At 38.7% G+C, this 139,357-nt stretch overlaps 5 protein-coding genes and 1 long non-coding RNA gene across 8 annotated transcripts; 1 reads left to right on the top strand and 5 right to left on the bottom strand.

Annotated features, from left to right (window-relative positions):
* Positions 1–18,180: 18,180 nt before the first annotated feature.
* On the bottom strand, positions 18,181–32,759 carry LOC145779527 (ADP-ribosylation factor-like protein 2). The gene is made up of 7 exons (XM_082591133.1): positions 32,038–32,759; positions 31,589–31,717; positions 22,423–22,509; positions 20,456–20,566; positions 19,985–20,147; positions 19,546–19,626; positions 18,181–19,058 (listed from the first exon to the last, which is right to left on the bottom strand). Exons 3-7 carry the CDS (start codon positions 22,485–22,487, stop codon positions 18,924–18,926), a joined length of 555 nt encoding a protein of 184 aa, XP_082447259.1. The 5' UTR covers positions 22,488–22,509; positions 31,589–31,717; positions 32,038–32,759; the 3' UTR covers positions 18,181–18,923.
* A 3,090-nt stretch (positions 32,760–35,849) lies between these two features.
* LOC145779898 (uncharacterized) lies at positions 35,850–51,663 on the bottom strand. Its single transcript, XM_082591573.1, has 22 exons — positions 51,558–51,663; positions 48,274–48,325; positions 46,103–46,145; positions 45,332–45,419; positions 44,896–45,017; positions 44,080–44,246; positions 42,747–42,887; positions 42,485–42,625; positions 42,248–42,325; positions 41,474–41,639; positions 40,928–41,181; positions 40,663–40,797; positions 40,120–40,329; positions 39,961–40,020; positions 39,527–39,762; positions 38,898–39,060; positions 38,534–38,687; positions 37,868–37,953; positions 37,105–37,200; positions 36,846–36,957; positions 36,622–36,719; positions 35,850–36,394 (listed from the first exon to the last, which is right to left on the bottom strand). Exons 1-22 carry the CDS (start codon positions 51,593–51,595, stop codon positions 36,260–36,262), a joined length of 2,775 nt encoding a protein of 924 aa, XP_082447699.1. The 5' UTR covers positions 51,596–51,663; the 3' UTR covers positions 35,850–36,259.
* A 10,599-nt stretch (positions 51,664–62,262) lies between these two features.
* On the bottom strand, positions 62,263–75,377 carry LOC145780022 (uncharacterized). Of its 3 annotated transcripts, XR_014290589.1 has the most exons (6): positions 75,011–75,377; positions 70,305–70,384; positions 64,554–64,691; positions 63,222–63,293; positions 62,839–62,994; positions 62,263–62,560 (listed from the first exon to the last, which is right to left on the bottom strand). It is a non-coding gene; the product is annotated as an uncharacterized LOC145780022 (long non-coding RNA). The 3 variants fall into 3 exon arrangements; XR_014290587.1 differs by lacking the exon at positions 70,305–70,384; XR_014290588.1 differs by lacking the exon at positions 70,305–70,384 and having other exon boundaries at positions 62,866–62,994.
* A 10,997-nt stretch (positions 75,378–86,374) lies between these two features.
* Positions 86,375–100,912, bottom strand: LOC145780203 (uncharacterized). The gene is made up of 2 exons (XM_082591908.1): positions 98,378–100,912; positions 86,375–90,085 (listed from the first exon to the last, which is right to left on the bottom strand). The coding sequence occupies exons 1-2, from the start codon at positions 100,910–100,912 to the stop codon at positions 86,375–86,377; spliced, it is 6,246 nt and encodes a 2,081-aa protein (XP_082448034.1).
* Positions 100,913–120,777: 19,865 nt separating this feature from the next.
* On the top strand, positions 120,778–125,399 carry LOC145780076 (uncharacterized). The gene is made up of 7 exons (XM_082591787.1): positions 120,778–120,793; positions 122,492–122,615; positions 123,061–123,133; positions 123,518–123,750; positions 124,158–124,369; positions 124,857–125,019; positions 125,175–125,399. Exons 1-4 carry the CDS (start codon positions 120,781–120,783, stop codon positions 123,647–123,649), a joined length of 342 nt encoding a protein of 113 aa, XP_082447913.1. The 5' UTR covers positions 120,778–120,780; the 3' UTR covers positions 123,650–123,750; positions 124,158–124,369; positions 124,857–125,019; positions 125,175–125,399.
* Positions 125,400–130,358: 4,959 nt separating this feature from the next.
* Positions 130,359–136,550, bottom strand: LOC145780109 (uncharacterized). The gene is made up of 2 exons (XM_082591823.1): positions 135,500–136,550; positions 130,359–132,816 (listed from the first exon to the last, which is right to left on the bottom strand). The coding sequence occupies exons 1-2, from the start codon at positions 136,100–136,102 to the stop codon at positions 132,811–132,813; spliced, it is 609 nt and encodes a 202-aa protein (XP_082447949.1). The 5' UTR covers positions 136,103–136,550; the 3' UTR covers positions 130,359–132,810.
* Positions 136,551–139,357: the final 2,807 nt, after the last annotated feature.

Below are 139,357 nucleotides of genomic sequence, written 5' to 3'. Positions count from 1 at the left end.
ATTTTTCCTCACCGTTTGCACAGCTCAGAGAGCCTTCTCTCTGTTGGCTACTGTAAGCAGATCCGCCTGGTCGATCTTCGATCAAGCTCAATTTGAATCAAATCAAGGGCTTCGATGTAGGCCTTATTGCCGTTTCCACGCTCCTTCTCCCGCAGACGACAAAGCATCCGGTTCCTCTGTGTTTCGAAATCGAGTTTTGTTCACTTGGGGATCCTTTGGCGTCTTTAGGTTATTGACAGACGCAAAAACGTTCGCTACTTCCATAAGCTTAGAAACGGATTCATCTTTTCTGAGATTTTTGACTCATTCGCGGAGAATGGTGATTGATTTTAAAGCTGAAGAAGCAGAGATCTTCTTGTTTTGGAGCTGTCTTGCGACGGCTTCTGCAGGCTGAAAAACTTCGCCGCTGCAGGTAATCGCAAAATGAAGCCGCATTGCTTATTTTACCAAGCCGAATATGTTTGCACGTGCGTCTCCTCTTATTGCATTATCTTCTGTCATGTCGGTCAGATATGACAAAGCAATATCATGTATTACTGCAATGTTCAGAAGTAAGCATGAAATGTAGATATTGCAGAATGATGTCCAATAAACGATGGACCGCCGTGTTAGTAGGGAGGTTGGCTCGTACTGATACTGCGAGGTATAGCTCTTTGTGATTGATGACTCATTATTGCGAATGATGAGCGTGACCACACGTAACAGGAACTCGATTCATCGTAGCAATTATTGTTCAAAATTTTTCTGAAAATATGTTATGTACCTTAAATTGTAAGAATTTTGTAGGGGGGGGCTGAAGAAATTATTGAAAATTCCAGGGGGGGCTGAATTTTCTCTAGGGGGGCTGCAGCCCCTTGAGCACCCTTACTTCCCGCGCCCCTGTGACAAGCAGTGTTGAAGGCGTTTGTAAGCTATTGTGAGCACTTTAATTTATATTAGTTAAGTCTTGCATTTTGGGGCAAATCAGAAACTTCTCAGGCAATGAGCAGTGCAGCCTATGTATCTAAACAAACTCAAATATTTGGTCTCCGACCGTGATTGCTTGCATGATGTTGTAGGCTACTCTGTATGTTATATGTAGTACATTACTTTGCCTTTGCCGGTTATTCTTGTTGTAGGCTAGGCCTATGTAGCGTAGTAATGTGTAGGCCTACATATAGTAGGCTATCAAGCTAAGGTAATTTTTACTTGACAATTTATACATTCTGTTGCGTAAGTACGTAATTATATATGCTTTGTAACTTGATGAGCAGTTTAGCAAAACATGCATCCAGGGGCCAATTGTGAGAGGCTTTGAGTAGCCTACTGCTAATAACACTAGTAGGCTAATGCTAACTATCCCTGAATGCTAATAACAAAGAGTTGTGCACTTTAGAATCTAAACTTGCTTGTGTCTGGGAGTTTTGTCTTCCATTAACCCACTTTCTAAAAATCTTATCAGAAAAAAGCATAGAGCTTACTGAGAGAATTATGGCATTAAAAGCAACATCAGTCTTATTCAAACGGAATCATTTTAAAAATAGTGTTTTTTATAATGGATTTTTAGGAAGCAACAGTTAGTAGGTTACTAGGGGCGACAGTTAGTAGCCTATAATACTAGAATTTTCTTGATAGGCACTCGCCACATATCAAAGTTGTTAAAAAACTCTGAGGCTGAGAGCCACTGCAACCAGACGAAGGAAGCCAGCGACAACGAACCCCGTGGGCTACTGCATGCTCTTTATGAGGACACTGGCGAAAACAGCATAGACGAGGTTGTAAAAGCGTAGGCTACTTGGAAGAGAGGCCACACAAAGGACCATTAATAGGGTGGCTCATTTTCCTTGATGTTCTTTAAATTTTTTGTCAGTTTGGAATAATGTTCCATTTTGCTCACTGATATTTGTAAACCAAAAATTTTTGTTGGGTTTTGACCTTTGACCCTGGTTCACCCAAGGAGAAATTCTGAATTTTTCTGAAAAATTAGTAAATTTCGATGTGGTTTAGCAATATCTGAAGAGGGGATTTGTCAAAATTTGACCACGTGATTTTGACGTCACTTCCTCTGTTAACTTCCACATGGAACATCTTCACCCTACTCCAAGTCTGAGAGTCACTAATAGTGCGTGCTTTTAGTGTGATTTTAGTTGATTTTACAGCCTTTTCGCAGTCAGTGAATTTATAACACAGACCAACAAAAAAAATTTGGCACAAAAGATGAGAGTCATTATAGAGTATTTCAGGGCACCTGATTCCGAAAATGCACTTAGTTTTTTCGAATTGGCTCTAGTTTTCGAGATATTCGACAATGAAAATATTTTTGAAATCGTTTCTCAAAAGCTCTCAATTTACAAATCACTTATTTTCAGCCCTGTTTACCATTATGATGTCATAGTTCCACTTGTCTAGTTCAATTGGTTCATATTGCAGGAAAGTTCAAAACCCAAGCAAAGGTTGAAATGAATTGTGTTTAACGTAAGGGAGACATAAATATTCAATAAAAACAGTTGTGAATCAGTAGGCCTACATCACAAGACAAATATCCCGAAAGTCATGTGTTTATGAATGCAGCTTTATATTGAATAGGTAGGCCTACAGAAATGGATACTATACAAATGAAATTTTATTCTAAAGCCTTTGCTAAGGCCAAGTCTTTGCTGCAAAAAGTTTTTTTCTGGTCTATAGGCTAAATAAATGGCATATAGGCTAATAAAATATGCCTTTGACAAGTAGGATGCTGTACAAACAACCCAGATATATTTTGCTGCATGAGGCAACGCAGAGGAGCAACGCATTCTGCGATAGATACAGCGCTATATAAAAACAAGCATTATTATTACTTTGACATGAAGCTGGGTGATCAAGATAAGTCCTGGGTTCCTCCTATAAAGTATGCAAACATTGCACGCAAACCCGTTTCTGGGCTCAAGGCTAAGAAGTTCAGAGTGCCATGGCATAAAGAAAGCCGTGGCATCACCATGAAAATTGATACTTCTGCACGGTGAGGATGTTCGAAGGAAGTTGGAACATTATGTTTACATGGAGTGTGCAAGGCAGTCATTGCATGGACGTTGCTATTTCTGTTTTTTGTTTGCCCTCTCTAATTTCAAGTGGTGATTTGCTTGAAACAATAGGAAAACGGGCATGACTGAGAGTAACCTCAATACCTTCAGTAGTGTTTTGGAGCAAGGTCAAGTCTTTTTCTCAAAACCATTTCTACCACCTACTGTAGTAATTAAAGATTTAGTTATCAAAAGTGGTAGCTGGAATCTTGGCTCCTCATCTCGATCAACATGGCATTCTTGACTCCAAGGCCAAGATTACGTTCTTCCGCAGCAAGGATAAAATTCTAAGCAGCTACCTTACTGAATAACATAACTTTGTATTTTGTAGTTATATAAATGGCCTTCATAGCCTACCTTGATGGGGTGTTGCTCAGTAGGCCAATCATAATAAAGAGTTGCGTTTGTTCATCGATAGCTTTGTTTTGCTTATTTGTCTAGTTTGTTAGCAAAACAATGAATGCATTTTGTTTGTACTTAGTAGCTTACTTAGTAAGTCTGATACTGTTGAAGTCAGCAAATATATTAATGCAAAACGAAAGTTATATATTCTACATCTTGTATCTTCAGGCTTACTTCACATCATATTTTGATTGTTACTAGGCCAGTAAACGTTAAATAGCTGTTTGTTTGGGTTGTAATCAACGTGATTGGTTCCAAATAGCGTTTATACAACTCAGAAATGTGCCTGGGATTACTTCCAGTTTTGTCTATGTAGTAAACGACACGACGTTAAATCTATAGGGCCACAAAATTAAGAAAAAAATATTTTTGCTGTAACTCAAAAACTAGAGCCAATTCGAGAAAACTTAGTGCATTTTCAGAATAAGGGGCCTCGAAATACCTTAAAATGACTGCCTTTATATAAAAAAAAGTTTTGTTGGCCTGTGAAAATCGATAAACATCGTCAAATGATTCAAGAAACTGAAAGCAGTATATATTTACTACGGTGAAGGGTGCACAAAGAAAATCATGTCTGAAATGTGGTAGAATTCGATATTTTGAGAGTAATACAGGTGTCAGTGTTCATGGAGTTGCTAATTAAACCACTTTGCTTGCTACAAGTGTGTGTTACTGCCTCTTATTGTGTCCATTAAGATGCTAAAGTGCATTAGAAGATAGCGGGTGAGCAGTTTTGGGGATAAGCAAAAATTCGATATTTTGAAAAAATTCAAACCAGGTGAACCAGGGCCAAACGTTAATATTTTTTTGTGAAATTTGGTGTAGGAGATACGTTTACCAAAAGGAACAATATTCCAAACTGACGAAAAGTTTAAATGAAAAAAAATTTTTTTTCGAGATTTTGCGCCAGCCTAACCATTAACCGTGGGCGCTTTTCCAACGAAAGATTTCCAAACTACTTTTTTTCGCTACAACAGTCCAGTGCTGCGGTTGAAAGAATGTTTTCAATGGGCAAAGACATATTGAAACCAAAACGCAGCAAAATGTCAGATGAACACTTTCAGATGCTTGTGTTTCTTCGTGGAAATTCAAAATAAAACTTGTTCGTTTCAAGTAGTTTATACCGTGTGAATGTTTGGCACCTAGCAAACAAAATGAGTTTGCGCTAGTGTATGCGCTGACGCCGCCAACTTTTTTTACAAGTTACGTTGACGCATGCGGCGTATAGTTTTTCGAACGTTTGCGTTTGCGCTGACGGCGTCAATATTTTTTGTATGCGCGTACATCACTGAGTATATATGATGTATATAACTAACCTGATGCATGAAAAATTGCTTTGTGACTACAACAGCAAAGCTTTGTATGAACTTTCAAGCATATACCATTGTACCTTGACACATGGATATAGAGTATAGGCTAGAACAGATCAGCGTAATTTTTTCTGCAATATTTCAGTGATCTTTTAAAAATATTTTATTCAGATTATGTTACCAGTTTCGTATCTATTGCACCGATTTGGGTTTATAATTGAACCTTTTGGAGCAGGCTATTTATTTTATTCTTTTTTTTTCTCAGGTCAACACATCGCTTCCCGTCAGCGAGATATGTATGTGTGTCAGTGACTTTCGGTGGCTTAAACCGTTGGGAAAGCAACTTGGAAATATGCTGCAGCAAGGTAGTAGCCTAGGCACGAAGGGCGTAACCGTCGGGCAAAGCCCGAAGGCAACACTTCCAGCGGGGGGTCTGGGGAGCCTCCCCCAGAAATTTTTGAAAAACACTTCCAATTTGGTACGCTCTGAGAGCATTTCCAAAGCAAATCAAAAATAAAAATCTGTTAAATTGTGCTTCGCCTATGTCGTGATCATACATCCATTTAATGTTTAGAAGTCACGAACAATCTTGTTGTTAACGTTGCTAGACCAAAATCCAGTGTTAGACATGGAATAATAGTTGTCTAAATATTTAATTCGTCATGAATGTTCATTCTCAGATATTCAGTTAGGCCTACACTACAAAAACTAACACTTAGGCCTAAACATTACAACCGCAAGCAATTTGTACAAGAAGCTGGATAAGTTTGCCTCCTGCGTATAGAAGCTTAACGAACTAAATATTGCATCCGCACCTGAACGTTCATTGGCGAAGTAACGTTATATCAACGCTGTAAAAAGGGCAAAGGCATGACTATGAAAGCTAGTAGGCTAAAGTACATGGCGAGGAGACATCAAAAAACAGCAACAATCTTTTCGGCATTATGATGCTGTGCTGTGTACCGTGACGAGAGACCATTCTGACGAGTTAGTCTAGCGAATGTACACATTGACGTCACTGGAAAAGCAACTCTAACCATAACACATCTGATTGGCTAAGCAGCTGATGACGTTTTGCAAAACGAGTGAGGATTGGATAAAACGAAGGCGTTTTTTGACATTTTTGAACCTGGGGAAAGCAACTTTGATAGTAGTGCAGTCGTGGGAGCTTTTTTGTGGGAAAATTTTTTTATCAAGCTGATACTTTGCTCAGACCTTCCCCATATTATGCAAATGGCTCAGAAAAAAATCCCTATCAATCGGATGATGGGAAACCACTTTTTGGGCCCTTTTTCCAAATGACGTCACAATCCCTTTTGGGTCCAACATATGAAATTTTTAAGTTTTTCAAAATAGGACATATTATACATCATTTTTTAGCTTTTTTCAAGGAGAACAACTTTTTCTATTAACCAGAACCCTGAAAATGTACAGAAAAAGAGTTATTACCGATTAGGCAACAGGATAAATCTATGAAGTTTAGGCAAATTTGAAATTATTCGTCACTGTTGGACTTATTCTTCTATATTCTTTGACAAGAATTAAACAAAGTATGCGAAACATAAATTGAAGCTATCATCATCATCAAAAACGTCAAAGATGTTGCTTTCCTCCTCGTCTTGTCCCGTTTCATCTTCATTGTACGAGTATTCCTCTTCTTCGGTACCAACATCGACGTTTTGCAGAAGTGAAAAAAAGTCTTCATTCTTAAGTTTTTCGTCTAGTCTCTGGAGTAGCCTATGTCGTTTATATTAATTATGATTAGCCTACTTAGATACGAAAAAGATGTAAAACTATCTTTGTATTTCAAGCATACTTACTAAAGTATACATTCAACACCATGACTCCAGATATTGCTGATAACTGCAGAATTCTCTTTTCATCTATGGTTGTACGATCAATTCCAAACCGAGCAGCACACAGTAAAGAGGACAGCAAAAAGCTTCACTGGAATTTGGACAAATCTTGCGATCGAGCAAACTCTTATGCGCTCAATTAAGTCGTGTGGAGGATTGACGGAAGGAAAAGTATGACAGAAAGTGTTCGACATCTTTGGGTTTTTAGTGTGAGTCACTCGGCAAGTATTCATGAAGCAATGACGCAACTAAGCAAGGCTCAGTTTCTATGAAGCAACCAGCATGAAGAGTTGGGTGCTTCAAGAAAAAACGAGGGATTACGAAGATTTCTGGCCTGGTTAACAACGAAACACCCATTCTTGGTACCAGATGTAAACCTATCTTCTCTTTCAAATGGTCTAGTGTCCATCGATGGAAAAGATGACGTCAATTGTGAACAAGCGGAGCAAATTGGTCAAAATATCCAGAAAGGTTTAGATGGGGTAGCAGTTACTAACGCATCAATCAAACGCAAAGATTGATTAAGCCATTAGAATCCTTAATGGAAGTAAACAAAACAAAAAGTGGTGCAAGTGGTATTGGTCCGAAAGTCATGTTCAATAGGATGATTGCTGCTGCTTGTTCCCGACAATTTTCACCAAATCAAACGTCATATAAAAGCCGTTATGGTCTACTTAACCTAGCTGGCATCTTACGTCATGGAAATTGCTAGAAAATGTCCAAATATTGCACCATCGGTCGTAAGACCTGATGAAATATTGCATGAGCCGCTTGAACACCTGTTTGAATGACTTCATAATTGTCTTTCATTATTGCGTCACAGTTACTGTCTACGTGCATTTGAGATATCGCAAATTATTCTGGTCATTCGTAAAATTGTTTGTTGGAAGTCAGTCGCAAGTTTAACTGTTTGCTTGGTGCTTGCTAGCTGGACAAATTTTCCGTCTTTTATCTAAGTAATCTGTTCTGTAGTGACAAGTTTTAGTGGTGTACGGCGTTGCATCCAATTTCGACAGCTTTGAGGCTATTTTTACAGAAATACAATTTTGAAAAGACGTTTCGAAGGAGTGTTTCTTTTTCGGTCATTACATACAGACGAACGGACTCGGGAATCTTATGTTACAATTTTCCCACGAAGAGATTATGGTTTACCGCTGTGACCATAAATAATAAAAGACGTTTTTGTTAGCTGGTAGGCCAAGAAGCACTTGAAGGCATAAATAATAAAAGACGAGTTCTTGTCAGTTGGTAGGTCAAGAAGAAATTAAAGCAAAATAATAAAAAAAGATCTTGTTGGTTGGTAGTCTACAGAAGCAAAAGAAAATTAAAGACATTTCTTCTCAGTTGGTACTGAAGAACTTCAAGTTAAGAATTAAAGGCGTTTCTTTGTTGGTTCTGAAGAAAAAACAACATTAACATTCATTTGAAGAAAAAAGATTAAAGACAATCCATCTGTGCTTGAAGATTCAAGTGAACGAATCCAAGCAAGTTTTGTGGAACTCTAGGACTTCATATACCCGTACAACTACGGTATTGTGCATTTAAATTCTTTTTGTATTTTTACGGTCTTTGCAGTTAAGTTTTTTATAACTTAATTTTGTGTGTTTGTGTAACTTAATTTTTTAATTGTTAAATTTAGCCCCAACATTTAATATGTCTACACTCGGTGGCGACAAGGACTCGACCGCCGTCGACTCGACTGAGTTTAAGCCTGATGATGTTCTTTGCGGTCGGGCAGGCCATTCTGGGGAGGGACCCAGTAACGATGAAGCTAAGTCAGTTCGAGAGGCCCGGCATCTTAGAAGGGATATTTTGACTCAAATTGGGAACTTTCTCTAGCCCTAGGTTCTTTGAGTGATAAGCAGGAACTGTTAATTTTTAGATCTAAGTTCTCTACTTTGGAAGAGGATTTACGGCATTTCCATGCTCTTTTGACTAAAATTTTTAACTCTGCAATCTTGGCAGAACTTCGTGATAGGGTAGACCCCGAATTTAACTCGTTAAAAAATAACCTTGAACAAAAAGTAAGTGAGTTCTCAGATATGTTGGATGCTGACATACATCCTGAGGATAGCGCCTCAAATGTAAGCACTAGGATGTCTACGAGTTCGTCTCGGATAGTGGCACAAATTAACCTACAGCTAAGACGAGAGGAGCTCCAGATACAAGCTGAGGCCGAAGCAAGAGCTGCTGAAGCCATGGCGAGAGCTGAGACCATAAGAGCTGAGGCTGAAGCGAGAGCTGCTGAGGCCGTACGAGCAGAGGCCGCTACTAGAGCTGAGGCCGAAGCGAGAGCTGCTGAGGCCGCCGCGAGAGCAGAAGCGAGAGCTGCTGAGTTCGCACTCAAAGACGCTCAGTTGAGGGCTGAACAACGTAAAGAGGTAGTTTTAGCTGAATATCGATCAGAGTTGGGCTCCCGGCGTAGTTCTAAGAAGGGCTCTTCTAGCCATTCCAGAAATGAACATCAATCGCAGTTTAATTTACATAACCTTTTCCAGACGCCTGTTCAATCTGTAAGTGGACCAGTGCAATCCACACGTTTTCCAGCTGTTTCAGGAGGTCTCGGGGCCGCAGCTAAGGGTCTTCCGAAGGCTGTAGAGCCAAGGCCTGCGAATTATAGCCGAACTCCTCCCCCAGAGCGTACAGGTCACGGGGCCGCTATCAGAAGTAATGTTTTGCCCCCTTCACAATTTTCTGCGCCGCTAGTTTTTGATCTCCCAGCTACACGTAATTTGGGTGGTTGTGAGAGGCGTATCGCGTCTCCTGATTTTAACGTGTGTGAGGATCGTGATCGGGCTGTGCATGTGACTGAGCCCACTCAGCCCCTTAAGGGATATAGTTTGTCTTCTCCCGCTAAATCGAGTTCTCAACAACAGGATTGCTTTTTTGAATACCAAAATAGTAGGACGTTTTTTGATAAGGCGGCCTTGATTGGTTACGATGGTAATAATATGCCATTTATCTTCTTTAAAAATCGTGTTACGGCCTTAATGGCAGCTTCACCCTTCAAAGGAACTCGTTTGACTTTGTTACAAGCAGCTTGTGTTAGAACAGCTGCGCAAACGATTGCTAATTTGGTTTCCGACACTCCTGGCTTATCAGAGGAAGACAGGATAGAAATGTCGTTAGCTCGCTTGTCCCAGCGTTTTGGGGTTCGTGGAGGTCTTTTCGCCGAACCGGAAATTAGAAAGTATCGCTATGGTAGCAAATTGACTTCGATTTTTTCCAGTGATTTGAAAGAGTTTAAAGATGAATTGTCGCAGTGTTTGCTTTACGCGCAAGCTTATGGTCAGCGTGATAAATTGGAAGGACGTTTTGTTTTGGATTTGGCTAAGCGACTCCCGTTTGACGCTAAGCAGCGTTATCTTGACTTTTTAGGTGATCAGTATGGTGGTACTGATGAGCCTACTTTTCAGAGTTGTTTGAATTTGTAGTACGGGAGGAAACGCGCAAGTCGACTGATTTTAGCATTATGCTAATGGGCGATTCTGGTGAGTCGCAGCATTTTAAAAAGTTTGGCAAAGGAAAATTGCCTTCATGTCCGGTTAGGCACTTAGGCAGACGTCGGTAAAACCCCATGATAATGTGATTTCAGGGAGTTCGCAGTACTCGACTGCTGTTGGCGCACCACGCGGTGGTGTGGCCAGACGTAGAGACATACCGGCATGTTTTTATTGTTTGTCACGTGGTCAAGTTGAATATCATTTTTTGTCTAATTGTAAAGAATTTTTGCGCTTGACACCCAAAGATCGGAGAGATGTCATTGTAAAAGCTGCAAATGCTTAAATTGTTTGCGCCAGCATATGGTTAGGGATTGCGTTCATGCAAACAACTGTCGTAAGTGTGGCCCTAACAACGATAGGAAACACTATTTTCTTCTGCATGATTTTTATGTGACGTCACGTGATTCTCTGGATTCGGTCTGTAAAGATGATGCTGGTGCCAGAGTTCCTGTGCGTAATGTTAAGATTGGAAATGTTAAAGCAGCCTTTAACCCAGTGGCGTATCCTGGTTGGTTGAGCAAGGGAAGCAATAAAACTCGTGGGGGAATAGAGCGTGCCGAAGGCACGTGTTTTCTAGGGGGGTCCGGGGGCATGCTCCCCCGGAAAAAATTTGCAAAATTACACTCAAATAATGAATTATACTGCTTTCTGGAAACACTTTTAGGGTAATTTTTGTATGAAATTTATTAGCAGATAAACAGCTATTAACTTATTAAAGGTAGCTCTTACACACGAACGGGCAAAGGGCAAAAATGCGACTATAATTAGAGAACACCAAAAACTCAGCTACAAAGTCAAGTCTAGCATAGACCTCACATATCCTGTCTTATTCCAAAGTCTATCCAGCCAGGATAACAGTGTAAAGCCAACATTTGGCTCAAACTTTTGCTTACAAGGCCGATATTATAACCATAACAGTGCCCTAGATTTTCTCATTACGTAGCTCACTGGCACAACATCCAACAGAGCAGAGTTGCCAGACTATGAAAAAGTCTTAAAGCCAAAATAATACAAAGAAAAGGCCAAAACAAGGAAAATATTAGACAAAAAAGGCCAAATGGATATATTTACCTGTTTCTATCAAAAATAATAAAATTTACATATATATTTTATAACTTGTAGTGGATTTTAATAAATTGTAGCAAAAATCATTCTGAAAGTAGCCCAAAAAATAGCAAGTTAGCCTATAAAAGTAGCGGATGAGTTTTGATCCGCCACATTACGAGTATTAAACAAGTATAGAACATGTATTGAACAATGGTGAATATGGTTTCATCTGGTAAGGTTACAATATTAGAGAAATATTGATTATTATGCATTTTGAAAAGTTATTTAAAAAAAAACTAATTCGCGGAATTTGGCTAATCTGGCAACTCCGCGACTGGAAGCAATTTTTAAATCGCTTCCAGCGATTAGTTAAAAGAAACGTAAATTGCGAAAACTTTGCGCTGCTTTTTTCCTTTCTTTCAAACTTGTTTCTTCTTATTGCAAAAACGAGAGCAACGGATGCAATACGAATCTTCGCTTCCGTTGGCTTCCAACTTTTTTTAAATTAAAACCGATTTCAAAATCATACGGGGGGGGCATGAGTTAAAAACCGTTCTAAATCGCATTTAGGTAAAGAAATTACGAAATCGTTTTACTGAAAAATATCAGCTTCTCTTTTTTCAATTTTGACAAGGGAAGCAATGCTTCCCTTGCTTCCATTGAGGATACGCCCCTGCTTTAACCGCATTACTGCTGCTCGTGTTTTGAATCCAATGACTGGCAAATCGAAGTTGGTGTATTGTCAGCCAGGGTTGCCAGATGGCCTTTTTTTAGGCCAAATTTCAGAAAACTGGCCTTTTTAAATTGCAGTTGGCCTAAAAAAATTGATGCAAATAAGGCCAGAAAATCTGGCCTTATTTGGCCCTTTTTATGGCTGCAAGTTTTGACCGGTTTAGAAAGTATTATTTTAAGGAAATTCAATTTCAATTGTAATATAAAAGTATCACTTATCATCACTTAGAGCCTAGCTTATATTCGTTTTAATTTTAATTCGTGAGTAGACACATAGGTAGGTAGAGCACAATAGGTAGAGAGTAGAGAATGTGTTAGCAGTGGACAGGGCGGTTCTATTAAGTTGCACCTGCCGTAAACCGTAAAGTATACACTTGCCTTGCCAATGTGATGTGTTTGCATTCCATTTGTGCAATCTTGTCGTATTTTGTTTGCTGCTAAATAATTTCAAAACCGAGTATTAGTTTTAGTTCTCATGATGTCTTAAACGTATTGATTTCGTACTGGGTTGGTCTGTGAATAAGTTTATTATAAAAGCCTACGACAACACATTTCACTGATTGTTGAACACTCCACGTTTACTTCTGATCCGGTTTGCAATACGCAAAATGCTACAGAACGACAGGGAATCTTTGCATTCGTTTATTTTTGATTTTTTTGATTTGTGGTTTTAAACTTCTATACATCAAATAAGTTTTGATGTGAGTGAAGGCTATATTTTATATTGTTATTGCAAAATTGAATTTAGACATTCTTTAGTTGATACAAACAGTGTTTTATTTTAATAATTCTTCTGTAGTCATGTACCGTAGCACTGAAAATAGTTTTCAATCCTGTAGTTGTAGACATCCCTGATTCCCTGGTACATATACTCAATAAGACAAATTCATGCTTATTGCTTAGCTAGATGTTCCGAATAGCACTGTTCATGAATTGAAGTAATAGTGGTGTCTAGTTTATCTGCTACTACAGTAATTTTTCATTTATCAAATTATGCAAACGAACCGGTCATTATGCTCTGACAGTGCTAAATTATTATCTGTCACATTTGATTGTAAAATGGCATTTTCAAAAAATTGTTTCAATTAAGTTGTTAGCGTTTATTTAGCCTTAGAAGGAAATAAAAAATTTGGCCTTTTTTTGGCCTTATTTTATAATGGATTTGGCCTTATTATAGCTTGAGTATCTGGCAACCCTGTTGTCAGCATGATCCTGGTTCGCAGTTGACTTTTGTTTCGAGTGATTTGGTCTGCGAACTTGACGTTAAACCGTATGACAAAGCGTCGTTTAAAATGGATACTCTGGCTGGTCAGAAACCTACTTGTGCTAACCTTGTTAAACTCAACATCCAGTCGTTAGAGACGAATGAACTGTTTTGTGATATAACTTCGGTGGTTAACCCAGCTTGGGCTGACGATGTTAAAACTTTGCCCCATAAGCAGGATTTAAGAGGTTTCCGTCATTTTCATGACGTGAATATGTTTCATTTGAATGATTGTAGTACTGTAGATGTGCTGATTAGCACACATCAAATAAGCGTTGTCGTTGCCAAAGAAGAGCGTGTTGGTGAAAATCGTAGTGAACCACATGCTTTGCTCACTCCTCTCGGTTGGTTGGCTTGTGGTGGTAAGTCACCCTTGGATGAAAGCGTTGCAAATGTGTGCAGAGTGCAGACGTCTTCAGAGTCGGATGTCATCTCTGGCTTTCAGCGTAAAATTGAGTCTCGTGATATGGAAATAACAGACCTGAATAAAGTCATTCAGGATTTGACTTTGCAAAATGAAACCTGTGAATTGTCTCGCAATGATATTTTGGCTAGAGAACTTGTCGAACCGAATATTGAGTTGAAAGATGGTCGATTTGAGATACCTGTTCCGTTGAAGGAAGATATTGATCTACCTAACAATTTTGTGTTGGCGTCAGATAGAGCGGCTGCTTTAAGGAAGAAGGCTTTGGAACAACCTGAACTTTTCCTTACCGACACCATGAAAGATCTTAAATCTAATGGTTATATTGAGCGTGCTGGTGAAGCAGAAAATGTAAAGGGCTTTCAGTGGTATTTACCATACTTTGTGACGTCACAATTAAAAAAGCGTATTGTTTACGATGGCAAGTCTGAATTTCGAGGAACTTGTGTTAATGAGGTAATGTTTTCGCGTCCTGATTTGTTAAACTCTCTGGCAGATCTCTTGGCTAGATTGCGGCTTGGCAGATTTGGTTTCGTGGCCGATATGACCAAGTACTTTTTTCACATTTTAGACTCTTCAATACGTAAGCCCAATTTTATTGAACTGCTCACGTACACCAGCAGTGCCGTTCGGATCGTGAACGAACGCCCTTTGGTACCTTTGAGTGACGACCCTAGGGATTTTACTGTCATCACACCTGCCTCACTTTTGACCCCATACTTAGACCCATACTGTGCTGTTGGGCAACCACATGATCGTGACCAACTAAGAAGGGATTATCGGTTCAATTTGTCACTTTCTCAGCAGTTTTGAAGCAAATGGATAGATTTTTACTTGCCAGGGCTTCAGGGCCGGAAAAAATGGTTAAAAATGGCCGAGAATTTGGAGCCTGGTCAACTTGTAGTGGTGGGTTCTCTACAAGACATTGGTAAACGTGGGAAGTATCAACTTGGGATGGTGCATGAGGTAGTTCCACAAATTATGAAAGGGAAGCCTGTGGTTCGTAGAGCTAAAGTTGCCGTCTGCAACTATGATGAGAGTACGGGGAAAGTGAAAGTAGACTACGTGTTGAGGGATATTTCGTGCCTCGCCCCCGTAAAGAACACCTAAGTGTTAGGGTTTGAGCCTGGTTTTGTCTGCGATGGCCGACCCTTGTTTGAGCCCGGAACAGTCGGTTATTATATCGCAACCATTGTATATAGCGTCATTTTAGCATGTACCTATGGTACCAATTTCATGTATCGTCATGTATTATCCCGTATTATTGTTCATTCTTTGCATGCCCTTTGTATTTACGTATTAACTTAAAAGTGAGTGATTCAAACAATTTGTGTACCGTGTGTTTTTATTCATTGGCTCACAATTGTCGTCAATTCTTTTTTAGTTATGCCATGTCAGACTGTCATAAGTCATAACTAGGGGCCGCTATGTTTCCGACAATTTTCACCAAATCAAACGTCATATAAAAACCGTTATGGTCTACTTAACCTAGCTGGCATCTTACGTCATGGAAATTGCTAGAAAATGTCCAAATATTGCACCATCGGTCGTAAGACCTGATGAAATATTGCATCACTACCTTTGAACACCGGTTTGAATTGCGTGACAATGTCTTTCACTATTGCGTCACAGTTACTGTCTACGTGCATTTGAGATATCGCAAATTATTCTGGTCATTCGTAAAATTGTTTGTTGGAAGTCAGTCGCAAGTTTAACTGTTTGCTTGGTGCTTGCTAGCTGGACAAATTTTCCGTCTTTTATCTAAGTAATCTGTTCTGTAGTGACAAGTTTTAGTGGTGTACGGCGTTGCATCCAATTTCGACAGCTTTGAGGCTATTTTTACAGAAATACAATTTTGAAAAGACGTTTCGAAGGAGTGTTTCTTTTTCGGTCATTACATACAGACGAACGGACTCGGGAATCTTATGTTACAATTTTCCCACGAAGAGATTATGGTTTACCGCTGTGACCACTGCTGAAAGAGAGGAAAACCTTGAGCAATTTTTCGAATTCGAGTAGACTTCAGAGCCAATGTCGATGTTCAAGAAAGGCATGATGGGAAAGCCTGACAAACCCTCCCTTCGAAAAGTTCTGCCTGGTTCTTCGTCGCATGCCTAGGAGGAAATCAACAAGCAAGTGACTTCTATTATCTACGGTGGTGCATTACTACATAAAGTTCGCTGGAAAAAAGGAATGAAGTTTTCGGAAGTTTGAAATTCGTATGTGAAATATATCCAAAACCATTATACCCATGCTGTTGTTGTGTTTGATGGCTATGATGACGAAAGTACTAAAAGTTACGAGCACTTGCGCCGAAATTCCGTTCCACAGAGCACATTTGTGAAAATAGATCCGAGCAATTCACTTCCTTTTGCTCAAGATAGCTATCTCATCTGCATCGAAAACAAGGCTGAATTCATCAAGTTTGTTTCTACCCTGCAGAGACAATCCGGAGTTGAAGTTCACAACTGCTCTGATGATGCTGACAGTTCCATTGTAGCGAAATCCCTTGATTATGCTTCTCTTCGAAAAGATCCAGTAAATGTCATTTCTGATGTAGTGATTATGTTACTGCATCATTGGAAGACTGGCGCTCATAATGTTATCCCTTTGCATGCCATATGCATGCATTTGCCATGTCTAAAAGTAAACAAAGATAAATATTACATACAGGGTATCTAGAATTGGACAATATCTTAAAAGTGTAAACATTATTATATAATCCCTACGTAAAAATACATACCTGAGTGTAGTAAGCGTTGAATCTTCATTGTCACCATACCAGATCTTGAATGCAGCTATAGATGCTTCTCTGACCTTATTTTGGGAACTCCAGACATTGCTGATAATTGCAGAATTCTCTTTCAGCGTTTCTGATTTTCGCAAACTCGTAACCAAACTTCCTTTCCCTTTTCCAAATATCGATGACGTTGTGTCGCATCCTGACCATGCATGGAGGAAAAGAAGATCTTCTTTGATATCTTTAATACTTGGGTTGGCTTCTTTGATGCTCCAGGCTTTGTTGAAGCGCTCCTGGACGAAGTAAATAATTGCACAGGAAAAGCTAACACCAAGCCAAAGAGCAGCCTACTTCCATGGGCTACGTCTTTACTTAGTGAAGAATTTAAATTCAATGTTTGTGAATGAGGATGGAGAAACAATAGCAACAACGAACTTGTCCCAATAATGACGGATATATGCATATAGCACCAGAAGCATTGACCAAAGTAATTAGATGCAGATGTAAGAAATCAAGGAAAAATCCATGTGGAACGAAAACTTGCACCGGTCGTAACTATGGAATGGCATGTGTTTCTTCGTGTGGTGAATGTCATGGTGTTGCATGTGATAGTATAGTAAGTATGCTTGAAATACAAAGATAGTTTCACATCTTTTTCGTATCAAAGTAATAATTAGTATGAACGACATACTCCACAGACTAGACGAAAAACTTAAGAATGAAGACTTTTTTTCACTTCTGCAAAACGTCGATGTTGGTACTGAAGAAGAGGAATGCTCGTACAATGAAGATGAAACGGGACAAGACGAGGAGGAAAGCAACATCTTTGACGTTTTTGATGATGATGATGATAGCTTCAATTTATGTTTCGCTTACTTTGTTTAATTCTTGAGAATATAGAAGAATAAGTCCAACAGTGACGAATAATTTCAAATTTGCCTGAACTTCATAGATTTATCCTGTTGCCTAATCGGTAATAACTCTTTTTCTGTACATTTTTAGGGTTCTGGTTAATACAAAAAGTTGTTCCCCATGAAAAAAGCTAAAAAATGATGTATAATATGTCCTATTTTGAAAAACTTAAAAATTTTCATACGTTGGACCCAAAAGGGATTGTGACGTCATTTGGAAAAAGGGCCCAAAAAGTGGTTTCCCATCATCCGATTGATGGGGATTTTTTTCTGAGCCATTTGCATAATATGGGGAAGGTCTGAACAACGTATCAGCTTGATAAAAATTTTTTCCCACAAACACCACTTTTTAAGCTCCCACGACTGCACTATAGTTGCTTCCCCACGAGCCTCAGTGGTTGTTTCTGACAGGAGCGTTTGCGTTAATTGGCATTTATAGGCAAGACATGCGGTTTGGTGAGGACTTAGACTACTCACAAGCGTTACGAGTAATTCTAGTCACGAATACAGTAATTTTCAAGTTAAAATAGACGTGATAAAAATAATAAGAAGTTAAACCTAGAATTCAGTCATTATATTTTGCATAGTTTTCGCTCAGGTAAGCACTGCTTTCCTTGCTTTCCCTCACCTATCGTCACTGATGTGTGTCGTATCCAGACTTACGCTAAGTTGTTTAGGTTCAGTAGACGGGCAGGCAAGGAAGCCAAGCTTCGTGTCCACCTTCAGGCATGTCTTAAAGTTTCCTGCTAAAGACACAGCCACATTTTATTGAGCGGTGTTAAACCGGCGCCCTTTCGGGTGCCGTAACAGGGCTCTCACCACTCGGCTATGCATCCGACATATCCACTGGCAAGACTCTAATTTGATCAGAGACGGAACGCGTAATAACTCCAATACAAAGATACCAAAGGATAAAATCTTAAATGCTTTTGAAACAATAAATGTTCACTCAACGATCGTTTTAATGTCGTTCTTCAAACCACTCTTCGTTTGATTAAAGTAAAAACCAACAGAATGGAACAAGAACGTGAAGAAAAACCCAACGAAACAGAAGTAGATTAATATGAATTTTGGTGTCGAAGCCACACAATATGTTCAGTAAAATGCAACTTTTTACAGTGCTTGCGACTTGTGAGAAGCCTACTCAGAAGGCTACTCAGCCTTATGGTGATAGCCAGATAAAATTCTACCTTTCTACATGCTCACTTTGATCGATGACATGACGAAAACCCAACTGCACTGAATTCAGGGCAAATACAAAACTGAATTTGTATAATAAAAAGCGTACATTGAAGCAGCAAAACTAGGGCGAGAACGTTGATGTGTTGGAATATACTTTTGAAGAAAATAAACCAAATCTGGGACTGCAGACTATAAAGCCTGTGCTGTTTCACTGCACAATCCAGGCTAAACTGAAATCTGCAACCATCGAACATATTGAAAATTTTGAGTCGAAGCATCCAGAGCTTTAAATTATCTAAGAAAGAACCAATACAAATTTTGAGAAATGAAATTTTGATGCAGAATCTGTGACAAGCTTAAGACCGAGTAGCCATTGTTGTAACTGAAAGTTTCAGGAAAATATCTTAAATAATTTAAAAATGTTTAAAGCAGAACAGGAGAGCAACGATTAGAAATTAATACGTATAAACAAAAAAAAAAAATGTATCACTGAAGTCAAAATGGCCTAGAGTCAATCCATTGTAAATATTCTGCTGGAAATATCGTCTAACATCCAATCGATTCCTTCTAGCAGGTTCTTTCCAGTAACTGCACTGCAAGGCAATATGGCCCAATGATGAGTTTTGATGTTTTCTAAATCCAGGACCTAAAAATAGTGTTTGATTAAACACAAGATCGGTTTAAATACAACCATTAAAGAATTCCGATCGAACCAACAAGTAACTTTCAAAAAATAGCCTAGCAAGCTTTGAAGATTTGTATTTTTAGCTCCTAATTTGTTGGAGGAAGTCTCCATTAGCATTAGCGCTTTGTTGCCTCGGAATATATCAATTTTGGTTTGAATATAAAAACGTATCAACATTAATCAATCGAAATGGGAACATGAGATTTCCAATATAGGTCAAAAGGTTATTGCTACAAAAGAAATTGCGCAAATGATGTTGCTTGTGAGTTGTCAGATGACAAAATTTGAGAACTCCAGAAAGAAACATTTTTATTTGACAGAAAACTTACTTAACATTTCCTATGGGCGTTTTAGACGTAAAGATATTGGAATGATTCTATTGCATTTTAAAAAACCATAATGTTTCATATTATTATTATACACAAATTCACAATAAACATAACACTACCTCTTTAATTTCAGCTGCGGACAATGCACCAGGGAGGTCTTGTTTGTTAGCAAATACCAGTAAAGTTGCTCCGGCTAATCTCTAAAAACCACACAGATTTTGAACAACAAATCAAAAAGTTTTCTTTGAATATGAATCGTTTCATGAAAAAATGTATTCAATAGCCTATGATTCAACAATAAATGTATAGAAACATTAATCAATAAAGTGTCACACTGTCACACGTGACTTACAATGTATTTTTGAATTAAAATACTTGCAACACTTAATTAAATATAAAGAAACTTTCCAGGTTAGGTTATACTAAACCAAATTTTAACTAATTGTTTTCTTTTTGCACTGATGTTGTTCAACAGTTTTCCATAGCTAGCAGCTATGTGCATATGACAAAGCAAGCATAAGTTTGTTGCAAAAACAATTTTACAATGAATTCACAAACCTCTTCAACAAGAAGTTGATGTAATTCTTGCACACAGTCACTTAACCTCCGCTTATCAGCACTGTCCACCACCCATACCAAACCATCAGTACTTTCAAAGTAATTTCTCCAATATGAGCGAAGTGACTTCTGCCCTCCTACATCCCATACATTCAATTTAAATCTGCAGTAACAGTCAAAGTATAAATTAACTTGCTGTAGTATGAACACAAGTTTTATCTGTTTTTACATGACATGATCTTCATCTTGAAAGATATTTGCCATGCCTTTAAGATCTATCTCAGGCATGTCCTTGGTCAGTACATGTATTGTACATATTTAACAAGAAACGATGAAAAAGATGTAATCTAATGTAAAATTAACTCTAATAACAGTAATGCTAGTTTCTTTAAAACTGTACCAGTGTGCCATCGATGACATGGCAGCGTTTCTTCCTGACACTTTGAAAACGTGTTTACTACAGCAACTTACCCTCTATGTTCAATTGTCTTTATGTTAAATCCTAATGTTGGTGAAATTGTATTGATATCTTCCCCGATAAACTTCTTCAAAATTGTTGTTTTTCCAGCATTGTCAAGTCCTCTGTTAGTTTATTGTCAAATATAATTAACAATGTATGATGTCCATAATTTAGAGTCCAAGAAGTGTGTTAAGAAATCAAGTAGAAAGGTTGATAATATTGCAGGCGTCTTTGAAGTTAAAATGTTATTTTTTATCAAAAAAGCATTATGAATGCAATAGATCAGTGGTTCCCAACCTTTTTGTTGTCACGGACCCCTTTAGACAAATTATTAATTCTGCGGACCCCTACCTAAATTTTGCCTTGAAACTCAATCAACATACTATTGACTATTATAATAATTATGCCACTCAACTACTGTACTGTGTCATATTGCATTGCCGCTATGACTCCTGCGGCAAATATCAGGTTAAACAGTTGCTCAAATAAGAAAATAAATGAATTGTTCAAGAAATGTCAGCAGTAGGCCTATTTGAATATTAAGGTGACCCAAAGTGCCATGCCGAAACTTTTTCAACGTAAGCAAATTTAATGAGAGGTCTGTTGTTGCCTTTCCTGAACTAAATGACTGAACTGTGCTTGAGTTTTTGACAATGCAACACGCATGTCATCTTCAACGTCCAGGCGATTTCGATGTTTAGTTTTTATTGTAACAAGAGCTGAGAATCCTGCCTCACAAAGGTAAGTGGTGCCCCATGAATGGTGACAAAACAATAATCGCTTGCTTTGCCAAGAATGGGTAGGTTTGCAGTTGTGAGCACCTAAATTCTTCCACAGTTATTGAATGAAATTCAATGCGTATTAACTCTTTTGATCTCAAATCAATTAGGTCATCTTCACTGAGATCGTCATCGCTAATGTTGCTCAAGTCAAAAAGAAAAGGATTTCGAATCCATGTTTCAACTTCGTGCGGCAGGTGTTCTAAATTAAAATAACGTTGAAATGAGATTTGCAGGGTTTCCAAGTGTGCGCAAAATTTTTCTCATAGAGATCAAAAGAGTACATTCTCTTTGAGTTTCATCCATCAAGATAAAATCTTCTAACATTGGAAAGTTAGCATAATTACCTGCTTCCAATCTGCGTTTCCAAACCGGCAACTTGGCTAAAAACGCTGTCAGTTTTTCAGCTGCATCAATTATTGTCACACCTGGTCCTTGAATGCCACGATTAACATTGTTAATATGACCGAAAATATCAGCTACCTAAGTAGGCCATGCCGCATAGAAAACTTTCACTCTAAAACAATTTTGAGAAGGGACTTCGTTTTGCTTTCAAAAGAGTTGATACCTCATTTTTTAGCTGCTGCAGTCGTTTTAAAACTTCTCCTCTAGATTACCAACGTACCTCAGAATGATACAAAAGTACTTCGTAATCTGACCCTACTTCTTGACAGAGCGCTTTAAAAGTACGGTGGTTTACAGCTCTGCTTTTGATGAAATTAACAACTTTCATGCAATTCGTCAGAATTTCTTTGAGACTTGCTGGTAAAGTTTTTCCTGTTAAGGCGTAGGCTACCTGTGCAAGAAGCAATGGGTAACAACCATGCGAGGAGCATCGTTTTTTACTAAAGCAGCAAATCCGGATTTTTTTCCGAGCATAGCTGGTGCTCTATCCGTGCATATAGAACAAATTTTTCCAAAATTCATCAAAGTAATCACGGATCCCCAAATGCTTTCTCACGGACCCCCAAGGGGTCCGCAAACCCCAGGCTGGGCACCACTGCAATAGATAGTCCTTTATCAACGAGACAATTAGAACTGAATTTATGACATACGATAACTTCAAGTTTCAATGTTGTTAAAAAAACATTCTCACATGGAATGATGCTCATGAAACTAATTTATAGTATATATCATACAATGCTACATTTACTATATTATTGCATTGCAGCAAGTTTTGTTTTCAACTCAAAGGATACAGCATTAGAATTCTGACTTCTTTTTCTTTTTGCTTCATCTTCTTCAAGATACTGAGCAAACCCATTATAAGTATTTCGTATTTAAATCTGATAATAGAAATGAGATAATTTATATATAATTCGATACATCATATACAGTATATATAGTTATTACTTCTAAAGCCTTTACAGCCTGTTTCACCTTAAAATAATCAGAAGGTCTTGGAAAATATACAAAAACAATAAATTGGTAATACCTGAAGTTCTGAAAAAATATTAAACATTAAAACTTTAATTCAATCTGCAAAAAAAACTTAGACTCAAGCCTTAAAGCAGCCGGCGGCCATCAGAGCTAAGTAGTGCTTGAATGACCGCCGGTGCTACCTTCTCCGTCGGCCAAGTTTGGCCTCCGGTTTCTTCTAGCCAATTATTTAATTTCGCAATAGAATGATCGTGGATAAAATGTCGAAAATATGTAGTATCAAAGAGTGACGCAGAATTAGGTAGGGATGGGCAAAATAGAATACCGAATATAGAATAACCGGTTGTGAAGCCTAACCGGTTTCAAAATGCATATGAAATCGGATAATTAAAACCGCTTTAACGATCGACTCCGTACCACTCCGTCTGGTCGCAACAAATTCGCTGCAGCAAAAGTAGAATTGTTTATCGATTTAGTGCAATCCGGCATAGGAAAAACGTACGAGTTTCGTTGTTCGCATTAAAGAGATCTTTCTTATCAAGCGCAATAATTTTGTGTAACTGCCACATCTGCTTCTTCAGAGAGATGTTTTTCAAGTGCAGGTTGAACTGCCACTAGTGTTGGGCGACATTGAAAAAAACAAAACAATACGATATTTGAAAAAATACTCGATATTTCGATATTTTTGTTCTAATTACGAAAAGAGTTTCTCAGTCTTTGAAATTAGTGTCGGCAATAAAAATGCAGAGGCCACACGAGCGCTTGTAAGGTTAGGGTTAGAAATTCCTGCCAGTCGTTATGACACAGCCATAGATTTGTTCCTTAGTCAATACCCTGATGGAGCTCTGCGAAAGAGGCGTGTGGATGGGTATCAAAGCACGAAAGCCGCAAAACGTGGATGCTTCATTGCGAACGGCAAAGACAGTGCAGATTTACAGCCAAGCGATGAGCCTCTTGATGTGTCTGATTCCAGTGATGACGCGACAACCTCATCCTCCGATACATCATCTGATGATTCCGATTCTGACAGCTAGTTCTTTATCAAATAGACTTTGTGTTGCTAGCAGTATCCCAATTGTGCCGAAACTATGTAATTGTAAGTGCATACGTAAATCGAGGCAATCTTCTCGCAGGGAGCTTTAATTTGTTACCGGTACCTGGTTGAGCAATTAACGTTATTATATGATAATTCAATGTTGCTAGATGTCGAATTAATGTAAAACAAACGTAAATTTCTTTTTGGGCATTGTTGTTACGCAATATAACCCGCCGGGAAAATTAAATCGATTTGTGCTGACTCAAACGTTGAATCATCCCAAAATTAACTTACTTTTCCTCCCCGTGAGTTATTTAACGTGAATTACCGTAACAGCGTGCGTATCGCGTTACTCGCTTTATCGCTACTTTTGGTATTATTACATCACAACAAATCAAACAATGCGGTCGTGATGGACTACTCTAGTATATTTTTCGTTTTACATGTTTTGGTACAATTTTTTTCGTAATAAACGTTCAAAGCAATTGCCGAGGCAATTTCAACTTTTGCCGTTTGGCCTCGGCAACGTTTTTGTAAGGGTTTGCAGTTACGAGTTAGGGCTGTGATAGTTAAAACATCGGACAAAATTGAAATAAATATCGATATTGAAAAGATATCGTATCGTAAATTTTAATTCGATATATCACCCAACACTAACTGCCACCAAGATGAGATCCCGTTTGACTGGTGAACATTTAAAAAGCCTAAATTTGTTACACTGCAATAAGCAATTTTGTGATGTTCATTGTTTTTGTAAAATCATTAAAATGTGTTGATGGTAAAAACGGTCAATTATTCTAGAATAGATATCTGTATTCTATATTCGGTTTCAGTATTCTAGAATAGCTAATTATTCTATTTTGCCCATCCCTAGAATTAGGTCAGCGCATCATAGTCACTACTGTTGTATTGAATATATCCAGCTGCGATCACCAGCGCTGTAAGTCTTGTTTGCAATTCCCGATGTTTATTTTAACGAAGTGTTAATCCGAAGTGCTAATTTACATCGGCTGGCAATATTGTCGTTTTTATATCGATTCTTATATCGCCATCCAGGTGGTGGGATGGCGCAGCGGATAAGGCGCTCGCTTTCCAATCATGCAATCCTAGTTCGACTCCCAGCTTATGCTGGTTGTTGAAAAACACTGCTCACCTCTACCCAGGGTGTAATAAATTGGGTGGGCGTAGTTGCTGAAGTAAAGGCGGCCGAGAGAAAGGAACTGGCCACCCTACTCTCGTTAGTGCCGAAGGCTTAGTCTATGAGAACCTTATCTTCTCGTTCCCCGATGCTTGGATCAAGTATGGGACTCACCTTTACCTTTATATCGATTCAATGTTGTCGGACATTGAATCGTTGTTAAAAAGGAGAACTAGGTTAGTTGACATCTGTGGGTAAAACACGTGTCTTCATAGTTGAGAACGCTGTGGGTTAGTGACTTCACACCCTCAATGGTGACATCATAACGGAATAAATGGTCAAGTTTTATGAAAGGCGGTATGCAGTTGAAACAATTTACTGAGCTGCGAGCAGTTAAAACAATTTAGGGTCGTTAGATGGTCCCGCAATACCGGATTACAATCCCGATAAAGCATTTAATGCGTGGTACAACAATTCTGTTGCAGGACGTCGCCCAGACTTCAACAACGCTAAGTGATCATTTTAACATTGTTACAAGTTTAATGCTATTTACTTGTGCTATCGTTATTGTATTTTGGCCTCCAAGCACGCAGATTTGGCCGCCGAGAAGGAGCTCTCGGTAGGCCACGACGTCTGCCAGAAAAAAACACGAGTTTTAAGGCCTGCAGACTTACACCCCCTATTACGATGAAACAGGCTGTAGAAGTGTAAAGGTTTTAAAAAGTAATAACTATAATATATTTGATGTAATTTGCTCTGCTTGGCTTTTTTGCTTGGCATTGCGCACTTTTTGTAGTTCTGTATTAATAGTATTTATTGTTTATATAATTAGATATGTATCATTGTATCATCATCAAAAAGGTCAAACAGGTTAGTTTTGTTTGTCGTATCCAGGCTTACACCTGGTGGTTGAAAATTTGGATTAAGTGGACAGGAAGCCAAGGAAGCCAATCTTCGTGTCCACCTTCAGGCATATCTTTAAGTGTCTAGCCAAAGACACAGCCGCATGCTCTTGAGTGGTGTCGAACTGGCGCCCTTTCGATTGCCGTTCCAGAGTTCTTACCACTCGGCTATGCAACCGACAGGTTAGTTGAAAAGATATCACTCATGATAAATTAAAGACCCCAACTGAACATCAAGCAACGCTGGTTTGGCTCTCGGAGTGTGCGCTTCAGCTACGCATTTCAGGACTGCTTTCCAGTCAGCAACATCTAGTGGATGGAATAATTTTCCAGCAACAACACTTTAACAAGTAACAACTATCAAAAACTTCACTATGTCGATGCCGGTGACTGGGCCAGGGCCCAGGGTCAATGGTTCAAAGCCTCTACAAGTGTGCGAAATCGCCAGGATTAAGCTCCCAAAGAAGCTTAAATCCCAGTCCAAGGATAAAGATAAAATCAATCAATACTAGAGGTAATCATGAAAAGAACAATTGAATATACTGGATTACAGAGATGTATGTATATGCCGCAAATTCTATGCCGCATACTTGCGGCGTAAACTTTTTGTTTACGCTAACGCTTGCTGCCACACTTTTTTGGATAGTTTGCGCTTAAGGCTACGCCGTAAAGTTTTTGCGGTTTTTTAGCACATAGCATCAACGCATACTTTTTAATGTATTTTTTTGCTACATCATGCCAATACCTTCCAGCACTGCAGTTGAAAGAATGTTTTCAATGGGCAAAGACATATTGGAACAAAAACGCAGCAAAATGTCAGATGAACACTTTCAGATGCTTGTGTTTCTTTGTGGAAATTCAAAATAAAACTTGTTTGTTTCGAGTGGTTTATACCAGTGCTCTTCAACCGGGTATACTGTATACCCAAGTGTATACCAGATCAAAACTAGGGTATACAGCTGGAGAAGGGTATACGAAGGGTATACAGCTTAGATCTGTGATACGGTAGTGGAAGTCACAACAGAGGTACGGTGGCTATCGCGAGGGAAAGTTCTTTCCCGTGTGTTTGAACTTCGCGAACAATTAGGGGCATTTTACACTGAACACGGAGACCCAAGGGCTTCCAAGTTTCGTGACATATTCTGGATTGCAAAATTGGCATACTTGGCGTCGATTTTTGATCGTTTGAAACAAGTGAACATCAGTTTTCAAGGGAGAGGGGGTGATATATTTCGGTCAACTAGCAAGATCAATGCGCTGAAGATAAAAATTGCACTCTGGAAAGAGAATGCTTTGTCGAGGAACTTCAATGACTTTCCTGTATTAAGTCAATACATGAAAGAGTCTAGCTGGGAGTTTGAGGACGTTTCTACTGAAGATAACTTGTCTGCCTTTATTGTTGGTCACCTGAAATTACTTGCCAACAATTTGACTACGTATTTTCCTGAAGATAACGAACAATGTCTGAAAGCAAACTCGTGGATTATCCAATCATTTAATGACGAACCAACTGAGGATGAGGAATTATTGGAACTACGGGCTGATTTAAATCAAAAATACTCATTTCAAGAAGTGGATTACACAGAATGTTGGTTTCTCTTCTTGAGTTTCCCGAATACAAAAATCTCGTGCAAAAAGCCATTGATTTCTTGGTGCAGATGTCCACCACTTTGTGTGAAGAAGAATTTTCCAGTCTTGTTGAGATCAAGTCAAACAAACGAAACTCGATACTTGACATTGATTCTTTGCGGGGAGGAATAGAGAAAGAGCTAACACCACGTTATGTCCAACTTGCCGAAACAATGCAACAACAAGCTAGCCATTAAGTCAACTTCAATTTTGACGTTTTTTGCACTTTTGCATGCGTAGTTTCTTGTGCCCAGTTCAAGACTACCATAACCACTTTGACAAACAATTAATTAATTATTAGTTTTTCTTTACTTCCTATGCACAATTAAACATTGCTATTTGTGAGGTGCAACATCGAATTGGCTTAGGCTGGGCAGCATTTGAAAAGAACAGAAAGATTCTAACATCCAATAAACTCCTAATCACACTGAAATCAAAAATTTTCAACACCTACGTTTTACCAGTCGTGCTGTACAGTCTAGAATGCGTAAATTGGACATCATCAACAATGAAAAAACTCACTACCTTCCAAAATCACATCATGAGAAGCATGACCAACAAAAGGCTACTTGACCACACGAAAACAGAAGATCTTTTAAATATGACAAAACTACATCCAATTGCAGCAATAATAAAATCAAAAGTTTTAAAACTGTTCGGCCACACTAAAAGATCACAATTCGGAATCAGCAAAGTTTGCACAGAAGGCAAGGTAGAAGGAAAAAGAAAACGTGGCAGACAACCAAAATGATGGCAAGACGACATCCAATCATGGACCGGACTGAACTTGGCGACACTGAGCGAGTTGGCTCAAAATCGCCACTCTTGGAAGCAAATAACCCATGTTGATGCGCAATCTGCTACAGGCGGAGATGACGACTGATGATGATTTGTGAGGTATACGAAGTTATTAAAAATTGAAAAAAGGTGTACATACCACGGACAAAAAGGTTGAAGAGCACTGGTTTATACCGTGTGAATGTTTGGCACCTAGCAAACAAAATGAGTTTACGCTAGTGTATGCGCTGACGCCGCCAACTTTTTTACAAGTTACGTTGACGCATACGGCGTATGGTTTTCGAACGTTTGCGTTTACGATGACGACGTCAATATTTTTTGTATGCGCGTAGCCGCGTACATCACTGCTGGAATATCAAATCTATATATTTAATTCTAACATTTTCTGGTTCAAATCTAACAGTGCAATTTCCAAGACATACCTAGGTACCGGTAGTTAGATACCGTACAGTTCAAAAATTCTATCCAACAATACAGTAATAATAATAATAATAATATATGAGATGTTGTAAAGCAGAGTGCTTATTCATCTTTCAATCACGTACAGTAAACAACTAATAAGGATAATAACAATATTAAGATTAACAGAGGTATCAACAGTGATACACACGCAAAAGTAAACAGCTATATATATAAGGTAAAAAGACACACAAAAACAATACCAAAATTTTTGTTATTGTACTAAAGCAATACTGGTATGCATCAATTAGGCAGTGACTATTGGAATGCCTAATGCTAACAGTGTAATTTAACACTAGTGTTGGTACAGTAATAACAGTAGGCTACACAATCACAACAATAAATAGTACACTGCAGTATTAGATTTTCCAAGGTTTTAAAAAGTAATTTTTAAAACCTTGTTTTTTTTTGTTTTTTTTTTTAAATTGTAAAAACAAAGTAATTGTTTTTACAATTTTAATTTTCAAACATGTTCAAATAACAAACCATCCTTGGAGTCCTTTAGAATTATGCGTAAATGTTTCACCGAATTCGACACTAAAATCCACGAGGCTTTGCTAATAAAATCATACAATCCTCGCCTCAATACACAGTTGTTTGCCTCAGGTGCTTCTTATTTACTCAACGTCTTTTCTTGGTACGTCATATGATGCATCTTTGCCTGGTGTAATTTAAACGCCATGTGATGTGCCTTTCTCCTATGTTCTGCCGTTTCATTTTGCGTTTCGTTTTTCAATTCAGTGTTTAGATCAGTTATTCATTTTCATTGTAGATACGATAAGCAGTTATTTTTTGTTACTTGATAAGGGCTAACGTGTGTATGGCCGAAAACGTTTATAGCTTATAGTTTTGTTCAAGTTTAATCGATTATAATATGTTAAATGCCGTGTGGTTGCTTGGTTATATGTCTGTGGTTGAAGAAAGTGACCTCTTTACCAAAATTGTAGTATTAGATATTGGCAACAACAGTATAAATAGAAGGTAACGTTAAAAATTTTGGAAACAAAACTTACTGTGGTAAGCTTACACAAAACACAACATAAAAATTAGAAACATTGTGGGGTGTACACAATATCCCGGTTTTGGAAAAATTTATCTAATGAAGCTTTGAACGAATTTACACTTGGCGAAGTAACCACATGTTCAGGGAGACTGTTCCACCCATTGATCACACGGCAAGTAAAAAAGTTACTAAATTTTCTGGTCTTGGGCCTTGGCTTTTCCAGCTTAAGGCTGTGTCCTCTTGTAGCAATGTTTTTCAGGTCCAGTGTGAATAGATTGTTGACATTGACATCATACAAGCCATGCATGTATTTAAATGTTTCGATGAGGTCACCTCGGAGTTTTCTGTGTTCTATAGTGGGCAGACCAAGTTTTTTCAGCCTTTTTGGATAGGTTAGTTTTCGAAATCCAAACACAAGTTTTGTGGCTCTTCGTTGAACTGCTTCTACTTTTACAATTTGATGTTTGAAATTTGGCCACCAGATGATGTTGTTGTATTCCAATATTGTTCTGACTAGCGTAGAGTAGGCTAACTTTTAAGAAGGCCTTACCATTGGCTGTAAAACCTTTCCATTTTGCAACAGCAGTAATTTCACCATTGTTTTCATTTGAGAAAGTGTTCAGTTATATTGAAAGTTTCAGAACCAGGAAAGTTCTTGTTTTAAATCTGTATCCTTAAACTGACAAAGCCTCAGGTTATTCCTAGCAGTTTTGCATACTTGTAGAGAAGGGGTGACCAAACTATGACCCATGGCCAGTTTTTATTGGCCTGCGGCAAATTTTGAAAATATATATAGCCTAATTGAATATGGCCCACACAAAAAAGCTTGAGCTCAACTCTATTGCACTTATTAGTTTTAACACTAAATGGAACCAGCCATGGAAATAGTGCTTCACAACTGTTACAGCTACTAAACAAAATTAAGCAAAGAAAAACTTTTATTGTGAGTCACCAGAAATGACAGCACCCAAAAAATGAAAATTAGCAATTGAATGAGACATCTATGCAAAAGAAAAAAAGGAAAACTGTCCTTTTGCTTACTGGTGAACATCTGTCATGCAATTTATTTCCTTGCTTTAAAAACATCTTCACAAAAACACTCAATTTTATATCTTCTACGGTATCTCGCGCCCATTTGGTTTGTTTGACAGATTTGCTTTTCCAGAATAAAAATAAGTTAAAAATACCGTATGTATATTTGCATGGGTGCGATAGGCTATCGCACGGTACGGTACTCTTTATATCTTTTCAATACAATACTAAAAGTTTTTTTTATACAAAACCCAAAGGCATACCAGAAAAAGACGATTTTAACAACTTGTTTGATGCACCATTTTTGAGCAAAGATTCGAGAAGAGTATCAAAAAAAAATTAACCTAATATTGTAAAGAAATTGTCTTGTAAACATTTATCCCAAGACAAACCGTTCAAACCATAGACATCTTATTATAACTAGACCGCGCATCGTCACTTCTCTCGTTTACGATTTTTGAAGAAAGCAGGTTCAGACGTCAGCCATTATTAGTGTACCTATTCCGCGCGTTTGCCAATGCTTTTGTAGGGACCCGTAATGAATTTTCATTGTTTTGAATTCAATTCAATTTATTTTTCCTTGTCAGAATGCAAAACAAATGATATTGTGAAAAAGAAATACAGGAACAAAACCAACAAAAGGAAAAGGTGGCAAAACTATTATGGTTTAAGACGTGCATGAACGGATTTAATATTGCGGTATATGAATCGATAAATATACAGTAGTTAAGCACGGCCACCAAACCTGATACTTTAAAACAAGTAGAAGTAGATGAATTAATTAGTTAAGAATCAGTCGCCTCCTCGTTCCTGAAACAACTGGAGCGCCAATTCTTAAAGCAATGAGAACACGACTGAACACAACTTAACTTTCTACAAAATGTAATTCTCCTATAATATTTGCGTTTCTTAAAAAACTCAGTTGTTGTGAACAAATAATTGACAAAACAAATAGTTTTCTATGCAACAACACAACCGCAGCTTTTACCAGGATTCTGTTCAATAGAGATTGATGGCTTTCGATTTTCTCCGTTGTAGCAAAACGTTGCATTATGACGTAAATTCGTGTGATTTCATCAACAATAACTTTTAAAGAAATAGCTTCAGTTTCAAGTTGCTGTGAAATAACAACTAATAAATATCTCCGCAATTCACCTAGTATGACGAAATCTTTATATGATTTCACCTTTGCTGTTCTACAATCGCAAACATATTGTTAGAATTTGTTAATTTATGCTGCCAAAATGTGCGCAAAGATAACGTTATGTGCAAGGTGCCGCTTTGAACTGAGTTCACACACTTTACCTGTTCAACCCAGCTTCTTATCATTTAAAGATAGAAGTGGACTTTTTAAACCTTCTTTCAGTGTTGTATATATTTGTGAAGAAACTGAATTATGCATTAAACGGTTACTAACTACCACAGCTGGGAGATTACCTCTTCATCCAGGCATTGTGGAAGCTATTGCGGTAGCTGTGCTTGGAAATATAAACCATTCCAAGATATTTACTAATCTCACGGATCTTGTGTTTGAATGCACCGTTACCGATAATCACATTTTTACGCTAGTCAAAACTGTGTCCAAATGTTATTTAAAAATTAGGTTTTACCACATTGGTAAGGAAACCTGCAAGCAAATACAAGGCAAATTGGTTCGTAAAACGCTTAACAAAACAGTACTTTTCAAACACCAATAAACTACTTCCTTTCGACATCACATCAGTATTGGTGAATATTTAATTTGTTTTGATTTTGTTGAGCTATAGGCCTACGTTATAGCCGCTATAATATAGCGTATCATTTGCTTAGGTTTGATGTAATACACTGTTTGTTGCTGTTTTTACAATAGGCTAATCATCAGCTCAGCTGTAACGCCAAATTGAATACGGTAAGAGTTCTGCTGAACTGCTGGAAATGATGCATTCAGTGTATCGTATACGTGCTCTCGCATCGCAGTGTTTTTGCTTTATATTATAGACTGTATGTATAATTCTGTGCAATTTAACACATGCTTTTATTCATTTCATAGATGAATAAAACCTCTATTACACCAAAGTTCTAAATTATAGTTAACAAGTTAGTTTTCTGCAGAAGCGCAACCAGCTCAGAAATGTTATCGTTAACAGCGCAGCTTTCACGCGAGTTTGAGACACTAACAATGGCCGCCGCCTTTTTTCAATTTCTTCAATCGAAATACGAGAAGCGCAGTCTAGTTATAATAAGATGTCTGTGGTTCAAACGTTCAATCTGGCAACATTGTGCAAGAAAAAGAGTTTCCCTTTTTTTTTTACCATGATGATGTTCGCCCTTCGTTTTCGAAGATGGCCAACGAGACTGAATCTAGCTTTATAAAATATGAATGCGTAGATGACTGATGAAGCCTATGTGTGTGGTAAAGCTTCCGCTGCAAGATGGACACGGAAAAGATGGTTGTCCGGAGTTCTTGTTCAAGGCTCGGATCTTGCGCTATTTCCGTTTTTTAACAGCAGATTGCATAGCCTGTGTTGTTTCTAGGCTGATTCAGCGCCTTCAGAAATGAGTCTGCGCCATGTTGATCGTTCTGCGGTAAAGTCTTCTTAAGAATCAACGTCGATGGAAAAGTTCTTTATGGAGACATTTAAAGTGTCTTTGAAACGTTTTCTTTGACCACCCACTTGGTGTCTGCTGCTTGTAAAGTTGTTCAGTTGTTTTGAAATGCGATGGTTTGCCATCCGGTAGACGTGACCTGCCCATCTATTTAATGTCTTCTTTATGATGATGAAAGTGCTGGGCATGTTTGCTCTACTAAAAACTTCCGTGTCTTGAACTTTGTCCTGCCATCGAATTTTGAGAAGTTTTCGAAAGCAGAAAAGGTGGAAGTTGTTCATCTGCTTTTCGTGTCTTCTGTAAAGAGTCGAGGCCTCACACGCGCAAAGAAAGCTGGTTTTATACAAACACACAAATACATTGTCGCAAAAAAGAAAAAGTTTCATTTTAACCTAATCAATACCTCTATTCTATCAACGGTCCTCGTTACATGATCACTTTGATTCTAGTTTCATCTGGCAAAGCTAGTTTGTAATTTCAATCGACACCATCACTGGCGCGCAAGCTTAAACTGACCTTAATGCTTAGGCTACAGGAGGGCCGCACATCAAATAAACACTAATTTATATTTTCAGCAATGGAGTTCATCTTATTGAAATTTTGTACAAGAATGTCATCCTCCTGCAGTGAATTTATTCAAGCTGGATTTCTATAGGCACAAAACTTATTTCACAGGTCCAGGAGAGTGAAAAGACGGTCATATCGCTTCTTGAGCTTAGAAATTGTGTAAATCAAGATGAAAATAGCCTTAGCCCTATTTGGGGGAAAATAGCTGGAAGAAGATGAAGGGCCGCAGAAAAATTGAAAAGGGCCGCATGTTGCCCACCACTGTTTTGCATGCACTACGCTTTTTCTTTTGTTGCTGTATTTTATTTTTACAGTATAGTAGGCCTATCGTTTCTTTTGCGTTTCAACATAGAAAATTAAGTTGAATGTACGAGAGGCTGCTAAATTGACTAACAAGTAGGCTACTATCATATTTATTGAACCATAAACAAACAAAACAAAAGGAGCTATTTGTTTGGCTTTAGCAAATAATCACCAAAATTTCTTTCACATAAACAAATTTGACTCTTTTCTCCGACATCAAAAATTCATGTAGCATTGTAGCCTAACTATATTGAATGCACTTTACTGTAATTTGCTACAAAGTTTTCGCTATAGCAATTTAGACAAGTCTTTTGATGTGTTTACAGTACAATCTCAATACCATAAATTGTTTCACATCCTTTTAACTGAAACTATTTAAAAAATAAAGGTTTTCTATGCACCGATACCTAAGTTCTGTCCTATTTTACCAAGGTCTTTATCCATCTTTGTAGCTTAATTAAAACCTCACTATAGCCTATTCCACCAGCGGGCCATGCCCCAAAGGTAGAGAAACCGTGCGCTCGTTAAAAAGATAAAAAAAAACTCCCGACCGACGTTTGGTTTTGAATCTTTAACCTCGGACTGACAAAGCCTTGATAAGCTATTCCTGGTAGTTTCGCATACGGTACTTGTAGCCTACAGGCTTTTGACGCAGAGCCGGTTACCGATATTGACAGAGTGAAGTTTCCAATTGTGGTCTGTGGAAGTCTTGCTGCCAGGGATATATTCGGTCTACTGGGTGCCGCTGAATGTGTTGCTCAAGCTAACACCCCGAGAGTCGAACCAACGCGGCTTGATCTTGAAGCTTCTTCGTTCACGAAGTCACGCGCTAACCAACTGAGCTATCGGGGCGACAACCCTAACAACATGACTTGAAAAGAGAAAAATTGGACATAAAAATCTACGTGGAGTGAATGTCTACACGGTAGGCACTTTTACATCACCCACTCGTCGAAGAGTGCCTGCTTTTCAATGTGAAATTGCTTTGTGTTTTAGTCACAATTTTCCTTATAAACTCCATTGATTGCAGTCATTAAGATCCTTCTTGCACTCAGTTCAGTTGCAGAAGAAAAAATAGTATTAGCAGAGGGTGGGAATCGAACCCACGAAATCACTACTCCTCTGCCCTAACCATTAGGCAACGGTGGTTGTGGTGAAGCATTCAGTTAAATTTCTTTGTATCAAAAATTTTCGATCAGAATATCACGTGTCGAGTCACATGACTGAAATCAGCTGAATCGCGAATGAACATATCACGCATGATTGCGTACCTTTTCGACTAGTGGGTAATGTTAAAGTGCCTACCTGTCTACACAGTGTGCGTGTGTGTGACACCGCAGCCTCAACGCCTTCTTTTACATTTTTATCGTATCTTGCTTGAAAAATGCAGATAACTTCGATAGAAATAAGTTGAACTTATAGAAGTTCTGCTTCTTTACCCTAAACGGTGGAAAGATTAGAGTAGGCTACCGTAAGTTAAAATGGCTGTCTACACCGTGGTTTCAAAATAAGAAATCAATACAGTGGTCATCATCATCAACCAATTTTGATTATACAGGCCATGAATATTAACCCTCATGTTGAGGGTGTGGCCTGTCTGTCTGTCGAGGGCGAAGTCTTCCTCTCCACACTTCACTGTCCGTTGGGTCGACAGAGTCCATGTTCAGAACTAAAACGTCACGCTCAACAAGTTCTTTCCAAAAAGTTTTGGTCTACCTGGACCCCGCTTCATTCTGCCCAGTTGGAGGACTTCACCAACGTATCTTATTTTATTTACAGTGGCACAGATGACAATGGGTACTGTGAAATTTATTCATGCAGACTGACCGGATGAGCTTCCGTGTCCATTAATAAATGCGAACATGCATTAATGAGCAAAACACTAAACTCAACATTGGGAAAACGAACCTACTCACAAAACATAAGAGACAAGCATTTACATTTATTTTACAACATCCTTCTGTTAACCAACTAAATTGTTGCTTCGCCACACGAAAGTTTCTATGCAAACCAAGATTATGCCAATTCCAGCAAAGTAATGCTCACATGGTACGCAGTGGACAGTTTAAATCGAAGCGTGAGTGTTTCGCACAATTATCTAAACAAAAAGTCTTTCGACGACTATGCTTTCATTCTGTACATGGCCACTGGCCAGCTTTAACTGACGAGATTGTATGATATCCATGTTTAAAACATTAAGTCTTTATGATTCCATTGCCTTGTCTGCGCCATTGTTGGTCGTGCTGTCGAGCGACTTTCTGCCAGGCGATGTCCACTCGATCGGCTCCATGTTGAGAACTTTATAAGACTTGCGATAAATGATCAGTCGCTGAAATAGCTGTGAATGATACAAGCAGAAGAAATGAAATTATACGTTGCACATTACACTATTTTCCTTAAGCCACTCAGTTGTTCTATAAGCTTCATGCAACATCTGCGTATAAATACAACAAGTGTGCTCGCTATTTCAGTCACAAGAGACAAAAAAACTTTACTATTGTGCCATATTAACTTTCTAGACGAGGAAAACAGTAGCAGAAGACTTGTAATTAACCTGTTTATTACCTGCGCCGTAGCAGTGACAGTTTCTCGTTCTTGATCGGTCATGCCAGCGCTTGCGTCACAGTATTCTCTTTCACATGGGTCTGCTAGCCCGGAACCACCTACTCAGAAAAATTAAAACTATGAAGACAAGAAGCTTGTCACTAGTTTAAAGTGCAATACTTCGAATCTAAACATGACTTCTTGTAATCTTTGAAATTTCAACTTAAATACATTTTTGGCCTTACTTGGAAGAAGGATTCCTGATCCAATGACCTCAATACACCGAAGAAACGCTGTTCCAAGTGAGACAGGTACCGGTGATGTTGCCAAAGCCTTTTCAGTCACCAGTTCGATGGTCTGAGTAACAAGCAATTTAATGAGAACTTGGTAACAAAAGAAGTCTTCAAATACGCAAACATGAGTACGATTTCAAGTAGTGTAAGTAAACTAGTCAGTAAAAAGTAAACTAGTAAAGAAATATGAGAAAGTCCAGCTTAAGCATACCCAGTCGGACAAAGCTTTCCATTCCGGCACGGTCCGAGTCATGTGGCGAAGAATACGTATGATGATGACGCATAAAGGAAGGCCATTCGCACAAGCCTAAAACGAAACACTGTGTTTGCAAAAGGGCAAGGCAAAAATAATTTATAACTGCAAGACAAAACTCCACAAGCTGTGACATTGGTTTGCAAGGACTCCGACAGCTTATCGACGGAACAACTATGTGACTATAAATGGCATTACGTGTATAACTCTGCAAAGAAAAAAATATAATTCTTTTCACTTCAACACCAGTTTCGTTTTAGCAAATCTTCGTTTCGATAAATTGTAAAACAAAAATTATTTTGGATGGACTGTCGGTTTGATGAGGTCACAATGACTTTTAAACAAACAAAACACATGAAATTAAAGACAATTTTATTATCTTTCAAACCCCATTCACGACATACCCAATCGTGACCGAACTTTGAGAAACTTATATCAACATCTGTCACCTTGTGAAAAAGTTCACAACATCGCTTAAGGCCAGCATAAGTCGTTGGCTCAAATTGACAATTGGGCGAGCTTGCACGTACACTCGTACAGACTGCTAGTGATGGCTAATGGGATCTTCGGTGACGAATGAAATAGTTGCTGTATTTTTACCATATTTCAAATACGGTTTAACACATTAAAATTTTTAAGTCATCAACAAACCACAAATAAAGTAAAAATCAACAGCAAGTATTTAACAGAAACAAACGAAAAGTGCGCTCGGCTTTCAAACCTGAAACCATTTCGCATGGCGAAGTTCAGCTAGTGCTTGCAGGCACTTTTCCTTGTTGAGGGAGCCAGGCAGATCCTTGGCCGCTTCTGCACGTGCACACATGCGTACACAACGCGCACACGTACACAAACGTGCAACGTGTTCACGTCGTGTGCGTGCCCATGACATCAAGGTCGATCAGCAATATGATTTTAATAAAAACAAGAACATTATTGAGCGGATGGCTATGAGAGACTTGCACAAAAACTATTTATGAACTTGACAGTCTTAACCCTGTAACTGCCAAGGATATTCAAAGAAAGACACCACAGTGAACTCATATCATTAAATTACTCTTGAAGCAATTCCTGTTGGTTAGGCAGCACAGTAGTAAATTAAGTTGCAAAAAATCTGGTCCCAAGTACCGATGACAGTTGAAGGGTTAAGTGGACTATGCACGGCTCTCTTAGCCTGCCACGGAGCAACATATCGCCAAATGATACATAGCTGGTAATCAGTGAAGTTGCCAGAGCAAGGACTGTGATTGATGAATAATTGTGCTTGTATATTAAAAACAAGTTTCGTAAAAATTCGTTTTCTGCAAATAACTAAATTTAATGCACCCATTGCCCTTGGCACGCCACTGTCAACTACAAATTGCACTAACCGAGGTAGTATCAGACTAACCTTCGGTGACTGAACGCATGACGGGTGATGTCAAAATCACTGTTATAACCCAAGTAGCGGCAGGACACGTTTCAGTTTTGAGAACGTGGTTAGTTACAACGACGGCAGCTTCTTGCATTTTGGTTTCTACTGAGAATGAGTCTCCTTCATCAGCCTGAAACATTAAGGGTTTAGAACAATAGAACATTTACGAAATTAACAAAATTAGGTCTTTGTCTCTGTTAATTAAGCATAAGAGCAACTAGATCGTTGTCTCTGTGGCCGAAGTCCCTTCACAACCAACTCTTCAGAAGCTCAACAACCCAACACACGAGACTTTCCATGTAAATTTTGAATGGTAACTTTATATACTTCAATCACTCACTTTAATATGAGTTGGGAGAAGTTGAGCAACCTTCGCCAGTAAGACGACAGTGGGGACTTCCCGACAAAGTAGCACCATTTTGACGTTCGTGTCTCCTTGGAGCAACAAACCCTTGGCCAGTGCACCGACTCTCATCACTCCTTGTAACTTCTGCTTTTTATTTCTGCAATGGAAAAAAACAACTCTTGACAAACACTGCCCTCATCGTTTCCGTATTTATTAATTGCAAATATAACTTTGTCCACTGTCGCAAAACGGTCCAAGCCACAAAAATGTTTGAAGCTGAGTGGAACAGTTCAGCTTCATTGTATGCATCGTATGTCACTAACATTTCAAGACGAAATGCTAGTCGGCTTAATTAATGCAACAGCGTCAACGAAGTAATAGTAAATACTTTACAATAAGTATCGTCAAGGATTCAACTAAGATATGATGCCCAAAGATAACTTATCTATAATTATCATGAATACGAGATTTAAAAAATTCTAGAACAAAGTGAAGCAATGAACGGTTTATGAAAATAACGCAAAGTGTACTAAAAGCTCATTTACAGCGTAGCAGCAGTCGGCAAATAGTTTTACCGATTGCTACAGTATCACAGTGTTGTCCGCTTAACCTGGCATACATACGTTTCACCATTCTCTCCTTCAGCCATTGGTTCATCTGGCTCCACCATCACGTCCGAGACCTCTTTCAATGCCAGTTCCACGGTTCGAACTGATCTTTGAAGGGAAGCCAACTCATGCTCAGTTGGATAAATGGATTTGTGCTTTCCGTTGAGATAAGCGTCTTGGTGTGGCGTTCTTCTCATCAAAGGTGGAGGACGAGCGAATCCAGCAAACCCTCCCATGGCGAACTGACCATTCTAGTGTTTTTATGACATGAAGATAGTGAGTGACTTATAGTACCGAAACAATCTGAATCGCCATAACTGGACACATTTATTCTTAACAAGAGCAACAAGATAGCAAATCAGTAGTTTTTTAGTTTTTTTTAATGTAAAACGCGACTGATTTGATGTCTGGGAAGTCAACGTGCACACGACACTATTCAGATCACTTACTCCAAACGGCATGAAACTGTAGTCTGAGTAGTTCGGCATGTTCAATCCAGTTGAATCCAACTACAAAGAAAAACATTGAAGTTTAAGAAAAACCAGCCATGACAGATGATGTAATGGAAATACACAGCGTTCAATGGTTACAAATTTTTTTACACTCACGCTTTGTCTTGTCTGCTTCTTTTTAGTCGGCTGTTGGCCAGGACTCGGGCAAGCTTCGACAATAGAAAGTTTGTATAACTGCGAGAGCAGCTGAACAGCACAACCTTGTGCAGCGACTTTTTTGCTCTGACCCTTAGCTACAGCACTCAGTTCCTTCTCTTCGTCAGTTTCAGCAGGCTTCACTTTGATATTCAAAGTGGCAGTGTAAGACTGAAATACATAATTAGTTACATTGATTAGAACAACACAGCGTTTACACATACACAAGCATAATAGTTTTATGGTATTCGGATTTGTAGTTGAAAAATTGGATCAAGTTGTTGGACAGGTCTTTAAGTGGCTTGTCAAGTAACGGCTGTGTGTTCGGGGTCGGACTAGACATTGGAGCATCCACCGGACTCATTACTTGAGCACCTGCCTAATTATTCTGCATCATAGATGTCCAAAACACTGTACAGTTGTACACGGCAATTCGGTCATTGCTTACTTAACTACAACAACGCTAGTATAATTCACAGAGTAATCTAGGAAAAAATGACTGACTCGACTTCCGGGTGCTCCTTCTTCCTCGTATACCACCACGCATGGAATATTCTTCACTTGGCAAAATTGATTGAGCCTTTGGCGTGAGTTGTCCACCGTCCAATTACCGTTTTCATCTACTGTTTCAGGGGCAGACTGAAACACATGTGAAGCATTTGAGCCATGCAAGCACGCATTTAAAAAAACTTATTTCGGCTGTTGAAAAAAAGAACTCCTTAAACAACAAGTTTAATAAATAACAAATAGTCAGATCATCTTCAATCACCTGATCATCAGCCTTCCGCTTCTGACCTGGAATAGGTGAAGCGGTTGCGGCAGAGGAAGCATCGTCCGTCTTGACAGTTGCACCATCAGACGGGGCGTTTGCTTTCCCGCCCATCAGTCCACCAACGCTAACGTGCTTGATTGGATCTCCATATTTTTCTATCAAATTTTCTTCAAATAATTGACAAACCATTGCCAGTGCGCACTTTGCTGTGGCCTGCTTCTTGTTTGTTCCCCGTTCACTGGCACTAAACTCTAAAAACAAATCAAGTAAATTATGAATTCACGCAAATGTACAGAAGTAATTGTGACTCTGTGTGAAGGAAGTTATCATCGAAATATTATTAAAGGGTTTTGAGAGCAATCGCATACATTTTAAAAAGACACACATCCCCCGGTGGTACTTTGGTATATCTGCATAGAAACGCGATAGCTTCAGGTGGTCCCGCATCACAAGAAGAGTAATCCACACATAATGCTAAGCACTAGAACAAGATTCAAACCAAAGAAAGAACAATCACGCAAATCGTGCAACAAATTCTGGTACCTCTCTTCAGACTCTGCGCGCTGACAGTGAGATCACAAATAAATATTCTAGAATGTTCTGGACCAAGCGTGGTGTGCTTAAATATCGGTGATGTCTGTTCACGTTGGCAGAACCGGTTCAAACGCTGACGAGAGTTGGTGATGTTCCATCCGCCTTTTCCTGCAGGCTGCAAAGTAACGACCGAGCTACGATTAATCATTCTGCTAAAGAGAATAGGTTGATTCGTATCAGCACGAAGCGCAAGCCAGTCTAGCTTAACGGACAGACGAATAATTGCACATCACTTATAAAGTTTGTGACTGTCACAAACCTGTCCATTTTCCTCTTCCAGTGAAATTAAAATCAACAGTGTGAAAGAATTTAATTTTTTATAAACCGGCTCGGTCGCTTAGTGCGTCCGCCTTTGAATCGGTAGGCATGGGCTGGATACCCTGTTGGTGTCGGGTCATATCAAAGACTTTTTAAAAATGGTACTGAATCTAATTCTTGCTTGGCACTGAGCAACGGAATGGATTCGAGTAATAATGTACTCAGTTGCGCCTCCATACAGCTGCACTGACACTGTCTGCTCTGTAAAGTGCTGAAGAGCAACGCATTCTGCGATGGATACAGCGCTAATGTGTTACATAATAACAAGCATTATTATTATTATTACCTCTTGCAAGACTGTTGTATAAAGTATGATAGATAAAGAAGTATGATAAAATGAGGAAAATTGATCAAAACCAAGGTTGATCAAAAACAAAATGAACACACGAAAGAAAATACACTCACAGCTTCCACCGTTTCACCAGGAAGAGAACTGTCATCAGTCTTCATGGATTCAGCTCCAGCTGATGCATTTAGATCCTCCTGAAAAAGTCATCGAAGTACAATAAACAATAAACTTAATTTCAAGCGACAAAACTGTTCCAACTTCTCTAAAACTAGCGTTTATCCTAAGCAATAACAACATAGTTACATAAAAAGGGGCTTTATCTGCAAAGAAAAAAGATAAAATTTCTTTCATACTGGTTTAGGTGGCAGTTCCGATGTTTTCATGTAGCCCATTTTAACTAGATTTTCACAGTAGGACCAGGCAGCCTTGCTTTGAGCGTCTTTCTTATTGTTGGCTTCGACGTTAGCAACAAAGTCCAATCCGCTGATGTGAAGCTAAAAACACAAAACGTAAAAAAGCAAGAACATTTGATGATGTCCTGATTGTCCTGTGCAATGTGCATGTAACACAGAGCAGATCATTTGTAATAGCAATATACATGAAATTAAGACTTACCCTGCAGCTGAAAGCAACTTTCTTGGGCAGTTTGCCTTCAGTTTGGACGTCATATTCTGGCTTTAGTTTCCTTTGACCACACCACGCATAGAGATAAGCTTTAATCTCTGTCGCTTTTATAGGTTTCGGACCAGTGTTTTGCTGAGAATATCAACAGAAATAAATCATGTATTATTTATGGTAAACTCAAACCTGAACCAATTCTAACTTTATCAGATCCAGCACTATTTTAAACGGAACACAAATCAAGGAGAAAGAAGAATGGATATACCACTAAGAAACATTTTAATTCAAGCGACATTCCGTCAAGTTTTGCAAAGTAAATTCTTCCATAACAAATTAATCATGTTGATCAGCTGTGGCCTCCCATATGAACTTCCTTCATTTTGCTCTGTTTTAGCTCGGAATGGCCCATTTTGGTGAGTCCGATTCGGTGAGTCCGTTTCGGTGAGTCCGATTCGGTGAGTTCGATCCCTTAACGGGGGTTTTTTCAATTTTTTTTTAAATTATCGGGTACCGTAGCCTAATTATCATTGCTGTTTTAGGGTTCGGGGTTAGGATTAGGGGTTAGAGGTTAGGAACTCACCGAATCGGACTCACCGAATAGTAGCAGACCCGTTTTAGCTAGTACTTCTGGCATACTTTTTATTCACGTAATTTGCTTGACATTGTCAAAATATTTCATTTTTTGTCGTCCTTTTGTTCGTTTGCCTTGCACCATCCCAGTCAACATCAAATTTTCTAACAAGTTGCTTCTTGCTGTATGTCCGAAATATCTTAATTTAGCAGAGTAAACAGCATCACCTAATAAAGCCTTATTCAGTGACGGTGAAATTATGATTCCGTTCATACGTGAGGCAGAAGGATGTATCTGAATCGTTTCCGTTTCATAATACACGAAACAGCGGCAAACAAACTCAGCATCACTGTATGCATCGTATGTCACTACCACTCTATATCAAAGTGCTAGTCGGCTTAATTAATGCAAGTTTACATTAAAACCGGCCCTTTTTACATTAAACCAACGTATGCATACGATTATTGAGCTGGTAAAAATAGATTGACTGAGTGAACTTTCTTGCTGAATACAACCATTGCATTCCGTTATTTACAGAAGTTTTTTTTTTAATCGTTTACCAATTTTACTACAAACTGGACTCTATTCCAGAATCAACCTCTGCACAAGTGAAATGTAAAATCATTCAAATGTAAAAAGGACGAATATTACAAGCTGGATAACTTGTAATTTCTAATTAGCAAGATGAGCATTGCTAAGTATAGTTTGTTTGACAACCAAACTTTTATGTGCTGCATAAAGTTATTTTTAACAAACCGGCTGTGAATAGCCACCGCGTGTTCCACCCCGGCCACCTCTACCTCTGCCGCTAGAGTAACTCCCTCTTGTTTGCTTGTTCGCGTAGTATGCATTAGCAGCTTTATACAAGCCTTTTTCGTAAGTCGATTGCGTGGAAGGAGCAGAACCATAACTACCTGACGTTGCTGTAAAATATAAAAACAGCAAAACAATTAGAGGTGGCCACTACACTGTGGATCTTCAGATTATTGCATGTATGGGTCATTGAGCTGGTAGAAACAAGTCAGCTTGGTGTGCTTTGTTACTGAATATACTTATCGTACATTCCAATTTTCACCGGAATATTTTATTAGTACGATTTCTAGTTTTATCACAAACTGGACTTTAATCTAGTTTCAGTGTGAGAGTAAAGGAAGAGCTTGATTATTTGCTGTCTTTATTACAATAATGGTCAATCTGCCCTGCACGCACAAAGTTTGTGTAAAAACTGTTTCACACCATTTAGCCCACAAAGTCGCAATGTGACGCAGTTACATCTGTATGCGCAAAATGTTTAAGCATGCTATTAAATTAGCTTTCTATGATATATAATTGAGATTTAAAAGTAAGAAGACTTCAAACACACAGTCCTTCAATCAAACCTTTGTAACTACTGATGGTATGTTTTCAGGGGAGCGCGGGTTCATGGACTGCAGGGTCAAGGTTGAACACACAAAAACAGCAACAGACATGTGTTGATGTTAAAAAACTACACCAAGCATAACTACCAAAACGTCAAAATTATGTAAGACAACTTCATGGTTGATAATAATAATCTGATACAATGCTCCTTACCAGCATTATTGAATGTGCCTGATGAATAACCAGAAGATGAAGAATTAAACCCTGTATTAGAATAACTGGATCCGGTATTACGACCAAATCCACTTGGAGTTGATACAGTGGCTGTATTATATCTACAAAAGACACAAACAACAAAAAAGAATTGTTAACAATGGTGACCATTGGTCACTAACCAAATTGAAAACACATTTCTATCTGAGATTATACTAATTAAAAAATTAAAAAAAAACTAACCATTTAGATAATAAAACACTCTGCAGCTAAAAACAAACCATGGTGACAATGTGACATCTTCAACATGCACTTCATCTCTTCTTTAGTGTTAAGTTAATATTTAATGCAATAGTAATTATCAGTGCTCTGCCAGCAAGCATAAAAATTGCAGTTTAAAAAGATATAATATATAACATTTACAACTTGAACATACTGAGTAGAGTTAAATGAGGATGATGATGAAGAACCACCAAACGTATTTCCACTTGAAGTGCCGTATGATGAATACTGAGGAGTTTGTCCTATGAAATTTTACAAAACCAGTACATGATAAACAAACCGATATAAACTGCAAATAAAATCACAGAGTTTAAAGGTGTTGACCATATGTAGCCAAAGACATACTAATGTTGGAGAATTACAATTTTTTAGCTTTTTGGAATTAGATTAGAATTATAATCAGAGCTTTCAAGTTTTTACAAATTAGACTAGAATTAGAGCTAACCGGCTAACTGCGTCAAACAGAATTAGTTTAATGTAGTTGTCACATATCATTTTCTATTTCGATAAAAACGCTAATATAGCAACTCTGGATCAAAGTGTCATTCCAACATCATAGCACCAAAACCACTGATGTCATAATAGACATTGTGATGTAAATGAATTCCAGAAGAAATTTATGAGTTAATCGAGTTTTTCATGACTCTTAATGACTTAAGCTATGGAATGACACTTTGATCTTGATCGTTTTATTGCATTTTCCTTGCATGGGGTGGAAAACAGCACAGTTCTTTTACTTGCTGAAAAGCACTGTTGAACTACAATTAGAGTAAAAAGGTTTTCACCAAATTAGATTAAAATTTTAAAGAAACAACATTTTGTTCTAATTTAGCTTAAACAACATGACAGTCATGACAGATTGGTGGGCTACAAGATCCTAAAAAAGTTACAATAAAGAAAATTAAACAAAAAAACATGAACTCGCCTTGTGTTGTTGTAGGATATGATGTGTTTCTATAGAATGGTTGCTGCATACAAATAAAACATTTTATTTCGTACATTATCGGTACTGAAACCTAATTATTGGCACCTAATTATTGGCACCTATTTAACTTTGCTTTGGTTTGGTCAAAGTTTGATTTACATTTGCATTACCAGCACTGTATGTGATATCTTTGAACAGACAACCTCACACAAGAAACATTGAAATCACTGCGTCACCACAGTCCCCAGCACGTTCAGTCATTCAGGTATATTGCAAACAGATTGTGTCATTTGGGCTAATATCATTAAAACTAGCTCTATATATTATAAATCCACCATAAAAAGAATAAAAAAAGTATTATGATATTGTCTAAATTAAAAAAGGCCCAAATTTTTACAAATCAAAGACAAATAAACCCACCATGAATCATAAAATGGATGGATATTTCAAAGCATTTCATATCTAATCTACTTATAAAGCCACTCATTCATTTCAAATGTAGCATTCCTTTATTTCCTTTGACTGAATTGTCTCAAAAATTTGTTACAAAACTTTTACACACGGTTTTTTGAGAACAGATGCAACCTATTTCGTCCCCTGAACATTTCGGGGGACCCCAAAATCGGTGGACGAATTGTTCTGGGGACAAAATAGGTTGAATCCTTATTAAACATTAGGGTTTGAAAGTCATTGCATGGTACAAACAAATGTTGCGAGAATATGATTTCCAGCGCATTCTAGCAAGCATCTAGAAAGTGTTAATACTGTACTAGTGCATCCCTTAGATTTCATTCAAGAAGGAAATTGGCATGGGACGACGTGTTCAGGGTACGACCTGGGTATTTATTTTTTCGGTCATTCATCGGTCATTGATCAATTTTTTAGCAAAATGTCCGAAAAAAATTGTGTCAATTCAGTCAAATAGTCCGAAAAAATATATACTCAATTGACTATATGACCAAAAATGACTAAAAATGACCGAAATAAATAAAAAATGACCGAATTTTTTCAAGTCATTTCGGACAAATGACCGAAAAGTCTCAGCAAAAAAAACAACCCAGGGTACGGTACGACATCGGTGGCATCCGGGAAATTATTGTATTATCATTATGTAACAATTAGATACCGTATGTTGTGTCGCATTAACTGTTTCAGTAGGTAGGCCAGTAGGGGTGCAACCTAGTTCGTACCCTGAAAAGTTCGAGAAAAAAAATTAAAAAAAGCCGAAGTCGCTGATCGCAGTTTCCGCAAACATTTTAAAATTTTCCCCCTGAAAAGATCGAGAGAAAAAACAGCACAAAGCTGAAGTCGTTGATCGGAGTTTTTAATTTTCCACAAACATTTTTAAATTTCCAGTAATGATCCTAAGAGTTTGCCGAAGTCGCTGATCGCAGTTTCAGCAAACATTTTTAAAGGGTTAAAGTTAGGAAAAGATCGAAAAGAAAAATTTAAAAATAGCCCAAGTCGCTGATCGGAGTTTCTGTAAACAAACAAACTGAAAAGATCGAGAAAAAAAATAGAACAAAGCCGAAGTCGCTGATCACAGTTTCCGTTTTTCCGCAGTTTCCGCAAACATTTTAAAATTTCTGGTACCGGTAATGATCCTAAGAGTTTGCCAAAGTCACTGATCGCAGTTTCTGCAAACATTTTAAAAGGGGTTAGGGTTAGAAAACAATCAAGAGAAAAAAATTAAAAAAGCCGAAGTCGCTGATCGGAGTTTCCGCAAATAAACAAACTGAAAAGATCGAGAGAAAAAAATAGAACCGTTTTTCCGCAGTTTCGGCAAACATTTTAAAATTTTCAGTAATGATCCTAAGAGTTTGCCGAAGTCGCTGACCGCAGTTTTTTAAAAGGGTTAGAGTTGATTAGAGTTTCCGCAAACTTTTTAAAATTTCCGATAATGATCCCAAGATGTTTTGTTTGTTTGCGGAAACTGCAATCAGCAACTTCAGCTTTTTTTAATTATTTCTCTTGATCTTTTCAGGATATGAACTGAAGGTACGAACTAGGTTGCATCCGGCCAATAGTAAAGATACCATAAGAAAGATGTCATATCTCACGGTGGGTCGCACAATAAAACTTGCATTAAAAGTGGGTCGCAAACTGAAAAAGGTTGGGAAGCACTGCTGACTGCTCTAAACCAGCAACAAACTACAAAACTGACAGCTTACATTGGTAGAGGTTGGTTGTTGCTGTTGTTGTTGTGGTGGCCGTTGATTTAAACTGAACAACAAAAAACATTTGCAATTAGGAGTTTTGTAAAGTCTAAAAGAATCATTGCGACTCGACTATACAATGAACCAAAAGCCTGGCCTACAATTATGTGCAAAAATAATTTTGCTTAGGTAAAACAATATTGGTTACTAATAACTTTAGAACTAGATATGATTCATGTTTTCACCTAAAGAAATTTGTGTTTGAAATCACAAATGAATTGCTAACAAAATGCAGTTTTTTTCTGTCCTTGATTTTAGACTGGTTGCCATTGAATTACAGATTTGGAATCAGCATTCCAAACTTATATATAGAAAATCAGTTTAAAACTCTTATGCAACAACAAAAGATACGGTAGTTGACTAGTAGGGTGTACCATTTTTCAAAAAGTTTTTAGAAATTATTGCGGCTATGTATTACGGGTTTCCACTTTTGTTAAAAAGTATTTTGGTAGAGTTTCAGAATTTTCCCGCCAAAACTGTGGTTCTGCCGCCATTTTGAAAAAATCGCGTCCAGATAAGATATTATGAAAGTCTACAGCTTTAAACTGGCGCAATGTGATCATATAATATGTCGATTACGGGGTTTTTGGGGTCGCAGAACTCGAATTTGAAGTTAAAAACACTCTACGGCAACAATTTTGCAAAGTGAATTTTGACATATAGATGTGACCACACTGTTTTGGACCGCAGATTTACATGAAAAGAGCATCTTATTGTCATTTTAACCTTGAAATGCATGTAGGCTATGCATAAACTTTTCTAGTCGGTGTGATTATATCAATCAGTATGAGGGAAAAATTAACATGTACTTTCTTGTGTACTTTCACATCCGATGAAAATCTACGAACTAGTCCACAGTATAGCCTATAGCCTGTACTTAGTTACTAACCTACCTGCTTGTTAACTAATGGACGGCAACAGAGTACCCCATGGCAGACCAAAAAGTTCGAAAAGCCGAAGTGAACTCTCCCAACTGGGTAAATGCTTTACTTCTACACGACGAAGATCATCATTAGCTCAGTGACTCGAAGAGTAGCTAGTGATCGTACGCAAGTTACAAGATTCCGATCAGTAATAAATGGCACTGAATGAGACGGCCGGTGAAGCACACCACTCACTGGCACAAAAACCAAAAAGAAAGTTCTTCCTCATTGGGAACACTAGCAAAAGACTAGGTGTTCCAAAGCTTCCTAAAAGCTCTGACGTTCTTGCTAGGCTATTGTTCCTCAGAGACGAAAGTCACAGAACGATCAACCAATCCATCGTGATAGCAAGGGAGGAAATTTCCCTGGTATGGAAACATCATTTTGGCGTGGGTTAGGTATTTGGCAAGAAAAACGAGAAACAATCTGGAAAAGAGAAGTAATCGTGAAAGGTTATTGTTAAAAATGCGGATATAGACCGGCATCTGAAGAATTTGTATGAAACTTGGTATCTAGAACTTGATTCCAGGCGTGAGAGGAATAATAGTGATTCATTTAAAAAAACGTTTGCGTGATATGGAAGAAAAGCTCAAGGATCCTCTGAATATATGTAAGACTACTTAGCGATCAATTCTCATGCATTCCGGTATTATTGACTGGGAGACAGATTTGGAACATCTGAAAAATTAGCTCCAGAGAGATCAAGTAGGCTAGGTTGCGCATTGGGCAGAGATGCTCTGTAGAAGAGACGGGACTGAGCTAGAGAAAAATGACACAGTGCATCTGGTGAAAGGAAACAGAAAGAGGATGTTGCTGACAATCTGAAAACCGTCAAGTTGAACTTAAGTGCAGATGAAGAAACAGAAAGTGACAGTGACAACTGGAAAACTCCTGAATGGAAAAGAAAATGGGTATTACGTCGCCTAGCCTATACCTTTAACATCTGATCGACTTGGATGAGCTATCGGCAAAGAACAATGTTCGCTATGTGGCTCAAGCGTCCAGCATACAAGTCGAAGATACTAATATCAGTCACAGCAGCTCATAGACTGGCTAATAAGACTATAGGTCCTCTCACTCCCAAATTAATTATCAGAGATGAGTTCCAGGCCCCTGATTTGGCAATAATTCACTGGGCCGGTAAGATTCTGAAAATGAGAGGAAATGTTTCATCAGAACAGTGCTGTGTATATGTATCTGGCGTTAGTTTTGATGATGAAGGTAATGCAGAAATGAAAGCTTCTGGGGGTGCATGAGACCAGACGGCACCAGATCATCTCAGGAACAGGCCATTATAAAATTGGTGGAAGACTGGAGAGAGAAAGGTGTCATTGATGGAGGTATTTGATACGACTGCTGTCAATTCAGGGAAGTGGCAAGGTACTTGTAGGCTACATTGCTGGAGGCAACAATTGGGAAAGCAATTTGGAACTTACTGATCAAGAGTGGCAACAAATGCCAGTATCAGAATGGAAAAACTTCAGTGATTATAAGAAACTAAGCAAATTTGTTTTGAACGTAAGGATGGTCAACGATATTGCGGAACGCGGGATTAAGCTAATCACTGATTTTTTTGACAGGTGTTCTGACGAAAGCCACCGGCAAGCTCTCTTGCTTGCCATGCAAAGGCACAGTTCTCAAATTACAAAAAAGGTACCTTAGCCAAACTCAATTGTTAAAGAAATTCGTCAAAAATTCAGTGAATTGAGTGCTTGCATAACTTTGGTAGGCTATTGTGTTGATGAAATACTGGGAATTGAAATCAATCAGGACTGAAGCATAAGGAATAGCATGCAGAAGAAACAGGGATGGATCGTGATTAACTCAATTTGTTTGTAAATGAATCGTGTTGTTATTTCAACAGTTTGACAATATTTCAGGAATGCTCATTCTGGGGTGAGGTATTCTTGGTCAGGTTGTGTCCATGTCTGCAAAATTTCACCATAAATTTCAAGTGGTAAAATTTCACTTTGCAAAATTGTTGTCGTAGAGCACTTTTGACTTCAGATTCGTGTTCTGCGACCCCAAAAACCCCGTAATCGACATATTATATGATCACATTATGCCAGTTTAAGGCTGCAGATTTTCATAATATCTTATCTGGACGCGATTTTTTCAAAATGGCGGCAGAACCACAGTTTTGGCGGGAAAATTCTGAAACTCTACCAAAATACTTTTTAACAAAAGTGGAAACCCGTAATACATAGCCGCAATAATTTCTAAAAACTTTTTGCAAAATGGTACACCCTATTGACTAGGCTTACTGTAATTAAGAAACTAAAACCATTATATAACTAAAACTATATATATACTTACGGATATTGTGTTCCACCGTGAACAAAGTAACCACTCATAATTGCTTTTTGATGAAAAAGGATTTAGATTATTTCAAAATGGTACCAAAAGCAACTTACGATAATCTAGAAAAATAAGTTAAAGATAAATGTTAGGCAGTGGCTATTTGACCGGCGCCGGTCTTTGAATCTGAAACAATATTTAACCGGTCATGACGTCACTATATAGGCACTTTTTTTCTTTTTCTCCTTCAAAGCAAAAAACGAGAAGCGCCTAAAAAGCCGCCTATATAAGTTCTAAACTCGACAACTTTATTCAACTCGATCCGTGGCGCGTATGATATTTCTCCGGTTGCTATTCCAGAGGGAATGAGTTCGATACTACCGGGAGCGTTCCTTTGTTTTTATTATTTTTTTAACTAAATTTTGACCCGAAGTGCATTTTTTTAGTCAATTTTTAATTTGAGTTGCCTACAGCCGTATTTTTTATGTCTTTTCAAATGTGAGTAATAAAGTTAGAGTTTTTTTAAATTGCTGGAATTTGAGATTTTCTCTGGGTACGGTAATTTTCCGTTCGTCATAAGAGGATGTGACCGTGTTTGCCGAACAACGCATTACATACCATTTTTTTTAAAAGAAGCATTGTTTATAACTAACTTGTTGAGAGCAAAAATGTAATGTGTCGTTTATTCAACTCGATCCGTGGCGTGTATGACATTTCTCCGGTTGCTATTCCCTCTGGAATAGCATCTGGAATATTCCCTCTGGAATAGCAACCGGAGAAATGTCATACATGCCACGGATCGAGTTGAATAAAGTTGTCGAAATTTAGAACTTATATAGGCGCTTCTCGTCTTTTGCTTTGAAAGAGAAAAAGAAAAAAAGTGCCTATATTGTGACATCATGACCGGTTAAATAGTGTTTCAGATTCAAAGACCGGCGCCGGTCAAATAACCACTGCCTAAATGTTATAGGTAGGGATGGGCAAATCAAAATACTGAATCGAGAAGGATTCGGATCCTAAACTATCCGAATCCAAAATGGCAATAAAACCGGGTAATAAGATTCGGTTTTAAAGATATGCATCAGTCTTGCAATTGTGCAAGCTGTCAGCTTGAGACAGTGAACTGAAAAAAAGTGTGGTTTACTCATTTTTTCTTTGCACTGACACCATCCGCACTTTTAAAAACATTTTGCACGCGTTGTGCACGCACGGCGCATGCAACCCTACGTCACTCGCTCGAATGAGCAAAGAAACAAAGCGCGCAATTTTCTTCACGTTTTGTACACATGCACAATCGTACAATTTTATTTTTTAATCCACATGCGTATGCGACAGTTTAACTGGTGGCGTAATAACATTGAGCAGATGCCCCTGCTTACAGTCTTCGAAATTAGCATGTTTTTACTTCGGCAAAAACGTTGCCGAGGCTAAACGGCAAAAGTTGAAGTTGGCTCGGCAATTGCTGTGAACGTTTATTACGAAAAAATTGTACCAAAACATGTAAACAAAAAGCGAAAAATATCCTAGAGTAGTCTATCACAACCGCACTGTTTGATTTGTTGTGATGTCATAATACCAGAAGTAGCGTTAAAGCGAGCAACGCGATACGCGCACGCTGTTACGGTAATTCATGTGGTAGGCTACGCTACCTACTTTAGTCTATTTTGAAGACTTTTTACAGTCATTTGTGTTTTTTTTTTGTAAAGTATTTATGCTAAATATCTCAAATTTGGTTATCATTGGGTGTAACTAGACAAAAAACTCGCTGTCCACTTTGAAAAGCACTACAAACGCATTGATGCAGCCAAACAAAGAATAGGTTGGGCTACTTTGAACACTGTCCAAACTTATGCACACCAACATAGCGCTAAATTGCTAAAAAAACACTAGATGCAACCCAAAAACACTAGATCTAGTGGAAAAACACTAGGAGTGGCACCACTGCCCTTCAGAAACCAGGCTACAACTTCCAGTTCCAGAGACCAGCTTCACGATCCAAAAAGTCCAAACTTTTTGTCACGTGATAATTTTAATCATAAACTACCACGCGGTGAAGAGAGATTAATCAAATATATGCAGGGTAACCAATCAAGCGCTATTGATTCACAATCTTTACTTTTCAAAATTGCACCCCAATTGATTAATGATTTCATCATGTAAACAAAAGCGGGTAATTCAGCACAGATCTTTTCAATTGTGTTGCGCAACAACATTACATGTAGTGTCCATAACAGGGTCGTTGAGAGAATAATTTGAGCTGGTACCAATAATAAAAATCCTGGGGCCTCAAATCAAAACACTTCTAAAAAACGTTCTATATTCAAAGAGTAAGCGGAAGTTTTTTTTTTAATTCTCGGGCCAATTTGAAAGGAAATGGCTCCTAAAATCATGCTGGGACCAGGTCCAAAATTATCCCTGCCTTGGACCCCTTTTTCGACGCTACTGGTCCGTCAATCGAACGATTGCGAGTGTATTACCACAATGCTAAAATCCTTGAACATTTGTCTCTCGAGCACGCTTCAACGTTCACATTTTGTCAATATATTATGGCAGGTTGGCTAATATTGCTTTTTTCTTTGGAACTGGAATTCTTTTAGAATGAAACTGAATCTTTAGAAACTCGAGGTCTTTTTTGCTTGAAGCTTGCCTCCCTTTTTCTACAAAACATATCAGTTGGGCTATGATTAATAATTTCAGCAGGATTTGTCTTTTGCCCATCGACACGTCAAGGAGAGAGAGAAAACGAGATGAAGAAAACGTGTCGACAAAGACAAATTAGTAGGCTACAATTTGTAAAAATGATTTCGGTTTTATTTACCGTACACGTAATAAGCCTCTGTCCGCAAACAGTAGCTTACAGATACGGAGCAACCCGACATTACTACTCAGTAGCTTGAGGTGCAGTAGCCTGTTGTCGGCCCCGTTAACTCAGTGGTTAGGCTCCGGGCTCAAGATCACGCGGCACTGGTTCGACTCTCGGGGTGTGCGCTTGAGCAACGCATTTCAGGACTGCTCTCCATTCAGCAGCACCTAGTGAATGGAATAATTCCCCGGCAACAACACAACAATCGGAAAACTTCACTCTGCCAATCTCGGTAACCGGCCCTGCGTCAAGAGCCTCTACAAGTACGCGAAACTACCAGGAATAACCTATCAAGGCTTTGTCAGTCCGCGGATAAAGATTCAAAACCAACCTACAAACCAGCCTATTTTAATTAGTTCTTTGCAAAAACTGTATTAATTTTTTTCTATTTTGTTTTTGTGACAGCTTTGTTCGACACGTAGCCTATTGCTAAATTTTGGAAGTACAGTAAATGCAAGACTTCTTGGATGTCGTTGTCGCTACCGGTAATTACATCGGCTTTCACTCAGGCCTCCAGTTCGTAGGCCTACGTTGTCAAGGCCTGTGTATATATGTGATCGCTATGCTTTCTTGCATCGCTTAAGTTTCATGTAGAGGCACCCTTGTCATAAATAAGCGCATTTTTTATGTGTGTAACTTCGATATGGATAAAAGTTAAGCTATGTGTTTGATATAGCTTAGTCTCAGGGGCGCCGGAACGGCTTTTGACTGGGGGGCAGGATTATGAAAGAAGGGCATTTTTGTTGCTGAAAGGCCAATTTTTTTTTAAGTTTTAAGGTAAGATATAGCGATAATGCACAGCTATCAGCTCATCGTCGAGTAATGATACAACTACAAGTGTCCGATAAACGAAGAACAATGGCACGGAAGGGCATCATGCTATGTTATAATGATGTAGGCTAACCTACTGCGATAGCCTACATAATTTTGTGTTTTGAATATTATTTTGAGGCAGAAACGAAAGATTAAAATTAGGCTAAAAGCGAATAGCTGAAATTGTTATATCATTTTGAAAATTGTGCGGTAGCTTACATGACCTTAAAAGGGCACCATTGTCTCCCCATCCACAAAAAAAACTGATGGGAGGGGGGCATCCTCCCCCCCCCCCCCCGCTTCCCCTGCTCAGTCTATTACAGTAGAATTCGCCTTTAATTAACCGGCAGCCGTGGCCGAGTGGTTAGCGCGTTGGGCTCGCAGTCGAGAGCTTGCATGTTCGACTCCAGCCACCCGCACTTGCTGTTGTTTCTCTGGGCAAGAAACTTTACGATAATTGCCTCTACCTAGTGATCGATTTCGAGTAATGGGTGGTACCAAATTTAAGTCATAAGTAAAGTAGACAACCGGAAAACAGACATTGCCGTCGGCTGCAGCGTGGGTCAGGTGTATGTCGGAAGGCGTACATCGATGCATAGCGCTCAAGTCCGCTTTCCCACAATGCAGGATAAAGATAAACAAACAATTCGCCTATTACTTCACATTTCGCTCGGTCCCGGCAGAATTTCTATCTTTTACGTTCATTGTAGTTCGGCTACAATAGCATCGCCTATAACGTCAATTCGCATGTAACAGCACCCTTTATTGGTCCCCAGACGTCTTTTGTTCGTTTATAACGTCACTTTAAGCCATCACCTTCACCACGAACGGTCAGTCTTTTAATCCAGTTAGCGCTGCTGCTTGCAAAATGTCTTCCCTTTATTTTGCTACGTCGTTCGCAGCAGGGACTTTAAGTAACTGAATTAACTTTTTTCCGACGTGAAAAACTATTACGGGTAAAAAGCAGCTCTACAGCTGACCTTCCAACCAGCTGACCTAGAAGCCGTTTCAACCCCATTAAAAGCCCTGAAGTCAATCAAACAACCAGACCGATACTTCGAAGTCACGACGATAGCGAGCAAATCCTACATTATTCAGCAAAAGCTGAATGCTATGTGGTAGAGAAATCCGTGTCAAAACCGAAACAGCTGAAGATCAATGCCTTTTTTGCTAATAAACTTCTCTATTACTGTATGTAACGAGCTGTATTGCGCAAATTTTCTGTACCTTTCGCTGCCTGTAGGTTATTTTTTTTGTAAACAATTTCTTTGTTTACTGTATTTTCTGCATGACTTTTGTCAGTCTGATGATACACAGTAAACCTGACTGGATTTTACACCTCTTTCTTTAATCAAAAGACAGTTTTGGAATAGTTTGCGGTAGTTCGTCTATAACGTCAATTCGGCTATAACGTCAGTTTTGCAATCCCCTAGAGGTGCCGTTATAGGCGAATTCTACTGTATTTTTGTTAATTTGAAGAGCAGATAACTACTGGACAGATCACGGCCTTGCGATATTGATATCATTAGTTATTTGCGTGGCGTCAGACAAAACTGCCCATATCCAAAACAAAGAAATAATACACAATGAATAGGCTATATCAGCATAATGACCAACTCAGAAACATTTATAAATGGCAACATCGACGAAATTATTGAAAATGGACTTTTTCTTGTAGCCTACGTACACAGATCATATTAGGCTAACAGTGGCTTACTGTTCAGGGGCGCCGGAAGCGTGGGGACGGATTCTCCCCTGCCCTCAATTTTCATGTGGATGGAGGGGCAGGGGGGACAATGATGCCCATTTTGCAATACGATATAGGCTAACAATTTCAGCTTTTAGCCTAATTATAATCTTTCATTTCTGCCTCATAATAATATTCACGACACAAAATTATGTATCACAGTATAGCCTAGGTAATTAGCCTACATCATCATAACATAGCATGATGTACTCCCGTGCCATTGTTCTTTATCTACCTTGTAAAGCACGAGTTTAAAAAAAAAATCCTTTGTAAGAGTGAACTCCAATATTAAAGTGATCTTGATTTAATGGTTCTTCAAGGTTAAAATCACACAAAAAAGTGATCTTGAAGATCAAGGTGCCGTTGGATTTTCAAGATCAAACCCATCTCTAGTAACAGGTCACTCTGAAAGAAGAGAACTAGGGAAGGCACTGAATTTTTCGAAGAAAACTCAGATAAAACGTACCATTAGAAAAAAAAGTTAAAACAATCACTTTTCCACCCTCCATACAATATGACTTTTGCCCATGCCTTTTCCATCATAGCCTTGGCATCCAAAGTCAACTTGAAAACAAAATCAATGCTAGGACACGAGCTGGAGCCAACGACTATTTTTGTCTCAGACTTTTCCAAATGTACTACAGGTCTGTGAAGCCACACTGGAATAAACTTGATTGATTTATAACTACCGGTACTCTACATAAGGCCTACCTTATGTCATGCCGTAAGCAGAGACCAAGATTAGCCCATGTCGAAAGAATAAGACAATTGGAAGTTGGTAAAAGAAAGCAAGGTCGAAAAGATAATGGAATGTTTGTGTGACAAAAGATATCAAAATAGTGAAAGTGAAGGAGGAAGATACTGCTGAACTGCAATCCGCACAGGCAAACCCCACTTAGTAGAATATTATGTAAGCTTTCTACATGCACCTGTATATTGTTTCTCAAACTATATTGTTTTCTCAAATCAAATAAAATTCAATGCCATGTTCTTATTCACGATGTTTCTGACCACTTTCCGATTGTAGTTGTGATAAACTCTGTAAAACCAAAACAAGAAAAATATACACAAAAAGTAAGGAACATGAAAAACCTTGTTGCTGATGAATTCGTTTGTGATCTGGAAAATAGCTTGACCAACTAATACACAGAAAGGAATGATTCAGTTTATAGCAAATTTAATCATTTCATTGACACTTTTAATGAAACTTTAAACAAGCACGCACCTTTACGATTGTTGTCTCGAAGAGAAAGAAAACTCAAGACCAAACCATGGCTAACAAAAGGAATTTTGAACTCCATCAAAACTAAAAACAGACTATATCTCTTAAAAATAAAAGACCCAACAAACACTTCTGCACAAGCAACATACAAAAAGTACAGAAATGTACTTACTCATACCAAAGAGCAAGCAAAAAAATGCATTACAGTTTTCTTATTACGCAAAGCAAGCACAACACTGGAAAAATATGGAAAACCATAAATGACATCATCAAATACAGACATAAGCACACAGCTCAAATACCAGAAGAAATAATTAGCACTGACAATGAAAAAATATCTAACCCTGCACAAATAACTGTTTTAATGATTATTTCACAGAAATTGGTCCTTCCATGGCATCTAAAATCCCTCTACCGTCTCCTGGCTCATTACTGAAATTGCAAAGTGTCCCATTCTCCTTTTTCCTAAAACCTGTCAATCAAGAAGAAGTATTAAAACATCTTAATAATCTTTCTGTCTCTAAAAGTACAGGACATGATGGAATACCTATAAGATTTGTCAAACTATCCTCACCAATAATCGCCCCTTTCCTCACCAACTTATTCAATGAGTGTATCGATAAAGGTGTATCGAAAAAGATCCTGATGTACTAAAGGTCGCTCAAGTTACCCCAATCTTCAAAAGTGGCTCCAGAAAAAATTGTTCCAACTATAGGCCCACATCACTATTGTCCCCCTTCACCAAAATATTCGAAAAATGCCTGTATGAACAAATGTACAATTATCTAACAAAAAAAGACCTGATCACTCCACATCAGTATGGATTTAGACCACAATATTCCACTTCGTTAGCTGTGTCAAACGTTTGTGATAACATCTTAACTAACCTAGATATTAAAGATACAACTTGCTCTGTATTTCTTGATTTAGCTAAAGCCTTCGACACAGTTGATCACACTATTCTCATACAGAAACTGCAAACATACGGTTTTCGGGGCCTTCCATTACAATTGTTAAAAAGCTATATCAGCAATTTATATCAGACAGGTTACCTGCGGTGTGCCCCAAGGATCGACATTGGGACCCCTTCTTTTCTTACTGTATATAAATGACTTAACCAAATTCAACAAACATGAATGTTAAACTATTTGCTGACGACACCAATCTTACGATGAGCGACAAATGTGAAATAAATTTGCAGAACAATGTGAATGCCGAAATGCAAAAAGTTTACAACTGGTTGAAGCTTAATAGATTATCGTTAAATTTCTCAAAAACTGAATACATGCTAATAACAAATAAAAAACACATAAAAAATTTTAACATTAACATTGGTAACACAAGCATTCAACAAAAAGATCAAATAAAATACCTTGGCGTTTGCATAGATAACAAATTAACATGGAAATATCACATAGATAAAATTTGCGGAAAAGTAGCAAAAGGTTCATGGGCGTTGCTTAAACTCAGAAATTATGTCAACACAGACACTTTAAAAGATGCGTATCACGCTTTCATTTACTGTCATTTGCAATATTGTATTTCAAGCTGGGGAAAGGTCTGTGATAGTGCACTGGATCCTTTAATAAAATTACAAAAAAAGGTTATAAGAATAATTACGAAACAAAATTACTATGCTCACACTAATTTTTTATTTTTCAAAATGAACATCTTGAAACTAAAAGACATAGGCCTACATAACATTGAAATAAAAAAACATATGTACAAAGTTCATATGAATGAGTATCCGTCTACGCATTGTGATTTATTTACAAATGCTTCATCTATTCATCAGCATAACACTAACACAAGATATCAAACAAGCAACAACTATTTTATAAATACAGTAGAATTCGCCTATAACGGCACCTCCAGGGGATTTGCAAAAACTCACGTTATAGCCGAATTGACGTTATAGACGAACTACCGCAAACTATTCCACAACTGTCTTTTGATTAAAGAAAGAGGTGTATAATTCAATCAGGGTTACTATGTACCACCACACTGACAAAAGACACGCAGAAAATACAGTAAACAAAGAAATTGTTTAAACTACAGCGAAAGGTACAGGAAATTTGCGCAATACAGCTCGTTACATACAGTAGTAGAGAAGTTCATTGTTTATTAGCAAAAAAGGCATTGATCTTTGAGCTGTTTCGGTTTTGACACAGCTGTAGAGCTGCTTTTTACAGGTGATAGTTTTTCACGCAGGAAAAAAGTTAATTAGTTTATACAGTACTGCACGTAGGCCTACATTGTACAACTGTTGCTTTGAGGTCAGCTGTGGAGCTGCTTTTTACACGTGATAGTTTTTCACGCAGGAAAAAAGTTAATTCAGTTAAAGTCCCTGCTGAGAACGACGTAGCAAAATAAAGGGAAGACATTTTGCAAGCAGCAGCGCTAACTGGATTAAAAGACTGACCGTTCGTGGTGAAGGTGATGGCTTAAAGTGACGTTATAAACGAACAAAAGACGTCTGGGGACCAATAAAGGGTGCTGTTACATGCGAATTGACGTTATAGGCGATGCTGTTGTAGCCGAACTACAATGTATGTAAAAGATGGGAATTCTGCCGAGACCGAGCGAAATGTGACGTAATAGGTGAATTGACGTTATAAACGAAGCCGTTATAGGCAAATTCTACTGTAGATCAAACACAGAATTTGGCAAGAAGTCCATGCAGGTATTGGGACCAATGCTCTGGTCAGAGGTTCCAAGTAGGCTAAAAAAAACTTATCATTTCATTGTTTCAAAAAAGAGATCAAAACATTAATTTTACAAAGCTACAGTGCATCGTAAGTGATATGTTATGAAAACCAACTTGTCAGTTTCTTCGGAAACTTAATTATTCTCTGCTTGCTTCATGGAATTTTGTGTTTTGGCCTACGTTATCATCAATGTTTTTTTTTTGTGCGTATGCTGTTGTTGAAGCGCGAGAACGTTTCAATTATTTTATTTTTTCTCTTGTAAGCTTATTTTAAATGGAAAAATCGTAATTTCCGTAGAGTGGCAATTGACTAGCAGAACGTATGGTCGTCTCGTTGTCGGTATGGGAACTTGTGTACTGTGTATATTGCATATTTCAAACATGTACCTATGTTCCTGACAAATAAAACATTGATTGATTGAAACTGTTTATGTTCTCACACAAACAGAATGCTGCACTGCATTTAAATGACTGAAGTGAAACCACGCTACTCACGAGCATGCTTGTTTTTCTGTGAATGTTGTCGACATCTCGAATAACCATCCTAGGCAATAGTTGTGTTGGTTCAATGCGAAATCAAACGGCAACTTTTGCTAAAGTTATTTTACAATTTTTTTATGTAGGCCTACGGCATGTTAATAAACAAAAAATGAAATTAGGGAACGTTCAAATATTACGTAACGCCTTCGAGGGGAAGGGGGTTCAAGCAAAACGTTACGTAACGCTTGACTTTTATGAGTACGGAATGGTAGTTTTTTGTGCTGAATTCGTAGTGAAAAAGCGTTACATGGGGGGGGATTGAAAAAAGCGTTACGTTGGCGTTACATGGGGGAGGGGGGGTTAAAATTCGGAAAAAAAGCGTTACGTAATATTTGAACGTTCCCTTACATGATGTAAGCGGGGAATTGAAAGACATGCATTCAAAAATAGACTTGCAAAGCGAACGGACTGAACTTTGTAGTAAAAACCGTAAAAATATTTTTCATGGATGTCTAGTTCGAGTAAGCAGTAGTCCAGTTTTAATCCGGCGAAGTCCCAGTTACCGAAGGTGGCCGAATTCACCTCCAAATGCCGCAATCGCCTTCACATCGATCTGTCTAACTCAACTTGCCTTTACCACAACCCTCCATTTGCAACACCAGCGTCATCTTCATCCCTTCCCAAACCATGCCCATACCAACTCACTCCATTTGCCAACATCTAGGTTTTAATAATTTATAGTAGCTTTTTGAAGAGATTTATGAGTGCTTGATTCGTGTGCTCAATCTTAAGAGGCTACGGTACCATCTGCAAGGGCTGCATCGAAATTACTGAAGCCCACTCTCGACTTCCCTGTTACAATATGTTTGTAAATAAGAAACGTAAGGGGCATATCCCTGGTTATTTTTTGTTTTATTTCAATGAATATCACCAATCAAGTCACAAAAACCAGTGATATCGTACCACACGCTGGGCAATATAGCTAATCCAATTAATTTTTCAGCCAGCATCCACTCCACAGTCCACACCAGACAGAGATAACTTTTCCTCGCAAAACCACCAACACAACAAACTTAATGGTGTTGCAACATTGTTCTAATCTAGCACAATCGCGAAGTAGATATTTATGATGTCCGCTTGGGTGCATAGATCCTGATCCACGAAAATAACTTGCTTTGAAAGCAACCACCTGAAAACGAATATGAATGATTAGAATCAATAACGACGATTGTGTTTAGACAACAAAAACATGTACGGTGGTTCGTGGCTCATACAGTGCTACATCACCATTTCTTTTAAGTCTGGGGATTGACAGATACACAAGTAATCATTGCCGAAAACCAGAATTTCTGCTTTGAAAACGTTAAAAAAAAACTAAACTTATCCTAAGCTGTCAAGAGATAAAAATATATTTTCAGCTGATTTGTTATTTATTAGTTGTAAATAATAAAAAAATTGAGGCGTTACTGCTATTGCCAGTTTCAAGTAACTCACAGCCTCTGATGATTCTAGAATCCCATTAGGTCCAGATCCTTGTTGGCAAATGAGAAGTGAAACTGCATTTCATGAACTATTTTTTGAGGTTCAAGAGTTTTTGATTATGGTCATTGTAATCTTGATTTCCTGCAAATAAAAATATTTTTTTTGTATTTCAAGGAAACCAATCGCCCTTTTTAAAACAAACAATTTGGGGAGAAGGGCTCATACGATGCATTTATCACCAGCTAAGATGTCTGGGGATTGACAGATACTTGTGTAATCATTGCCCAACCAAGCTGGGCTAAAACATATCTAAAAGATTGTGGAAATTTCAACACCAAGTTACAATCACAACCAGCAAGTTACCGTACCTGTTTTTTGTACTGATATCTGCAATCCACTTTTTGGTTTAAATTGTCCAATGTACTCTGACTGAATTATATCTAAAATAACAAAAGAGTTTAAATCAAGAATATGTATTTCACCTGCTTTATGTTCATAAAATTTGTATTTTTTGCATGTCAGATAATACGAATTCTTCATGACATTCAGAAGACCGTCGTGTCGTATCATCATTCAATAATGCTGGATTGCTGGCTATTAAGTGAAGATATTGTTGCAACTCCATGACAGATTTTGTTTTGTGACGCAACAGAGCACACTATCATGATGCCACACAATTGCTAAAACTACATTATGGTCTTTGTACAATGTACATGTAGTTTATAGCTGTAAAGCAACCCATACATTTGTTATAGAATTGATAGTATATCACAGGGGTGGGCGAACTACGGCCCGCGGGCCGCATGCGGCCCGCGAGATTATTTTATGCGGCCCGCCGGCACTTGCAGAAACTACCACTCATCACTTATTGTTTTAATTAAACAGGTTACATGACAAAATATTATTCCCTTTCCGAGTGTGTTTTTCTCTTCACTTTCAGTGCGTAAACACACACGTCAGTCGCGCATGTATTGCAACATGCTCTCACGCATTGTTTGATGCAATTGTTTGATCATAAAATACAAATACGGTAGCGGCTACCGTAGGCCTACCAGTACTTCTACTTTCCTCCAAATAGCTTTTCATTGTTATTTGAGACGCACAGTTTAATGTTTTCTGCTTCGACAGGATTTTTGTTAAAAAATAAAAGATTTATATTTTTACTCTGTTAAAATAATGAGTGCTGTTAAGAAGCGAAAGATTGAAGATGAAAGTCGTGTTTTCAATAAGGAATGGACTGTTAAATACTATTTTATCGAAATTGGGAATAAAGCAGTTTGCTTGTTGTGCCGTGAGTCCGTGGCTGTTTTCAAGGAGTAGGCTACAATTTAAAAAGACACAACCAAACCAGAAGATTGTGAAAAACTGTGAACAGTTGCACAAGTCTCATTAACTTTTGTGATGATGATTGCATAGCTTTAAACGTAACTGAGTGTGAAATACAAAAATTGTGTTTAATATGAATATGCGTTTATTTACACACCGGGTAAATTTTCCTACTTTGTAACGAGAGTGTGCGGCCCCCCGGCTGCAACATTTTTTCAAATGTGGCCCTCAGTACAAAAAGTTTGCCCACCCCTGGTATATCATATCATTATGTTGATGATTGAATAGTGTGTTATGTACAGTAGTTGGAAAATACAGTTCCATTTGTATGTAGTAGATACAGTTTTAAATCAAAGTGACGGAAAAATGCATACCTTAACTTGTATTTTGATCTCTTGCATGACTGCTTTGGGCTTGGTTTTCACTTGGCAATCAACTTCTCATCCATTTTACCAACGTGCCTTGGTCCATTAAATGAACACAAACTTTGTAACAACAGCAAAGCTGTAAACCTGAAAGTAGTGAGAAGTATAGTGAATGAAATACAGACAAGAAATTGGGGCTTAAAATTGTTAATTAAACAATAGCAAAAACTTTTTAACATGGAGAGCAAATCATATAATTCTATTGATTTCTTTTATGAAAGAGTTGATTGGTGGTACAAAATGTAAAATTATAAGACTGCACATAGGTCAAGCTGCAAGTTTTCGTTTAATTTTCTCCAGGAGCAAACATCACATAAAATAAACCTTAAGTATTTAAGGTGAAAGTAAAACAAAATGTAAATTTGGTAAATCTGAAGAATTGTGAACTATTTTATGAAAGAAGCTGCATATCTACATGCTACTTATTATCTACGCAGGTTCGTCTAAAACAGTGGTTCTTAACCTTTTTACTATCAAAGCCCCCCTTCAATAATGGTCATGTGCCTTGCGCCCCCCTAGATTTTAAATAAGTATCATACCAAAAAAATTGCATTTTTGTCTGTTTATTGTACACACCAGTGAGATACTTGACACTGCTTCTCAGTGACTAGATTTTTAATGCGAGGTTTAACTCCAGAGAGTGAATAACATAAGTCTCCTTCAACTCTCAGCCGTAGAAAAGTAAAAATAAAGCAGCGTCAAGAAAATTTGATAAATCTGAAGGAGTTCAGCGCAAAATAGTTTTGGTCTAACTAATAAAGCAAGAATTACTGAATACAATATAAAATAAGATAAAATATGGAATATGACGAACAGCATAGGTCCTAGGACATTAAAGTAATTAAAAAAAAATTGAAATTGTTGTAGAGCTCGCGCCTCCCCTTAAAGAAGCTTCACGCCCCCCGGGTTAAAGAACCACTGGTCTAAAAGGTTTAATAGTCTTGCAATTTGTTTTTTTATGTTGTCCGCCTTTAGTCTTTGTAAAAATATGCCATTTATTAAACACTGGTTAAGAGCATTTCATTTAGCAAAATAATTTTAAGCTTGAAGTAGCATATTAGGACGGAATGGCTCGTTTCGGCGAGTCCGATTCGGCGAGTTTTTGAAATTTTATTTTTGAAATGGAATTATCGGGTACCGTAGCCTAACTGTTTTTACATCGTTTTAACGTCGCTGAACGTGCAGAAAGGAATAAAAATAAAATGTTTGAACTATTAAAAATTCGTCATGTCAGTTCAGTTGTTTTTATTTCTGACCATCATTTCAAAAACAATACACGTCAACATAGCAAAGGTAAAAGCGACAAAACGCGAACGTTAAAACGTGCTTGAATTCGTCATGTCCGTTCAGTTGTTTTAAAGATAGAAGCGACAAAACGCGAACGTTAAAACGTGCTTGTGACCGAAGTAAGTTATTGAGTTGAAAGAAATTTGGCACGGTCGCAACACCTTCAGAAAAATTTAAGATGTGAAGGGAAAATAAAAAAAAGAAAATGTTACAAAAAAAAAATCATGTTTATATCTATAAGTTAGTACTTTTGAATAGTTAAAATGATTAGTTTGGATCAACAAATGTGTGGCCTACAGCTTGGATTGAAAGGAAATTATCGGGTACCGTAGCCTAGTTATCCCTACCAGCAAAAATTTGTTTTAAGAACCCAGTTAGCCTACCAGTTCATTTTTACATTGTAGTAACAAAATGAAAAGGCTAACCAAACGCTAAACGTTGAAATCGTGTAGAAAAGAGAACTTTGATGACGAGGATACGTTGCAAGCCTTAACCCTTTGCTTTTCAACGTTTTTTTGGAAGTTAACTGCTCAAGGGGGGGCCGTTTTTGGATCAAATTCAATCAGCTGTTACGTGTTATCCGCTGATGCTATTTGAACAGAAGTTGCACTGGTGTGAAAGCAAATCATTTGTATATAAGTTTGAAAAGTCATTATTTTAAAATTTTATATGTTAAACTTGATATTTCAATTTTTGCAAAGGTACCCAAAAACGACAATTTTGATTTAACTTGCCGCTATTTAATTACCGTGCTAATCCGATTTCATGCAAACTTCTGAATAACAAAGAGCTCGATCGAACGCACGAAGTGTGTGTGCGGTGTGCCGAATCATTGCATTGATTAGAATTTACGACTTGCGAGCAAATCTTATTGTAAGCTACTCACTGATTCTAAAATAGTTACAATCAAAGTAACATTGTTACACGAATTTGAAAAAAAAACAAAACTGCGTTTGTTGTCTTACATTTTTATCCTAAACTAATGCATTCCCAAACTCATGGCTAGCTTCTAGTTTTATGGAACCAAATTTCTCATAAGTAACACCTTAGCCTGCTTGAATAGCTGTTTACATCTTCGTTTGTGTATTTAGGTCTACAATTGAGTTTGTAGTATGAATATTTTTAGTAGAGAGAAGACAGTTGAACAAGTTGTTGAAATTATCTGAAATTTCTAAGTTCAAATTAGGTGCTTTTGAAATTGTGGATTTGTGTCAAGTCGCATCACAAATATCATGCAGGCCACATCATAAGTCATTTCGCTTACGGGTGTTTATAAACATGACTCATAAATTACATCCACAAAAAATACAGCATTTATATCAACAAAGCTAAGTTCGAAGCTCACTTTTTATTGAAGATTGTGTCAATCAATTCGAAATAATGCAACAGCGAATTGCCGCCAGCGTCGAAATAATGCAACAGCGAATTGAGGAACGTGCGTAAACAAAGGAAATGTGAAATAACCCACAGTCAGCAAATCTACATAAATTTAACGTTTACAAATGTTGAATCAATGTAAAAGGACTGGATTGCTGACTGGGTCCTTATTGTTTGAAGCACTAAAAATACGCGTAATATCGACAACATCAGCAAGGCAGTGATTATGTTTCTGGCCAAAAAAAAAAAAATAACTTTTGACTTCAAAGATAAAAATGATTATAACGAAGCTTCAAAGTTTGTCGTAAAACATTTTACAGAGATACAATAAACATAATCATTTTGTGCCAGATTGTGAGAAGACTTCCTAGATTCTTTCCAACCATTTGCATGATTGCAAATTATTTTCTATAACTCTATATTGCTAAAAAATGGCTTCTTTGTTGAAACAACGTGGCTACAATTCTATAAGAAATTCTTAGGCCTACTACATTGAAGTAATGAAATTTTTTTTGTGATTTTGCTGATGACGTTTTACAATATCCGAGAAGTAAAAAATAATAATGATGAATTATTTTATAAAACCGTGGTTTGCAAGTGCTTCACAAAAAATTGTTGAGGGAAAATTTACTATTAGACGTAAAACGTTTGTAAAAGAAAATTGTCGGTTTACGTATTTATAATGTTTATTGCGCTGTTATCGAATTATAAACTGCCTGTATTGTCTACCTTTGTGGTTGCCGGCCAGCTTAGAGCAGCATGCAAACCATGCGTTTTTGGTATTTGCATCGTGTTATGATTCTCGAAAATCTCCCACAAGGTCTTTATTTTTATCGTGATATTTTTGTGCCTTGTCTGTCCTGAACTTGAAGTCATTGTGCAGCACAATCCACACCGGTTTTTAGACTCAGTCTTCATTGAAAATCTTTTGTGTGGTGCATCATTTCAAGTAGTGTCTTCCCCTAAACTGTTACACAAATCGCCCAGAACCAGAACCATCGTGTTATCTTACAGCAGTTGAGAGCCCGTTATTGTATGTGTGGAATTATTACTGTAGATGTCTGACTAAATTCATGCCAAAGTTGAGCAAATTCTGCTTTCGGGATCCTTGCCGTTATTTACGGTATTTTTTGTTGATAAGTTTGGGCAGCATTTTTCCAAGATAAATGAAGACATCGGTATTGTTCGTCACTTAGATTTAGTTTTCTCAGCATTGTTTATTCATTCTTTGATCCACTAGTTTGTCCCACTTTTGGTATAATCGGATCGTTTATAGCTTAAATGGCGGGTCTTCACAATAGCCGGCCTCTTATACATTGGCGCAACGTATTCAGATGTTGAATCAATGATGAAGAAAGCTGATTTGTTGTTTGTCTTATGTGACGCCTAACTTTATGCCTCGTCTACAGTACAAAATATTTTGTAATGTACATTGTGTACATTGTACATTTTGTTTGTAGGCCTACATTACAAAATATTTTGTAATGTAGATGAAGCATTATCATCTTTATTTTGCGCTCTTTGGAACAAAACACAGTGCACTGTGAAACAAAAATACAGGACATAACAACAAGTAGGCGACATAAATCAGTGAAGGGACGCCATCGAGTTAGCTGCTACGTGTAAATGAAGCCTATCTCATAATTTTGAGTATCTCACAATTACTGTTTGCAAAAACGCTATTTCTCCGGCTTCTCCCAAAAGCATTTGCAGTGATACATTTCCTCAATTGCAAGTTTTGTCAATGAGAGCATTTCCATAGAACGTTTATTTCGAAACCAAGTTTTCGTGTCTTTATCCAAGAGAAGATTTCTTATTGTAACGTTTTTTATTCGTCAATGAATATTATCTGCTTGAAACAACTGTTTTGAATAGTTTGTGGCCTCCATAGTCTACTATTTTGATCGTGGATTGCTATTCTTCTTTGTAGAGCTGATAACGCAAAAAACGTTTGCTATTATTGTTTCTAATTAACAGCTTTGCGATCACTGGCTTTTCTTTGTAGCATAAGAAATAACGCGCTTTGTATTATTGAGGTCAAACCAAACAAAAGAAAGCAAGAGAATGCTTCTCTCTGCTCGCGCATATCGATGCACGAAGCAATTATGAGCTTATGGCTTGTCATCGCAATGTAATCCATTTCACGCTTTGCTGGAAGTTAGCTAGAAATAGCAAAAATTCACCAAAATCTTGAATTTACAAGAAAACTACACAACTTTTAGCATCAAATTTAATATCATCAGATCCGCCTGGCAATTTTAGGAAAAGTCAAGAAAAACCAAGTGCATGGCGTTACTGTGCTTCAAATAATTAAAGGAAATATGAGGGGGGGGCCAAATCCGGCCTCCCTTTGAGGAGCAAAGTGTTAAAGCAGCCGGCGGCCATGGCCGCTAAGTAGTGCTTGAATGACCGCTTGTGCTACCTCCTCCGTCAGCCAAGTTTGGCCGCCGGTTTCTTCTAGCCAATTATTTAATTTTGCAATAGAACGATCGTGAATTAAATGTCAAAAATATGTAGTATCAGAGTGACGCAGAATTAGGTCAGCGCATCATAGTCACTATTGTTGTATTTTGTATTGATTATATCCAGCTGTGATCACCAGCGCTGTAAGTCTTGTTTGCAATTCTTGATGTTTATTTTAACGAAGTGTTAATCCGAAGTGCTAATTTACATTGGCTGGCAATATTGTCGTTTTTATATCGATTCAATGTTGTCGGACATTGAATCGTTGTTAAAAAGGAGAACTAGGTTAGTTGACATCCCTGGGTAAAACACCTGTCTTCATAGTTGAGAACGCTGTGGGTTAGTGACTACACACCCTCAATGGTGACATCATAACGGAATAAATGGTCAGGTTTTATGAAAGGCGGTATGCAGTTAAAACAATTTAGGGTCGTTAGATGGTCCCGCAATACCGGATTACAATCCCCATAAAGCAATTAATGCGTGGTACAACGATTCTATTGCAGGACGTCGCCCAGACTTCAACAACGCTAAGTGATCATTTTAACATTGTTGCAAGTTAAATCTATTTACCTGTGCTATCGGCATTGTATTTTGGCCTCCAAGCACGCAGATTTGGCCGCCGAAAAGGAGCTCTCGGTAGGCCACGATGGCTGCCGGAAAAAACATGAGTTGTAAGGCCTGCGTTGAAACTGAGAAACATTCACAGAAGCCCTTCCATACATTGCATTTAAGATTATGCATTTTTAAGATAATGTATTCAGACGTTGAATCAATGTAATCAATTTTCTGAAAGTGTTGCGACCGTGCTAAATTTCTTTCAACTCAATAACTTACTTCGGTCACAAGCACGTTTAAACGTTCGCGTTTTGTCGCTTCTACCTTTTTCTACACATTTGCTTTGTTGACGTGAATTGTTTTTGATATCATGATCAAAAATAAAAACAACTTAACTGACATGACGAATTCAAGCACGTTTTAACGTTCGCGTTTTGTCGCTTCTACCTTTGCCATGTTGACGTGTATTGTTTTTCATATGATGGTCAGAAATAAAAACAACTGAACTGACATAACGAATTTTAATTTAATAGTTTAAACATTTTATTTTTATTCCTTTCGATTTCAACGTTTAACGATGTAAAAACGGCAATTACAATTAGGCTCAATACCCAATAATTCCCTTTCAAAAATAAAACTTCAAAAACTCGCCTCGCCGAATAGATTAGGGGACTCGCCGAATAGTAGCAGACCCTATTAGGATGTATTGAAAATTGGTATTTTGCTACTTTTAGTAAGACTATGTTATATTGGAAGCAAGTCTTTTAGGCGCTGGTGTAATAGGCGTGCACTCTGTGGTGTCTGGATATTTAGGTGCGGAGCACTGTGGCGCCAGTCATTTAAGTGCTATTACTAGTAAAGTCTGTAGATTGTATCAGCTTGGCAGCTTGCCAGAAAATTATACCATGGCTTCCGTGAGTGAAGCTGCTTAAACCGGCAATGCTTTTCACACAAAATGTTATATTAAACAGAAAAATATATTGTTGTTTTATTGATGTATTATTGTTTTATTTGATGTTAATTGCGTGAAAAAAAAAAAAGATGTTAGTCCCGGTTTGCGTTGGTGAAAGCTTTATTAATAAATTATTCAAGCTTCCGAACGTTATTGAGTTTTATTTTTAGTTAACTCTTTTGCGATCACGGACGTATACACACGCCTTGGGATTTTTGCCATGAGGACCAAGGAAGTATCCCTACGTCCAAGGTTAAAAGGTAGCCTATTTCAAGCAAAAAAAATGTAAATGATGTTTTTGTTTTTGCCTTGTTTTTGCCTGTCCTTTTTTGGCTAATTAAAAAAAAAATATTTTGGCAGTGCAGTTATCAGATGAGGACTTCTTAAAGATGGGGACGCAGTGGACTTTTTTTCTTTCACTCATTGGAATTGGCAGTCAAAACTGGGTAGTCAACCCCTTACTTCGGAATTTCTCGATCAAAAAGACTGTAGACTAAATTACGTAAACTTTTTGCTTAAAATTATAATATAACGTTTTGTGTGAAAAAGCATTGCCGGTTTAAGCAGCTTCACTCCTGAAGCCATGACCAACAACGCACACGGCACGCATTAACAAAACAACGTATTTTTCTGTTCAATATAACATTTTGTGTGAAAAAGCATTCAAAAAAATAACATTTTGTGTGAAAAAGCATTGCCGGTTTAAGCAACTTCACTCACTGAAGCCATGACCAACAACGCACACGCATCAACAAAACAATGCATTTTCCTGTTCAATATAATATTTTGTGTGAAAAGCATTGCCCTGCGCCTCTCCCTACCAACCTGATACAATCTACAGACTTCACTAGGAATAGCACCTAAACGACCGGGCGCCACAGTGCTCCGCACCTAAATATCCAGACGCCACTGTGTGCTCACCTATTTGACCGGCACCTAACTATCAGCGCCTAAAAGACGTGGACCCCATATATTATAATTTTCAGTTCAAGATTATTAATTAATGAATGAAAAAGTTATTAATTTTTATGTGGCAGCCGCACAAATAAAAAACAACTGTGACTACACAAGTGTTTGCTCTATTTTGGCTAGTTAAATTTAGCCCAATGTTTTAGTGTAGTTACTTACTAGTCTAGTTTCAGGGAATGCATTACATTTTATTGCTGACAAGTATGGTGACTGCATACTGTAAATGATGTAAAAGAGTTTGCACACAAGTATCCGCCCTGGTCAAAATGCCACGATGTCACATATTGGAATCGACTACTTTACATTTGCTTTACTATTTTTAACCCTAAAAGAGCCCTTCACCTATCCTTAAAGGATAAGGTTACAAATAGTGGAGTAATAGAACAGTAAAGGCATAAACTTAACTACTATTGATACACTTCACATTAAGTGTTTTGATTGATTTCCATCTTTGATGTATATATACTTATGTTTAAGCATTTATGATTAGGGAAGAGAGTTGTATACTAGCTCTAACGTAAAATTTCAAAGCCGGTTGATAAAAGTACATATTTAACATTTTGGTTAGTTTTGTTTTTTGGAAGTGGCTACAGTTACGGCGCCGTAAATACAGCCGTTCCATGCCTTTTTTTAATCTTTACGTTGCTATAAAAATACTGCACACGCACGCTGTTGCTGCGTATTTTTTCTCTCACCTTCACTTTCTAAGTGAAAGACAAAAGAGCAAATGAAGAAAAGTGCATGCATATATAACTTCTAAATTCAACTGTTTTTGCCAAGTGAATCTGTGACGTGTGCGATCTTTGTCTGGCTTGTACTCCCAAGGATGTGAGTTTGATCCCAACAAAAGGTTTTTTTTTTCAACTCAATTTTAACCCGAAGTGACTCTAACGTTAAGCTTGGTCTACATTACAAAAATAATTTTGAGCTCAGGTAGCACTTCACTAGGCTTTTGGTCAAACTTGGGTTGGCCTACCTGCTAGCCTTGCATTGATTGCAGTGTTCAACTGTACAAGTTAAAGGATAGCTCTAGGTCTACAATACTACTCTAGATTATTTTCAGTTGACCTATTACACTGTGTCAGTAGCCTACAGCGATGGATGCGTTTGATTGATAAGTATAAATCAATTGAAGGCGAATTTCCAGCCAGTTGACGTAACCAAGCAGAAAGTGAAGTTGTTAGCGCTTGTATGCACGCGGTCGCAAGAACAAATTTGCCAGTGTAGACAGTTTTTAGTCAGTCGAGGCTGGACAAGGCAGGCGTTTGCGCTTTTCGGGCTTGTAGTGTAGACCAGACTTTAGGCTACGCATTTTTGTGGCGTTCAGTTTAGTTTGTTTTTAGTTCTGAATATCACAACAAAAAACAATATATGACAAACATAGCAGATGTCAAGAAAAAGACAGAAGCGACAAAACACGAAGAACATAGCGTGCATGATAGCAAAGCAGGACAATCAGTTTAAAAAATGGCAGTCGTAACACCTAAAAATTTTATTAACTTAGAATTTTTTTTACTCATTTTAATTGTTAAAGAAAAAAAAACTTACTAGCTTTTTTTTCTCTTTGTTTTAAATTTATAAAAACTTTGTTAAGGTGTTACGACAACACCACGGTTGCGACAGTGCTATATTTCAAACTGATTGTCCTGCTTTGGTATCATGCACTCTATAACCTCAGCGTTTTGTCGCTTCTACTTTTTTCTAGACCTCTGCTATGTTTGTCATATACTGTTTTTCGTTGTGATGGTCAGAACTAAATAGGCTACGGCCATAAAAATGCGTAGCTAAACAATTTAGTTAAAAAAAAAATCACCACTGGTGGTATCAAACTCATACCTTGTGAGTGCGAGCCAGACAAAGATCGCACATGCCACAGATTCACTTGGCAAAAACAGTTGAATTTAGAAATTATACATGCACGTTTTTTTACGTGTTTTGCTTAGAAAGAGGTGAAAAAAGAAATACGCAGCAAGCGCGCAGATGCAGCAACAGCGCACATGCGCAGTAAAGATTAAAAAAAGGCATGGAACAGCTGTATTTACGGCGCCGTAAGTGTAGCCACTTCCTTAAAAACTTGGTTATATTTTTATCTTACATTTGATTTATGGCTGTGGCTATATTTACACTATATAGTGTAATAATAGCCTGAATAGTGTTGCCAGATAAGGAATTCTGCCCTAATTTGAGAAAAGTTTAAAGCTGTTGAAAACAAAAAGTTGTATTTTGGAATTTTTTTTTAGTCCTGGGAAGATCAAAACCCTAATCTTATTCCTAACTCTAACCCTTACCTTAACCCTTCCTAACTTTAATCCTAACTCTGGCAACACCTGATTGTGGAAAAATAGCCACTTCCTTGATTTATTGCCATAGCCAGTTCTTGTGTGACATTACTTTTTTTTTAATTTGGAGGATTGATTGTAAAATGGCGCTTTACAGCTATTGATTATGAGAAACTATCTAAAAATATCATCATTCAGAATTGTGATTGTTAAAACACAAGCTTGAATAGGCTAAGCTTTAAAAAAGTTTGAAAATTGTTAATTTGTGTTACGTAATTAATACAAGTAAAACTCAAAAACTATACAACTTAAATAATTAAGTTATTATTTATTTATTTTTATCAGACCAACAAGTCCATATTGATGAAACATGATTGTCAGATAGAGCTAATACGAATTCTTCAAAATCATTCAGAAGACCGTCGTGTCATATCATCATTCAATAAAATTTCTTCAATAATTATGGCTATTTAAAATGCAGAAACACTGGAGAGAAATACTATGACAGAACACATACGTACCAACGTGTGAGAGCACGTTCAGTGGATATCCATTTTCGTCAGGAAATGAGGCACACGCGCACTGCACATTGCAATTTCGAAAAGAAGCCAATTCTGAAAAAAGCTAAACACGTTCTGTCCTTCTAGCGGCAAAAATACCACGCGCCATGCCAGAGTTGCCAGGTAAGCATGCAATATCCTGTGTTTCTCGGCAGTCAAAGCCTAATGGGCGTGTAACATTCCTGGGATTGCTGGTTGAATGCTTCTGACTAAGGGTGGCTGACAAGTAACAACGACACTAGATTGTTGAGATCAGGAAGTACATCTTGTATCACGCCACGTGTGAAGCGATCAAAGCGGATTCAGAAACGTCACGTCACTCCATCAGAAGTGTGTTGATTGAAAAGGGAGAAGATTACCACACCAGTCTGTTTTATAGGCGAAATCAGTCACCCTTGGCGAGTGCTGCCAGACGCAATGCTAAAAATATTAAAACTTGAAAGTAAGCTAAACAGTACAGAATTATGAGAACGTTGGACTGCACCGAAGAATACCGGCTGGTGACGAATACGAGACAGCAGTCGGTACATACGTTGGCCCCAGTCAGAACGACATTGAAACGTAGGAGAGATGTCGTGAATGACGAAAACAAATTAATTCAACTCAATTCAATTTATTTTTCTTTGTCAGAATACAAAAGAAATGATATTGTGAAAAAGAAATACAGTAACAAAACCAACAAAAGGAAAAGGTGGCAAAACCATAATGGTTTAAGACGTGCATAAAAGGATCTAATATTGCGGTATATGCATCGATGAATATAGTTAAGCACGGCCACCAAACCTGATACATTAAAACAAGTAGATGAATAAGTTAAGAATCAGTCGCCTCCTCGTTCCTAAAACAACTGGAGCGTCAATTCTTAAAGCAATGAGAACACGACTGAACCCAACAACATCACAAAAACAAACTAATACACACACACATATTGTAATTACATAAGGGACTATCAAAACAAGGACTATTTACAGGTTTTATACAGAAATAAAGTGTTCGCAGCAACGAAATTAAGTAGCTTATAGAATGCAGAACAAATACACAATATGGCAGCTCATTATTAAGATACAATAGTTAAAAAAGCTTTGTTTTTTAAATTAATTTCCAGCACATGTAAGAGCATAAGTAGTATGATGATATAGCAGCGTGTTTTTCGTATTGCCAATAAGAGTTGAATCATCTTTTATAGCGTCAGTGAAGGATGGAGTGTTTTGGTATCGCTAATGAGAGGTGGAGATTCTTTGGTAGTGCCGATGAAGGATGTAGTGTCTGAGCTGTTTCAAGCATCTTTTCCAAACCAATCTAAACAATAATCTTACGAAAAGTCAAGCGATCCTCTCAACAAACATAATAGCTTATAATAATCAGGGGGTAGTTAGATGCAAGCTTGTAGTAACTTAGTGATATATTCTTATCTGGCAATATAAAATTATGCAATACAGTATAGTAGCTTATTCATGGAAGAGTAAAGATAGTAATCATCATCCTTAACTATTCGGGTGTAATATATGATAAGATATAGCCTACGTATATTAAGATATGTTAATGTATAATGTAGTAATATATGTAAGATAAATTTACAAAAGTGGCATTTGGAAAGGCATGCTATGCCAGGATTTGGTGTAACAATCAATAATACAGTCAGAAAATTAATAATACAGTCAGAAAATTAAATTAAGTTATGATTGAAGGTTAGAAACTGAAATTGAATACTGGGGCGCAACTGTAAAATCAGCCATGAGAGAAAAATATTTACAAGCGTGTTTAGAGAAAAAATTAAGCATGTATACAAACAGGTAAGCGTCCATGGCTGTCCATGTCCTGCCTCCGAAGAGATAGGACCTGACACCCATGGAAGCAAACCAGAAAGGTAAAAAAAAATGTACAGTAGAACTCGGTTAATCCGGATTCGATTTGACCGGCGATTCCATCCGGATTAGGCGAAGATCCGGATTAACCGATGACGGTTCTATCAAGCCTGATGTTACCTAGATAGAAGGGTATCGGTAAAAATCACCGAAATTGAACGCATTAGTGTGGTCATCTGTCAATTCCGAGACGCGCGATCACCATATTAGCGATAGAATTCTTTTGAAATGCAGTAGCCTATGCATGTAAAACGATTGTATTTGTAGACTCTGCGTCTAACGCAAGAACACACTGGCAAAAGTTATATCTTCAGACATGCGTGTCGGAATAATCTGTAGTCACTCAAAACTTTTGAAAACAGTTACGGAAGACGAGTTTCTTTGGAAAACTCACAAAAAATCAAACAAAGTCTTCTATTGGAAAAACATCACCGACATACCGCCGAAAATTCCACCGACATCTTTTCAAGTTACAGTACGAGTTTGGGCATTTGCGCACGAATTTTGCGTTAGGAGGGATTACTGTTCATGAAAAGAAGAAATCCGCAATAATTTATTGCGTCACATTAACGGAACAATAGATAAGAAGTTTCTCGCAATAAGCCACGCTACGTTTTAGCATAAAATGGCAAAACTGTCTGGAAAATCCGGATAAAGCGATAGAGAAAGCGCAACTTTTGTCCGGAATAGGCGAAGATCCGGATTAAATAATCCGGATAATCCGAAGCTGTTTCTTAAGAAAAAGATTACAAATCATTTGTACTTCCAATTTCATCCGGATTAGGCGAAGATCCGGATTAACCGAATCCGGATTAACCGAGTTCTACTGTATGTAGCCTAACATTGCGCGAGACAGGATGTTCTAAAGTCATACTATTAGTTCGAGTATTTTGATGAGGGAGGACGAGACAGCAGTTGATGTGGAAGTTTGATGATATATGATAAGCACGGCAGCAGGTGATAAGCAGTTCAGCTAGTAGTCATTTGACGGATTACGAGCACGACAGCTGTTGAGTTGTAAGTCCGTTGATGTGTGCCGAATATGACACGAAAGAGGCCAGCTTGTATAATTGCAAGCTGTGTGACGATGCAGCCATTGCATGTCGAAAGTGGCGCAAATAGCGGCACTGGTTTGGTTGACGTCGCGGTGTGCTTCTGACGTGGAGAAGTCTTGAAACGTCGCGGTGTGCTTCTGACGCAGAGAAGGCTTGAATGATGAACGATGCAGCAATTGCACGTTGAAGGTGTGTCGCAGGAAGTAGCGGCAGATATGGGGTTGACCATATTGGTTGCGTCGGCGGCTGTGAGTAGCCGTATTGAAATCATCTCCGTGGAGGCATCTCGTGGTTGAGGCATCTCATGTTGAGGAATGTGATTAGGGACTGTTCAACTCAGTGCAAGTCGTGGAGAACATGGGGTGCTATGGTGCCATGTTGGAGTGTTCTCATCAGTGAGTTTGTCGTGTTGTCGTGACATCATCGTGGTGCTGTATTGAAGTCCCTTGAAGTCGCGCATCAAGTCTCGCAGCAACCGTGTTGATGGGCATGTCTGAAACAAAATTGATACAAAGTAGCACCCGCTAGAATGTAACACATAAGCAGTATAAGGACACATTACAAAAAAAAAAGGCGATACATGCAGGCACACAAGTTGTTAAATTTACAAGAAATGAGGTGGTCATGGCGGCAAATGCCGGCTGATGATAGGTAGGAAACTAGACATGAAACTATGAGAGTCGTAGTATAGGTACTGAGTAGGCTCAGCACTCATTAAAAAAAAAACGACAAACACGAGCATAAAAAGTTGTTGCAACGTCACGTGACTTTAGTTAAACGAGTGACTATAGAATGGAAGAATGGATGCAGTTTTGACATCTTGCCCAGGACGGTAAGCTACTGTACGAAAAATAGCGACAAACGCAGGCTGAAGCGGTGTACGAGGCTGTGATGTAGGTTACATACCGAGATAAAATCGGTAGGCTGACAAGTGAGTTTGCAGCATATGAAACAATACAGTAGGTGAAGGTAGCGTATGACATACAAGATGGCGTTTGCTTATATAAACACAGAAATATTTGCGCTGGCAGTTGACCGGAGCGCAGTGAGACATCATGACGTAGTTAGTTGACATTACAGATATTTAAAAAAAGTTTTGCATGCAGTGGTTTCTATAGCAACCACAAGGATAATGTACCATGGAAAAGAAGTTATTTATAAGTGGTTGAAAACGATGAATGTAGGCTACAATAAGCTACGAAGTGATTACAGATACTTAAAAAATTTTTGTATGCAGTGGTTTCTATAGCAACCACAAGAATAAGGTACCATGGAATAGAAGTTATAAATGGTTAAAAATGATTAATATAGGCTGCAGTAGGCTGCTAGATGATTAGAGATATTTTAAAAAAATTTTGCATGCAGTAGTTTCTATAGCAACCACAAGAATAAGGTACCTTGAAAATAGAAGTTAAAAACTATGCATATAGACTACAGTAGGAGATAATTACAGAAAGTTAAAAAAAATTTAGCATGCGGTAGTTTCTATGGCAACCACAGGGATAAGGTACATAGAAATAGAAGTTAAAAACTATGCATTTTGACTACAGTAGGAGGTAATTACAGAAGTTAAAAAAGATTTTGCAAAAACGTGGTTTATTACCAGGTGGCGTTGATGTCTTTGTTTCAGGTCGTGAGTTCAGAAAATTTACTCGGAGGCACCATTGTAACAGTACTAGGGTGGCTGGTTGAATGCTTCTGAGTAAGGGTGGCTGACAAGTGACAACGACACTAGATTGTTGAGATCAGGAAGTACATCTTGTATTACGCCACGTGTTGAAGCGATCAAGGCGGATTCAGAAACATCACGTCACTCCATCAGAAGTGTGTTGATTGAAAAGGGAGAAGATTACCACACCAGTCTGTTTTATAGGCGAAATCAGTCACCCTTGGCGAGTGCTGCCAGACGCAATGCTAAAAATATTAAAACTTGAAAGTAAGCTAAACAGTACAGAATTATGAGAACGTTGGACTGCACCGCAGAATACCGACTGGTGACGAATATAAGACAGCAGTCGGTACAGGCGAAACACGTGTTCAGTTCAGTTGTTTTTATTTCTGACCATCATATCAAAACAATACACGTCAACATAGCAAAGGTCGAGAAAAGGGTAGAAGCGACAAAACGCGAACGTTAAAACGTGCTTGAGACCGAAGTAAGTTATACGTGTCTATCGCTGAGTTCCTGCTGCACTTGACTGCCGAGAAACACATGTTTTTGGAAAAGTCTTGATTATGAGTGTGAAGGCTACACCGGTATGGTTAGCGAAACACAATGCTCGCTGTTCTATAGTGAGTATATAGTCAGGTAGTGCTGACGCCAGGAAGATCGCTCCTTTTCAACCATGCAATATCCTGCCAAACACAAATATTTGAATAAGAGTACTGATGGTTCACCCCCCCTCCCCCCTTTGGCACGCGTGTGACGTCACGATATTGAGAATGATGCTTTCAATAAAAAAAAAATTGCCTAATTTTAAACAAAATTGCATTAAAAGAGCGAGTTTTGCCAAAACCAAACATTCAAACATCTCAGCCAGAAATTAGCAACAAGAAAACATAGAGACTTAGCTTTATTTCCAAAAAATGCCGAAGAAAACATGATCTTATCCTTTTGCTATGCCACCGGACAGCATCATTTTACAGGAATATTCATACCCACATTTTTGTTGAAAATGCTCTCAGAATGCACCAAACTCAAAGTAATTTTTCGAAATTTTGTGGGGGAGGCCCCCCAGACCCCCCGCCGCTGGGTCGTCGAAACCCCCCGTTTCAAAATTCTTGGTCACGCTACTGGCTATTGATCAATGGCACTTCTGCTGCAAAAGCTGAAAAACCATTTATCTCGCTACGCCGCTTAAAACACATGCCTCCGAAACACAATGCCTGCTGACTCAATTCCATTGCCATGTGCCATGCCCATCAAATCAAGTGTATTTTGATGAACTAACTGTAGAAAAATTTGCAAAGAATTTGTTTTCAATTCAATTCAATTTATATTTCTTTGTCGGAAAACAACAGCAATGATAAAGTTACCTCAAAGTAAACGAAAGGAAACGGCGGCAAAACCAAAGAACTTTAACATGCATGCGATGTAAATTCAAAGTAAATAAAGGATATGTCGATGAAAGTAAATGATGAAGATTACGTCGATGATAATTTTCAACAATGCACAAACAGTGGCGTATTTAGAAAGTTTGTTAGGGGGGGGGCAATACATTGTGTCAGTCAGCCGCGTAACGGCTGACTCGGCGGTGGAGGCCAATGGGGGTCTGGGGGTAGTACACACCGGGTAGTCTCAACGGTAGTATACACAGAAAGCTCAATTTTGGTGAAAAGGGCTGTTAATTGGTTCAAATGTTTTCTACTTGGGTTAAAATTAGACTTGTTTGATCCTTTAAAAAGAATGGGGTATACCAAAATGTCATATAATGCGTCAGAACGGAGGGATGGGGTTAGCTGAAACAGTCAGAATACCGTCAGATAAGGGGAGGGGGTCCAAAATTAAGAGCGAATCCAGAGAAGTAAGTTACTGTTCCAATTAATGAACCAACAAAAGATATCAAACACTTCAGAATATAAACAATAAGTTAGTCTTTCCAACCTCGAATACCTTTTGAACATTCTCGGCGTTTCACAATGACAATTTACAGTTTAGTGCGATGGCTGTGCTTGGCAAATATATCAATGACTGCGTCATACTCGAGTACAATATCCTTGCTTAAATACATCTGAGCTAGACCATCCAAACGTGGCTCGGTCATGGTCGTGCGGTAATAATTTTTCAGGTAGCCTGATTTTTCAAATTAGTGAACTGAAACATCGCTCATTGGAGGCAGTTGTAACTGGAAGCGTAGCAAAGATTCGAAGTAGCCTAATTTATGGTTGATCGGATAAGTGCGGAGTTGTTCAGGAAGTTGACAATCATCCACAAGAGTCGCAGGTCGTTTATCCGCAGAAACTGCAAGCCAATTCGCTCTCCATCTTTGCAATTCAACAGTAGCTGCAAAGTAGGCCTAATTGCTTGGTTCAACATCCAGCATTTCATGGTAGAAGTCGAAAATCTCGTCGATCAGGCAGTCCATATCTTCATGAATCAATTAGGGCAGAAATGTGCTGACTTTAAAAACTAGCGAGCAGTGCTCATTGAATCTCTTGTGAATTTGTGCCTTGCAATTGTCTAGAAAAGGAAGAAAAACTGTTCGTTTGAAATAGACCTCCGCAGTTTCAGCTGGAATTTTAGGTCGATGTTGTGGTTAAGATTCTCTCCGGGGCATTCGGATTTCTTCGCCAAAAACTGAGCAAGCCTTTTCTAAAACGTTGGTGAAAAAGCCTATTATCGCCCCTTAGGTCTTGCAACACAGTTGCGCAGCTTCTAACATTCATCATTGCAGAATTCAACGTATGTGTAGGTCCTTATAGGAGCTTAGAAAGAGGCTTAGTAACCTAGAAGAATATTATTTAGAAAATTTTGTGGTGCTGCAGCACCACAGCACCATTAGACGAGCCGCCACTCTATATGCAGTGTATACTAGTGATTGCTTGCTTAATTAAATATTTTTAACTTACTGTAATCAAGATTAAACTAGAACTTGATTTGGAAACTCAATATATTTTTGAAAAATTACATTGCAAAAAGTATACCCCCCGCGCTAGGGTGAATCATTCAAGCAATTATGTCTTGCGCTAGCCTACAACTTTTTTCTTTGCAAAATTTTTTTTTTTTTTTGAAAACAAAATTTTATCTGATCATTAGGGGGAGGCCATCGCCCCTTATCCTCTCCCCTAAATACGCCATTGTGCACAAAGATTAAAAGTCTTACGGGCATAGCCGCACGAGACCAAATCATTTTGGGGGGGCAGAACGTAAATTTTCCCAAATGTGCACGCTTTTATAGAAATTGCCCAAATATAATGTATGCGGTGCATGATAACAGTGAAAAACTAACATAACAAGATCACCAGCAGTGGCGTAGCCAGTAATTTTGAAAGAGAGGGTGTTGATGGCGTGTTTCGCTTATGGCGACACCCAGCAGTGGGGGGTCTGTGGGGCCTCCCCCAGAAAATTTTGAAAAATTACTTTGAATTTGGTACATTTTGAGAGTATTTTTAACAAAAATGTGGTTATGAATATTCCTGTAAAATGGTGCTGTCCGGTGGCATAGCAAAAGGATAAGATCATGTTTTCTTCGACATTTTTCGGAAATAAAGCTACAAGTCTCTATGTTTTCTTGTTGCTAATTCCTGGCTGAGATATTTGAATGTTTGGTTTTGGCAAAACTCGCTCTTTGCAATACCCACCCCCCACCCCCCTGGCTACGCCACTGATCACCGGCTAGCTAGAATTTCTTACCAAAGTAGGCTAATCAAGATACAACAATTGAATTCATCTTTGAAGATACCTTGCTTGTGCATTGCTCGATATTTTTGCACTTTGGCATGGTAAGTAGGAGTAACAAATATTGTTTTACACACCACAAATAATAAACACGCCACTTAAATATTTAGTTGTGATGTCATAAACGACTCAGAAAAATAAACATTGCAGGAAACCGGCTCAGGGTGACCGCAGATTCAGAAAAAACTGCATAACAATAGATAAATTATAATTAAATGTAATAAAACACAGACATACTACTTCTGTTCAAATAAACTTTGTTCCATCAATTAAAGTAGTTTTGATGATATCAATTTTATAACAAAAATGAAAAGGTCTGGCAGCACTACTTTTAAAAACATAGTTAGGCTAGGCAATTTGATGACAAAAATAACTATAATATATTCTACGTTTGCATACAGACGGTGACGTAGGATTCAAAGAACCCAATTAGCCTAACAGTACGTATTTACATTGATTCAATGTCTGAGTATTGAATAATATTCAATCATCGGATTTGCAGAAGGCGTCGTTGGATTTTCAAAAAATCGCCGAATAGGCAACTCGCCGAAAAAGGCTCTTGCCGAATAGGGAACTCGCCGAATAGTAGCAGAACCTATTATAAAAGTAAATAAACAAAGCTAAGCAACACCTTAACATTACTTTTAACAGGTATAACAGTTTTTGTTAAATGTTGTGGTGTTGCTTAGCTATGTCCGTTTATGGTTGAAAAAGTACTGTGACCTCTCCACCCGAATTGTTTTATAAAAGTAGGCATTTCACCAGATTTATATAAATTCATATTTTGTAGTTGCCCAAATCAAGATGATGTATTTATGGATATTATGAAAAAAATTAAACACTTTGTAAATTTTGATGCCGAGGCAACTGCATCAAGCCAATTTGGGCAGTTTTATAAATAGACTATATAATCAGATAATTTTATATTTTTTGTTGCCCAAATCTAAACGATACAGTTATGTAAATGGGAAAAATTAATGAATTTGTTCATTTTGGGGAAACTGCCTCACGCTAATTTGGCCAGTTGCATAAACAGACTAATCAGTTTCATCAAATAGCCTAATTTCATGTTTTCAGCTGCCCAAATCAACACGATGCATTTGTGAAAATTAATAAAATTAGCTATATAGCAAATTCTGCGTTTTGATTTGGGCAGTTTCACAAAAGTATTAGAGACATATTGTGGTCGCTGCCCAAATTGGCATGATGCAGTTGGTTAAATGCATTTCGTACTACAATTTGATCACCATGCAATTCAATACATCAATACGGGTGTGCCAAATGAAAATTTTGCGGCACATTTCTTGTGCAAATAAGAGGCTGTACTTAGTTTGATAGGTAAAAGATACTAATTTTATAGTTTTTCTTAATTCATGAAATTTTGTAGCTTTTTATATAGCAATTTTTATAGAATTTTGACGCGAATTCTACGTTAAAGAATATCTTTCTCACTGGCGCCAAACAGTGGATTGGATTATTATATGCCTCGCTCAGTTAATACGGTTATGCGCCTACAACAGACAGAGAAACAAGCCAAGGAAATTGAATCCGAACAGGGTCTTGAGTTCTGTTATTTTATTATGGCAGAAAGGTTGCACGATCACGAAGTCAGAAGGTCACAAAGTCACAGGATCACAAGTTGCTGATCTCGAGTTCACGGGGTTACAGGTCGCAAGTTCAGCCACAAGGTTGCAGGTCGCAAGGTCGGCCACAAGGTTGCAGGTCGCAAGGTCGTTTAACAAACTTAGTGGGCAGATATAGGCTACTTCAATTCTAGATAGAGCTGGTGATTATAGTTCAGACTCACCGAGACAGCAATCAGGGCTTGAAGTGATAATCCGTACAAACAATAATCCAATAATAATAGTCGTAACAGTCATACAGCAATTGATTCTACTAGTGCATCTTATTCAAATAGAATACAAAATTTACAGTTAGTAAATGGTCAAGAAATATTTAACATAAAGTTTCTCAATTTATGCTTTAAGAGTTAAGATTTAAACATCTCGTTTTACCAAATGCAGCTAATACAAAACTCAAAGAGAATTTCTGGTCTACGCTCTCAAACGTTCGCTTTGCTACGCCTTTTATGCTGAATTGCTGATATTGCAAAACACAAAGAAGATGCGCTATATAAAGACAACGATAAGAAAAAATAGCTTCAGTAATATGCCTTGGTTGAAGAAAGCAAGCGGATAACAATCGTTCGCTGACGTTCATACAACATCTTTCAAGATGCGGCGAAAGCTTCGAAGAAATGTTGTGCTACACCAAGTATTTACAATTCACATACAGACAACGACATTTAGACGTTGAATTACCGTTGGCCGTGCTATGCCAACGTTTAAATGGATGATGAAAAACAACGATTAATTCTCAGCCCACAAGATGACATAAATTGTTTTTTAGAGCAATAGAAGTTAAAAATAGCATTTTAAAACAACACACTACAGATATTCTGGTGCCGTTTCATGAGTCACAATCCCTGCAAGCCCAGTCTCTTGTCTAGAAACTGACAGCAATTATTTAACTTGTTTTTTCGGGAAGAATAAGGAATTGCTAAAAATGTAAATTGTTTTTGTACAATTCGATAGACAACTAACTCCGTGGAGAGAGATATATGGATTTAAGTAAACACAAGCTTTATGTCTGTAAAAGTAACGTAATAATTCTATCAACACGAAAACACGATTGACGTTTCAGAGGTTTTCTTAAAACAACAAAGAATAGAGTGGCTGCTACTTGACATGTTATTCAAGTCGATTATAAAATTAACACACTCCCGGCCCGAAGAAGGGCATATAGGCCTTCTTCTCATGAAAAGTAAATTTTATCAATCCATTAGTAAAATGCTGGACTTCGGATTGCTTGGCATTAGGCTACAGTATACAATATACATATTACAATAAGCACATACAGTTAGTTACAATAATAGTTAAAATACATCAAGAAAAAGTTCTGAAACTCCGCAGTTCATCTATCGTCCTTTGCATCTCATCATCTTGATCTAGACGGCGTTCTCGTCCTCACCTTCAAACGGAACAATGACGCAAAGTTTGGTGATTGGACGTTTGAGTGTTCCTGTCGAAGTTTTGACCATGACCACTCTCACATTTCCGAATTTATCGGGAAATGTCTCTGTAATCCTACCGAGCGGCCATTTTTGTCGCGGTGTTAAAGTGTCACTGAGCAATACAATGTCTCCCGTTTTAATGTTGGCATTCCTGGAACGCCATTTTGGTCGAGAAATTATCGATCGGGGGTATTCCTGTACCCATCTTCTCCAGAAACAGTCGGCGAGATACTGCACAGCCCGATATCGGTCACTATGCAAGCAGTCCTTTTCGGTTGAATATAGCGGGGGCAAACTGGGGTTGGTATTTAATTTTAACAAGTGATTAGGTGTCAGGGGTAGATCTTCATCTGCGCCGAGTTTAACTTCAGTTAGTGGCCTGGAGTTTACAATGTCCTCAACTTCAAGCAAGAGAGTGTGAAGAGTGTCATCATCTAATGGGCGCTTTGGTAAAATATTTAGAAGTACTTGTCGGACGGTCCTTATCATTCTTTCCCATCCACCCCCCATATGGCTTGCTAGGGGTGGGTTAAATTCCCATTCGACTCCTTCCTGTCGAAGATAATCGTGAATTTGTTTTTTGTTCCAATTTTGAAGTTCTCTTTTCAGCGTTCTGTGGCAACCGACGAAGTTACTTCCGTTGTCGGAAAAGATCTTGGTAATTGGTCCACGGCGAGCAATGAATCGTCGCAAAGCGTTCATGAATGAGTTGGTAGTTAAATCTGGCGCCAACTTTAGATGTATGGCTCTAGTAGTTAAGCAAGTAAACAGGCAGCCATATCTTTTCACGTCACTTCTCCTTTGGCGGACGATTATTGGTCCAAAGTAGTCAACGCCAGTACTGTTGCGAAATGGAGGCTCTGAAATTTGAAGTCGTGCTTCTGGAAGTTCAGCCATAAATTGCACTCCTGGCTTTGCGGTTCTACGTCGACAGCGTAAACACCCGTTCAGTATTTTTCGAACAGCAACTTTTCCATTCAGAATCCAATATTTATGAGCCAGCAGGTTGATTGTGTGAGATGCACCAAAGTGCTTCGCCTTGTCAGCGTGGAAATAGTCAATGATCAAATCCGTTAGGTGTCGACCCGGAGCAAGAATGGCTGGATGTTTCGATTCGTAAGGTAAGTTTGCCTTGTCAAGTCTACCTTCGACTCGAAGAGTGTTACCGTCCAGGATTGGGTTTAACTTCTCCATCGGCGCGAGTTGAGTCTTTGTTTGTTTTGGTCGTTGTCCTTTTGGCAGTGACGAGAACCATGCCGGAAAGGCTTGGCGTTGTTCGTAACGCACTAACTCATTTTCAGCAAACTGGAGTTCAGACACTTGGATCGGATTTTGGGTGAGGTTTGAAGTGATTTCGTCGCCACGTATTCGAGCAAGCAGGTAAGCCTTGACTCGTAGTAACCATGCTGTAGCAAGCTTTAGGTGATGCAGTGACGAAAAGTGGGAGATGAGTACATCAGTTCCTGTTGAAGATTTGTTATTTGTACCAATAGTGAACGAAGTTACCTTCTGGCGCCGTTCAGGTTGAAACTTGGTGTAGATATCGTCGTGTTGTGGTGGCTTAACGGATTGTTGAGGCCATTCGGTTGGCGGCTTCTTTAAAAAGTCTGGCCCATTTAGCCAATGACCAGATTCCAGTAGGGCTTCAGCCGTCATGCCTCGAGATGCCTGATCTGCTGGGTTAAGGGCCGTTGGTACGTGATGCCAGTCGTACACTTTGGTATGACCTAGAATTTTCTGTAGGCGATTGCGAGTGAAGGTTGGAAAACGTTTCGTATCAGCGTACAAGCTTTGCAGGACAATCATGGAATCTGTCCAAAAAATGCATGGACAATCACTTAGCTCGAGCTCTTGTTTAACGGTCCGAGCCAGGTTGACGGTGTCCAAAGCAGCTTCTAGTTCTAGGCGCGGGATCGTGTGTCTTCCAGCACCGGGTAGAAGGGATTTTCCTGTAACAAGACTGCAAAGAACGGTTGAATCAGGTAATATTGAACGTAGATAGCACACGGAACCCCTAGCTAATGTTGAAGCGTCGGAGAAGAAGTGGAGTTGAACTTCTGGGGTCGCAGTGGTGGACTTCAGCTTGTAGCAGCGAGGTACACGAATCTCTTTTAGACGTTCTAAAGTGTTTTCCCATGATCTCCACCTTTTTAGAGTGTTTGGCTCAGCAGGGTCGTCCCACCCTACCTTTGCTAGACAAAGTTCACTGTATATGAGTCTAGCTTCAAGAACTACTGGGGCTACTAATCCCAATGGATCAAACAATGCATTTGTAACTGATAGCACTTGCCTTTTAGTCAACGGTTTTGTAGACGGCTCTACGTTGAATCGAAATTCGTCGGTTTGTACGTCCCATTCCATGCCCAGGACGCGTTGCTTTGGCCCTTCTCCAGGCAGCTGGTTCTTTATCGATTTGGACTTTTCTTCATCAGGGATAGAATTCATTACCTTATCGCTGGTGGATAGCCATTTTGTTAGTTTGAACCCAGACATGCCAAGGATTGCTCGTAAGTCTTTTACGAGCTTACATGCACTTTCATCGTTTTCAGCTGTTAGCAGCGCATCATCGACGTAGAATGACGTCAGTAAGGTTTGAGCGACATGAGGGTCGAACAACTTTCCATGCTCTCGAGCGGTTTCACGCAAGCAGAATGTTGCTACAGAAGGAGAGCATTTTGCTCCAAACAAGTGTACCTTTGTTCTGTACACGGTGGGTTCACGCGTTAGATCGCCGCCCTTCCACCAATAAAAACGCAATGCATCGCGGTCACATGGTGAAACTTTTACTTGGTGAAACATTGCTTCAATGTCAGAGACTATTGCAATTCGGCCCTTGCGAAATCGCATTAATACACCGACCAAAGAATTGTTTAGGTCGGGACCAGACATGAGGTAATCGTTTAAACATCGATTGTGAGAGGTAGCAGCGCAGTCAAACACGACACGTACCTTGTCTGGCTTTTTTGGGTTGATAACTGGGTGATGCGGTATATACCATTTCCGATTAGTGTTGTCGATGTCGTCTTCTGGTATTTCTTCAGTGTAGCCCTTCTTTAGATTTGACTCCATTTGATCAATGTATTTTTCTAAAAGAGAATTGTCTGCAAGCAGACGTTTCTTTAAGCTTTTCAGGCGCTTTTGCGCCATCTCGCGGCTGTCAGGAAGCTTAGCACAGTCATTGCGCCATAAAAGTGGCAGCTGATAGTGACCATCAGAGCGGGTTAACCGTCTGCACATCATGTCGTAGGCAATTGGGTCCTCACGAGAAAATTTAAAACCAAATTCTTGTAGTTCTCTATGAGATTGCAAGAATTTCATAAGGCTTTCCATGTCGAATAAGTCTGTGTCTACTGAAGGTGAAATTGTTTCTCCTTCGTCGGTTATGATTAAGTCCTGGATGTCTTCGGTGTCTACGGGCCACTTAGCGCCTCTAACAAGAAGGCTTGTGCTATTTTCCTTTGGACAAGGGGCATCTTTGAAGTGTGAGCCACGGAGAAGCCAACCTAGTGGAGTGCGGATGGCATCTGGACTTTCGTTCGGACGTGGCGAAAATCTGCTTTCCAGACATCGATGGGTAACTGCATAGTTATTGGCAATCAATAACATTACTGAGCAATTTTCGACTGCAGGCAAATCAATACCTTGCTGTTCCCGACAATTTTCACCAAATCAAACGTCATATAAAAACCGTTCAAGTCTACTGAATATTACGTCATGGAAATTCCTAAAACATGAGCCAAAATTGCACCAGCGTTCATAAGAATTGTGTCAAACCTGTTTGGGCCTGTTTGGGCCTGTTTAAACAGGAAATATTACATCAACTTTAAACACCTGTTGGAATGACTTCATAATTGTCTTTCATTATTGCGTCACAGTACTGCATACGTGAATTTGAGATATTGCTATCTATTCTGGTCATTCGTAAAATGATTGTTTGAAAGTTGGCCGCACATTTAACTGTTGGCTTAGTGCTTGCTAGCTGGACAAAGGTTCCGTCTTTTATCCAAGTAATCTGTTGTGTAGTGACAGTTTAAGTGGTGTAGGCGTTGCACCCCCTCGTTTTCGGTAGCCTCGGGCTAATTTTACAGGAATACACTGTTTGAAAAGAAGTTCAAGTGTGTGTTTCTTCGGTCATTATATACAGACGAACGGATTAGGGAACTTTATGTTAAAATTTTCCCAAGAAGAGATTATGGTTTACCGCTGTGACCATAAAAAATAAAAGACGTTTTTGTTAGCTGGTAGGCCAAGAAGCATTTGAAGCACATAAAAAAATAAAAGACGAAGTTTGTAGTTGGTAGGCTAAGAAGCACTTAGAAGCAAAGAAATAATAAAAGAAGATCTTGTTGGTGGGTAGTCTAAAGAAGCAAAGAAAATTAAAGACATTTCTTCTCGGTAGGCAACTGAAGAACTTTAAGCTAAAAAGTAAAGACATTTCTTCTCAGTTTGGTACAGAAGAAAAATAACTTTGACATTTATTGGCAAGAAAGAAGATTAAAGGCAATCCATCTGTGCTTGAAGATTCAAGTGGAAGAATCCAAGCAAGTTTTGTGGACGTTTGGACTTCACATACTCGTACAGCTACGGTATCGTGCATTTAAATTCTTTTTTGTATTTTTTACGGTCTTTGCAGTTAAGTTTTTTATAACTACTGTAATTTTGTGTGTTTGTGTAACTTAATTTTTTAATTGTTAAATTTAGCCCTAACATTTAATATGTCTACACTCGGTGGTGACAGGGACTCGACCGCCGTCGACTCGACTGAGTTTAAGCCTGATGATGTTCTTTGCGGTCGGGCAGGCCATTCTGGGGAGAGGCCCATTAACGATGAGGCTAAATCAGTTCGAGAAGCCCGGCATCTTAGAAGGGATATTTTGACTCAAATTGGGAAACTTTCTGTAGCCCTAGGTTCTTTGAGTGATAAGCAGGAACTGTTAATTTTTAGATCTAAGTTATCTACTTTAGAAGAGGAATTACGGCATTTCCATGCTCTCTTGAGTAAAATTTTTAACTCTGCAATCTTGGCAGAACTTCGTGATAGGGTAGATCCCGAAATTAACTCGTTAAAAAATAACTTCGAACAAAAAGAAAGTGAGTTCTCAGATACAGTAGGTTGGATGCTGACATACATCCTGAGGATAGCGCCTCAAATGTAAGCACTAGAATGTCTGAGAGCTCGTCACGAATAGTTGCACAAATTAACCTACAGTTAAGACGAGAGGAGCTCCAGATCCAAGCTGAGGCCGAAGCAAGAGCTGCTGAGGCCATCGCAAGAGCTGAGGCCATACGAGCTGAGGCTGCCGCGAGAGCTGAGGCCGACGCGAGAGCTGCTGAGGCCGAAGCGAGAGCTGCTGAGGCCGCCGCGAGAGCCGAAGCTAGAGCTGCTGAGTTCGCACTCAAAGACGCTCAGTTGAGGGCCGAACAACGTAAAGAGGTAGTTTTAGCTGAATATCGTTCTGAGTTGGGCTCCCGGCGTAGCTCTAGGAAGGGCTCTTCTAGGCATTCCAGAAGTGAACATCAATCACAGTTTAATTTACCTAACCTTTTCCACACGCCTGTTCAATCTGTAAGTGGACCTGTACAATCCACATGTTTTCCAGCTGTTTCAGGAGGTCTCGGGGCCACGGCTAAGGGTCTTCCGAAGGCTGTAGAGCCAAGGTCTGCAAATTACAACCGAACTCCTCCCCCAGAGCGTACAGGTCACGGGGCCGCCATTAGCAGTAATGCTTTGCCCCCTTCACAGTTTTCTGCGCCGCTAGTTTTTGATCGCCCAGCTACACGTAATTTGGATGGTTGTGAGAGGCGTATCGTGTCTCCTGATTTTAACGTGTGTGAGGATCGTGATCGGGCTGTGCATGTGACTGAGCCCACTCAGCCCCTTAAGGGATATACTGTAGCTTGTCTTCTCCCGCTAAATCGAGTTCTCAACAGCAGGATTGCTTTTTTGAATACCAAAATAGTAGGACGTTCTTCGATAAGGCGGCCTTGATTGGTTACGATGGTAATAATATGCCATTTGTCTTCTTTAAAAATCGTGTTATGGCCTTGATGGCAGCTTCGCCCTTTAAGGGAACTCGTTTGACTTTGTTGCAAGCAGCTTGTGTTAGAACAGCTGCACAAACGATTGCTAATTTGGTTTCTGACACTCCTGGCTTGTCAGAGGAAGACAGGATAGAAATGTCGTTAGCTCGCTTGTCCCAACGTTTTGGAGTTCGTGGAGGTCTTTTTGCAGAACCAGAAATTAGAAAGTATCGCTATGGTAGCAAATTGACTTCGATCTCTTCCAGTGATTTGAAAGAGTTTAAAGATGAATTGTCGCAGTGTTTGCTTTACGCGAAAGCTTATGGTCAGCGTGATAAATTAGAAGGACGTTTTGTTTTGGATTTGGCTAAGCGACTCCCGTTTGACGCTAAGCAGCGTTATCTTGACTTTTTAGGTGATCAGTATGGTAGCACTGAGGAACCTACTTTTCAGAGTTTGTTTGAATTTGTAGTACGGGAGGAAACGCGCAAGTCGACTGATTTTAGCATTATGCTAATGGGCGATTCTGGTGAGTCGCAGCATTTTAAAAAGTTTGGCAAAGGAAAATTGCCTTCATGTCCGGTTAGGCAGACGTCTGTAAAACCCCATGATATTGTCATGTCAGGAAGTTCGCAGTACTCGACTGCTGTTGGCGCACCGCGCGGTGGTGAGGCTAGACGTAAAGACCTACCGGCATGTTTTTGTTGTTCGTCACGTGGTCAAGTTGAATATCATTTTTTGTCTAATTGTAAAGAATTTTTGCGCTTGACACCTAAAGATCGGAGAGATGTCATTGTGAAAGCTGGCAAATGCTTGAATTGTTTGCGCCAGCATATGGTTAGAGACTGTAATCATGCAAATAACTGTCGTAAGTGTGGACCCACCAACGATAGGAAACACTATTTTCTTCTGCATGATTTTTATGTGACGTCACGTGATTCTCTGGATTTGGTCGGTAAAGATGAGGCTGGTGCCAGAGTTCCTGTGCGTAATGTTAAGATTGGAAATGTTAAAGCAGCCTTTAACCGCGTTACTGCTGCTCGTGTTTTGAATCCAATGACTGGCAAATCGAAGTTGGTGTATTGTCAGCATGATCCTGGTTCGCAGTTGACCTTTGTTTCGAGTGACTTGGTGTGCGAACTTGGTCTTAAACCGTATGATAAAGCGTCGTTTAAAATGGATACTCTGGCTGGTCAGAAACCTACTTGTGCTGACCTTGTTAAACTCAACATCCAGTCGTTAGAGACTGATGAACTGTTTTGTGATATAACCTCGGTGGTTAACCCAGCTTGGGCTGACGATGTTAAAACTTTACCCCATAAACAAGATTTAAGTGGTTTCCGTCATTTTCATGACGTGAATATGTTTCATTTGAATGATTGTAGTACTGTAGATGTACTGATTGGCAACGACAACGCTTATTTGATGTGTGCAAAAGAAGAGCGTGTTGGTGACAATCGTAGTGAACCGCATGCTTTGCTCACTCCTCTCGGTTGGTTGGCTTGTGGTGGTAAGTCACCCTTAGTTGAAAGCGTTGCTAAAGTGTGCAGAGTGCAGACGTCTTCAGAGTCGGATGTCATCTCTGGCTTTCAGCGTAAAATTGAGTCTCGCGATATGGAAATAACAGACCTGAATAAAGTCATTCAGGATTTGACTTTGCAAAATGAAACCTGTGAATTGTCTCGCAATGATATTTTGGCTAGAGAACTTGTCGAACCGAATATTGAGTTGAAAGATGGTCGATTTGAGATACCTGTTCCGTTGAAGGAAGATATTGATCTACCTAACAATTTTGTGTTGGCGTCAGATAGAGCTGCTGCTTTAAGAAAGAAAGCTTTAAAACAACCTGAACTTCGTGATTTCCTTACTGACACCATGAAAGATCTTAAATCTAATGGCTATATTGAGCGCGCGGGTGAAGCAGGAAATGTCAAGGGATTTGAATGGTATTTACCATACTTTGTGACGTCACAATTAAAAAAGCGCATTGTTTACGATGGCAAGTCTGAATTTCGAGGAACTTGTGTTGATGATGTAATGTTTTCGGGTCCTGACTTGTTAAACCCTCTGGTAGATGTCTTGGCTAGATTTCGGCTTGGTAGATTTGGTTTCATGGCTGATGTGACTAAATGCTTCTTTCAAATAATGTTACCTGAGTCGCAAAGGGATTTGTTTCGTATATTGTGGTTTGAAGATGATGACCTTGAAAATGGTAGGATGGTACCATTTCGTTTTTGTGTACACCCTTGGGGAATAAAGAGTAGCCCGTATATCGCTTGCTTGGCTATAAAGAAAATGATCGAGCAGAATCCCAGCAGTGCTGGTGAATTGACTCTCTGCAATATTGCAAATAATATGTACATGGATGATTTTATATTTTCGGCTGATAGCTTAGAGGAAGCTCAGCAAATCACTCATGAATCAATTGCTTTGTTTGATAGCCGTGGGTTTAAACTTGTTAAGTGGAGTGCTAACAAGGAGGCTATGATTGTCTTGTCAAATTTGGATAATGAGATGCTTTCACCTTTGATTCGTGACATTGACTTTCAGACTGAAAATATGACTTTGCCATCAGCGAAGACATTGGGTTGTGTGTGGCAAACCGAGTCTGACGAGATGCGTATCGCATGTTCCTTAAAGCCCTTAGCTAAACACACGCGCCGAAGTATGCTCAGTCAGCTTGGACAAAATTTTGATCCGCTAGGCTTTGGAGCGCCATTTTTTCTAAAAGCACGCCTTATACTTCAGCAATTGGCGATAGACAAGTTTGATTGGGACACCGAGGTCCCTGATAGCTTTGTTAAAGAGTGGGAGTCGTGGCTTCGCTCTTTGGACCTGCTTAAAGATTTTTCGTTACCGAGATGGTATTTTGCAAACTCTGGTGTGTGCAGTCCGGATGATATTGTCTCATATCAATTGCATGGGTTTAGTGATGCTTCGAATCAAGCTTTCTCTTCTGTTGTTTACTTACGTAGACTGGTTAACGGAGTTCCGAGTGTGTCTTTCGTTCTGGGTAAATCTACCATTGTTGTAAAAAATCAGTTTTCTTGGCCGATAGCTAGGAAAGAGCTTGTTGCCGCTTTGAATACAGCAAGACTCGTGAAGCAGGCCTACGAGGCATTGAAGATGCCCGACTGCAGTAAGTATTTTTGGTGTGATTCTCGGACTGTGTTGCAGTGGGTTAAGAACCCTGATTTACGTTTGAATAAGTTTATTACGCGTCGAGTTGAGCATATTTTATTGTTGTCTGGAGCCCAGGATTGGCGTTTTTGCCCTACCGATATGAACCCAGCTGATGTTGGCACAAGGCCAAATCTTATTACAAAGAAAGAGTTTCGAGAGTTGTGGTTAAATGGTTCTAGTCTTCTCTATCAGTGTGAAGAAATTCCATCTGTAGAAAACCCCACTCCAGTACCTGTCCATAGCCTATATCTTCGTGACGAAGAGGGGTCGCTTGACGTTGGACAGGGTGGCCTTCACAGATTGATCGAGGCCGCACCTTCTTTGTATGTTATGAAAAAGAGAATTGCTTATTTGGTTGCTTTTGTTGAATTTTTGTGCTGTAAAACGAAAAAGCGTAGCTTTATGAAGCCAAAACTGGACGCCTCTTATCTTGATAGAGCCTTAGACTTAACTGTGAAGTTTGTTCAGAAAAGCGTGTATGGCGATGTGTTACATTTAATGACCAAACGATCGCCGGATGCACTTGAGGAAGTGATAAAGCGGGGTAGTGTTGGCGCTTCGCAACGTGAGAAGGAACGCTTGAAGGAATTGCGTTCACTTAAAAAGTACAGACCTTGTGTAGATGATGCTGGTGTAATCCGCATTGAAGGGCGCTTAAGTAATTCTCCCGAGATTTCTCTAGAAGCAAAGCATCCGATTGTTTTGCCTTCGAAACACCCCTTCACTAGGCTTGTTGTACTGTCGCATCATAATCGAAATGCGCACTGTGGAGTACAGCACACTTTGTTGTCTACGCGACAGAAGTTTTGGATCGCTAATGGTAATGCTTCCGTGAAGAGGTATCTTAATGATTGTGGTGTATGTGCGATTGAGAAAGCTCGGCCTATAAGGCAGCTCATGTCTGATTTACCTTTGTCTCGCACAACTGCCCATAGGAAACCCTTTTTTGATTGCGGCTTAGACTATCTTGGACCATTGACCTTTGTTGAAGGTAGGAGTCACAAAAAAGCTTGGGGACTCTTATTCACATGTATGGCATCTCGCGCTATTCATGTTGAGCTGGTTACGTCATTGTCGCTGAATGATTTTTTACTTGCCTTTACAAGGTTTACAGATTTACGTGGGCAGGTTAATGCTATCTATTCCGATAATGGAAGTACCTTTCAGGCAGCATCTAAGAAGTTACCCGAGTTGATAGAATCAGCTGAATTTCACAACGCCCTGAGACAGAGGGAGATAAACTGGGAATTTATACCTCCGTATGCTCCGGCGCAAGGTGGCGCCTGGGAGGCAATGGTTAAACAATTTAAAATTGCATTTTTTCACATTTTGGACTCTTCAATTCGTAAGCCCAATTTTATTGAACTGCTTACGTACACAGGCAGTGCCGTTCGGATCGTGAACGAACGCCCTTTGGTACCTTTGAGTGACGACCCTAGGGATTTTACTGTCATCACCCCTGCCTCACTTTTGACCCCATACTTAGACCCATACTGTGCTGTTGGGCAACCACATGATCGTGACCAATTAAGAAGGGATTATCGGTTCAATTTGTCACTTTCTCAGCAGTTTTGGAGTAAATGGATCGATTTTTACTTGCCAGGTCTTCAGGGCCGGAAAAAATGGCTAAAAATGGCCGAGAATTTGGAGCCTGGTCAACTTGTAGTGGTAGGTTCTCTCCAAGACATTGGTAAACGTGGGAAGTATCAACTTGGGAGGGTGCATGAGGTAGTTCCACAAATTAGGAAAGGGAAGCCTGTGGTTCGTAGAGCCAAAGTTGCCGTCTGCAACTATGATGAGAGTACGGGGAAAGTAAAAGTAGACTACGTGTTGAGGGATATTTCGTGCCTCGCCCCCGTAAAGAACACCTAAGTGTTAGGGTTTGAGCCTGGTTTTGTCTGCGGTGGCCGACCCTTGTCTGAGCCCGGAACAGTCGGTTATTATCGCAACTATTGTATATAGCGTCATTTTAGCGTGTACCTATGGTACCAATTTCATGTATCGTCGTGTTTATTCTTATTGTTGTTCATTCTTTGCATGCCCTTTGTATTTACGTATTAACTTAAACGTGAGTGATTCAAACAATTTGTGTATCGTGTGTTTTTATTCATTGGCTCACAATTGTCGTCATTTCTTTTTAGTTATGCCATGTCAGACTGTCATAACTAGGGGCCGCTATGTTCCCGACAATTTTCACCAAATCAAACGTCATATAAAAACCGTTCAAGTCTACTGAATATTACGTCATGGAAATTCCTAAAACATGAGCCAAAATTGCACCAGCGTTCATAAGAATTGTGTCAAACCTGTTTGGGCCTGTTTGGGCCTGTTTAAACAGGAAATATTACATCAACTTTAAACACCTGTTGGAATGACTTCATAATTGTCTTTCATTATTGCGTCACAGTACTGCATACGTGAATTTGAGATATTGCTATCTATTCTGGTCATTCGTAAAATGATTGTTTGAAAGTTGGCCGCACATTTAACTGTTGGCTTAGTGCTTGCTAGCTGGACAAAGGTTCCGTCTTTTATCCAAGTAATCTGTTGTGTAGTGACAGTTTAAGTGGTGTAGGCGTTGCACCCCCTCGTTTTCGGTAGCCTCGGGCTAATTTTACAGGAATACACTGTTTGAAAAGAAGTTCAAGTGTGTGTTTCTTCGGTCATTATATACAGACGAACGGATTAGGGAACTTTATGTTAAAATTTTCCCAAGAAGAGATTATGGTTTACCGCTGTGACCACTTGCAGATATTGATATGCTTGCAGCGTTTTCGGCTTTGGGCTCAGTTGCGGATCAACAGGGATTTTGTTGACTACTACGACTTCTTGTAGCTCGAAGTCTTGTTCTTCATCTAAAGATGACACTATAAAGGAGACGATGGGGGCTTCCAGACGTTGAGGACTTTCAGACGATAGCGTCTGGAGAGCAAAACTACGCTCACACTCTGGTTTGGTATCCAGAAGTTTTATTAATTCTTCTTCGCAGAACGTACGGTCAGAACCAGAGTCTAGCAGCGCATAGGTTTCGACAGTTTTTTCGCCACAAGTTACCTTTACGGGAACGATGTCCAGGTATGAGTTTTGGCTAGCTAGCTCTTCCGGTTCTGAGCGCACGGCGAAGTTAGGCGCTTTTACAAATGTGTTGTCATGGCGACTGCGAGGAGTACGGTGCCATTGGTCGCTCATAACTTTAGAATCCCAATGGTGGTCATTGCGACGGAAGGTATCGTCTTTTGTCCGTATTGCAGGTCTTGACATACCTTGTTCTGAAAGATTAGGTGAATGTAGGAGAGTGTTATGTTGCCTGCTCCCGCAACGGTCTATCTGGCACGAAAACCTTGAAGTACACGCTGAACTTAAATGGTTTGGGCTTAGGCATTGTTTACATAAGCCTTTTTCTTCGACAAGGCGTACTCGTTGTCGATAAGACAGAGCACGGAATTTTTTACATCGAAACACACTATGAAAGGCATCTAAGCAGCATGCACATTTCCAATCCTCCTGCCGTTTGTTAGGCTTAGTTAAAGGAGGTTTTGGGTTTTGTACGAAGTTAGTGCTAAATGAAGATACCTTATTTTTTCCAGATTGTGGTACACTGGACTTGTGTGGATTACTCGATAGTAGCTTTCGACCGTAGACGGAGTTTGCATTCATAGTATTCTCTTCTATGAATGCTACGAAGTCAAGAAATCCAGCTGGTTTCTTGCCTTCATTGTTTTCTATTATCACACATGATTTCTTTATCCAATCTAATTGCATGGTGTGTGGCAATTTTTCCACCAACATCGTGATAAAATTGACGCTGTCTAAGCTGACGGCAGACACCTTGCCATCAGGCGTGCGAAATAAGGAAGCACTGCAGCGATTTAAAAGCACAGACAATTTTGTGAGACGTTCTGGGTCGTACCGCGTGAATTTCGGTACGTTAGTAAGAACTTCTTCACAGGCCTGGGCTATAATATGTGGCTCACCATACCTGTGACGAAGTTCTTCTATTGCTAACTGGTAGTTATTTCTGCGGTCAGGACAGTCTGCAAAGTGCTGGATTTGTTCCTGAACACCCCTGCCGCAATGTTGCAAAAGAAATGACAGCTTCTTTTCTGAGGGAAGCCAACTGCCAACATGAGTTTCGAACCGGTGTTGAAAGGCACGAAAGTCCATCGGGTCTCCTTCGAACTTTCTTATGTCAGGCTTGGGAAGTAGTCGCTCACTGACTTCGGCCTGAAGTTCATATGGGTTAATACGTCGAGATTGAGAAACATCGATGTCGGGGTTTGAGTACCTCATATCCCGGCTACTGTAGCTTGGATGTCCGAAGTGGGATTCGTCATTAATTTCGAAGTTATTTGGGCGTGACGTTGGGCTCGTAGAAAACGTGACTTTGGCTCTTTCCTGAGTTACATTATCATTATAGCTTCGTTCATTTTGTTGAGATAAAACTAAAGTTTGATCATTTGATCGCAAATTATCATGAATTTGTGAACCATTAATTATTTGTTTAGGGTTTGAGACTTGGGGCGGAATTGACAAGTGACGAACGCTTCTTACAGAACCTTCCTGAGAATTTGCTTCCCACACATCTGCTTCGACCCTAGCTGCTTCTAAAAGGCGAAGGTCTTCAGCTGCGGCTCGGTCTGCTTTCAATTTCGCTTTCTCCAGCTTGAGTTGCCTCTCACGCTCTTCTTGTTCCAGTTTTAATTGCCTCTCACGTGCTTCTTGTTCCAGTTTTAATTGTCTCTCACGTGCTTCTTGTTCCCGTTTTAATTGTCTCTCACGTGCTTCTTGTTGCCTCTCACGCTCTTCTTCGAGACGACGCTGCTCATTATGCTGCACCGCTAGTCGTGCAAGTTCTAATTTAGCTTGCAACGCCCTTTGCTTAGAGCTTCTGTTGGAGCTTGTTGTCGTGGTTCTGCGGCTTCCAGTTCTGGAGCCCGATTTCGAATGGTGGGAGACATTGAGAAGATGCAAAGAGTGAGCCTGACTACCCTCATGCTCGTCCTGTTCTTGTAGCCAGCTGTCGACTTGGAGCAAGAACTCGCCTTTACCTCGAATGTAATCATATTTTGTAAGAGTGGAAGATTCGAGCAAAGGCGTGTCATCAGGCATGTCAGTGCAGAGATCCATCAGGGCGCTAAATAACCTGTCTAGGTCACGAAGCCGGGCACGCACTGTTGTTGCACAATTGGGACTTTTCATTAAGTTGTTGATTTCTAAATAGAAATCGCTTAATTGCTTGGCCGCATCAGAAAGATTTTCAGCGGCCATTTTGCTGTAGAGTTTTCCGCTTCTTAGCATACAACGCGTTTGAGGGCAGAAAAGATAGAAAACCAAGCGAGTATCTGCACACTAAGTTTGTTAAACCGTATAGAATTTTGACGCGAATTCTACGTTAAAGAATATCTTTCTCACTGGCGCCAAACAGTGGATTGGATTATTATATGCCTCGCTCAGTTAATACGGTTATGCGCCTACAACAGACAGAGAAACAAGCCAAGGAAATTGAATCCGAACAGGGTCTTGAGTTCTGTTATTTTATTATGGCAGAAAGGTTGCACGATCACGAAGTCAGAAGGTCACAAAGTCACAGGATCACAAGTTGCTGATCTCGAGTTCACGGGGTTACAGGTCGCAAGTTCAGCCACAAGGTTGCAGGTCGCAAGGTCGGCCACAAGGTTGCAGGTCGCAAGGTCGTTTAACAAACTTAGTGGGCAGATATAGGCTACTTCAATTCTAGATAGAGCTGGTGATTATAGTTCAGACTCACCGAGACAGCAATCAGGGCTTGAAGTGATAATCCGTACAAACAATAATCCAATAATAATAGTCGTAACAGTCATACAGCAATTGATTCTACTAGTGCATCTTATTCAAATAGAATACAAAATTTACAGTTAGTAAATGGTCAAGAAATATTTAACATAAAGTTTCTCAATTTATGCTTTAAGAGTTAAGATTTAAACATCTCGTTTTACCAAATGCAGCTAATACAAAACTCAAAGAGAATTTCTGGTCTACGCTCTCAAACGTTCGCTTTGCTACGCCTTTTATGCTGAATTGCTGATATTGCAAAACACAAAGAAGATGCGCTATATAAAGACAACGATAAGAAAAAATAGCTTCAGTAATATGCCTTGGTTGAAGAAAGCAAGCGGATAACAATCGTTCGCTGACGTTCATACAACATCTTTCAAGATGCGGCGAAAGCTTCGAAGAAATGTTGTGCTACACCAAGTATTTACAATTCACATACAGACAACGACATTTAGACGTTGAATTACCGTTGGCCGTGCTATGCCAACGTTTAAATGGATGATGAAAAACAACGATTAATTCTCAGCCCACAAGATGACATAAATTGTTTTTTAGAGCAATAGAAGTTAAAAATAGCATTTTAAAACAACACACTACAGATATTCTGGTGCCGTTTCATGAGTCACAATCCCTGCAAGCCCAGTCTCTTGTCTAGAAACTGACAGCAATTATTTAACTTGTTTTTTCGGGAAGAATAAGGAATTGCTAAAAATGTAAATTGTTTTTGTACAATTCGATAGACAACTAACTCCGTGGAGAGAGATATATGGATTTAAGTAAACACAAGCTTTATGTCTGTAAAAGTAACGTAATAATTCTATCAACACGAAAACACGATTGACGTTTCAGAGGTTTTCTTAAAACAACAAAGAATAGAGTGGCTGCTACTTGACATGTTATTCAAGTCGATTATAAAATTAACAATTTTTGCCCTAATAATTTCAAGATTTTACCCGAATTCGCGACGTTTTGAAACAACAGGGGGGGCGGCCGCCCCCCCTGGCTCACACGGCTATGCTTACGAGACTTCTGGCTGTTCTGCTTAGAATAGCCTAGAAGCAGAGTGCACAGTTGCACACAGTGTTATGTTTGAGTTGAGGTGTTCGTTTATAATATGTTTAGGCTATAATGTTTATAACGTTTACAGTATAATGATTTTGGTACAAGGTATTACAAGGTGTTATGGCATTTTTTGTTTTGTGTTATTTCTTACACGGTGCAGATGGAAGGCCTTCCTGTAATATCGATCAAGATGTCTTCACATTTTCAGTTGTTGCAAAAGTTAATGCATTTTAGCTTTTATTTCATTTTTTCTTAGTTGAATGTAGGCCTAGAACCCTAGACCCTAGGCCTAGATGCTGAAACTTTTCCTTTTACTGTGGATGTTATGGCACTGGTAGTCACAGCGGTAAACCATAATCTCTTCGTGGGAAAATTGTAACATAAGATTCCGGATCCGTTCGTCTGTATGTAATGACCGAAAGAAACACTCTTCTGGAAACGTCTATTCGAGAATTATATTTCTGTAAAAATAGCCACTGGCTGTCGAAATTGGGATGCAACACCGTACGCCACTAAAACTTGTCACTACAATGCAAATTACTTGGATAAAGACGGAAATTTCGTCCAGCTAGCAAGCACTAAGCAAACAGTTAAATATTCGACCACTCTTCAAGCAACAATTTTAAAAAATGACGAGAATAGCTTGCAATATTTCAAACGCACGTAGGCAGCTACTGTGACGTAATAATGACAAGCCATTCAAGCACCTGCCCAAGTTTGGCTTACACCTATTCAAGTTTGGCTTACACCTGTTCAAGTTTGGCTTACACTTGTTCAAGTAATTAAAGATTTAACGATGATGTAATGTTATGCTGCAGCTGCAATGTTTTACAGGTCTTGCAATCTGCTCATTTTTTAGAAATATTCCATTACGTAATACGCTAAGATTCAGTAGACCTGAACGGTTTTACATGACGTTTGATTTGGTGAACAATTGTCTGGAACAACAGGTTATAGTGTTGTATTCATGTAATTGTAAATTAAGTTATAGATTAAGCTTTGACCTTAACGCTTTTGACCTTTTAAATCTAACCTTTTAGCGTCTGAAGTACGAAATTTGCAGGACTTGAGTCAAGTAAGAATACAGAAAGGGATTTTTGCGCACTTACCCTCTTTCAGTCAAAATTGTTTTAAAACCTTGCAAAATGTGGCAAATGTTAAAGATTGTTTGCTTTTTCGATTTTAAATCGTGTTGAAAGGCAAAAATTTTCAGCGCGAAACATGCCGCCTAAGACGCTGTATAAGAAACTGAAAGAGGGTCTGGGGGGCGACCTCCCAGAAGTATAGCCTATGTAATGCGATAATCCAATAATTCCCTGTCGATGTCAAAACATCGTTCCCGCCCCTTCTTAAATTACCTCTCCCCCCCACTCTCAGAAAGTTTCCGAAGCCCTTGAACAGAAGTCTAAAGAAAGATAGAAGCGACAAAACGCGGACTTCATAACGTGCATGATTAAGATTGTGGTAACACTATTTTATTGATGTATATATTAAACCTTTGGATCTTGCCATCTTTCCCTTTTGTTGGTGTCAAATTTGTATGTTTACTTTGCCGTTCTGTACATGTTTGCGCCAGCAGTAGCCTAAAAAATAAAATTGAATGATACTAAAGTAGGACAATCACTTTAAAATAGTTAGCCTAAAGTTAAATAATTTTTAAAGATTTAGAGAAAAAAATTGAAGAGAAAAAAGGGCAAGTGAAAAGTTTCTTAAGAATTTATAAGTAAAAACGAAAACAAGGCAAAAACACAATTGCTATGTTGTTCGACCTTGATGCTATTTTGATCGACCTTATCAAAAGCGCTAAAGGTCTTAAAGGGAAAACTCTTGGTGCGTTAGTTCATTATGAATGTTATTCCTGAGAGCAAGATAGGAAAAAAACTGAAAAAATCATACCACAGGGCACAGGCAAAGTCATTTCAGAACGCAACGCACCAGCCCTTGCAAGACTAACAAAAACTATATCCTACAGATATTATTAAAACAGCATAGAAATACAAACAGTTTGTTGAAGTTTTTGTTTAAGTTACGTTTATAATCCTGGTAGTCAGTTAATTGTATCTCACTTAGGCCTAGTCGTATTTGCAATCTGTAGGACGCCCAGCAGATGGAGTGCTACATGCACGTAATATTGTGATCGCTCTTCTCGAAACACTCTGCCCATTTGGAAACCTAGAAGTGTTGAGCGAAGTGTAATTCTCGGGACTCTGACTCCACTCCTACTCCGAAAAATGGCTGACGCATAGTGCAAAATTGGATGGTGCATTTTTTCTTCCATGTGCTGTAGTTTAGCCTATGGTTTTCATGGGCTGCCAGTCTAAAACAAATGAGAAATCTCAGCCACAAACACTAGCTGAGTTTTTAAAGTTGGCAGAAAAACTGTCCATTTGATAACTTTGGACAGGCGAGTCTTTAAATGTTGCCAACAATAAGCTTAACAATCAATCTATAAAATCACTTAAAAATTGTCAAAAGTCGTTTATCAGTAGCCCACCTAGCCTAATAGTAATAACATTTCAGCCTCAGTCAAGAAATAAAAAAGCGAAACAAGGGTAGCTACGCGTAGGCCTACTTTGTTAATCAATAAAGAAAACTGATTGATGCACAAAACATTTTTATGACAATAAAAATAGATTCGCATCGCATTTTCATTGCAAGTTTTAATTCATACGAACAGTTTTGTTCTACCAGCCAAGAGCAGTGAAACCAATGCATTTCAGGATTGCTCTCCATTCAGCGGCACAGAGTGAATGGAATAATTTCCCGGCAACAACACTTCAACAATTGGAAAACTTCACTCTATCAATCTCGGTAACCGGCCCTGCGTCAAGAGCCTCTACTAGTAAGCCTATGCGAAACTACCAGAAATAAACTATCAAGGCTTTGTTAGTCCGAGGATAAAGATTCAAAAACCAACCAAGAACGTTTGGTCAAGTCAGCTGCTTCCAGAATCGGTTGACTGTGGCTGTGGAAATCTTTATTCTCACATTGAAAAAGTTTTTTTTGATAGCTTAATCAGCGTGCCAACAAGACCTTCTATATCATAGTGTCTTCATTAACATAGCGGACACTGCCAGGGTGGATCGCCCCCTAAAACACAGAAGAGTAGCCTAACTTTATTTACAAGGTTATTTATTTATAAAGTACCGTAGGCTATCCTATAGTGCAGACCTAGGCTACACATCGATCGCTATGTTTTGTTGTATTTGTTACGGACAATTTTCACCAAATCAAACGTCATATAAAAACCGTTATGGTCTACTTAACCTAGCTGGCATCTTACGTCATGGAAATTGCTAGAAAATGTCCAAATATTGCACCATTGTTCGTAAAACCTAATGAAACATTGCATCACCACCTTTGAACACCTGTTTGAATTGCGTGATAATGTCTTTCATTATTGCGTCACAGTTACTGTTTACGTGAGTCGGCAGCAGTTGCCGAGTGGTTAGCGCGTTTGGCTCGCAGTCGAGAGCCTGCATGTTCGACTCCAGCCACCGCACTTGCTGTTGTTTCTCTGGGCAAGAAACTTTACGATAATTGCCTCTACCTAGTGATCGATTTCGAGTAATGGGTAGTACCAAATTTCAGTAATAAGTAGAGTAGACAACCGGAAATAGACATTGCCGTCGGCTGCAGCGTGGGTCAGGTGTATGTCGGAAGGCGTACACCGATGCATAGCGCTCAAGTCCGCTTTCCCGCAATGCAGGATAAAGATATGAAAAACAAACAAACAAGTTTGAGATATCGCAAATTATTCTAGTCATTCGTAAAATGGTTGCTTGAAAGTTGGAGGCATATTTAACTGTTTGCTTAGTGCTTGCCAGCTGGACGAAATATCCGTCTTTTATCCAAGTAATCTGTTCTGTAGTGACAAGTTTTAGTGGTGTACTGTGTTGCATCCCAATTTCGACAGCCAGGTGGCTAATTTTACAGAAATACACTTTTGAATAGACGGTTTCAAAGGAGTGTTTCTTTCGGTCATTACATACAGACGAACGGATTCGGGAATCTTATGTTACAATTTTCCCACGAAGAGATTATGGTTTACCGCTGTGACCAGTATTGCAACAATAGGCTACGATTTAAACCCGGCCATTGCACGATTTCCAGTTGATCAACGATTTCCAACATTTTCCAACTTCCAACAATTCATATTGATTAGTCATTGACAGAGATGGGCGTGATCTTGAAGATCAAGATCGTGATCTTCAAGATTACTTTTATTTTAGTGATCTTGAAAAACATTAATATCAAGATCACTTTAAAATTGAAGTTTAGACTACTTGCTAGATAGAAGCGTTTTTTTAGAACTCGTAGGCTACTGTACAAGGTAATTACCGTACTGGCAACTAGGGCTTTGGATCGGGCCAAAAATATGCAACTCCAACTCTTCGGTTTACAACTGGCCGACTCCAATTTTAGTGTTGCCAGATTTTTCTGATTTCTTTAAAACTAGTTTCACTTCAGTTATGAATAAAATTGAAACAGCGACTTTCACAAAACCCAACACTTTCAATTTCTGATGAATTTTTGAAGTGTTATACTGAAAACATGAAACAATATTTAGAAAAAATGTATTGCAAACACAAGTTTTATTGTTTATCGTTTTGTATTGAATCAGAATCGTTTTTTTTTTCAACGACTTTGACTCCGGACACGCCAAAATCCTTCCGACTCCACAGCCCTGGTGGCAGCTGCTAACATTAAGTCACTGTTACTATGTTATGTGTCCAACAAAGTCGATATGAATTATAAAGTTTCAATCTGATTTGGTCAGCGTTGCTATTTCAAAATCCAAAACGCTTTCTGTGTTGATCATACAGTAGAATTTGCCTATAACGGCACCTCTAGGAGATTGCAAAAACTGACCACATAGCCGAATTGACGTCATGGACGAACTACCGCAAACTATTCCAAAACTGTCTTTTGATTAAAGAAAGAGGTGTAGGCCTATAATCCAGTCAGGTTTACTGTGTAGGCCTACCACCAAACTGACAAAAGTCATGCAGAAAATACAGTAAACAAAGAAATTGTTTACAAAAAAAATAACCTACAGCGAAAGGTACAGGAAATTTGCGCAATACAGCTCGTTACATACAGTAGTAGAGAAGTTCATTGTTTATTAGCAAAAAGGGCACTGATCTTCATCTGTTTCGGTTTTGAAACGGATTTCTCTACCACATAGCGTTCATCTTTTGCTAAATATTGTAGGATTTGCTCGCTATCGTCGTGACTTCGGAAGTATCGGTCTAGTTGTCTGATTGACTTCAAGGCTTCTAATGGGGGTTGAAACGGCTTCTAGGTCAGCTGGTTAAAAGGTCAGCTGTAGAGCTGCTTTTTACACGTGATAGTTTTTCACGTGGGAAAAAAGTTAATTCAGTTAATTAAAGTCCCTGCTGCGAACGACGTAGCAAAATAAAGGGAAGACATTTTGCAAGCAGCAGCGCTAACTGGATTAAAAGACTGACCGTTCGTGGTGAAGGTGATGGCTTAAAGTGACGTTATAAACGAACAAAAGACGTCTGGGGACCAATAAAGGGTGCTGTTACATGCGAATTGACGTTATAGGCGATGCTGTTGTAGCCGAACTACAATGTACGTAAAAGATAGGAATTCTGCCGGGACCGAGCAAAATGTGACGTAATAGGCGAATTGACGTTATAAACCAGGGCTACTCAACAAATGTTAGCAAAGGTCCATTTTGACAAGTTGAAAAGTTTTGCGGTCCGGTGAATATTTCATATGCAATCACGAAAATTAAACAACCGCAGTAGCCTACGAGCACCAAAACACTTTTCAGGTAGTAGGCTATGTAACACGACTTGGATTTTTGTCTGACACAAACAAAGAAATAAAATAGGAAAAAATGTATTGTGTTTCTTTGTAGTGTAGCTGTGTGGATCGCACATCAGAAAAGACGGCAAAGCGTTGGGGAGTCTGGGGGCGAAGCCCCCAGCTACTTGGATAATCACAAAAAATTGCTTTTCTCTAATGGAAATCTGTTTAAAGAGGCCCTAAAATGTGGCAATGAGGTTATTTTTCCAGAAGTCCGAGGTCACCTTCAACACCCAGAAGGTCCGGATTCGGACCGCGGTCCGCCCGTTGAGTAGCCCTGTCATAAACGAAGCCGTTATAGGCGAATTCTACTGTAATACAGAAGTCAATGATGACCTTTGATAAAAAAAATTCAACTTTGTTTATAATTCTGTTTTATAAATTCTAAAAATATATTTGCTTTTTTGACCCAATTTTAAATGTTTCAACTATTTGGGTAATGTAAAGTGGCTTATCGCAACAAATCAACCAGGCCAAGAAGATAAATAAATATATTCAATGTGAAAATAAAAAAACCCTTTTTTTTGTAGCCTATAGCTTATGGAGTGCAAGATAGATGGGCAAAAGACTTAGCAAAACAAAAGATGAAATTTGCCGGACATATTTTGTGAGGATCGGCAGGACAGCTACATCAATTGGTTATTGAAGATATGATGGAAGAAAAGAAGTGCAGGGAAAAAAGGAGATGAACATGGGAAGATGACGTAATGCAGTGGGCTGATTTGTCAAGCATTGGAGAAACAAAAAGAGCAGCGGAAGAACGTGATTGTGGAAAAAAATAACAGCCAACCTTCGAATCGGAGACGGCACGTGATGATGATGGTAGCTTATGGTAGAGAGTTTGCATTGTTGAACCATAGACAAACAAAACAAAGACAAACTAAACACTTTAGCGGGTTTAACATGTTTTATTACAAAGAAATATAACATAACATAAAGAAATCAACTCAAAAGTTTTTGACACGCCTACGTGTTTAAGTAATTCCTGATGAGGACACATAAAATAGCATGGAGCAACTCTAAAAGTTGAAAGTATTTATTAAAAACTAATGTTTTCTGGAAGTTGGTTTATCAATCAAAAGCCCTATGAAATGCCGGCATCCCTTTTCTTGCTATTTATAAAAAAAAACTATTGTGAGTGCTTGTGTAATGCATTTAAATTGGTTTCATGCTGATTGAAAACTGTGCAGTGTTGCGTATAGGCAGTGCTGTGTTAAACCCTTTGTGGGCCCCGGGGCCAGAATAATTTTGGGCCCTCTATCGTCAAGCAGACCTGCAGTGTTGTGTAGGCTATTTTTTCACTGCACTTATGTGGAAAAGTGGTTCACTTAAATAAACTTTCTCACCAGTTTACAAAACAACACAAGTGTAAGTAAACGCAAATTTAGGTCTATCATTTCTTAGCTACACCTTTGCTCGGATTGAAAGCTAAAAGTGTTAACAGTTTCTAATAAAAAAAAATTATGCCAATGGAGTAAGGGAGAACGGGGTAAGTTGAACCGGAGGGTAAGTTGAACCACCCCTTATTTTGTCTAAATAAATTTGTAAAGAAATTCTTGTGCGTCACCTACTGGTTAAGTCAGTTCAGAACGCCATTTTATTCTAGGAATCATGAAGAAAGCTGCAGTGGTTTGGTAGTGACTGAGCAGTACTGAATTTGTTGAGGTAAAAGTGAAAAATTAAAAAAAGTATTTTCGGTTTCATAAGTTCTAATGTTGAATGTACAGTATATTTATATGATATTGGAGCTAATATATGAGGTGGTACCACTGTAATATTTTGCCTAAAGCTTGTACACCTAGGTTTTATTGTTTCGATAAGAATTTACTTTAAAGTTGCAACACAGGTTTGGGGAAAGTTGAACCATTCAGATAAAGGTAAGTTGAACCATGGTTCAACTTACCTTACCGGCCAAATGTGACATCTGAGCATGGCACCAATGATACAGACCATGAAGAAAGTACAACAAAGTTAAGTGGAGCAGAGAGTCTTACAACTAGCAATGATCTTGATCATTTGACCACAAGCAGCTTTCATAATAGTGGAAACTATGTGTCACCCGCACAGATCGTTCCCCTGCCAATTGCAAGCCCAAGAAAACAAACACGAAAAGGTCGTAAAAGATCTAAAACTCGAATTCTTACAGACACGCCAGAAAAAGAAAAATTAGAATCTTTACATGCAGCAAAATTAGCAAAAAAAGCACCAAAGAAAAAACTAATTCCAGACGAAGAAACCGATACTGAAAGCGATAATTCAACTGAACTACAAGCTATCTGTGATGACAACAGTGATGATGATATGCCTATTGTAGAAGGTAGAACCATCAGAAGGAGATTATGTGCTGGTGCGGTTTACAGGGAAAAAAAGAATTCTTCATTTCGTAGGACTTGTCGAGTGTGTAGATGATAGCCTACAACTGGAGAATGTGAAGGCAAGTTTTTAAAGAAGGGAAGGAATGATCCAGCAACTGACCAACCAACAATCACATTCAAAGATGGAGATGAATGCTCCTTTCCCAAAAAGGACATTGTCATGACTCTTCCATTTCCTGAAATCAATGGAACCACAAAGAGGCAAAACAAGTTTGTTTTCCCAGCAGACTTGAATAATTGGATGAATTTGCTTGAGTAGTTGTTGCATTTTGTTCTGCTTGATCTTGCAAAAACAATTTTTGTTATACCCTGTAGTAGCCTAATGTGTCTATTTACGTTAAATACTGTATATTGTAGGATAGCTGAAAATGTTGAATGTCAAGCTCCGGTAGCATTTAAATCAGCACATTAATCCATGATAATGGAGAAGTTGTATATCATCTCGGCAGTGTTAAAGCTCAATTTACCTGAAAACATCTCAATGATGGTTTTCAGCTGCAGTATATACAATTAGGCATATATTGATAGTGGTTCAACTAACCCTATTGTCCGGTTCAACTTACACCACGAGAAGGGTAAGTTGAACCACAAGACTGATCATTTTAGGATTATATTTATGTACATAATAAAAGCTGCTACTGCAAATAATCTACTCGTAAACATGCATGATAGGTGTCACAAACTTGTGTCCAAGTATCAGGTTCTTAGTGCCAGTATTTTACGATCTGTGGCGATAATCGCGATAAACGGTTTAACTTATCCCGTTCTCCCCTATGGTCACAACGCGATAATACCACCATACCACGCGTAATTTTGACTGTTTGAACTTTGCCGTGCGGTAGTGCGGTACCACACAGATAAAATCTGAGTATGAAACCAAAACTGTAGAAATTATTACTTTTCATTCAGATTTGGTTATCTGGTAACATTATTGTTTTTCACCATTTTTATGGTTTATCTGGCAACTCTACTTGTTCTGTGAACCAGGTAAAAACATAGTGATTGTAATTTGTAAATAAAACAATGTAAAGCGTTTTGAGGATCAGGTGTTCAATTATTTTTATTCAACATTATTTCATTCCAAGGCAAAGCTTTCATTATTTTATGCAGGCATTCAAGTTAGGGAGCGTTCAAATATTACGTATACGCTGTTTTTCCGAATTTTTGACCCCCCCCTCCCCCATGTGACGCCAACGTAACGTTTTTGTCAACCCCCCCCCTCCCCCATGTAACGATTTTCCATTACAAAGCCCGTTTTGCCAGTTTATATCAAAAGTATGACGTAGAAACACGTGTTGATAAAATATTTTGATTTGTATGCACCTCAAGCTTACGTTTGAGACATGAAATTTTAGCTATATTCTTTTTTTGGAATTAAAACGTTATGTATACCCAGTGGCGTACGCAGGATTTTGTCAAGGGGGGGGCCATTGAGAGTAGCGTAGCCAGAAATTTTTAAAGGGGGAGTTTTGACGACCGGCGGGTGAAGCCCGACGGTGTTTTCGCTTAAGACGACACCCAGCGGCGGGGGGTCTGGGGGGCCTCCCCCAGAAAATTTTGAAAAATTACTTTGAATTTGGTGCATTCTGAGAGCATTTTCAAGAAAAATGTGGGTATGAATATTCCCGTAAAATGGTGCTGTCAGGTGGCATAGCAAAAGGATAAGATCATGTTTTCTTGGGCATATTTCGGAAATAAAGCTAAGTCTCTATGTTTTCTTGTTAATTCCTGACTGAGATGTTTAAATGTTTGGTATTGGCAAAACTCGCTTTTGTAATGCAGTTTCGTTTAAAATTAGGCAAGTTTTTTTAGACTGAAAGCATCATTCCAAAGCATAAAGAGGCTGAAAGCATCATTCTCAATATCGTGACGCCACACGCGTGCCAAAGTGAGGTTGTAAACCCCAACCCCCCCCCCCCCCTTGGCTACGCCACTGGTCATTGATATCTCAGACTACTTCATGATATCCCAGTATAGTTTCAGTTTAGACTTTATCCAATCCTCTCTAACTAATCACTATAATAGGCTTACAGAACACTATGCCACATTGGCATACCTGGGGTGGGGTAGGTGGATTGGGCCATGCATTTCGTATTGGCTTAGTCTATAAAACAACATTGTTACAGTAATTGCTTTGACAGAGCAATGCAAAACATATTAAATGCCTTAATCTACGTCGTTAACTACTAAAACATTTTAAGGGGGGGCCATGGCCAAATGGCCCCCCCCCTGCGTACGCCACTGTGTATACCTACTGAAAACGTTTAGTAGTCCACTGTTCAAAATGTTTCGATCCAAACCTTTCAGCCTATGTAGGCTATTGAAAGAAACATCACAAAAGCGCAAAAGAAACCGCAAGGAAAGCTAAGCATCTTCGAATGAGGTCATCAATGCTTCAAAAATGTTTCTATATATTGGAGCAGTAGGCTACTCTCGCTTGTGTGGTTCGAACTTGATGCATAATTGTCTTCTTCAGACTAGCACGTATGAATGCCTTCTACCTGTTGAGAGGTTTGTGTCAAAGTCGTTTGGCTCTTAATGAACATATGGTTGTTGCAGTGCCGGTCTTTGGGATGTGCAAACCGTGCGATCGCACAGGGCCCGCAAATTAGGGGGCCCGCAATTTACTCAGAAAATGCAGTAATTTTGTCATTTTCAAGGGAAAAATTCAACAAGTGAATTCAGCAAAGGAATTCGCAACAAGAAAACATAGAGACTCAACGAATTCAACCTATTTCGTCGCCTGAATATTTCGTACCCTGAAAAGATCGAGAAAAAAAAACGACATAGCCGAAATCGCTGATCGGAGTTGCCGCAAACATTTCAAAATTTCTCGATCTTTTCAGGGGACGAAATAAGTCAAAATTTAATTTTGTTACACGATTTCAGGGGACGAAATAGGTTGCATCCAGACTCAACATACTGTAGAGACATAGCTTTATTTCCGAAAAATGCCAAAGAAAGCATGATCTTATCCTTTTGCTATGCCACCGGACAGCACCATTTCACAGTAATATTCATACCTAAATTTTTGTTGAACATGCTCTCAGAATGTCCCAAACTCAAAGTAATTTTTCAAAATTTTCTGGGGGAGGCCCCCCAGACCCCCCGCCACTGGTTGTCGTCTTTGGCGATCACGGCACCACCGCCGCCCCTCCCCTTTCAAAGTACCTAGCTACGCCACTGAATTGGATTATTGTCATTGGGGCCCGCAAAAGCATATTCCGCACAGGGCCCGAAAAACCCTAAGACCGGCACTGGTTGTTGTTCTATTGCAGACATGTTGTGCAATGCCCGCCACGTTCTTCTGAACCAGGGTTGTCAGACAGCTTTTGAGAAAAAGAGCCAAACGATGTCGAAAAAAGGGCCAAGCTGGGTAAAAAAGAGCCAAATTGTTCAATAATGTTAATAACGTTGCTAATAAAACATAATAACGTTTTGTTTTTTTGTTTGTTTGTTTATCTTTATCCTGCATTGCGGGAAAGCGGACTTGAGCGCTATGCATCGGTGTACGCCTTCCGACATACACCTGACCTACGCTGCAGCCGACAGCAATGTCTGTTTCCGGTTGTCTACTCTACTTATGACTTAAATTTGGTACTACCCATTACTCGAAAATCGATCACTAGGTAGAGGCAATTATCGTAAAGTTTCTTGCCCAGAGAAACAACAGCAAGTGCGAGTGGCTGGAGTCGAACATGCAGGCTCTCGACTGCGAGCCCAACGCGCTAACCACTCGGCCACAGCTGCCGACTTTAACAACGTTAACAACGTCAATAACGTTACAACATTACAACAGCACAGTTTACATTCTACAAGAACAATTTCAAATCTTCATCTTCTACAGTGTTTCCACTCGAATCTTTGGCATTGGCATAATCATTGTCAGCTAAACACTGTCTAAAAAATCGTAATAACACTTTTCAGTCTCAATTTCCAAAAGACATTTATTTAAATAGCTAGTTTGATAGTATGTGCCAACTGCTTCCAAAAAGAGCCAAATATTGAAAACAATAGGCCAAGGGGCCAAACAATTTCTTTTAGCGCCAACTACCTCTAAAAAGGGCCAAATTTCACAAATTTGGCCCCAAAAGGGCCAATCTGGAAAGCCTGTTCTGAACGGTCTGGCAAGCCTGGTCTGAACAAAAGGGCCTCTGCGTGATGCTCAGCATGATGTTGTTCAGGGTTACCAGATACTCAACCTATAGGCTAGTAAGGCCAAATTCATTATAAAATAAGGCCAAAATTTTTATTTACTTCTATTAAGGCTAAATAAATGCTAACAACTTAATTAAAATATTTTTTTGTAAATGCCATATAACGATCAAGCATAACAGAAAATAATTTAACACTGTCACAGCATAATGTTGGCAGTTCATGTCTAAATCATTTAATGTTTGCTGATGACCTGTGCTGCTTTGCACCTAGTTTGAATGGGTTGCAAATATTGGTTAATGAGTGTTATTCATATGCAGGTTCACATGATATTTTATTTAATTCTGATAGAACTGTTGGCATGATGTTTGATACTACTTACCTAAAGCTAAACCTGCAGCCCATAGTCAAATTGGGAACCTCTTATATCAAATTTGTTGACACTGTCAAGTATCTAGGCATTGTTATAAACAAGTTTTTGTCTGATGACGATGACATTAAGCGCCAAGTTAGAACTTTATATTGTACAGCGAACATGCTACGTTCACGCTTTTCTAACTGCTCTTCCGCTGTAATGAATGTACTATTTCGCACGTATTGTTTACCTATGTACTCCAGTCAACTGTGGGCCAGATAGGCTACTTATCTTCAAGTATGAATAAACTGCGTGTGGCTTACAATAATGCATTTCGAACATTGCATAAATTACCGAGGCGTGTTAGCATTAGTAGTATTCAGACGTACCATCATATTCCTACGTTTCATGCCCTATTCCGAAATCGTATATTTAATTTTGTCAACCGCTGTCAGGTCTCATCTAACAAGTGGTTAGTTGCAGTTTTTACCTCAGAGTGTTATGCTTCTTCTGACTATGCGTCTCACTATAACGTGACTATGTACGCATAAGTTTTGCTTGTATATGTAACCTTGTGTGTTTTGTGACTTGTGTTGTGTTTATGAATATGGGCCTGCCTCTTTAGTGCCTGATGCAAATAAATAAATAAAATAATCTGTTTAATAAACAATTACTGTAGTAGCAGAAAAACTAGAAACCATAACCATTATCTCTTTAATTCATCATCAGTATGCCTTACTTACTGTATACTTACTCATTTTCAATACTTGGAGAATAGGCTATACCTTAACCTTTCAAAAAAAATGATTAAAATATAACTGATTAAAATTAATAAATAACAATTTACTTAAAATAATACTTTCGAAACCAGACAAAATTTGCAGCCATAAAAAGGGCCAAATAAGGCCAGATCTGGCCTTATTTGCATCAATTTTTTTAAGCCAACTGCAATTTAGAAAGGCCAGATTTTTGGAATTTAGCAGCTAAATTTTAGCCTAAAAAAAGGCCATCTGGCAAACCTGATGTTGTTTACTCACATCAAAGCAAGCTTTGTGATGTAAGAATGCTGCCTTGCAATTTCGCAATGCGAGGTTTTAAGCACTTAGAACCTGTATGGAATTACAGTACCGTAGTTGATACTTGATAGAGATTTTGTTGGTACTGTTGGATATGATTTCAGCTTAATTTAGTATCCAAACGACAATACCAGCCAGCACAAATAAACTACCGTACTCGTAAGCGTTACGTAACGTTTTGCTTGAACCCCCTCCCCCCCGATGTGACGCTAACGTAACGCTTTTCATAACCTCCCCTCCCCCTCGATAGCGTTACGTAATATTTGAACGGTCCCTTAATTAAAGCTTTTAGGAATGGTAGCCTAGGTTAGTGGCAAGAATAAACAGGTCACTTGTGATAAGAATGATTTGATTTGATTGAATCTTTATCCTCGGACTAGGAAAACTTTTTGAAGAGGTTGATCCTGGCAGTTTTGCATACTTGTAGAGGCTTTGAATCACTGACGCAAGCCCGGTCACCGAAATTGACAGAATGAAGTGTCCGATTAACATGTGATATGCCAGGCCTATAGCCTAAGGTATTTGAAGATAAGAGCAATTTCATGTGCTAATATTTAGAAAAAAGTAAATACAGAAGAACGTTTCTGCTAGAAGTACCCAGCATTCGATAAAAGGCAACTCAGATGAGCTATCAAAGGTGGATAATAAGTGCTGCAAGTTACTCAATTGCTTAAATAGGCCCAAAATTTTTTCCAAAATTTGCTTTCATTTAATAGATTCCCTTGCATTTGATGTGCCCTTGCGCAAGTGCACTCTTATTTTTTGTGGTACAGGGACAGTGTGACATTTTGAGATGTTTTGCGTTGCAGTGTACTGGAAGACATTGCAGTGCGGCTGCGGACAGGTTTTTCCTGCTCGTGCCATCACTAGTCAAGGATATTTATAATTACGGTATTGTATATAAATGTTGAAAATGAAATGATACGGTAATTAAACTATCAGAAATGCTGTTTTGGCTACACCGAACATTTTTTAAAACAAAAAACTTTTATTGATGAGAATAAATTGAATGGCCTATGTGGATTCACAAAGGGCCCAACTCCATTTTTTTTTCATTTCACTTTTTGTGCATTCCGATTTATTTCAATGAAAAGAAATTTAATGTGTGAATTCAAAAGGGCCCTCCAGTTTTTTTTTATTACACTATTTGTGCTTTCCAATTTCTTTCAATACAAAAGTTTGAATAAGTTCGAAGTTTCAATACAAAAGTAAATGACCAAAATAATTAAAACGGTTGGTCATAGCGGTAAACCATAATCTCTTCGTGGGAAAATTGTAACATAAGATTCTCGGATCAGTTCGTCTGTATGCAGTGACCGAAGAAACACTCTTTTGAAACCGTCTATTCAAAATCGTATTTCTGTAAAAATAGCCACCTGGCTGTCGAAATTGGGATGCAACACCGTACACCACTAAAACTTGTCAGTTGTCACTACAATAAACTACTTAGGTAAAAGACGGAACTTTCGTCCAGCTGACAAGCACTAAGCAAAACAGTTAAACATGCGACCAACCTCTTCAAGTAACCATTTTACGAATGACTAAATTAGAAATTAGAATAATTTGCAATATCTCAAACGCACGTCAGCAGTAACTGTGACGCAATAATGAAAGACATTGTCACGCAATTCAAACAGGTGTTTAAAGGTGATGATGCAATGTTTTATCAGGTCTTACGAACGATGGTGCAATATTGGCTCATTTTCTAGCAATTTCCATGACGTAAGATGCCAGCTAGGTTAAGTAGACCATAACGGTTTTTATATGACGTTTGATTTGGTGAAAATTGTCCGTAACAACGGTTGTGAAAAAACACTTTGTGGCAATTGGGCTGTTCTTGAATTCACATATTCAATTGCATGCCACCTGTTATATGTTAAATACATTTCTGCAGATCATGTTACTAACGTTATCGCATTTTAACTTTCTGAATGGTGTTTTTAGAGATGTTTCAGTGTAGTAAGGGCCCAAATTTGAGATGTTTTAGTTTAATAAAGCCGAAAACATCTTTTTAATGGATAAGTACGCGCAGTGAACTTTAGCAGCTCAAAAAACTTTACTGAAACGCAAAAGTCTATTATTTGTGGGCCCGGGCCCCCCTTGGCCCTCCCCTTAACATAGCACTGCGTATAGGCTACAATTTGATTCATCGTGACTTATACAGTTCACTCCCTCCCGTTATTTAAGTTTCTTGATGACATTTACACTCTTTTTTCCAGTTTCAAAATTTGCGTGCGATAATATTTGTTTGGAAGTTGAATTTCGTTTTGCATGTTTGGTTGGTTTAGGCTACACTACAGAAACATGGTCCTGTATTTTTCCATGCTAGACAGCGTCTGAGTGACAAAACGTCGGAATAAAAGCAGATTATCACCTGATAGGCATCTTGTCCCCATAAACATTGGCTCGTGAAAAACACGTGAAATTCTGGGGGAACTCGTGTAATACTGGGGTACGTTTTTTTTACACCTCTTTAACACGTGATTAACACGAGTTTTTTTACACATGTCATCAATTGCAATAATGCTTTATATCATATTTGAAGTAAGTTTTTCAACTCTAGAATATCAATTGATACGTTTTATGTTAATATCTTTGAAAAATTTCTGCAGTTGCATATTCCCTTGTTTCTGCATACTCACGTGTTTTTAACGTGTTATACACGTGTTTTTTACACGCCAGTACCAAGTTTGTTTCATCTTGTTTTTTTCGTTTAAAATAATTTTTCAACTCTAGTAGGCTATTTGATACGTATTATGTTAATATCTTTAAAAAATTTCTCCAATTGCATACTCATTTTTTTCTGCATACTCACGTGTTTTTAACGTGTTATACACGTGTTTTTTACACGCCAGTACCAAGTTTGTTTCATCTTGTTTTTTTCGTTTAAAATAATTTTTCTACTCTAGTAGGCTATTTGATACGTTTTATGTTAATACTTTTAAAAAATTTCTCCAATTGCGTATCCATTTTTTTTTTGCATACTCACGTGTTTTTAACGTGTTATACACGTGTTTTTTACACGCCAGTACCAAGTTTGTTTCATCTTGTTTTTCTCGTTTAAAATAATTTTTCAACTCTAGTAGGCTTTTTGATACGTTTTATGTTAATATGTTTAAAAAAATTCTCCAATTGCGTATTCATTTTTTTCTGCATACTCACGTGTTTTTAACGTGTTATACACGTGTTTTTTACACGCCAGTAGCAAGTTCGTTTCATCTTGTTTTTCTTGTTTAAAGTAATTTTTAAAATCTAGTAGGCTATTTCCTATTTGATGCGTTTTATGTTAATATCTTTAAAAAATCTCTGCAGTTGCATATTCACTTTTTTTTGTATACTCACGTGTTTTTAACGTGTTATACACGTGTTTTTACACGCCAGTACCAAGTTTGTTTTATCTTGTTTTTCTCGTTTAAAGTAATTTTTCAACTCTAGTAGGGTATTTGATGCGTTTTATGTTAATATCTTTAAAAAATCTCTGCAGTTGCATATTTACTTTTATTCTGTACACTCACGTGTTTTTAACGTGTTATACACGTGTTTTTTTCACGCTAGTAGCAAGTTTGTTTCATCTTGTTTCTCTCGTTTAAAATAAATTTTCAGTTCTAGTAGGCTATTTGTTGTGTTTTATGTTAATATCTTTACAATAGGAATTGTGCAACTCAGGAATACAGTATTATGTAATTTTTATTAAAACCGAATTTCTCCCCTTTATTTTTCGTAAACCTTATATCGCGGTTACCAGCGGTCACCTGATTAAATATCCCTGTGAGTCTGTGACATAAAAAAATGGCACAGAATTTCGCTAAGTATTTGCTTATCAGCTTAGGAGAGGACTTTTTAGAGTGACTGTTAAGTAGGCTACAAGGTTTGTGTTAATTAATCTTCCATTTATATTTAGAAATCATTAACTGATTTAAATCTACCGAAAAGCGCCTGAAGATAAATGTTCAATCTTTCTTTTTACCAAAAGATTGTGCACGAATCGCGGTGAACATACCGAAATGGTGCAGTGCTGTTCAGAAAGGTAGCGAAAAGCTGTGCCTGTTTTTGGTCATCTATCGAAGTATGGTACCTACCTACAGGCTACAGGGCTTGCTGTAGAGTGTAGACAGTGCATTTATTTCTATTGTACGAATAGTTTTACTCGATTAGCCTATCATTTAATGTGCAGTCTTGAGAAACAACACTGATTGAAAATGCTTTACTGTCTATGTTAATTAAGTCCAGTCTATTTTGTGCTTCTGTAGATTAAAAATATGAAGACTATGACTGAGAGCATTTGCAGTCGTAGACTTTATATCAAGAGGTGAAGTTGATCTTGTCCTAGAGAAATGGATATTTCATGATAATGATGTTTTGGAATGTTATTGGCCTGAGCTTCCCGGTTACAAGGTTCGCCAGTTATGCCTACAAAATTCAGATGTCAATCCGAATTGGAAAAAGTATCATGTACGAATTATGTACAAAACAGGTAAACATTAATATTAATTTATACTACCCATTAAGTTATAATACATACGGCACCTAAATAAAAGTTGGAAACAATCAGAGGTAGGGTTTTGCCAGTAGAGTACCGTACCCAATGGTCGGCTATATTATACATATATATATATAATTATGGTGACTTAAGAGTTGGAATTCACTGGCCTTATGATTCTCTCTTACTAATTTACATTGCCAAGTGTCAAGGTTGTTTCATTCAACAATCAACATGTATATGTATATAATATGTTTTCCAATATATGGAGTTTTGTGCAACAAAATTTATGTTTGCTCTGTTGTTTCTGTTGCAGCACAGCTGCTTGTCTTAATTAGCTGTCAATTTTTTGGTATGTAATTTCCATTTAACCGCTTTAGCAGGTTGTTATTATTCCATATGCAATATGCATGAGATCTTATTCTTCAGTGTATCGTTTTTACTAAGCTTGATCACTGTTATGGGAAGATGACATGTTAACATTTTGCAACACATAATTTGGCTAAAGCACTGATAAAGTTACAACATGCTGAAAATACTTCGAGACCAGCATGTGCCCCAGTTGGAGAGCGATACATTGGACAGTCCAGAATAACATAGTCGTCAGTTTGTTTTTGTGTGCGACACTTGTAGGTGTAGAGTGAGCCAAGCATATCACTAAATATATTTTGTTTAAGCAAGGGAAGCAATAAGGCTGGCGGGGGGTTAGAGCGTGCCAAAAGCACGCATATTCTAGAGGGGTCCGGGGCCATGCTCCCCCGTAAAAAATTTGCAAAATTACACTCAAATTATGGATTATAGCGCTTTCTGGAAATACTTTCAGGGTAATAATTGTATGAAATTTATAGGCAGATAAACAGCTATTAACTTATTAAAGGTAGCTGCTACACACGAATGGGCAAAAACTGCGGCTAAAATTAGAGAACACAAAAAACTCAGCTACACAAAAACCTAACAGAGTAAGCGATTCTGAAATTGCTTCCACAGATTAGTTTAAAGAAGCGTAAATCGCGTAAACTTTGCGCGATTTACGATTTGCAAAATTTATTGGTGTCTTTCTGTGTGTCTAAAACAAATCCTGGGGGTGTTAATAGCCAGATGTCTTGGAAAACGATTTAAACTTATATATATATACAAATTATATTATATTTTCAACAAAGGGTTCAACTTCGGAATCCAAACTTTGAAAATTTGGGGGGGGCATGGCCCTTTTCGCCCCCCTGGCTACGCTTATGCAGTAATGATGACAAACGAAAGAATTGCCCCAGTACAGTGCCGGTCTTAGGGTATTTCGGGCCCTGTGCGGAATATGCTTTGCGGGCCCCAATGACAATGATCCAATTCAGTAGCGTAGCTAGGTATTTTGAAAGGGGAGGAGGGGTGGTTTGACGGTCGGCGGGCAAAGCCTGGCAGCGTAATTGCCGAAGGCGACACCCAGCGGCAGGGGATCTGGGAGTCCTCCCCCAGAAAACTTTAAAAAATTACGTTGAATTTGGGGCATTCTTTGAGCATGTTCAACAAAAATTTGGGTATGAATATTACTGTAAAAAGGTGTGTAATTTCCATTTAACTGCTTTAGCAGATTGTTATTATTCCATATGCAATATGCATGAGATCTTATTCTCCAGTGTATTGTTTTTCCTAATCTTGATCACTGTTATCGGAAGATGACCTGTTAATATTTTGCAACAGATGATTTGGCCAAAGCACTGATAAAGTTACAACATGCTGAAAATACTTCTGATTTGGCTTCAACAGCAGCTAGTGAAGAAGAAGTAAATGATAGTAGACAACCTAAATCGAAAAGAAGAAAGCGGTATAACAATGCATTCATTTTTCCCTGATATTTGTTCATTTCATTTTGATTTTAACTGCTCAAAACTAATTTTACCCTTTCTTAACTTAATTATAATACATGGGTGCATGCCAGTACTTCGCATTATAGTAACTTATTGCATTGAAGTCACAGTTACACTAACGTGGCAGTTGTATATAACGTTTTTGTAACATTGTTGTATAAATTGTATCTAATGTAAGTACATTTTGGCTTGTTACATTGTACCTGACAACACCGTGATGCAAATATAAGCTAACCCTTTAAGATACCGTACACCCATGCATTTCTACGTTTATTGCATGTTGATTGGTTGTATATATGCAAAATATGTTGATGTTGACGAGATATCAGTAGGTAATGTACCAATAAGCAAGGGCAAGCATGACATCTAGCTGAAGTAACTGTTTTCAAATTATAAATGCAGGAATTGCCGGTTGCCTATGAGGATTGCATATACAGATGAAAGCGACTCATCGGAGTCAGAAAATATCATTACTGTAAGTAAACAAATACTTTAATCACTTATTAATTATGGTAATCCCAAAATTTGACGATTTTTAGGTGTTGTTTTTTAGGGAAATTGAGCGGTTTCTAAAAGTGGTATGATTTTAAAAAAATATTGCAATCTCATTTTTAAGGTTAATAGCACGGATTAAGGTGTTCAATCAGAACTTTTCGAACGTTGCCTAAATATGCTGTCGTCATCCAGGATTTTGAGACCAGCATGTGCCCCAGTTGGAACGCGATAGATTGGACAGTCCTGAATAACATAGTTGTCAGTTTGTTTTCGTGTGCGACACTTGAGGGTGTAGAGTGAGCCAAGCATATCACTAAATATATCTTGTTAATGTTCACTCTGACGGTCACTAAATCTTCCATAGGTTTCTACTCCTGTACGAGCAGCTGAGGTTGCTACAACCTTGCAGCAACTGCCACAAGTTCCGGAATTTCCACAATCTTCCTCTGAGGGCACCACAGCAATCAGGTCCAGAGCGCGAACAATCAATCCTTGATTTTCACTTGGATGACAATCAGTTGAATGTTGCAATCGACACTACGTCTGAAGTGACCAAGAACATATCTTGTGACGAATTTGTTGCGCTGCAAAGTGAAGGTTTGCACCTGGTTAAATTAAAATCTTGAAACTTGTTCGATTAACTTCGCTCAACAATTGCTCAGCTGCATCGGTGTGACGATATAGTTTTAGCTATAATTCTTCACTTCGTTTATTTATGTTTACTCTCTTTTTTATCCTTCGTAACTCCCATCTTTACTCACAAGCAGCGCATTTTGAAAATTCAGTTTCTCGAATTTTGGAAGATCTGTTGAGTCTCTCACGTGAGCGCCCCTACAAGAGCATTGTTCTTAATTGGCAGTATTATTTACCACTCGCTTTTCTTGTTTGGCAGCTGCTTAAATCACAACTGCCCTAGCCTGGGAGCTATTCTTTTTGTATTGTCAAAGCAAAGCACCTTTGCTAACACCAAATCATGTTAAAGCAACTATTTATTTTTCACACAGTTCGACGAATTCGAATTGCTCAACTGGAAATTATGGGAATTTTAAATTCTGTCAACGAATAATTGGATATAATAATGACAAACGAAAGAAGCGCCCCAGCTCAATAAATAGAGGAACCCCCTTCGGACATTCCATCTTTTCCCATCAACAGCCTGGAGGATTTTGATCAGCTTGAACACAACCTGGGAAACAGCACTGTTCAAAATAAACTGGTAATTTTTTTTTTACTGTTAACATGGCTGTGGAATCGGTATCACAACTCCGACTCTCCTCATAGAATAGACATACAAGAAATACTGGTTATTTTCACCCTCTTTAAAACAGTTTTGCAATGTCGTATTGCTGCAAATTTCTTGAAAGTTTCAACCAGCATTGATTGCAGCAAAACAACGATTCATTGATTTGCAGCAAAACAACAAAATATACATTTTCCAAAGTTTTTGACACTCTGACAATGGATAATTTTAAAATTCCTCGCAATGTAGAGCATTCCTCAATTTTATATAGGGGTAGGAGTCAGTGCAATTTTTAAAACTCCGACTCCTTTGGCTAAACTATAAACATTGTTACGGCTCTGACTCCACGGCCCTGACTGTTAACAATGAAATTTAACAGCTTGCAGTATGAGTGCGCTCTACGTTTATTCTATGGAATATAACCGTGAAGTCTAAGTTTTATATGATAAATGTTGTTTTGCAGATTTCTTATTTTAGTCGGTATTTTTCGACGGACTACAAAAAGAGCGTAAAGCAACTTCTTTCTGGAGTATTTACGGATAAGCTTATGACGAAGTTTAATTGGATGGGTCAACGCGGTTCCAAGCGCCCAATTAAAGATTGCAAACTTAGTTTTGTAATTTATGGTATGTTGCCTAAACTTTAGATTTTGCACGTATACCCTGCTTAATGAACGTATGTTGCAATCTATTTTTAATATATTTGATCCGTGAAGAATTCTGTATATCTATTGCTAGCCTATTGCTTTTGTGACTAAGCACTAACTCTTTTTTGCTTACAGCATCAGTTCGAACATACAGTTACACAAAAGACACAACCATGGGCGATGTTAAAGCTGTTGTGCAAGAATTCCTCAAATCAGCTGAAAAGAGAATAAGAAGACAGTCAGTTGCAAGGACATCTTCATCCAGCACGGTTCGCCCAACTGATGATGTGTGAAACAGCTGTACTGTCTTCAGTTATATCTGTGTTTTTTGGCATGTGTGATTTTGGTACAAAATAAATTGCCATATTAAACACGGGTTTGATGTGTAAAACACAGGTTTAGAAGTCGTGTAAAACACGGGTTAGAAATCTTGTAAAAACACGGGTTGCGTTTGTGCAAATACCCGTGTAAAACACGGGTTTAGAAGTCGTGTAAAACACGGGTTAGATGCCGTGTAAAACACGGGTTTAGAAGTCGTGTAAAACACGGGTTAGATGCCGTGTAAAACACGGGTTAGAAGTCGTGTAAAACGCGGGTTTAGAAGTCGTGTAAAACACGGGTTAGATGCCGTGTAAAACACGGGTTTAGAAGTCGTGTAAAACACGGGTTAGATGCCGTGTAAAACACGGGTTTAGAAGTCGTGAAAAACACGGGTTGCGTTTGTGCAAACACCCGTGTAATACACGGGTGCACATCACGGGTTTTACACGAGAAACTGGGGTGAAAAAACACGTATCTTTCTCGTGTTTTTCACGAGCCAATGTTTATGGGGGTGATACTTCAGCTCAGTGACAGCTGGTGAGTCCTAGAAATGGGGGTGCCGCGGCCGGGCTTCGCCCGTCCGCGTGTCCGCCGAAGGCAAATACAACAGCGGGAGGGGGGGTCTCCTTCAGAAAATTACACTTGAAGGGGACCATCAACAAACATATGTGAATAACACGTTCTTAATGATTAAAAGAGAAAAACGGTTGTTTTTTTTCATTACCTACTCGACAAAAAGTTCTCGCGTGGCCTATGTCACTTTACATTTTGGATGTAGATACGTTGCTTGTTGCATGACATAGTAAATTTAAGCAGTTTTTTCCAAGGATGGGAAGTAGACCTATCCTAAAAGGTATCAGATTTTCTAGTGCCTCCGTATATGGGTTCTTCTTAACTAAAACTACCCTAATACTAATCAGCGAAAATGTAAACTACTAATTGGTTTATTGCGTAATATTTAACAATGCGTAATTTCACAGCTTAAAGTGGATTCACAATGGTGTCGCTATTGCGTCTTAAACTACTTTTGACGTCACCACGAAGCCAGACACAGTGCATCGCCTTTTCACTGTGTGCCTTTTTTTTCTTTTTTCTCATTCTGCCAGTGTGCTGCTCCGAAGGGTAGGCATTTTAACATCACCCACTCGTCGAAGAGTGCCTGCTTTTCAATGTGAAATTACTTTGTGTTTTAGTCCGTGCGCGGACATTTTGCCGAAAGGACATTTTGCCGCATGGACATTTTGCCGAAAGGACATTTTGCCGAAACTAATTTTGCGAAAAGGACTAATTGCCGAAAGGGTTGATCTGTTTGTGAATGATATTTATGTGTTAATGATAATAGCCTACATATAATACATTTGTATAATTTCGGCAATTTGTCTTTTCGGCAAAATGAGTTTCGGCAAAATGTCCTTTCGGCAAAATGTCCGGGTACCGTTTTAGTCACAATTTTCCTTATAAACTCCATTGATGCAGTCATTAAGATCCTTCTTGCACTCAGTTCAGTTGCAGAAGAAAAAATAGTATTAGCAGAGGGTGGGAATCGAACCCACGAAATCGAAATTACTACTCCTCTGCCCTAACCATTAGGCAACGCTGGTTGTAGCGAAGCAAACACGTAGCGAAGCGAAGGAGTGTCATCAAACAAACCCATCGAAATGGCGAACCAATTCAATAAATTTTTCTGCAACGTTGGAAAAGAGATCTCTGACAGCGTTCCGCTTGCCAACGATAACAACTTCACATCCTACCTTACAAACCACGTTCCTTCTTCTATTTTTCTTGAACCAACGACTGACGATGAGGTACTCAAAGAAATCCGAGCTCTAAAACCCAACAGAGCAACTGGTTACGATGACATTTCAGCATATTTCATACAGATCGCCTCCGTGATTATTGCCCTGCTCTTCTCAAATCTTATTAACTATTCCTTTCAGTTCGGTATTTTCCCAAATACATTTAAACTTGCCAAAGTTGTACCCGTCTTCAAATCTGGAGACAAACTTGAGGTAAATAATTATAGACCTATCTCCCTTTTATCGTCTTTCGAAAAAATTTTGGAAAAGCTCATATATAAAAGGGTCTCTTCCTTTCTAGACAAACATTCTGTCCTTGCTCCTACGCAATTTGGATTTCGGTCTGGCTCCTCTAGTTCATATGCCGCTATTGATATTATTAGTGCCACTTATAAACACGTCAAAAGCAACCTGTACACAGGTTTGGTTCTCTTGGATCTCAAAAAAGCCTTTGACACGGTATACCATCCTATTCTACTATACAAACTCAACCACTATGGAATTCGAGGTACAGCAAACGAATTATTCTCCTACTACCTAAAAGACAGAATGCAGTATGTCGCGATTAATGAACAGGAATCTGAGCAGAGATGCATAACACACGGTGTACCTCAGGGTTCAACGCTGGGTCCATTACTGTTTTTATTGTACGTAAACGACTTACCAAACTGCACGTCTTCTGTTCCAAGACTTTTTGCAGACGATACCTGCCTGGTAATTAACGCTCTTAATCCAACCTACTTAGAAAAGGAAATATCGTCTGAATTACTTAACATCAAGAACTGGATTAGCCTAATGCCAATAAATTAGTTATCAATCCTTCCAAATCAAATGTCATTGTGATCCCTCCTAAAAAATGCAGCTACCCAGAAGATATCAATGTAGGCTACTTTATAATTGTGCTCAGATCGAACAAGTCAAGTTTGCCAAATACCTTGGCATTATTTTTGACAATGGTCTAAATTTTGAACCTCATATTAATATGCTCCACAAGAAACTTTCTATATCTGTAGGGATATTGTCGAAACTCAAATACATTCTTCCAAACAAAACATTATTACAATTATACTACGCACTGGTACATTCTCATATCGTATATGGGATAACGATTTGGGGTTCATGCTGCAAGACACAAATGAACAAGCTTAGCACCTTGCAAAATAAGGCTGTCAGAATAGTAGCAGGTGGCAGGTGGTCTGATCATGTCACACCTTTCTATAAGAAACTTAACATACTCAAGCTTAAAGATTTGTACGAACACGAAACTGCTAAATTCATGTTTAAATTTGATACGGATGTATTGCCTCTGCCTTTCGCACACTACTTTGAAAAAACCAAACTCATGTATAATGCACGTCTTACTAGACACTCTTCCAATGATTGTTATTTTGTCCCACGTTACGCCTCATCCCGACTCCAGCGCAGCATTAAATATGCCGGAGTGAAAGTCTGGAACTCCTTACCAACGAGCTTGCGTAAATTGTCATTTTATTCTTTTAAAAAACAACACAAATATTCACTCATCGCCAAATATTAGAACGATTAATTTTGTATTACCTTTATGCTACCGATAGACTACTAAATATATTTCTCTGTGACCACCTTCTAACACCTTGTCTCAATTTTCGTTATTGAATTATTCTTATCGCAATTTTAAAACTTCTATTAGAATCTGGGGTATCTGCTTGACTCGAAGACCCATGGTCTCTTCGCAGATTCCCGTTGCTGGAAATTCCTTTTTTATTGCTGTATTTATTGTATTATATTTACCTACAACGAAATAAAATCAATCAATCAAAGCATTCAGTTAAATTTCTTTGTATCAAAATTTTTCGATCAGAATATCACGTGTCGAGTCACATGACTGAAATCAGCTGAATCGCGAGTACGCTTTTCGACGAGTGGGTAATGTTAAAGTGCCTACCGCTCCGAAGACAGTACATCGCTTTGCAATTCGTTTGTACAGGCAAATCAATGAAACACGCGGCTCTACGACATCACGATCGACGCCTCTACGACGTTCTGCTTGTGTGCTGTTTCAAAACAGCACATATTTCCTAGCACGCAGAGTTTCCAAATATAATTTACACTTCTAACAGTCAGCAATTCTGTGAACAGAGAACATAAAATACCTTTTGGGCAAAAGAAACGCTAAGATATTTGAGAAACTTTTTGTGAAAACTTTTATGGGAGTGCTGCAGCACCACACACTAGCGAGCCGCCCCTGCTTCAGCTAAGTTTTATTTATTTAACGCTTATTGTATGTAAATTTGTAACAGTGGATAGCCTTTTGAGTTAGCTTTTAAACTGACGCCATCCAAAGTGGCTCTCTGTGACCTTCGTGCATTTGCAGTTTGTGTATTATTTTGTTGTTTTGTTTTGGATATGAACAGCTTTGTCTGACGCAAATAAATAATAATAATTTTACTAAATACCTGGTGAACAGCCTCATTCAATTTTAAGCATAAAATTGCAAATTTTGGAACTTTTTCAATACTGTAATTACCCTCGGCCTTGAGTTTCGATTCAACTCAAACTACGACAACAATTGATAAATGTAAAAGCAAGCGTAACTAACTAGGCTACTGTAGTACAAATATTAGGCCGGCGATCGAGTAATTAAAAGCAACAGTTAGCAATACCATCCGAATTGCTTCTAGTAAAATTCGATTTTTTGCAACATCATTGATCAAAAACTTCATTTTTTTTAAGCACAGAAAGTGATCTTGAAATTTAAAGAATCTTGATCTTCAAGAATCAAGATCACCAACACTGGTGATCTTGCCTATCTTTGGTCATTGATAGTTTTTTTACATGGTGATTAATGGAGAGTCATGAAAAGAACAAGAAAAAGAGCTGATTAAACGTGGTGTTAGGCGAGGAAATTAGCGAATTAATGTTGATGTTGAAAAGTTGGTGAAGCAAATCAGGCTTAGACTATTGCACGCACCACTTCATAGCAGATCAGAATAAGCACGAGCGTGGTTAAATTTGAATGGTTAAACTTCATTGCACTTTTACTTTTGTAATCGAACTGTCGCTAACGAATTCAGCGGCATTGGTAGCGCCAAAAGGTTGGATTAACTGAAAGGAAGCAAAATTGTGATGTCAAAGACTCTTTACGTGCGCTTCTCACGTATCAAGGAGACAAACGCCTACCAATGCTCGACTATTTCCTTCGTTGTTAGCTTGCAAGGTAAAATACAGTCGTTCAACCATTTATTACTTATCCAATATGGTCAAATACAAACCAAACATGGCGGACGGCGTTATGCAGTAAAAGAAGGGATCAGAAAACCGAAAATCAAATAACAAAAACACTCTTCTGAAATATAAACAAATAGTGTAGGCATATTTGTAATTTCGTGTTTTTTTTTTGTTAAAAGCAAAATCTCACTTGTTTTTGAAAGAAAACATGATAAGTTTAAAAAAAAATTAGGGTGGCATTTTTTCTGAACATTTTTGGGCCACGAAATCCAAGATGGCGTCCAAAATGGGGCATAACAATGATTAAGCAATATTTTCGCAAGTATATAGGCTACAATTACAAATAAAATATCTAAATAGCCTATATGTTTTCTGAGACAGGAAATCTAATGGAATCATCGAATTTAGGTTACATATATGACATACAAGTACCAAATTTTAAAATGTTATTCAAAATACCCCCCGCGCACCCGAAACGCATGCTAAGCTACCTACGTAATTTTGTAATTTTGCACCAATGACTGTATTAACTTGAATGCATGCATTTTTCACTAAGAATACGCAACTAGAAAGCCAATGAACGGATCTAAATACAATGAAACTTGAATTAATGTTCGATCCTTTAAGTCGTAGCCTAGCCTATTACACTCGAAAGATGTAAGAAGTCTTAGGCCTTCTGATTAAATGGCAGTTATCGTCAACAACCGACATCTACGGAATTTATAATATTTAATGAATGTCAAAGAAAGCAATTCATCTTCAAAATTTTCAGTCTTCATTTATCACTGGTTGGATAGTTTTGTTTTTACAGATTAGACCACAGCCCCAGACTTCTGTAGCCTACATGGAATATTGTTCTTGTGGCAGTTGCACCTTCCTTCGCATCCACGTTTACACCCGCACTTTATGAGTTGCAATTGGTGGATTTAAACAACGATCTGGCGTGAAGTGACTTGAACCTGCATCAAACGTCCAACCAAACGCAGTTGGTGCTGAAAGGCAGGGATGAGGCTTGCTAGCTTTTCTCCAAATCATGCATACATAATGAGCCCGGCGAATGCGCAAATCTAGTGAACCAGAAGTTGGTGGGAAGTCTTCTCCTTCGGCTGCACGATTGGAGAAGAGGAACCAACGGAGGTCATTCACTTTCGTGTAGATTTTGGATCGATACAAAATACAAACAAAGCGTTCCAACTGCGAGCATACATCAGCAGGAAGATCAGTGTCATTCCCGAGCATTGTTAGTGCATCCAAGATCTCATCATCACAAGACATAAATGCCTTGAAGCATAAGTCTTTGGTTCTGCCAGCAAATCTCCCAGTCATATCGGAACCAGTCAGAGCATGAAAACCTAGAAGTGCAGAAGCACGTTTTGGTCCCAAGTTTTTGTATATGTTTCGCACACAAATGTCCCTCTTCAATCTGCCCTTTCCCGTAAGGAAAGTTATAGACCACTAAAGACCAGGGTAAGTGTGGATACATGTAGATGAGCAACAACAAGATGTCTGTGTTTGGGGAACTGACAACCAGTTCTGTTTCATTGGAAACAGTTAGAGCGTGCAGAACAATCAAAGTGTCTGCCTCTTCTTGGCTGTGAGTCAGGAGCGAGTCTGGAATATTGACATTGACCTTGGTTTGTGTTTCCGATGTCACCAGTAGTTTTTTCAGTCTGTTGTTGGAGCCCTTGCTGTGATGTACAACCTTTTCATCTAAATACTCGGTCAGTTCTCCTTTGGTGCGGATATCTGAGAGAGAGTCCTCCAAGGAAATATTCTGGATTAAAGTGTTGTCTTTCACGTGGTAATAGGCTATGTCGGCTTTCCCTTGGTCCTCTTTGTCCGCATCTGTTGCTTGAGTGATGTTTCGATGTGCCGGTCAAACACCAACCTGATCTCGTCATACTGTGTACCCACTACCCATGTTACAAATTATCTGAAAAAAGGCTTCGGCAAAGTCTTGGCACGTTTTCATTTGTTCCGTTTTGGTAACTGCGTTTACCATAGTCAATAGCCATCCCATCAATGATGATCACTCGGTGAGTTGTCAGTTCATCTGGTGGGTCTACAGTGGTATATTCAACTGCTGTGTCAAAGGTACTTAGAATGAATGGTTATTGGACAGCTGAGTAACAGTTACCTCATTCCTGTCAACTTGTAGCCCACACGTTGTCTGTTACTACCAGTATCCAGCTTCTCAAGATGGCGAAGTATTGATGCCTTATCATATGCCAGCAGGAGGGATCCATCTGAAGCAAACAGTGATCGAGGCACCATACCAAACTCATACGTTCCGATGCATTCCTTGAGCTCTGGTCGACTTCTTGATATTACAATGAACCGCTGCAACAGTCCTCGCTCTTCTTTAATTTTGATCGTCCGCTCCGATAGCTCAATTGTCCGCTCCGATAGCTCAATTGTCCGCTCCGATAGCTCAATTGGTTAGCGCGTCACTTCTGGAACGAAGAAACTTCAAGATCAAGCGGCGCTGGTTCGACTCTCGGGTAGGGTGGAGTGAAAAAAATAAAAATCACTAATTCAAAAAACGTCCCCTTTCAATAGTTGCCTTTGGTCCCAAAACTAAGTTTAAAAGTGGTTTTGGGAAGTTGCCTCGAATACTCAGGTGACAACCTTGACGCAAAGGTCATGCGGGGGTCAAATCCCATAAAAATGCCATAACTCTGTGAGCGGTGATGCTAGGGAGCTAATTTTGATGCCAAAAGAAGCAGAATGTGCACTTTCCTATCTGTCTCAAAAGAAGTTTTTTTCGAAATTTCACTAGATATATGGTTATTTTCACAAAATGTAATTTTCGGGTCAAATATGAATAACACATAGCATTATGCACAGTTTAACATCACCATAACATAATCACTCCACAAGAAATCAGCATAATGGGTATGATATATCTCTAACCAATGAAACACACATTTGAGTGGCTTTAGAGCAAGCACAAGCACAGAATGGTAACAACAAACAAATATAAAATTGGGTTTCATAATATTACAATAGCCTAGACGACAGACGTTAAATGCCAGTTTTATGCAGGGGGAAATGGTATCGGCAGGAGGACCTAAGATTGAAATTGCTTTTTGGTATTGTATTGCTTCATCAGTTTTTGTGACCGAATCTTTAGCCTGATCAGACCGTCACGTCTGTTGAAGCCAGCTATTGCTGATGAAGCTTCGGTTACAAGCTTTATGTGGCGCTTCACAGCTTGATTGTGGCATGGGTGGCAAATAATGAGCTTTTCTTCTCTGATTTTTTCGATATCACAGTTACTCAGGTGTCGAATGGCTGGTGGTTCGTTGGTTTGGTCAGAATTTAAGTTCACAAGTTTGTAGTAAGATTTAGCATGATTGAATTTTCTCACATGGACAGAAGCTACGGATTCTTCCCCATCGGATGGCTCGTTTTGGACTGGTGCTGCTTCGCTTTCAGGCACTTCATTTTCGATTGAAAATTGTTCAATGACCCCTCTCAAACTAAGGATTTTGTTCACAGCTAAATGACGAATATTATGGGTACAGAATCTGCATGGCCGTAATGTTGGGCACTGTTGATGAAGATCTCGAGCTTCTCGAAGTTGGAGGACTTTCCCATGCAAGTTGGCTGACCTTGGCCTGTCACATACCCCGTTTCTATATTTCTGTACAACGACCACAACATTCACAACAATCGTAGAATTTTGCATTAGAGTTTACTTTCCGGCATGGTTTGAAATCAAGCACTACCACACGATCACAGATGGCCTGAAAAACTTCTTCAACATGCTACAAAGAGTCGTCAAATTTCCGAACAATAAAGTCGAGAAGATTGCACTGGATGTCCTTAAGCGAAATGCATTCTTTGCGCACCAAGAAAACATTCTCTTGGGGATGTTGGCAGATGATGATGAGACAGTTCGTCATTTAGCTGTGAACAAAATCCTTAGTTTGAGAGGGTCATTGAACAATTTTCAATCGAAAATGAAGTGCCTGAAAGCGAAGCAGCACCAGTCCAAAACGAGCCAGCCGATGGGGAAGAATCCGTAGCTTCTGTCCATATGAGAAAATTCAATGTTCCAGCAATCAACGTTCATGCTAAATCTTACTACAAACTTGTGAACTTAAATTCTGACCAAACTAACAAACCACCAGAAATTCGACACCTGAGTAACTGCGACATCGAAAAAATCAAAGAAGAAAAGCTCATTGTGCGCAACCCATGCCATAATTAAACTGTGGAGCGCCACATAAAGCTTGTAACCGAAGCTTCATCAGCAATAGCTGGCTTCAACAGACGTGACGGTCTGATCAGGCTAAAGATTCGGTCACGAAAACTGATGAAGCAATACAATACCAAAAACCAATTTCAATCTTAGGTCCTCCTGCCGATACCATTTCCCCCTGCATAAAACTGGCATTTAACGTCTGTCGTCTAAGCTATTGTAATATTATGAAACCCAATTTTATATTTGTTTGTTGTTACCATCCTGTGCTTGCTCTAAAGCCACTCAAATGTGTGTTTCATTGGTTAGAGATATATCATACTCATTATGGTGATGTTAAACTGTGCATAATGCTATGTGTTATTCATATTTGACCCGAAAATTACATTTTGTGAAAATAACCATATATCTAGCGAAATTTCGAAAAAAACTTCTTTTGAGACAGATAGGAAAGTGCACATTCTGCTTCTTTTGGCATCAAAATTAGCTCCCTAGCATCACCGCTCACAGAGTTATGGCATTTTTATGGGATTTGACCCCCGCATGACCTTTGCGTCAAGGTTGTCACCTGAGTATTCGAGGCAACTTCCCAAAATCACTTTTAAACTTAGTTTTGGGACCAAAGGCAACTATTGAGAGGGGACGTTTTTTGAATTAGTGATTTTTATTTTTTTCACTCCACCCTACTCTCGGGGTGTGCGCTTGAGCAACGCACGTTAAGGACTGCTCTCCATTCAGCGGCATCTAATGGATGGAATAGTTCCCTGGCAACAAAACTTCAACAATCGGAAACTTCACTCTGTCAATCTCGGTGACCGGGCCTGCGTCAGTGATTCATTGCCTCTACAAGTATGCAAAACTGCCAGGATTAAGCTCTGCAAGAAGCTTTCTCAGTCCGAGGATAAAGATTCAATCAATCAATCGATTACCTTGCCTCCCATGCTGATTTTTGCAATTGCATTGGCCTCTTTGAATGTAGACAGTTTCTTCCTGGTCATTTTGTCCCACACGGAACGTTTTCCTTCTACAAGATGTTCAGTGACGAAACTTTCGAAAATCTGTTGCCCAATCTTGTCACGCCGAAGGATGTCGTTGGTACCAGTTTCATTCATAACTGCTTTGGTGAGCAAATTGTAAATTTCATCTTCGTCAAAGGATTCACATGGGTTTCTATGCTCGTGAAATACTACGCTGAGTTTGATAGCATTTTGCGTCATTCGGGAGAGTTTTCCTCCTGTAAGCTCGTGGTGCTGCGTTCTCTTTGCCTTGCTACCAGAGTAGTACTTTTTCTCAAAATCATGCTGCAAATTTGAGACTTCGGGTGCGATGAGAAAGTATTTGTCCAGTGACTTTTGATTCTGTGTAATTCGAACTATGCCTCCAATAACCTTGAGTTCACGATTTTCTTGTTCAATCCTGTGGTCTGCACCTATTGATGTGAATCCAGCAACACCTTTGGTTACCGATGCGCAGAAATTCCCTTTCATGAATTTTTCCCAGATCTCTGGGTGCTCCTTTTCTGCTTGTTGCATTGTAGAAATGTAAAGTGGTAAAAGGCGTGCATAATTTAAATGATCATGGGCAAAGAAGTACTTTATGAGTGATTACAAATTCTGCATGTGCAGCGATATGTCTAGTTGTCTGGTGACTCGAACAAATTGGAGGATAGTCTCGAACTGATTCATCGCTGAATCTTGTTTGCAGTGCTTTGCGATTGTTTAATGTTTTGGAAGATGTCCCTGGCTTTAACAGGCTGCTTCGCCCTTTACTCCAGTATCACTTCTTCGTTATTTTTATCCAGCAGCCTGAGTGAATCTGTAAAAACCGTTATACCTGTACATTGTACAAGCGCACAAGCTTGGGTTCTCTCTGGTAGCCTACTGTCATTCATCTATGACGTCACAAGTTATAAAAAACAGCTGATTAAAATGATTAAATAAGTTTGCTGTATTGCGTCACAAAGTAACTTTGTTACAAAGTATTTACGTCATAAAGTACTTTTGCATATTTTTTTACTGTAAATGAATGGGGCCAAAATTTCATTTTGGCCATTTTGATAGGGGATTTCAGGTCATTAGAGTGCACAGAAAAAATGCCACCCTAATTTTTTTTCATCTTTATAGTATCATCTGACAAAATCAAGAAAGTTTTTGCTTTTAACAAAAAAAAAACACGAAACCTTTTTTCATGACAGATGTGCCCACACTAAAAGCGCAACGTGAAAAAAGTGATTACAATAGAGCAGTAAAGAGAAGATAGTAAGTTATAAGAAAGAATAATACGAAGTGGTGGGATTCGGCCGGGTCACGCAAACTACTTATTAAAAATAAAGAAGTTTGCACAACCAGTTCCTGGCCAACTTTTTTGAGTGAATCCAATATAATCACCCTACGCAGGGTTGCCAGATGTATCTAATTTTAGTCAACGCCAACCAGTTGTTAACTAGACTGAATCTCATCACTAATAAGCTTTGTACATTTATAAAAAAAAAACATGGTTATGTTCCCATAAATATCGTATGGCGACAAATCTACTACGCATACACAAAAAATGAAATTTCATGCAATCGCCAACAGTCACAATTGCAATGCATATTTTAAACGCAGTGTGTGATTCAACCATGCTTTCATATCAACTGATTATTATTTACGCTTTTTCCAATCTTCTAAAATTTGGCAATACGTAACTTTTTACTATGGCATTGTTCAAAACAAAATTTTGATCGTGGAAAATACCAAAAATACCTTCTGCACGGCAAAGTGTATTGAATTATTGCAAATGGTATTTTTCAAAACTGATTGAACAAAATACATTCAGGTTAACCAAATGAATGGTGAAATAGGTGGCATGACTATGACTACATCTGTGTACTTGCAGCTCGCACCTTGAGCAAAAAAACAAAAACAATTTAAATACACACCCGCAACGAACGTTAACTGTACAGTGTACACAATGAAATAAAAAGTAAAGTTTTAGATATTTTTCACATCATATCACATTAACCGCCATATCAAAGTACAGTATTGCAAATTTGTATTAAGCTTTTTCAAGTTTTTTCTGGCGAGTATAATGTGGTGCCTAGCGATTTGAGCAATTATTCTCTTTGTAGCATTAATCATTTCGATGCTATTCTAAGTACAGTATATCTTATTGGGGTACATAGTGGTTGAGACTACACAGCAAAATTTATTAAAAAATAGGAAACGATCATACGTAACAAAGAGGTCTAATAACTAGTAAATATATTTTTGACTTAATGACGTTTAAAACTTTGTTTTGTGTTTCAAATAAAGACATCATACTGTAATTGTTTATCTTGGGAAAGTTAATTACTGCCAGAGCTTGGGAAAAGCATAAACTGAACACTGAACAGTTCATTGATACATTTTACTCGAAATAGCGGCTACATGATCATTGATCATGCGACAAGTGAGTCAACATCTAAATCGCGAGGCGCCACAGCGAGGACGCTTATCTTATTACACTTAAGTGACTGCGTCTAAATGTTGCACAGACCATTTCTACACATAATATCTCAAAAATGCATTAAAGGCATCATTTCACAAAGTGATGGATAAAAACATGTTCTGCAACGGTTTCGCAATAAAAAATTACTCAAATGCACATGCAAATTTATAAACAACTTCCGGAAAAAAATTTAAATAGGAAGAAACAGGTTATCTTACTGTGGTTATCTTAGCAGGCAATACATGCCATGGTTGACATATTTAACAAACATGACAGGTTCGGTATTCAAAAATGGAATTCAAGCTTCATTTCTTTATAAGGTATCCTATATATACATCAGGGTTACTCAACTAGGGGTGTTCAATTTCGATTATTTCAATATTCGAAATTCAATTTATTTTCGATTTCCGAATTTCGATTTCGAATATCACAACTATTCACCAAACTGCAAAATGTGATTTTATTGAAAGAAACGACATGAAAATTCGCTAGAAAACGCTAAAAAAAGCCATGAAAATTTGCAAAAAAAGAACACAAAATAACGTCTACAGCTCCAGGCCCAAGTTGGTGTTTATGAACACAAGCTGATCGACATGATCACCCGTCAGTCGGGATCTCAGCTTTGTGACGGTCAGGCCAGCTTTTGAAAACGATCGCTCCGCTGGAGCCGAGGTCGCTGGGATCCCAAACACTTTAAGTTCATTTTCACAGCGAGCGATTCACTGCTGCGACATTTTACTGCAGAGTGCAGAGGTTTAGACTCGAAAGCAACATCGAGTATGTTTGCAAGCGCATAAAGCTAAACGCACGCTCCGTCTACGTAAGCAAATTATGTTGTTTTTGGGTGCATTCAACATCTGATGACATTGAATCAACACAAAATGGTAGATTTTTGCTATGTCCCAGGAAGCAAAATCAGTCATTTTTATATTGATTCAACGTCTGCAGACATTAAATCAATGTAAAAATGACAGATTTTGTTGTCTGGTGTTGGATTGTAGCATCGCAACTCGTTCTAGTGATTATTTATCGCGAAGCTGTTGCGGTTTGCATTCAAAAAGTGTTTTCCTGCTGCCGATCGCTAGTTCATCTATTGTTTTATGTATCAATACAGCATAAATATTTGCCCCCACACAGAAATATGCGCAGGCCCGTAGCCAGCCAGGGGTCAAGGGGGGCCTCCCCCCTGAAAAAATTTTCGCCCCCCCTTGGCAAAATCTCAATATTCTCGGGCAACAGCTACAATGATAATGATTTTGCCCATTTAAATTTTTTCGGCCCCCCCCCTTGCTCTGCGGTCTGGCTACCCCTTGCTCTGC

Source organism: Aplidium turbinatum, chromosome 11 (assembly GCF_918807975.1).
Source record: "Aplidium turbinatum chromosome 11, kaAplTurb1.1, whole genome shotgun sequence".
Lineage (NCBI taxonomy): Eukaryota > Metazoa > Chordata > Ascidiacea > Aplousobranchia > Polyclinidae > Aplidium > Aplidium turbinatum.
Note: the sequence above shows the minus strand (reverse complement) of the source record. Positions and strands in the feature narration are given on the sequence as shown.

Bases quoted from the DNA above. Each gene is read 5' to 3' on its own strand.
- LOC145779898 (XM_082591573.1), bottom strand. From the start codon at position 51,595: ATGAGTGGTTACTTTGTTCACGGTGGAACACAATATCC. The intron at 42,326-42,484 runs GTATGAAAGAAA...TGACTTTTTCAG, and splicing joins CGGAACTGCCACCTAAACCA to GAGGATCTAAATGCATCAGC. The intron at 39,061-39,526 runs GTATGTATGCCA...TTTCCATTGCAG, and splicing joins GAAGGAGAGAATGGTGAAAC to AAATAAAAAGCAGAAGTTAC.
- LOC145780076 (XM_082591787.1), top strand. The intron at 122,616-123,060 runs GTATAACAATGC...TTATAAATGCAG, and splicing joins AAATCGAAAAGAAGAAAGCG to GAATTGCCGGTTGCCTATGA. The intron at 123,134-123,517 runs GTAAGTAAACAA...AATCTTCCATAG, and splicing joins AGTCAGAAAATATCATTACT to GTTTCTACTCCTGTACGAGC.
- LOC145779527 (XM_082591133.1), bottom strand. From the start codon at position 22,487: ATGGGTTTGCTCAGTATCTTGAAGAAGATGAAGCAAAAAGAAAAAGAA. The intron at 19,627-19,984 runs GTTTGTGAATTC...TGTGGTTTTTAG, and splicing joins ATCAACTTCTTGTTGAAGAG to AGATTAGCCGGAGCAACTTT. The intron at 19,059-19,545 runs GTAGTGTTATGT...CACTATTTTTAG, and splicing joins CCGCAGCTGAAATTAAAGAG to GTCCTGGATTTAGAAAACAT.
- LOC145780203 (XM_082591908.1), bottom strand. From the start codon at position 100,912: ATGGCCGCTGAAAATCTTTCTGATGCGGCCAAGCAATTAAGCGATTTC. The intron at 90,086-98,377 runs GTAAACCATAAT...TGTCGGGAACAG, and splicing joins ATCTGCAAGTGGTCACAGCG to CAAGGTATTGATTTGCCTGC.
- LOC145780109 (XM_082591823.1), bottom strand. From the start codon at position 136,102: ATGCAACAAGCAGAAAAGGAGCACCCAGAGATCTGGGAAAAATTCATG.